Here is a 144,179-nt window from a genome sequence, read left to right as displayed (position 1 = left end):
TCCATCTGACAGGAAAGACAACAGAGCTATTCTTCAGGACAAATGATAATGACCCCCAAAGGCAATTAGATGACCATCAGGGCTAACCCTCATTTTCAAAAGGTTGGGCATTATCTTGGTTTCAACAGGCTAGACCACCTCTACCCAAAGCTTTGGGGCAGGGTCACCTGGAACCATGAAGGAGAGATCTATATTTGGCAGAGCTGCAGGTGTAGAACCTCCACCCCAGTAGGTCTGAAAGAAAGAGCACTGAAGCAAAGAAGATTATCCTTAAGACTTAATATCTCATGGAGTTTGCCTTGCTAGGTTTTGGACTTCCTTGAGACCCATCATGCTTCCTTTTATCCAATTTCTCCATTTTTGAAATGAGAATGTCTATCCTATGCTTGTCCCATCATTGTATTTTGAAAGTACATGACTTGTTTGTTTGCACAGGTCCACAGCTAGATAAGAATTTTGTCTCAGGATTAATCATACCTTGAGTCTCACTCATGTCTGATTTACATCTTTAGAATCTAGATGAGACTTTGAACTTCAGACTTTAGAGTTGATGCTAGAATGAGTTGAGACTTCTGGAGATGTAACTCATGAAATGAAGGATGAAGTGAGTCTGTTTTGTATTTGAGAAGGACAAAGATTTTGAGAGGCCAAGAACAGAATGCTATCAACTGAATGTAATTGTCAATGTAACAAATGAAGATGGGGCCTAGGAAGATAATTAAGTCAAGAGTCACAGACCTAATTGAAGACAGCCAAACTCAAGCCCAGGTGAAGAATACACATGTCAATGCAGGAGACACAAGAGACGAGGGTTCAATCCCTGACTCAGGAAGATCCCCTGGAGTAGGAAATGATGCCCCACTGCAATATTCTTCCCTGGAAAATTCCATAGGCGGAGAAGCGTGGAAGGCTACAGTCCACAGTGCCACAAGGAGTCAGACATGACTGGGCGACTAAGCGCACATGCACAGAGCTGCAAGCCAGGAAGTGGGCTCTCATCAGACATTAAATTTGCTGATACCTTGATCTTAAACTTCCCAAGCTGCAAAACTGTGAGAAAGAAATGTTTGTTGCTGAAGATGGTCTATGATAATTTGTTATAGTAGCTAGAACTAAGACACGTGTGTGAGAATACTATAAGTAAAGACTTGAATATGATCAAAAGCAAGAAATAAACAGAGGACAGAAATTCATTCAATCTGATGGTAACATAAAAACAACTAGAGGTTTCCTTGACCCTTCCCGCATCTTCCCCATTGCCACCTCACTGAATTTTAAATTTGATTTCTTCAGGTCCATCAGGGTGTGGATATGAAAGAATATATGATTTAATAGGATTTCCCTGGTGGCTCAGATGGTAGAGAATCTTCCTGCGATGTGGGAGACTTGGGTTCCATCCCTGGGTCAGGAAGATCCTCTGGAAAAGGAAATGGCAGTCCACTCCAGTACTCTTACCTAGAGAATCCCATGGACAGAGGGGCCTGGCAGGCCATAGTCTGTGGGGTCACAAAGAGTTGGACACAACTGAGCGACTTTCACGTTTTTTTCACTTTCACTTGAAACTGCAGTTAAATTAATCTTTCAAAAATTTGATCATTGAAAACTTACAGGTTGACCATTATTTTGAAATTCATGCCTGACTTTTAAAAGACGTGGCAAAAACCAACACAAGGCAATTGAAAACCGTGGAACAAAAAGGGATCCGACTAACTGCAGGAACATTGGTCAAACTGAACCTAATAACCCACAGATTAGGAAATACTTCAGCCTTCTCTTTCTACTTCCGTTTTTTCTATGTCAAGAAGACTCAAAGCCTCAGCTGATAGCTTCATGATGGCAGCGACAGATGCCCCACTGTGGTGTGATTAACTCAGTGTACTGCTGCAATTAGACCATCAAAGTTGCCTGGGGACTAGCATTTCTCCAAGGATCACAAAGCAAAAATGACGTGAACTGTCATCCCTTGCCTAGTGGGGACCCAGTGCTGCCATCGGGGAGTGGGGAGTGCCACAAAGTGAATGGTTACATCGTCTTTAAGCAATGAGAATAAACAGGTCTCTGCTTGTGAAACTGAGTGCATATTAACCTGAGCTGTCCAGTACTTGACTTGGAGCAAGGCTCCCTTTCTGTGTACATTCATTTTATTTTATGGCCATGTAAAAGCAACTCTGTGGTGCTGACTGCAGTGGGAAAATCAACAACAACATTATAGAACAAGCCACAACCAAAAACAACCCCCCCCTTAAAAAAAATTCAGGAAAAAAAAATATGGAGGCAGATCCCCCAATCACCTTGGCAAGCATCGGCTGTGTCAAAAGTGAGAATAATTGATTTTGACACAGAGGAAAGTAGTAATTGGAATGAAACTTGTTTGAATAACAGCTTAAATGTTTCTTTCCTTGCTTTCCAGATTACATGCACTGTAAAGCCGGATTTCTTTCTCCGGCTGGTTCACAGAGGACATTCTGTGTCCAAGGGGCTTGTGAAAGGAGGAAAAGAAAACCTGTGAATTTGCCTCTTTCTGGATGATTGTTGGGCTTGGACTCCAGGCTCACATAGACAGTTTATTAATACTTAATCCCAAATCTTGTCTGTTGTGAACATCTATCTCTCATAGATGATTTTTAATTTGATGAAAGCCTGGATAGTATTTGGGTGAGAGTGCCTTCAGGCATGTCTGCTCAGTTGCTTGTGGCTGACTCTTTGCCACCCCGTGGACTTAGCCTGTCGGGCTTCTCTGTCCATGGGATTCTCCAGGCAAGAATACTGGACTGGGTTACCATGCCCTCCTCCAGGGGGTCTTCCCAGCCCAGGGATTGAACTGGTGTCTCCTACGTCTTCTGCTCTGGCAGGTGGATTCTTTACCACTAGCGCCACCTGGGAAGCCTTTGCGTGAGAGTACTGATCAACAAAACTAAAGTTAGAACTTTGTCCCCATCTAGTTACTCTTCCAGTTCAGTTCAGTTCAGTCGCTCAGTCATGTCCCACTCTTTGCAACCCCATGGACTGCAGCACACCGGGCTTTCTTCACCAACTCCCTCTTTACTAGTTTCCAATCAAAGTGAGTACCATGGGCTGAGTGCTTGGAGCTCTAGTTCTTTGTTCTCTTAGCGAACACATTTTCTGCTGTGCTTTACTAACTCTCCCTTGGTGGCTCAGAGGTTAAAGCGTCTGCCTGCAATGCAGGAGACCTGGGTTTGATCCCTGGGTCGGGAAGATCCCGTGGAGAAGGAAATGGCAACCCACTCCAGTATTCTTGCCTGGGGAATCCCATGGACAGAGAAGCCTGGTGGGCTACAGTCCACGGGGTCACAAAGAGTCAGACACAACTGAGTGACTTCACTTTCACTTTAAATTCATATATGGAATTCTAACCCCCAAGGTGATCGTGTTTAGAGGTGGGGAGTTTTGGCAGGTGATGGTGTCATGACAACAGAACCCTCGTGATTGAGATTAGTGCCCTTATAAAAGAGACCCCAGGAAGATCCTTCCCTTCTTCCTCCATGTGAAGACACGGTGAGAAGACGGCCATCTGTGAGGAAGCTGCTCTTAACCCAACACTGAATCCTCTGACATCTTGATCTTAGACTCTCCAACCTCCAGAACTGTGAAAAAAACACTTCCATTGCTCATAAATTGCCCAGTCTATTGTGTTCTGTTACAACAGCCCAAGTAGACTAGGGCACTGGGTGAAAGTCCTAACTCCCCAGGGGTCACCATGGTCCTTGATGTGCTGCCCTGCTCCTTCCTGCTCCAGCTTCTCCCACCTTCTCTAGGCTCCCACCATGTCAAACATCCCTAGGTCTCACATGGTCTGGCCACTTTTATTTCTTTCATCATCTCTCCTTTTATGCTTCCCTCTACTCACAAGCTTCAGCCCTGTGAGGCTGCCAACTATTTCTTGAATCTTCCAAGTTGATTTCAGCTCTGGGCATTTGCTCCTGTTACTGTTTGTCTGGAATGTTCTTTCTCTCACCACTCCATGCCTGAAACTTTCTGAGCTGTCATGATCTAAGGGTACTTTCCCTGACCCCTGCCTCCTGGAACTATGCCACCTGCTCATTTTATTGATGAAGAAAATAAAAATATCTTGATCATTTACTTGTATGTTTGTTGTCTCTGCTCCTCCTCTTCCATAACCACGATGAAATCTTCCTAACATTGGAGAATTTTCCATTACACACTCTTGTATCTTCAACTACAATAGGAACTCAGTAGACATAAAAGAATGGTTCTCAGGATACAGTAGGATCTGCCACGCTTTCTTTCCTTTGGCTAAGTCAATGTCTCTTCCTTAGCTTAATCACTTGCTCAGGCCGCCCCTTCTCTTGCTTCAAAAACTCACTCACATACTCCCTCTTTGTGGAGACTTCCTTCATATCCTAGGTTAAAACAAGTTGTTCCTTCTTCATTTGCTGGTTCCTGGAATGTGCATTCCTTATGGAAATTGCCATGTTGTATTTCAGTTGTGCTTTTATGGATGTAGCCTGTGCTGAAAGTGTACAGTTTTTGTTTGTTTTCTGCACTTAGGGATTCTATCTGTATCTGTAAATCAGTCTCTGCTGTATTAGATTATTAGTCATTGGCTCAGTTGACAAGGCTTTAAAATCATGACGTCTTTTTGAGGCTTTACTGCTGCTGTTCAGAAGCTCCATATTTATAGTTTTTTTTTTCATGTTATCTCTCATAGATATACCCTCATTATTTACAGTGTCAATATTTTTTGGAGACCTTCATGCCTGGCCACTTGCAATAGCTTTCTAATTCATTTCTCTGCCCCTCATTCTCTTTCCTCTAATACCTAAGAAAGGGAAAAGCCTTGATCTGCCTTTTGATCACTGTTTCTCTTCTTCGGTTTTCAGGAAAAGGAGGAGAAGTCATTAATCTGATTGGTCAAATTAGAACTCTTTCAGGCTTCCTCAGTGACCTCTCAGATTTCTCTGCCATTCTCTTTTACTGTGTTTCTGTGTCTGTCTAACTTTTACTCTCTCTTTCTCTGCTTTGCGGCAACTGAGTAAATGAACTCTGGAACTTTCAAAGATACTTTTCCCCTTTCTGTAGAACAAAGGTGGTAAAAATCCAAGGTTTAGATCTCATGGATACTGGGAGCTCAAGAGATCTGACCTTAGCTTTGCACTTCAGCTGTAGGCTCCTAACAGACTCTGTCATGAGTTATCGATCTCTATTAATAAAATAGTACCATACTGTCTTGATGACTGTGGCTTTGTAGTAGAGCCTGAAGTCAGGCAGGTTGATTCCTCCAGTTCCATTCTTCTTTCTCAAGATTCCTTTGGTTATTCGAGGTTTTTTTGTATTTCCATACAGATTGTGAAATTATTTGTTCTAGCTCTGTGAAAAATACCGCTGGTAGCTTGATAGGGATTGCATTGAATCTGTAGATTACTTTGGGTAGTATACTCATTTTCACTATATTAATTCTTCTGATCCATGAACATGGTATATTTCTGCATCTATTAGTGTCCTCTTTGATTTCTTTCACCAATGTTTTATAGTTTTCTATATATAGGTCTTTAGTTTCTTTAGGTAGATATATTCCCAAGTATTTTATTCTTTTCGTTGCAATGGTGAATGCAATTGTTTCCTTAATTTCTTTTTCTGCTTTCCCATTATTAGTGCATAGGAATGAAAGGAATTTCTGTGTGTTGATTTTATATCCCGCAACTTTACTATATTCATTGATTAGTTCTAGTAATTTTCTGGTGGAGTCTTTAGGGTTTTCTATGTAGAGGATCATGTCATCTGCAAACAGTGAGAGTTTTACTTCTTCTTTTCCAATTTGGATTCCTTTTATTTCTTTTTCTGCTTTGATTGCTGTGGCCAAAACTTCCAGAACTATGTTGAATAGTAGCGGTGAAAGTGGGCACCCTTGTCTTGATCCTGACTTTAGGGGAAATGCTTTCAATTTTTCACCATTGAAGATAATGTTTGCTGTGGGTTTGTCATATATAGCTTTTATTATGTTGAGGTATGTTCCTTCTATTCCTGCTTTCTGGAGAGTTTATATCTCCGACATAAATCATAGCAGGATCCTCTATGATTTACCTCCCAGAATTATGGAAATAAAAGCAAAAATAAACAAATTGAATCTAATTAAAATTAAAAGCTTCTGCACAGTAAAGGAGACTATAAGCAAGGTGAAAAGACAGCCTTCGGAATGGGAGAAAATAATAGCAAATGAAGCAATTGACAAACAACTAATCTCAAAAATATACAAGCAACTTATGCAGCTCAATTCCAGAAAAATAAATGACCCAATCAAAAAATGGGGCAAAGAACTAAACAGACATTTCTCCAAAGAAGACATACAGATGACTAACAAACACATGAAAAGATGCTCAACATCACTCATTATTAGAGAAATGCAAATCAAGACCACAATGAGGTACCATTTCACACCAGTCAGAATGGCTGCGATCCAAAAGTCTACAAGCAATAAATGCTGGAGAGGGTGTGGAGAAAAGGGAACCCTCTTACACTGTTGGTGGGAATGCAAACTAGTGCAGCCACTATGGAGAACAGTGTGGAGATTCCTTAAAAACCTGGAAATAGAACTGCCTTATGACCCAGCAATCCCGCTGCTGGGCATACACACCTAGGAAACCAGAATTGAAAGAGACACGTGCACCCCAATGTTCATCGCAGCACTGTTTATAATAGCCAGGACATGGAAGCAACCTAGATGTCCATCAGCAGACGAATGGATAAGAAAGCTTTGTTATATATACACAATGGAGTATTACTCAGCCATTAAAAAGAATACATTTGAATCAGTTCTAATGAGGTGGATGAAACTGGAGCCGATTATACAGAGTGAAGTAAGCCAGAAAGAGAAACACCAATACAGTATGCTAATGCATATATATGGAATTTAGAAAGATGGTAATTATAACCTTATATGTGAGACAGCAAAGGAGACATAGATGTGTAGAATGGACTTTTGGACTCAGAGGGAGAGGGAGAGGGTGGGATGATTTGGGAGAATGGCATTGAAACATGTATACTATCATGTAAGAAATGAATCACTAGTCTAGGTTCGATACAGGATACAGGAGGCTTGGGGCTGTTGCACTGGGATGACCCAGAGAGATGATATGGGGAGGGTAATGGGAGGGGGGTTCAGGGTTGGGAACTCATGTACACCTGTGTTGGATTCATGTCAATGTATGGCAAAACCAATACAGTATTGTAAAGTAAAAAATGAAATTAAAAAAATTATAAAAAAATAAAATATATGAGGAAAAAAATAAATCAAATAGTAGCTTGACATTTACTTTTGTGTTGACCCTTATGTTTGTAAAAAGTGACTTGCCTCTTCCTGAGGGAAAGAACCTTTATTATATCTATCTTTATTTCTAGCAGATTGCACACTGGGTCATCAATAGTTTTTTGAATTTGAGGAAGGGCGGTAGAGCTAAATAACTTTTTCCCCTTCTTAGGAGCACAGTGTTGGGTATCTAACAGATGTTTTACATGTATTTGTTGAATGAATAAGTGGATTATCCTATCACTTCTTATTTTTTCTGAGTTGCTAACTCTATATCCACCTCTGCTCCAGGGACCAGTCTATTTTGGAGAACCCTGGTTTCCGCAGGTACACCCTTTAGTCTCTACCAGACAGTCCCAAAGGCTTGGCTGAGTATTAAGAATCCATTTGGATCTTAGCATTTCTTTGAGAATCTGTAGTACCTTCAATATGACTCATCTGAAATTAAGGCATCTGCCTTTATCTCTAGTAGCAGAACATTTGGGGAGAATTTTTGAGTTTACATTACAATCAACCAAAGCAGCACTTTAAACTCTTTCTTAACAGTGGATTGTTATTGGCCAAGAATTAGGAACTGCTTGTTTCTAGTAAAATCACTTGGGATCTATCCAAGACATCCCAGCCAGCAAGAGGGAAATTAGAGGAGATGATGAATGATTTTAACACCAATTGACATCAAGTTCTGGCATGTCATGGTGATGTCCAGAAGACATTATTCTTGCCTTTTAAAATATCTTGGTAAGAAATAAAAATGCAGGGTTACTGAAGTGATTTTTTTTTCTGCATAAATGGGCTCTTAATTACCCTTTAGTAGTTACTTCAAAGTATCTTTTGAGATTTTTTTCTGATCAAATCAAAATGACTACACAATTATCATTTCAGAGCTAAAATGATTATAAAGCCAACTTCAATGTGCCTAATATTTTCACATGAATTATCTTACTCTGTTTTATTGTGATTTATTATTGCAACCCACTCCAGTACTCTTGCCTGAAGAATCCCATGGAGGGAGGAACCTGGTAGGCTACAGTCCATGGGGTCGCAAAGAGTCGGACATGACTGAGCGACTTCACTTTCTTTCTACTGTGATTTTAGGAGTAAATAAAAGTTCAGGGACACTAAAGCAGTGGCCTGATATCACATAGCCAGATAGTGACAGAGTCAGGACTTGGATTCAAAATCTTTTCCTCCAAGTTCAATGTTCTTACAGCCATAACACATTGCTTTAGAGAGCATCCCTATTGCCCTCTATTGTATTGATGAAATATTAAGATCCAGGAAAGAAAATGTCTAATGGTCTCCCAGGGTGGCAGGCACACTGCCTCTAGAGACATTTGGCTCACTAGCCTCAAAAAAAAAAAAAAATTAGTTTCTGCTAACAAAATACTTGTTTATGGGCTTCAGCACTCCTCTGAAAAAGCAGAATTCGGAAAGAAAAAAAAAATGAAGCAGCAGCTCAAAATTGTGACTCATTTGCCATGGAATGTAAACAAATTATTTCTTGAAAATATGGGACTGACAATAATATGATGTGTTTCTATTACTGAACACATAAAAAATAACTTAAGTGATTCCATACACTGCTATTACAAATATCGTACACTCACTACATTGTTTCAAGATGGCTAACATAACAAGGTATCTCAGACTAGGGGGCTTAGCAACAAGATTTTATATTCTCACAGTTCTGGAGGCTAGAAGTCTAAGATCAAAGTGTTGGCAGGGTTGTTTCCTTCTGTGGAAAGAAAAATTTGCTAGGCACCTATCTTTGGTTCTAGGGCTTCCCTGGTGGCTCAGATAGTAATGAAACTGATTGCAGTGCAGGAGACCCAGATTCAGTCCCTAAGTTGGTAAGATCCCCTGGAGAAGGAAATGGCAACCCACTCCAGTATTCTTGCCTAGAAAATCCCATGGACAGAGGAGCCTGGAGGCCTAGAGCCCATAGGGCCATGAAGAGTCGGACACGGCTGAGTGACTAACACACATCCTTGGTTTTAAAAGGGTGTTTTCTCTTTGTGTCCTTACATAATTTTCCCTCTTTTGGTGCTGTGTCCTAATTTCCTCTTCTGATAAAGATAATCAGTCATATTGGATTAAGGCCTACCTTAATGATCCCATTTAATTCAATTATCTCATTAAAGACCTTCTCTTCAACTATGGTACTTTTGGGGGTCCTATAAATTAGGACATGAACATACAAATTTTTGGAGGACACAATTCACCCCATCACACCACACACACGCACACACACACACACACACGCACACACACACACACACAGAGTTAAAATTCAATAGGGAGATGTGTCTGTGCTTGTTGCTTAGGAAATACAAATTTGATTTTCCTCAGTACAGGGCTTCCCAGGTGGTGAAAGAAAGTGAAAGTGAAAGTGAAGTCGCTCAGTCGTGTCCGACTCTTTGCGACCACATGGACTCTAGCCCACCAGGCTCCTTTATCCATGGGCTTCTCCAGGCAAGAACACTGGAGTGGGTTGCCATTTCCTTCTCCAGGGGATCTTCCCAACCCAGGGATCGAACCCGGGTCTCCCACCTTGTAGGCAGACGCTTTACCATCTGAGCCAGTGGTGAAGAATCCACCTACCACTGCAAGAGACACAAGAGACTTAGGTTCTGTTCCTGGATTGGGAAGATCCCCTGGAGTAAGAAATGGCAACCCACTCCAGTGTTCTTACCTGGAAAATTCCATGGACAGAGGAGCCTGGTGGGCTCCAGTTCTTGAGGTCGCAAAGAGTTGGATATGACTGAGGGACTGACAGTGATACCTGGGAGCACAATATGTACTTTTGGTAATCTGAACTTATTTTTTGAAAGTTCTTTTCATGAACCAAGACTTTCCAAGGAAAAGTAGAAGTAGAAAGGAAGAGAAAGTACACCAGCAATGGTAGGCCCTTTTTATATTTGCCAGATGGCCAGGAAGAGGCCTGGGCATGGAGTCTAAGGTTTGGGCTGATGTCGGGCTCTATCACTTACCAGCTGAGATCCAGGCCACTGTGCAAGTCCTTTCTTTGATCTATAAAATGATAAATGCTCCCTCGATAGCTCAGACAGTAAAGAGTCTGCCTGCAATGCAAGAGACCTGGGTTTGGTCCCTGGGTTGGGAAGAGCCCCTAGAGAAATGAATAGCAGCCCACTCTACTATTCTTACCTGGAGAATTCCAGACAGAGGCTGCAAAGAGTCCAACATGACTGAGTGACTTTCACTTTCACAAAATAATGAAACCCAACATTACATAGTTTTGGTTTTCGTGAAGATTGAAATAATGGATACAAAATAATTCTGTATGCTCTGGAGAAAAGGTGATTTTTTTAAAATGGACTCTTTTCCCTAATTGCAATCTTAAAACCCAAATCAATACTTTAAAAAAGTGAAAGCAAACTGGCTTGACTTGAAGAGGCTATGAAAATTTAAGGAGACTGTGGTGCTGAAATCACTTGCCAAGCCCCTTCTTCTGCCAATTCCTGAAGTTTACTACTGAGCATATTTTTAAATCACTACTCTTAGGACAAATGCAAATGTCAGTTGTTTTTTAAATTATTTCAGCAGCACTGTGTGGTAGAAGATGTATTGTTTTCAGTTATTTTATTGGAGTATCGTTGATTTAAAATGTTGTGTTAGTTTCAGGTGTACAGAAAAGAGGTTCAGTTATATACATAGCTATACATACACATGTGAAAATTAAAAGTGTTAGTCACTCAGTTGTATCTGTGACCCCATAGACTGTAGCCCACCAGGCTCCTCTGTCCATGGAATTCTCTAGGCAATAATAATGGAGTGGGTAGCCATTCCCTTCTCCAGGGGATCTTCCCAAACCAGGGATTGAACCTGGTTCTCCCACATTGCAGGCAAATTCCTTACCATTTGAGCTACCAGGGAAACCCATACATAAACATAATATCCGCTCTTTTTAGACTTTTTTCCCATATAGATCATTACAGAGTATCAAGTAGAGTTCCCTGTGCTATACAGTAGGTTCTTGTTGGTTATCTATTTTGTATATAGTAGTGCGTATATTGGAGAAGGCAATGGCACCCCACTCCAGTACTCTTGCCTGGAAAATCCCATGGATGGAGGAGCCTGGTGGGCTGCAGTCCATGGGGTCGCTAAGAGTCCGACACAACTGAGCAACTTCACTTTCACTTTTCACTTTCATGCATTGAAGAAGGAAATGGCAACCCACTCCAGTGTTCTTGCCTGGAGAATCCCAGGGATGGGGGAGCCTGGTGGGCTGCCATCTCTGGGATCGCACAGAGTCGGACACGACTGAAGCGACTTAGCAGCAGCAGCAACAGCAGTGTGTATTTGTTAATCACAAACTCATAATTTATCCCTCTTACCTCTCCCTTTCCTATTTGAACCATAAGTTTGTTTTCTACGTCTGTGGATCTATTTCTGTTTCATGTATTAAGTTCATTCGGATCATTTTTTTAGATTGCACATAGAAGCCATATCATATTTGTCTTTCTTTGTTTGGTTTATTTCACTTAGGATGGTAATTTCCAGACCCACCCATGTTGTGCAAGTGGGAATCTTCCATTCTTTTTCTGGCTAAATAATATTCCACTGTATATACACACCACATCTTCTTTGTTGCCTCATCAGCCAGTGAACATGTAGGTTGTTTCCATGTCTTGGCTCTTGGAGGCAGAATTCAGTAATGATCATAAAGATGATCGAAGAAATCAGGAAAATAATGGGTGCATGGAGTGAGATGTTTTCAATTTTTAACTGTGAAGAAACTAAAATCCAGAGTGCTGAAGCAATTGCCTAATCATCTGGAGCCCAGTATTTCTCAAATGAGCTATAGTAAAGGATTTATATTTAAAGGTTTTAATTTGTCATGGACCAATGTTTTGTATACTAAAATAAATATGAATTACTAGTAAAGCAAATTAAATAAGAAAGGCTTACAAAGTGCAAACTTGATTTTTTAAAATTAACTTCAATAGACAATAACTCCACTGATTGGTATGAAAGTTTCCATAGGTCTACTTCCACTGCATATAAGTTAAATATTCACAGGTCCTGCTTTGGGCAGCACTGCTATAAACACAGTGACAGTGAACAAGTGCTCAGCATGTGTTTTGTGACTCTAGGGTCAGTGGTCCTACTTTACATCATTGCTCTTTTGATCTAACGTCTCTGAGTCCCAATTTCTTTATCTGCTAAATGCACATATTGGCCTTTCCTTTGTCTCCTTCATATGATTCTTACAACATTCAGAAGACACAAAGTAGAAATGTGAAAGCTGTAAGGAACAAAGCACTAACAATTGCAGCATGGAAAGTTTTAAAATAAGCATGACTAACCTTAACCTTAACCTTAACCTTCCCCGGTGGCTCAGAGGGTAAAGTGCCTGCCCGCAATGCGGGAGACCCAGGTTCGATTCCTGGGTTGGGAAGTTCCCCTGGAGAAGGAAATGGCAACCCACTCCAGTATTCTTGCCTGGAGAATCCCACGGATGGAAGAGCCTGGTGGGCTACATGGGGTTGCAAAGAGTTGGACACTACTGAGCGAGCTCAACTTTAACTAAAGAATACTTAGACTTCGCACATTGCATTGTCCCGGTTAAATATACTGAACCAACTAGTTGCAAAATACATTCCTAGGGAAAGAAATATAACTGTCTGTATTTTGAGTTTTTAGTCATATCTATGGTGACCTATGTCTGGTTTACCTCAGGGTGTCCTGGTCTATGGGTATCATTTCTAGCTAATTACAAATAGTGCATCTTTCTCCTCTTGAAAAATGTCTTAACTTGTACTAAGATTATATAGTTTTCTAGTCGGATGATAGATGTTGCAGAAAATGATGATGCTAATAAAAAAATAGATTTTTAAAAACCATTGCTTCTCATAGTAATCAGATGTCAGCAATCATTTTTATACTTAAATAGTATCAAATTAAAGAAAAGAACATGTTTATAACAGCTTTGTATGGAAAAAAGCCTGATTAAAATTTTTTTAGACAAAGCAGGTTAATAAAGGAAGAGGGTGGAGAAGGATCTAGAATTCAAAAGGGTAGGGAGGTGGGCTGTCAGAGAGCTTGTGATGTGTGAATTGGCTTTAGCAGGATCAGAAACCAATACTCAGGTGTTTTCATTTATTCCTTTCCAGTTCATGTATCTTTCAAGTTTTATGTAAATCTAATCTGTCTGAGCTATGAGAAAAGGAGTATATATATTGAGTTCTTCCATGCTTGGGAAGAAGGTGAAAAAAGGAACACTGGTATCTACTCAGGAGACTATAGAGGTTCAGTGATACAAAAGGAATTCAGGAGAGGCTGCAGAGAAAATCACTGCTACTTGGGGCTGAGTCAGGGCCTCTACCAACCAGCAGGTTCTAGACTTTACTATTTTTTGCCTTCTATGCTGAAGGCAAAGTGACTTCTATGCTGTGTTTTGGCTTTCATTATTCTCCCTTTGAATCCACTTGCTACAGTTCATCAGAGGGATTTACTGATCATGTTAATTCTCTACTTAAAGCTTACCATTGACTACCAATTAGACTTATTCAACTACCTTAAACATGCTAAGTAAGTTCATCCCAAACTTGGTCAATTCTATTGTTTCCAACCTCCAGGGCTCTTGTCTTCCTGATCTCCTCCACATTATATCAAGTTGAACCGTACGAAGTCTTCATGTAAATCCATCAAAAGGAGACCAGTATCAGCGTTTCACACAGTTCAACCTATTAAGGAAACAGAATGACTTGCAGTTTTCCAAAAGGACCGCTGCTATGTCAGGTACCCTGTAACTGCACATGTGGTTCCTTCAGCATTTATTCAACCTACAGATATGTATTAAGCGCCCAGAATGTGTCAGAATCTCTCTCAGAGTTGGGGAGGCAGTGGTGAATATGTTAAATACGTTAAATAAATATGTTACATGGTGATTTAGTCATTAAGTCATGTTCAACTCTTTTGTGACCCCACGGACTGTAGCCCACCAGGCTCCTCTGTCCATGGGATTTCCCAGAATACTGGAGTGGGTTGCCATTTCCTTCTCCAAGGGGTCTTTCTGGCCCGGGGATCTAAACTGCATCTCCTGTATTGCAGGCAGTCTCCTGCATTGTGGGCAGAATCTCTACCGACTGGGTTGCTAGGGAACTATGCTAACCTTGACTTGACTTTTTGCATCCTAGTTGGTGAGGTTGTCAAGACGCACATGAGTATGTATTGTAATATCAGGTGAGTGATAAGAGCTACTTGAAAAAAAAAAAAGGATGAAAGAATAGATAACTGTGGAAAAAGGGATACAGGTTATTGACTGAGCCTGGAACTCTCTTCCTCCCCATTCCCACTCCCCAGTTTTGTTAATTCTTCAAGATTCTGCTAAAGCTTTACTTCTTTCAGAATATGAATACTCTCTCCTTCAAAAGACATCCACCAGACACAATGAGGTTTCATTAATCCTGTGTAGGAGATCATGAACTCCTTCTGGAAGCCAATGTCATGATGTCCTCTAGCCCCTAAGTATGCCACAATCAAAAGAACATGGGTTTGAATTCTGATATGTGCTGAATCCAAGGCCTCCATTTTGCTGGAGTCTTGGTTTGCATCACTGTGCAATTAAGGCATGGATGCTCTTTTTGCTATGAAGTTGCTGTGAGTCTCAAATGAATGAAAGCACTTTGAGAATTGAAAGTTACATTGCTGATTTTAAAGTGTTATACAAATTTAACTGACCATTATTATCTCACTACAATGCATGGATGTGAGAGTTGGATCATAAAGAAAGCTGAGTGCTGAAAAATTAATGATTTTGAACTGTGGTGCTAGAGAAGACTCTTGAGAATCCTTTGGACTGAAAGGAGATCAAGTCAGTCAATCCTAAAGGAAATTAACCCTGAATATTCATTGAAAGGACTGATGCTGAAGCTGAAGCTCTGATACTTTGGCCACCTGGTGTGAATAATTGACTCACTGGAAAATACCCTGATTCTGGGAAAGATTGAGGGCGGGAGGAGAAGGGGGCAGCAGAGGATGAGATGGTTGGATGGCATTACCCACTCAATGGACATGAGTTTGAGCAAACTCCAGGAGATAGTGAAGGACAGGGAAGTCTGGCATGCTGCAATACACAGGGTCGCAAAGAGTCAGACATGACTTAGCCACTGAGCAACAACTAACGCTACAACAATTATCAACTGATGCTAACTTCAAGAGAAACAAGATTATCACAATTGTAATGATAGCTTATAACTAAATGATTGGATCAATCATTCAGAAATGAATTTATCTGAATTTATTATGCATATACTATGTGGCAGGCATTGTTCTAGGTATGGAGAACAAGAACACTTTTCTTTCATAGAATTAACCTAGTTTATTTTGAGGAAAAATAATTGAAAAAAATGCAGACTCTTACAGACCCTGGCATGATAATTTATAAATTCAATTTGGCTTTCCCTAAGCCCCCTTCTTACGTTAGCAATAATATATAAGATTTTCCACCAATTAAATCTATCTGAAATCACTGAGTATTAAATTATGGCCTCAGGAGATATAGGCATTAAGTAGTTAAATACAAAAGAAAGCATGGTTAAAAAGTAACAAAAATTTATTCCCAATGGTGGTGTCAAGTTTTCTACAAGGTTAATTAATCATTGCAAATGAGTGTAGCGGGAACAGGCTTCAGATTGATGTTGATGATTGTAAAGTTTCAACTTTGAAAATCCCAAGCAAATAACCTAATTTATTGGTCATAATCATAGTACATTCATAATTAGTAAATTTTTAAGAGAACATATTAATTAAAAAGGAAAGCAAACTAACACCTAACTTGCAAGTTTAAAGTATTTATTATCTGAACATATGACTCCATATTGGACACAGTTCCCTGAATTAAATAATATATCTTGTAAGATTTTCAATAGATTTTTATTTTCTATTTCAGAAAAGCTATGGAAAAATGTATATCAAATTGTATGACCCAAAGTCCCACTTCATTTTTAAATGATGCACAAAGTCTTAGTGCAAGATATTGGTCTTTTTGTTCTAAAACATTAAAAGAATAAAAATGGTAAATGAAATGGAAATATATATGGACTATCATTGATAATATTCCTCAGTGCAGACATATTTTTCTCCAATGTGTGTATTTGTGGTTAGTCACTCAGTCATGTCCGACTCTTTGGGATCCCATGGACCATAGACCACCAGGTTTCTCTGTCCATGGGATTCTCCAGGCAAGTATACTGAAATGGGTTGCCATTTTCTTCTCCAGAGGCTCTTCCCAACCCAGGGATCGAACTAGAGTCTCCCAAATTGCAGGCAGATTCTTGACTGTTTGAGCCTCCAGGGAAGCTCGTTTTTCTTCAATAGTTCAATCTAATTAAATATTAATAAAAGTTATGTAATAACATCTGTAACCAGGTAGCTTTGATAATCAGGGATGAGCATCCCATTGCTATATCTCACACACCTCAAAAATCTAATAAATGAGATATTTCTTTTTAAATATCATGGGAATGAGTCAATTTAGTCAATTTTGTATTACTATGTACCTGATTCTGCAAGATATAGTGGCAAGAATAATATATTTAAAATTACATGATGGGCTGTGAGTCCCTGACACTTCACATTTAACATCTATAAAATATATATGATGAGACAATGATTATATTATAGTAATTTATGCTTTTTCTACTTGACATGGATCTTCATTTTATATATATATATATAATTTACCATCAAAAAATACATGTGAAACCCTTGTCCTATGCTGGATCTTGTGATGGGGCTGCAAAGATAAAAAAATTGTAGTCACTGAGCTCACCATGTTTATAGACCAGTGAGGAAGGTAAATAAAGAGAATCATGGCAGAGCTGGATAAGAGCTATGCTGAAAATTCTAAAAGAGCCCAAAACCCAAAGAGGAGCACTTAAAAATCAGACTTTGGAGGTGAAGGCATCATGGAAGATCTTATAAAGGAAGCCCATGTTGCTCCAAGGGCTTGAGACTTTCCTTTAAATACCAGACTGTCTACTTGATATCCATACTCCTTTAACTAGTGGATAACTCAAAGAGCAAAAGGGACTCCTCTTCCTGACTAATCCATACTACAGTCTTTTCCATCTTAAGAAACAAACACATTTCCAATTAATTCATCTGAAAAGATTAGGTACCGTTTTTTTCTATTTTCCTTCTATTTTATATTCAATTCAGTAGCATTTTGTTGTTGTGTTTAGTTGCTCAGTTGTGTCCAACTCTTTGTAACCCGCATCACACCAGGCTTCCCTGTCTTTCACCATCTCCTGGAGTTTGCTCAAGCTTGCGTCCATTGACTCAGTGATGCCATCCAACCATCTCATCCTCTGTTGTCCCCTTCTCCTCTCACCTTCAATCTTTCCCAGCAATAGATCTTATCCAGTAGAGCTACAGTACCATATAGTGGTGGTTTAGACACTAAGCCGTGTCCAACTCTTGGGACTCCATGGACTGTAGCCCTCCAGGCTTTTCTGTCCATAGGATTTACCAGGCAAGAATATGGGAGTGGGTTGCTATTTCCTTCTCCAGGGGATCTTCCCAAACCAGGAATTGAACCCAGGTCTTCTGCATTGCTGGTGGATTCTTTACCAACTGAGCTATGAGGGAAGGTGCAGTAGCATATAGTAGCTCTAAAAAATGGTTTGGATTTGATCACTCCTTAGCATCCCTCATAGCTCAGCTGGTGAAGAATCTGCCTGCAATGCAGGAGACCTCAGTTCAATTCCTAGGTTGGGAAGACCTGCTGGAGAAGAGACAGGCTACCCAGTCCAGTATTCTTGGGCTTCCCTTGTGGCACAGCTGGTAAAGAATCTGCCTGTAATGTGAGAGACCTGGGTTCGATTCCTGGGTCAGGAAGATCCCCTGGAGAAGGAAATGGCAACCCACTCCAGTACTCTTGCCTAAAGAATCCCATGGAGGGAGAAGCCTTGTAGGCTACAGTCCATGGGGTCACAAAGAGTCAGACACGACTAAGTGACTTCACTTTCAGTATTCCATTGACTATTTATATGCTACAGATCCCTGGAGAAGGGAAAGGCTACCCATTCCAGTATGCTGACCAGGAGAATTCCATGGGATGGATAGTCCATGAGGTTGCAAAGAGTCGGACATGACTGAGTGACTTTCACTTTTCACTTTCACATCTTCTTTATCCATTCACCTATCAATGGATATTTAGGTTGTTTGCATATTTGGGCTAGTGTAAATAATGATGCAGTAAATACAGGGTTGCACATATATTTTCAAATCAGTGTTTTAAATTTTTCCAAATAAATACCCAAAAGTGGAATAGCTAGATCATATAGAAGTTCTACTTTTACCTTCTTGAGGAAACTGTGTTTTGTTTTCTGTAGTGGCTGCACAAATTTACATTCCCGCTAACAGTGTGGTTCTGTTTTCTCCACATCTTTCCCAGCGCTTGTTAGATTTTGTCTTTTTGATAATAGTCATTCTCATAGGTATGAGGTAATACCTTATTGTGGTTTTGATATGCATTTACTTGCTAATTAGTGGTGTTGAATATCTTGTCATGTGCCTGTTCCACATCTGTATGTCTTCTTTGAGAAAATATCTAAATCCTTTGCCCATTTTTGAATACAGATTTTTTTTTTGATAGTGAGTTGGGTTCTTTGTATATATAGATAGATATTAATCCCTTACCAAATTTATGATTTACAATATTTTGTCCCATTTACTAGGTACCTTTTTGTTTTGTTGAAGGTCTTTTTCTCTGTGGGGAAGTCTTTTGGTTAGATTTAATCCCATTTGTTTAGTTTTTCTTTTGTTGCCATTGCTTTGATGTTAGATCCAAAAATTCCATGTTTAGACTGAAGTCAAGAAGCTTATCTTCAACCCTTTCTTCTAGTTTTATGATTTCAGAACTTATAATCAAGTATTTAATACATTTTGAGTTGATTTTTGTATATAGTATGAGATAATGATATAATTTTATTCATTCACATGCATCTGTCAAGATTTCCAATATCATTAATTGAAAAAACTATAATTTCCTTATTGTATATTTTCAGTTTTTTAATAGTAAATGAATTGACCATATATGTGTGGGTTTATTTCTGGGATCTCCAATCTGTTTCATTGAACTTTGTGTCCATTTTTATGCCACTATCATAATTTTTTTTTATTACTAGAGTTTTGCAAAATAGTTTAAAATCAGAGAGAAACCTCCTGGTAGCTTTGTTCGTGTATCTCAAGGTTGGTTTGGATAATTGGGTCTTTTTGTGGTTTCATTTCGGAGAAGGCAATGGTTTCATTTAGATTAGAATTATTTGTTCTAGTTTTGTGAAAAATGCAATTAGAATTTTGATGAAGATTGCATTAAATCTGTAGATTGCTTTGGGTATAGGGAAATTTCAATGATTTTGATTCTTCCAATCCATGTATATGGAAGATCTTTCTATTATTTTGTGCCTTCTTTTATTTCTTTCATAAATATATTATAGTTTTCAGTGTACAGGTATGTCATCTCTTTGGTTAAATTGATTCCTATGTGTTATATTTTCTTTGATGCAATTTTAAATGATATTGTTTTCTTAATTCCTATTTCTGAGATTTTGTTATCTGTGTGCAGAAATGCAATGGGTTTCTGTATACTAATATTGTATTCTATAGCTTTACTGAATTTATGGCAGAATATTTAGGGTTTTCTTTATATAGTACTATGTCATCTGAAAATGGTGATGATTTTAATTCTTTATTTCCAACTTGGATGTCTTTCTTTCTTTCTTTCTTTTTTTTTTGCCTAGTTGCTGCAATCTTATGGAGGTTCCTCTATATGGAACTAGTTGATATTTTCTTGCTGCTTTTAAGATTCTCTCTTTATCTTTAACTTCTGACATTTTAATTACAATGTTTCTTGGTGTGGATCTCTTTGAATTTATCTTCATTGGAACTCTCTTTGATTTCTGAACCTGGATGTTTGTCTCTTCCCTTAGTTAGGGTGGTTCTAAGGCAGCATACATTCAAATAAGTTTTCTGAGACCCCTATAATGCAAATGTTAACATGCTAATATTTTCCCTTATGTCCCTTAAGTTATCTCTATTTTTAAAATAGCTTTTAATTTTATGTGTTATTTATTTGCTGGATTATTTGGGTGACTTTCATTGCCCTGTCTTCCAGGTTACTGATCTGGTTTTCTGCTTCATCTAGTCTGATGGTGAACCCTGATAGATAGTTTTCAGTTCAGTTATTATATTCTTAAGCTCTGTGACTTTTCTTTGATTTTTTATTTTTAATTTGCTTGTTTATTAGTTGAAATTCTCACTCTGTCCATCTATTCTTCTTTCAAGTTGAGTAAGTGTCTTTATGATCATTGTTTTGAACCCTTTATCAGGTAAATTCTTATCTCAATTTCATTAAGGCTAACCCTGGGGTTTTATCTTGTTCTTTCATTTGGAACATATTCTTCTATTTCCTCAATTAGCTTGTTTTTGTTCGTTTGTTTGTTTCTGAATGTTAAGTGAAACAGCTACCTTTTCCAGTCTTGAAAGAGTGGTGATGAAACTTATTATTCAATCTTGCCCAAGCTCTTGGTTGTCTGTCCCATCTTTGTCATCATATAAGCATACTGTCTTATTCTTGACAGGTCCCGGTTTTTGTGCCAACCCTTAAAGATATTCCAAAGGGAGAGATCTCAGTGAGCACCAAGTTTCAGGCTGATTGGAAGCCAGATCTTCAGGCAGCAGCTTTTAAAATATGCAATGCATGCATTCTGTGAGATTATTGCTGTAACCCCTTCTGGTTTCAAAGTATGTTAGGTGTTAATTGCTCAGTCATATTTGACTTTCTGCAGCCCCAGGGACTGTAGCCCACCAGATTCCTCTGTCCATTAAATTCCCCAGGCATGAATAGTGGAGTGGGTAGCCATTCCCTTCTCCAGGAGGTCTTCCCGACCCAGGGATGAAACCTAGTTCTCCTGCATTACAGGCAGATTCTTTGCCATCTGAGCCACCAGGGAGGCCCTGTCTGGTCTCCAGACCAGGCAGTTTGGAAGTGTCCTCTTGGCAGCAGTTGCAAAAATCTAGGCTCCAGAAAAGTGTATAAGCTTCTTTCTTGGGAAGTACTGGTGGCCTTAGTGAGGCCAAAGTAGAGTGCAAAGTTGGCCTACATTCCCTGAGAGTGTCTTTGTGGCCTCTAGATGTGTGGTAAACCTAAAACCTGTCCCTCAGGCTGAAGCTCCAGGACAAGTAAATAAGCTCTTTTACATGAGAAGAATGGGGTGTGTGTCAGTCTTCTCTCTGTGCTGTGTCCTGGGTGTGGTAGCCTAAAAACTGTCTCTCTGATTGTTTCAGTCCTTTGTGACCCAGAAACACAAGCTCTTATGGCCCCCAGAGCCAGGATCACGAGGGATATCCCCTGGTGTGGACTTCATGTAACTGTTGGGTTTAGTAGGGTTGCGCAGGAGCCCAGGGCAGGCAGGACCAGGGGAAAAGACATGAGGAGGTCAAGTTCACTAGCCACAAGGGGAGCCCCATCTGAGAATGTGTGGGCTGGGCAAACCCACTGACTACAGTGGAGCCACAAGAGGGTGTGTGGGTCTGGAAAATGCGCCCACTTCAGCAGGATCTCAGTGGAGCCTGGGACCAGGACAAGCATACTGGCTATGAGATCATGGAAAAGCAAGGGGGCCAGGCAAGTGCATCCCCCCCACAGGGTAGGGGGAATTCAAAAATGGTGTCTATCAGTACCAGCACTACCTAGGTGAAAGGAGGGTGAGAAAATGACGTCCACTATTGTCTCCATTCTAGAAGAAGAGAATATTAAATTTCCTACCTCCTTCAGAGCAAGGAGCAACTATAACACATAAGTACAGCCTTTAAAATGAAAGCTATAGTCTGCTAGGGGTGTCTCTGCCCTCCATTCTTATTTCTTAGGAAAATAATACAAATATACCTATACAGCAGAAAGGAATGAGAACTAATTCTGAGTTCAAAATAAACTGTGTATCTTTGAAGGCAGATGGTTAAGTAGATTGGACTAGAAAAATGTTTATTCAAGGACCAGGATTGAATGTGAGCCTTGAGAGATGTGGGATGAGAAAAGGATGGAAGGAACTTAGAAGTGTTAAATCTTTGCTTTTATTTCTGTTAGAGGATAGAGGCTTATCAGAAGGAACAATGCTTAATTAAAAAACAAATACATGTTGGCAAAACCAATACAATATTATAAAGTAATTAACCTACAATTAAAATAAATAAATTTATATAAAAAAATAAAAAACAAACAAACAGATGGCAACATATATTTGAAACTATTGATGGTTTTGAACTGTGCTGTTGGTGGAGACTCTTGAGAGTCCCTTGGACTGCAAGGAGATCCAACCAGTCCATCCTAAAGGAAGTCAGTCCTGAATATTCATTGGAAGGACTGATGCTGAAGCTGAAACTCCAATACTTTGGCCATCAGATATGAAGCACTGACTCATTTGAAAACACCCTGATGCTGGGAAAGATTGAAGGCAGAAGGAGAAGGGGACGACAGAGGATGAGATGGTTGGATGGCATCACTGATTCAATGGGCATGAGTTTGAGTAAACTTTGGGAGTTGGTGATGGCCAGGGAGGCCTGACATGCTGCAGTCCATGGGGTCACAAAGAGTCAGACACAATTGAGTAACTAAACTGAACTGAACTGAACTGAACTGAAAGATTTGAGGACACGTACTTCTATTTGTTATGGAATGTCCTACTAGAGAAAACTTCTCTGTTGAAGTCTCCCTCTAGTTTCTGATCTTTTGAATTTTTGTCCCTTGCAGACACTGTCATCATTTGGGTCCCCTAAAAGCAGAATTTGGTCCAAGGATTTGAGTGCAGATAGTTTATTTGGGAGGTGATCTCAGGGAGCTGGAAAGAGGCTGTGGGGAGACTGAGAGCAGGAAGAATGTCTAATAAAAGGGGTGTTTCTGCTGTAGGGGTGCCTAATTCTACAAGAACCTCTGAACAATCAGTACATCCCAGAATTTCTACCCAAAGGACAGACAGCTGGGACAATTTATCCTTTGGCCTTTATCCTGTGTTGTTTGAGGGTTACCTCAGGGAATCAACAAATCTGCTTTTCTGGGCAGCACTTTTTCACAAGTTCACTGATACCAGAGCTTCAGCAAAGGCACTTTTTCTAATGCAGAAAGTGGCAAGATTAGTATTAGAAGTGGGGCTTTGGTGCACTATGCACGTAGGCTCGTGCAGAACTGTTTATCGCTGTGGGTAAATTCAGCTGTAGGCTGAGGGGTATGCTATAAAGGACCAGCAACATTTACTCCAGGCATCAGTCCTTACCCTTGGGATATTACCACGCTCCTCTTCTATGTTCTGGTTCCTGATACTGCCTAACTCATGAGCAGTTCTGAAAAGTATTCTGCCTTCCCACATGTGGCCTCATTAAGGGCTTTCCAGGTGGCCCTAGTGGTAAAGAACTCACCTGCCAATATAGGAGATGCTGGTTCAATCCCTGGGTCAGGAAGATCCTCTGAAGGAAATGGCAACCACTCCAGTACTCTTGCCTGGAAAATCCCATGGACAGAGGAGGCTGGTGGGCTACAATCCATGGGTTCACAAAAGGGATGGACACAACTGGTTGCTCAGTCACTAAGTCGTGTCCAACTTTTGTGACCCCAAGGACTTCAGCACTGCAGGTTCCTCTGTCTTTCACTATCTTCTCAGACTCACTATTTCACTCAAACTCATGTCCATTGAATGGGGGATGCCATCCAACCATCTCATCCTCTGTTGCCTTCTTCTCCTCATGCCTTCAAACTTTCCCAGCATCAGGGTCTTTTCCAAAGAGTCAGCTCTTCCCATCAGGTAGCCAGAGTACTGGAGCTTCAGCTTCAGCATAAGTCCTTCTGATGAATATTCAGGGTTGATTTCCTTTAAGATTGACTGGTTTGATCTCCTAGTAGTCCAAGGGACTCTCAGGAGTCTTCTTCAGCACCACAATTTGAAAGCATCAATTCTTCAGTGTTCAGTGTACTTTATGGTCCAACTCCAACATTCATACATGACTACTGAAAAAAAACCAACAATTGCACTATCCTGGCTCTGTGTTTATCTCCACCCTACCACCACTACTCTTGGCCTACTCCACCTTCACAGCAAATCTTAGATAGTGCTATTAAAGTTTAGATCTGGTTACTCTTATGTCATTGAGATTTGTTTTTGAGTCCAGTCCCTCACATCCCCCCTGGAATTCCTTCCCCTATGACAGATGTCTATCTATACTCTGTCTTGAACATCCCAATTAGAGTGACTTCATGGCTTCTCTTGCAGTCTGTTCCATTGCTTAACAGCTCCCAGGGGTCTAACATTTCCCCTGATATTTATCTGCAATATTCCTTATTGCAGCTTGCAGCTTGTTAATTCTCCTTCTGGCCTTGTTGACTAATAAGAAGATTGATTCTTGCCCTTCTCAAAGTATCTTTTTATGGATGTGTCAGCAGAATGATGGCTGCCTTCAGAGGCCCTTCTTCAAGCCTGAGCTGTTCCAGTTCTATTAACCTCCCCATGAAAGTCTTGCTCTCCAAGTCTGGGACTAATAGTGTCTCTTTTCTCTCAACTGTGTCAATTAGCCTATGTCCTCGGATCACTTATAGTGTCCAAAAGGGAACCCAGAACTGGAGAGGCAGCCAATTCTAGACAGAGACAGGCATGATGCTATTGAAATTCACTTGCTTCTTTTGCAAAATGATATCTTCATAATTTTATTCCCTAAGGCAGACAGCCAAGATTTTTCCTTCTCAATGTCCTTTCTATGAACTTGGAATCATAGACGGTGGGAGCTGATTTAGAATCTGTGGGTCATCTTCCTGATTTGGAAGGAAGAAAATTATGACATGGAGGAGAGGAGACGAGTACTCAAGGCCACTCGGTGACTCAGTGATGGGGTGAGGATGAGGATCAGCTCTGGAGGCTTCCAAGCCAGTACACTCCTTTCAGTGCAACCTGAGGACCTCTCAAGAAGTGGCATGCCTGGCTCTACCAAAGGAAGTATGGTGTCAGTGGAGTTCAGAGGTACATGGAAAAGAGAATGCTGAATGTCGAGAAGGATGAGGACTTGGACGTGACTACTGGAGTCGGCAATGGAGGATTGCATTGGTGGAATGAAGAACACTTTTTGGTGTTGATTTGAGAAGATAAAGAGTATTAGCAGAAAGTTACGCAGGCTTCTGAGAGGGCTTTTTGAGAAAGTGTTTTAAGCTGATGATACAATATTATATAATGGTTAAGAAACCAGACTTTGAAATAGAGAGTTCATGATTTGATTCCATGGATTGCCATCTTCAAGGATGCACCTAAATTCTCAGAGCCTGTTTGCTCATCCATAAAATAATAATAACAAAATAAAAATAATGTTATATTAAGTATATATAACAGAGTAAAACTATATGTTTACTTTTAATATGTTGCGTATATGATAGTACATATGACATATGTAACCTGTATTTATGATATAAAATATAATACAAATTAAAGTTAATAATGGAATCCACTTTCTAGGGCTAATGAGGTAGTTGTATAATAGTAACTCTTAAAATTCTCAATTTTGTGTCTGGTGCACGGGTAAATGCTCAATAAATTATTAGTTGCAGTTACTGGCATGTATTGGTCTTTTTATATTTGTCATCTTCACTATCACCATTATTTCAATATAGCTAATAACTTTGATCTCGTTTCTGGATTTTTCTACATGGCCACCTATCTTTTCACTTTTAGCCGAACATATTTCCCCCACCGCTTCCCCCCCATTTCACAAAAAATAAACAAACAAAAAAAAAACCAGATCATCAGATGTGAAATGATTCACTTTGCTGTCCTTGTTGCTACAGCTAAGTCACTTCGGTCGTGTCCGACTCTGTGCGACCCCATAGATGGCAGCCCACCAGGCTCCCCCGTCCCTGGGATTCTCCAGGCAAGAACCCTGGAGTGGGTTGCCATTTCCTTCTCCAATGCATGAAAATGAAAAGTGAAAGTGAATTTGCTCAGTTGTGTCTGACTCTTCACGACCCCATGGACTGCAGCCCACCAGGTTCCTCTGCCCATGGGATTTTCCAGGCAAGAGTACTGGAGTGGGGTGCCATTGCCTTCTCCATTGCTGTTCTTACCAATGACAAATTTACTAATTCACATACATCTTTTAACTTAAAAATTCCATCCAAGGTTAACTCATTTGATTTAATTCTTCAGTCTCAGTCCTCCTTTTATGGCGTTCCTTTGCATCATTATAGCGTCTCTCTTCAGTGTATCATCCTACTGCGAGCTATCTTTCTCTTCAGAACATATTTTTCTGAGATCTTTTGTAATGTGAATAGGCTGAGGATGTCACAAATTTTCAAATCCTGGTCTCTACCTCTCTCTCTCTCTCTTTTTTTTTTTGGCTTATAAGTTTCTCCCCCAACTAGTCTTTTTTCTCTTCTATTCCACTGTACACACCAGGAAGAAACTAGACAAGACCTTCAACATATTACTGGAAATCTCCTTAGCTGAACACCTAGACTCTTCATTTCATCAATTACAAGTCCTGCTTTCCACACAGCAGTAGAACATAATATCATTGAGGTGGTTTTTTTTTTTTTTTTTTTTTTTTGCCCCACGTAACAAGGAGTGCCTTTTTTCAGTTTCCAATCACACAATTCTCACTGTATTTTTATAATGGTTTTAATTTTCATATTTCAACCAATTGTATGCTTTAGGAAACCTAGGTCACTTCTGTCAGATATCTCAAGCTTCTTACAGCATCTGCCCGCATGCGTGCGTGCTGTCACTTCAGTGGTGCCTGACTCCATGTCACCCCATGGACGCTAGCCCACCAGCCTCTTCTGACCATGTGATTTCCCAGCAAGACTACTGCAGTGGTTTGCCGTGCCCTCCTCCAGGGGCTCTTTCTGACCCAAGGATGGAACCCACATCTCTTGTGTCTTCTGCATTGCAGGCCAGTTCTTTACCAGTGACCACCAGGGAAAACCCAGTTCAGTTCAGTTCAGTTCAGTCGCTCAGTTGTGTCCGGCTCTCTGCGACTGCATGGACTGCAGCATGCCAGGCCTCCCTGTCATCAATGTACTTATTTCCACATTAATAGATATTTGTTACAGGAATGCCCCACTTTTTTTTGTCGAAATATGTATTAGTCTTTGTGTGTGTGGCTGCTATAACAAATTGCAACAGACTTGATAGCTTACAACAACAGAAATGTATTCCCTCGCAGTTGTGGGTGTCAGAAGCATGAAATCCACAGCAGTGAACCCACACCAAGGTGCCACTCCAAGAGCATTCCCTCCTTGAGTAATTTGTTTCTTGTCTCTTTCATTTCCTGGTGGATCCATCATTCCTTGCCCTGTGGCTGCATCTCTTCAATTTCTGCTTTTAGGATCACATGGCCTTTTCCTCTTCTGTATATCACATCTCTCTGCCTCTCTCTTATAAAGACATTTGTGATCACATTTAGAGTCTACCCAAATAATTCAGGATACTCTCTCAAAGATCTTTAGTTAATCACACCTGCAAAGATGCTTTTTCCAGTTAAGGTAACATTTAGAAGTTCCAGGAATTAGAACATGATGCCTTTGGGAAAATTATTTAGCCTACTTTAACATCAGTACCCACCTGTAGGGGATACAACTTTTTCAGTGTTTGCAGTATTTTTTTAAAATTAAGTTGAAATAAATGCATACATAATAGTAAGACAACCATTGACAAGAACAAGAAAATTGCTAAGCTCTGTGGTCCCACAGAGTTGGACATGACTGAAGTGACTTAGCAGTAGCAGTAGCAGTGGTAGACATCAGACAAGCATGATCTCATTTGATCCTCAGAATGGTATATCATCATAATCCATTTCACGGTTAAAGAAAAAGACTGACAAGTCATATAACTCATACGTACTGGACCAGGAATGACATTGATATTTGTCCAATTCTAAAGCCTGAGTTCTCCTCTACCTAATCTACTCTCTATGATTATTGGTATTAGGGCCTTTTAGAGGTTTGAGATATGTCATCCACTGAGTAAATAAAGAAGACTTAGATGTGTAAGTCTAAAGAATGATGAGCATTTTGCATTTAGCTTCTTTCAACAGGGGCACTGCTATCATTCATCCTTGGCAGTTCGTTATACTTGTGTGGCTGTGGGCGTGCTTTCAGCTGACCACATTGGTCATTGGGCTGTGACCACACAATTCACAGAAGGAGTTAGAAGCTCAAAGACGTCTTCATACATAAAGGGGCTTCTCAGAAATATTCTCAGTGGCCACACCCTATCTATCTTCCCAAGTTTAATGGGCTGAATTTGGAAATATCTTGGTGTGGCTTTAGCCTTCCATTTTTGCTTAACCATCCACTTTTCCCATCCTAGTTGTCCTGAAAAACAGGACACACAGCTTGCTTACATCTAGATGGAAAGATAAAACATGCTCATATGCAACAAAAACACAGATAGAACGTGTCAAGTGTACCGAGATAGACAGAGGTGAAGTGCAGGGTTTGCAGAAGGAGCAGATTATTTGGGTAGCTTTCAGAAGTGAAAGTCGCTCAGTCATGTCCAGCTCTTTGTGATTTCATGGACTGTACAGTCCATGGACCTCTCCAGGCAAGAATACCGGAGTGGGTAGCCTTTCTTTCCTCCAGGCATCTTCCCAACCCAGGGAGAGAACCCAGGCCACCCTCACTGCAGGCGGATTCTTTACCAGCTGAGCCACCAGGGAAGCTCAGCTTTCAGAGGAAGTGGTGTTTATGGTTGGCTCCCAAATAAAAGTTAGATTTGGCTGCCTGATGATTGTAAGAGATGAGAAGAGAAAAAGGCATTTTGGGTAAGTTGAAGGGCAACAATGCATATTATCTTGAACAGAACAGCACATGATTTCATTTGACTTAAGAAAAATATCAGGAAATCAGGAAGGAAATCAGTCCAGAGTGTTCATTGGAAGGACTGATGTTGAAGCTGAAACTCAAATACTTTAGCCACCTGGTGTGAAGAACTCACTCATTTGAAAAAACCTTGATGCTGGGAAAGATTGAAGACGGGAGGAGAAGGGGATGACAGAGGATGAGATGGTTGGATGGCATCACCGACTCAATGGACATGAGTTTGGGTAAACTCCGGGAGTTGGTGATGGACAGGGAGACCTGGCCTGCTGTGGTTCATGGGGTTGCAAAGAGTCGGACACGACTGAGCGACTGAACTGAACTGAAGTAAAATATCAGAAAATGAAGACGGGAGAGTTGAGATTAATTGTGTAGGCCTGGCATTGTCAGGTTGACTTTTGGATTTTGCACTTCATTGTGCTTGAAAAGTGGATCCATTTAAGAATAAAGGACAGAATAGTCACATCATCAAGGAGATATTTGTAGCACAATAATAATCTGACAGCTGTTGATGGAATGGGTTATATGGAAAGAGACTACAGGTAAGGTCACAGTTTAAGAAGTCTTGGTAATGGTTTCTGAAGGAGATAAAGATGACTTGAAATAAGGCAGTAGAAAAAAGGAGAGAGACAAGGAAGTGAAGACTAAGAATGCAGTATAAGTAAACCCCAAAGAATATGATAACTGATTAATTATATGAATTAAAGGGACAGGAGTCCAGGATTCTAGTTTAGTTAATTGGAAACATAGCTGAGCCAGGTTAAGGTTCTTCACAAGTGACAAGGCATGAACTGGCTCACTTTAGGAAAATGTATTTTAAAAAGATATTTATTTAAAGCATTTGTAGGATTTCAGTATGACTCCTAGATTTAAATGACACAGTAAAATGAGGCCTGAGAAAGGACAGAAATGAGAAAACTCTAGAATTTAGTTGAGGGTGAGAAAATCAAGGATGAAAAGGCAGGTAGAGGAGGGTGATTGGGTTAAAGCTAGAAGGTTCTAGTGTATAGAACAGGTGTGCTAGACCTGATAGATTGTTTGGAATCAGAAAAGCTGGCAAAGAGACACGTGATAGCAAAGGAGAAACATAAAGAGTAGAGTCAAGAGATAAGGAGGTGAATATCAGCATTAGATGAGATAAAGAGATCAGAAGCTGAGGAAACAGAACTGACTGTATGTGATGAGTTGAATGGGAGGTGATCAAGAACCAAGATCCTGGATGCTGAGGGGTTTCTACAAGAATATTTCAATGTCCTGTGGTTCTGTGAGATAGAGAGATGGACACACAGAAGGGATGTCAGTCATGATTCTTTTGATTAAAACAACACAAGCTTACTAAATTAGTGAAAGAAGGTGGATTGGCTCATGTGGCTGGAAGTTATTCAAGGGCGAAGATAATCTGAGGAAAATGCTCTTCTCTTTCTTTCCCTCTTGTCTCTGCTTTATTCTCTTCTCAGGTAGTCTGTCTCCTTGTAGCATTAAAGGTGACTCTGTAAGCTCCAGATTTTCTTGGTTCTTTCTCTGTGTAGTCTTGGAGGTTACAATCAGGCCTTTTCCAAATTGTTGCACAAAACTGGATCTGCCTTAGTCATGTTACCATTCTTGAATCAGTGCTGTGGCCAGAGAAACAGGTATGCTCTGGGTGGCCAGGTCTGGTTCAGAGATCCATCAGTGAAGTGGGGAATGATTAACTTCAAGAATGAAAAGTAGGAGAGAGGAGCCTGCCCAGAGAAGAGTAGAGAGATAGGTAGATAGATGACAGGTAAGAGGTAAAGAGATTCATATACAAATGGGATGATAGAATGAAGGAAATAGATAAAGCAGCAGGGAAATTCTTATAAAGTGATTAGTTGGGAATTTGACTGTGCTAAAGTAATTCATGAGTAATGTATGACAAGAAAGTTAAGCCCTATCTCCAAATTTCTTGAATGATTGGCAAAGGTATTTGGTTTTATTATTCAAGCAATAAAGAACAAATGAATAGGCAGAGATGATGTGCAATAGGTTAGCTAAAAAGATGGTCATCAGTAATTTGTCCCCTTCATAAGTATGCATGCTATTCCTCCCATGAAAATGTAGAGTCCGCATCCCCACCACTTGAATCCACCTGCCTTTGGAATTTGCGCTAATCAATATAGTGTGGTGGAAATGAAGTTCTGGGACTTCTAAGCATAGGTCTTGGAAGTACCTGTATTTTTCAGCTTTGCATGAAGGGAGAACCACATGCTATGAAAAGTGATCCAGGCTTTCCTGCTGGAGAAAAAAAGACTAGGAGAAAGGGAAACAAGGCATTTCTCCCAACATCCAGCTCCCTAACTATAGATATAAGGGCAGCTGTCTTGAATCTTTCAGTCACAGTAAAGTCACTTGAGGTAACATCTTGAAAAGGGAGAACTCAGATTTCCCAGGCAAGTCCCAAGCCATCTGAACCATCCTAGCTAAAGCCCCAGTCAACACAGAGCAGAGATGAGCCTTCTTGCTGAGTTCTGCTTGAATTCCTGGCTCGGAATGATACAATATACAAATAAAGTGGCTGTGGTTTCAAGTTATTAAGCTTAGAAGTAGTTTTGTTATAGAGCAATAGATAAATGCGGTATCACATGAATAAAAACAATCTGCACAGCTTAATTGATTAGAATGGAAGAGAATGAAGGTAGGGCAACAATAGATTTTATTGTCATTACCAAATATAAGTGATAAAATCTTGAACAGGGGTTCTGTTCTGTTCAGTTGCTCAGTTGTGTATGACTCTTTGTGACCCCATGGACTGCAGCATGCTAGGTTTCCCTGTCTTTAACCCTCTCTTGGAGTTTGCTCAAATTAAAGTGCATTGAGCCGGTAATGCTATCTAACCATCGCATTCTCTATCCCTCCATTCTCCTTTTGCCTTCGATCTTTCCAGGCATCAGGGTCTTTTCCAATGAGTTGGCTCTTTGTATTAGGTAACCAAATATTGGTGCTCCAGCATCAGTCCTTCCAATGAATATTCAGGGTGTATTTCCCTTAGGATTGAATGTTTTTGTCTCCTTGAAGTCCATGAACTGGGGTAATATGGAAAAGTGAACTGAATGACCTTAGTTCATTTTTCTCTCTTGCTTGTGAATCTTTAACTAGGCTCCTCTTATCCATTTCTGGATTTCTAGCACCACAGCATGTCATCTGGGAGACAGTAGGTAAACTATACAGATAGTTGAACAGATTAATTAATAAAATTTGTTTTACTTTTCTCCGTTTTATCTTGCATCAACCTCTGATTGAGGAGAACACAAAAGCAAAGGCTAAATACAAGTGCGTGTACACATACACTTACATTCTCTTTAAGGGTACTGATTATTCTTGCAAATGTTTTAGTAGGAATTAAAGTGTAGGCAAACATAAGTATTAGTAGCCAGATAAGTGGACTATTTATCACTGAACTGTAGGGGCACTGGTGGAAGAATTTTGATCTGTGTCCATAAATCTGGTCACCATTAATTAGATATGTGACTTCAGATAAGTGACTTAACCTCTCTCTGTTCCTCATAGGAATGATGATTCTCTTTGGTAGGATTTCTGATGGAATTAAATGAAATACACAGGTGAATAAATAGCACCAATTGGTGGCACCCAAAATGTATCAGTTGGTGGCCCAGTGGTAAAGAATCTGCCTACCAGATCAGGAGACGTGGGTTTGATCCCTGGGTTGGGAACCAAGGAGAAGGAAATGGCAACCCACTTCAGTAGTCTTCCCTGAAAAATCCCATGGACAGAGGAGCCTGGTGTGCTGTAGTCCATGGGGTCACAAAGAGTCAGACACGACTGAGTGACTGAGTGCGCAAGCACACACACACACACACACACAATATATCAGTAGAATGAAATGAAGATTTAAAAATGATATTTGGTATCCCTCTTTTGGTAATTACATTGCTGATATATTCTTTCATTAAGCTATTTATTTTTTACTTAGCTTTCCTCCCCTATGTGAGGAAGTAAAGAAACCCATTTTTAATTAATTCTTCGGACCCTATTTCCATGGCTGCCTTAAGTAGCTGAGTAGAATCTTAGACATGTGAAATAATGACCCAATTTAAGTTGCTGTATTTTTGCAAAGCACTGGAAAAGAGGAAAGCACTTCAAAGTAATTAACATGAACATGCTCAATTACGTTTCTGTATAGCATGCCAACACTGCTGCCTGGAAATTCTGAAATTACGAATCTCAGAATTCCCAACAGCTAGCACAATGAGGTCCTAAGGTAGCCCCCCTCTCTTCTCTCAAGATGGTCTTTTAGAAAATTATTAAGTATTAAAACGTTAAAAACTAAGAAAACAGTAGCAAAGAGGGGTAAAAAAGCTCTCCCATCAGGCCAATGGGTGGAAGGGTAGGGTCACTGAATGTAGCCTTATTTCTGCTGGCCATGTTTCTTTCCTACCCAAGCTCCAAAGTAAGCGGACTGTGTAAGCGGGAATGAAATACACAACCCCCTTGTGACTGTGAGCAGCAAAGCATTCTCCGTTTGTGGTTTTCTTCAAATGAGGCTGCTTGGAATATGTGTTTGAAAACAGTGAGACTCTTTATTAATCAAGCACTTCACTTGCCCTGCCAGCATAACGTTTCATTGATGTCAAAACTCCCTTAAAAATGGTTTTGGAGCCACTTCTTGTACACAGACTTCAACAGAAGAAATATTTTTGGAATTGTAAATAGAATAATTGAGGCAAATATTTGCCCATTTGGAAAGCTTCTGTAATGGTTTTAATTTTCAGTTGCATTTTAAATATGTAGATCTGGGCCTCGGTGCTAGGTACAAGCAGCAAGAATGAAGCACACCCCAAGATTGGACTTCCCTCTGATAGAGAGCTAAGTTGTAAAATGGAGTGACAAATGGGTCAAAGGAGAGACATGAAAGATTGTTTTGTGAAGATAGATTTCAGCTGGGTTCAAGCAATAATTAAGCAGGTTAATCTATCAAAAAAAATATGCCAATCAGAAAGGGGCCTCTGTGCAGAAGCTAAGCAAAATGAGAGTCACAGAGATAAGCCTTAAGGATGACTTTACAAGAGGTACACTCAATGGAGGATACTCAGATCCCAAGACAACCTACCAGGACCTAGGAGCAGAGCCATCCTAATTATATAGACAGTCACATCAGAGTACTACTGCCATGTAAGCTAAGATATTTGAATTATATGAGAAATACCCCGATTCTGATTCCATGTACTTGACAATGTTCTCCTATGAATATCTTCTTGTCAGGAGGCAATATGCATCTAGGTTACTTTGGGATTCCAAAATGAATTATGGCGGAACATCTTCCTAGAGGTGAGCAGAGGGGCATCTCATGCCCCTGAGCTCAACAGTGTGTGCATACCCAAAGAGACAGATGGATTCTCTGTGTGTTGCCAAGTCAGAATTCTAGGCCTGAAGATTGATAGCTAGAGTTTGGGTGCTGATAAGTCCATACTGGTCACTGATTCTCTGCAAAGAGAATGGGGGTTGCATTCTTCTCTGCAAAGGAGGTGGGGGTTGATTTTCATGTGTTTTCCTCCACAAAGTGTAACCTTGAGCAATTTAACCTCTTCGAGATTTATATTTCTCTTAGCATGAGAAAGAGGAGCTCATTTTTCAAGTTTTGTGTGGGTTTTTGAGATCTGATATATTCTTAAAGCCCCTTTCTGCTCTGAAGTTTTATGATGCTTTACACGAATATCTTTAGGATGTTTACCAGCCCCTGACCCTGCTCTGACAAGAGTCCACCTCTCATTCGCACAGGTGATTCCTGTAGCCATATTCACTTTTTTGACTTCCTCTGTCTATAGATGGGGACACCTCACTCAGTTTCTTTCATCCAGAACTTTTGCATGGACCACAATGGCTCTAATCAAACTCTATGGAATATATTACCTGGTGGGATGTGTAGTCAGGGGTGCCTGCTTCATAGTTATATATAAGGCTTATTCAAGGGCCATATGCAAGAAATGACTCATTGAAAAAGACTCTGATGCTGGAAAAGATTAAAGGCAAAAGAAGAGGGTGGCAGAAGATGAGATGGTTCAATAGAATCACTGACTCAATGGATATGAATTTGAGCAGATTGTGGGAGATAGTGGAGGACAGAGGAGCCTGGTGTGCTGCAATCCATGGAGCTGCAAAAGTCAGACACGACTGAATGAGTGAAGACATATGCAAAGGATTACCAGGTGGCACAGTGATAACTGTCCTACCAATGCAACACAAGAGATGTGGGTTTGATCCCTGGGTCAGCAAGATTCCCTGAAATAGGAAATAGCAACCCACTCCAGAAATGTTGCCTGGAAAATTCCATGGATGGAGGAGCCTGGCAGGCTATAGTCTGTGGGGTCACAAAGAGCTGGACATGACTGAGTGGCTGAGCACAGCATCAGCCATATGAAAAGAGAAATGAGTAAATCAAGACAAAGAGATTTGTAAAAAGTCAGCCACCACCACCAACAAACTATATGGTGTCAGAATGAGGGAGATGGAGAGATTAGGGGTCTTGAGCCTAAAAATTTCCCTTTTATTGACCTCAGCAACTTATGAGGCCCAGTTCTCTGCCCTTATTTTCCATAAGACATGGCTGCTATTTTTTCCAATAATCCCAACCATCTCCCAACCCTGATGAAATATACTTATTTTGAATGGGTTTTTGTTACGTGACAAACAACACATTTCAAACCTCAATTGCAAGGGGCAAAGCAAATATCATACTCTCTGTGTAGCAGCTTCTAGAGGGAGGACAGGTCATCAGCTTGTGGAAAAGAGCTGGTAACTCATCTCTCCTTCCTGGGAAGACAGGAGACTTGCTCTCAGACTCTGCTCCCCAGAAGTCATCTCTCTTCAAACGCATTTCTGAGGAGTTGCTGAAAAACCCAAGTGTTGGGCTCTTGGTGCCTTTGAAAAACGCCAGTGTTGCTCTAACAGGTACAGCTGAAGCTTCCTCCTCATGGCAGACACATTTATTGTTTTTCTTCCAGCAAACACTTCACACTGGGATGGGGAAATGGGCTCTCCTCCTGATGCTTGTTCAGGTCTGTTTTTGCAGAGGCAGACACTCTGTGCCTGGTTGTGGCTTGATGAAGTGATGACACCAAGCTCCCTCAATTGTCAGGGCCATCTCAGGACAGCCTGAGGCCCAGGGCTTTGTGTGGAAAGGGATGAATTGGTGGCAGAAGGTTCTGTGGCACCCCAGGCCCAGCATTCTCCCATCTTGGGTTGCAGGAGAGAAAGTCCTTCACGAGAGTAGCAAACTCTGTCTTTCCAAGCTTTCCCCGATCAACCTGGTGGAGACCTTGTTTCAGATCTTCCCTTCAGACATATCTGTACAGGGACAACCTGGTGAGATGGAGCAAGGACTGGAGAGAAGACCTGGGAACAAGATTGAGGACCATAATTTTAAGGGAAATCTGACCATGAGCAAGCTAATTAGTACCTGTCAGTTTCAAAAGCCTCATCTATAAACTACCAGTGTTTTGGAGAGGATCAAGTAAGATAATGGGAAGAAGAAAAAGTTATAAATTAAGACTGTATAATATTCTTCAGATATTCTTTTAATTACTCTAATTTCATCTATTAGTAAATTATCCAGAACTGATTTTCTGCTGGAGATAAGAAGTTGCTTTGCTAAATCATTGTTGCTTCATAAGTTCAGTTCAGTTCAGTTATTCAGTTGCATCCGACTCTTTGGACCCCATGGGCTGCAGAAGGCCAGGCTTCCCTGTCCATCACCAACTCCTGGAACTTGCTCAAACTCATATCCATTGAGTTGGTGATGCCATCCAACTATCTCATCCTCTATCGTCCACTTCTCCTCCTGCCTTCAATCTTTTCCAGCATTGGGGTCTTTTCCAATGAGTCAGTTCTTCGCATCAAGTGGCGAAAGCATTGGAGTTTCAGCTTCAGCATCAGTCCTTCCAGTAAATATTCAGGACTGATTTCCTTTAGGATGGACTGGTTGGATCTCCTCACTGTCCAAGGGACTCTCAAGAGCCTTCTCCAGCACTACAGTTCAAGAGCATCAACACTTTGGCTTTCATCTTTCTTTTTATTCCAACTCTCACATCCATGCATGACTAGTGGAAAAACCATAGCTTTGACTAGATGGACCTTTGTCAGTAAAGTAATGTCTCTGCTTTTTATTATACTGTCTAGGTTGGTCATAGTTCTTCCTAGGAGCAAGCATCCTTTAATTTCATGGCTACAGTCAACATCTGCAGTGATTTTGGAGCCAAAGGAGAGTGAAAAACCTGTTTCATAAGGTTTTTTTTATTGTTTTTCTTTTTTTAAATTTTATTTTACTTTTTTCATTGTATTTTTAAAAAATATAAATTTATTTATTTTAATTGGAGGTTAATTACTTTACAATATTGTATTGGTTTTGCCATACATCTACATGAATCTGCCACAGGTATACCCTTGTTCCGCATCCTGAACCCCCCTCCCTCCTCCCTCCCCGTACCATCCTTCTGGGTTGTCTCAGTGCACCAGCCCCAGGCATCCAGTATCATGCATCAAACCTGGATTGGTGATTCATTTCATATATGATATTATACATGTTTCAATGCCATTCTCCCAAATCATCCCACCCTTGCCCTCTCCCACAGAGTCCAAAAGACTGTCCTATACATCTGTATCTCTTTTGCTGTCTTGCATACAGGGTTATTGTTACCATCTTTCTAAATTCCATATATATGCATTGGTATACTGTATTGGTGTTTGTGATAACTTATGGATCTGACCTTATTATATAACTTTTGAGGGTACATCTCCTTCCTTAATTCTAATGCAATGTAGATGCTAGGATGAGATAATAATAAATGCTATTATTCGTAGGATTTTATTAAATATTAGATACAATGCATACATTATTTCTAATCCTTCCAGCAGCCCTTTGAAGTAGGTGTTTTTGTTATCCATATTTATTTTTAATTAGAAAAGGAAAACAAGTCACAGATCAGGTGAGTAACTGGTTTTGAGTCACACAGATACCAAATAACAGAGATAAGACTTAAACAAGTCACAGATCAGGTGAGTAACTGGTTTTGAGTCACACAGATACCAAATAACAGAGATAAGACTTAAGTCAGTTGAAAGTAGGGGAAGGGGGATTTGGAAGAAGGAGGTAATGTACAAACTTCTAGTAATAAGATAAGGTATTAGGGATGGATCAGTCCTGAATATTCACTTCAAGGACTGATGCTGAAGCTGAAGCTCCAGTATTTTGATCATCTGATGCGTATAGATGTCTCACTGGAAGTCACTGATGCTGGGAAATATCTAGGAAAGAAGAGGGTGTCAGAAGATGAGATGGCTGGATGACATCACCAATGCAATGGACCTGAACTTGAACAAACTCCAGGAGATGATGAGGGACAGGAAAGCCTGGCATGCTGCTGTCCATGGGGCTGCAGAGTCGGACACTGCTGGGTGACTGAACAACGACAGCATTAGGGATGGAATGTACAACATTATGACTATAGTTAATTCTCTTGTATGATATACAAGAAAGATTTTGTGAGAATAGATCTTAACATTTCTCATCACAAGGATTTTTTTTCTTTTCTTTTTTTTTCATTGTATCTATATGACCTCATCAACGTTAACAAACTATTGTGGTAATCTTTTCACTATATATATATAAAATCAAACACCATGATGCACACCTGAAACATACACCATGATGTATATCAATTATTTTTTCAATAAAATGGTAAAAATAGACCTAAGTCAGGATTTCTCAATTTCAAGTATACAATTCACTTCATTGCTATGCCAAATACGATGGAGCATGTGTCACTATGGGGTCCAAGAAATAATAAGTCAAGGAAGCTTGAAGATGATGGGGGGTGGGTTCAAAGGAAGAACAAAATGCCTTTGACTGGGCTCAGAAATTGGGTGCTTCTGTAGTGCAACCATGCGATTAGTTTTAAGCACAGGGTCCAAAGGCTGTTCCAAGTTCTGATGTGGGATAGTGAGTGCAAAGGTCTAATCCAACAGACAGAATCATAAATGCAAAAGACTCCTGGTTGGCAGTGGTTAACATCACATGGCTGAGCCATGTTGGGATCCTGAGAGATATGTCCCAGCAGGACAGCGCCTGGCAGCTAGGCACATGGAGACCATAATTTAATTCCTTGGGGAGGTAATAAATCAACAATAAAGATCTGATGGCCAGGAAAGTCTCATATAGTAGGTGGACATTGGGTCCACGGCAGAGTCCTTGAACAGACTCTAAGGGACCTGGACCTATTGGTTCCAGAAGAAGTCTACGCTTAGAGGTATGTCTCACCATCACTGCTTTTCAGCAACAGATAATGTCCTTACCACCACCATTCCTTCTGACTCAGAGAAAGAGGGAGTTGGCTGGAAAGTTTAGCTCAGTTCAGTACACCAAATATTTATGGAGCACTCCTCTGTGCCAGGCACCATGCTAGGCACAGGGATACAAAGATGAATAAGATACAGTCCTTACCAGAAATGGCAAGCCCATGGCACATATACCGCCACTTCCTCCTCCTTCACCCATGCAGACATCATTAATCAATGACCGCACTCCTTCCTGCTGAGTCTGCACCTGGACTCGACTCCTCCTCAACCAGCAGCTACTATCCATCAACAGGAGATGCCATGTGGGTTGAGATGAATTAGCACTCTTGCTTCAATAAGTTTTTAGTCTTGGGAAGGGAGAGAAGCTGAGACATTTCCCTATGTATATTAGGTTGTATGGTTCAAGTTCAAGGTAATAGAGAAGAAACTTGAGGAAGCCTGGGGTCTTAAAAAATGTTCACATTTCCTCTATATGTCTTATTGTAATTATTTTAAAAAAAATTTAAAGGGAAGGATTTCTTTTAATAAAGGCCTGACATCTTTTGGGAAGCCTTTCTTCCCTAAGTGCAAAATTATTCTCATTAGAAAGGACTTCTTGTAACATACAGCTCAAGGCAAAATTCAAATCCAAAAACAGTTAAAAAGAGTATAAGCTCTCACTAGAACTGAAATGTATCTACCCCAGGGGTTGTAAGAATGTACTAACCCCTCACTGCCAGTTCTTTGCCGCCAAAACAATCAAGCAGCTAAGAACTCCTTGGGGAGGGCAGGATGGTGAATGGGGACCTATTATAAAATGCACACCTTCAAGAGAACAAGAATTACAGGTAACTTCCCTCTTCTCTAAAGCGAGTAGTGGTAATAGAACCCCTCTCTGTGGATACTAAGAAGGCTTGCTTGTTCTGTGGCTTTGGCCATTTATACTTAATTTATGTTTTTAATTTTCTGGAAAAAGCCCAGAGGAGCCCACTGCCTGATGGAGTGCATGATACAGGTTTGGTAAACACAAATTAAAATAAAATAAAAATGCCCTACTGCCTCTGAATGCATCTAAAAACAGAATCAAGAGACTCTAAATCATAGGGTAAGAATGATTCTTCAATTCATCTTAAAAGGCAAAGTGTAAGGGAAGGAAGGTGGGTAAAGGAAGAAATGGGAGAGGTCATTAAAATGGCAGGATATAGCATTAGGCATGGCTGAACTAGACTTAAATGTTGGCCCTGCTAGCCTTCCAGAAAAGGGAATATTATAGCTGTGCAAAATCTGGATTTCACAGTGAGAAGAAATCAAACATAACACTTCTCACTCTGAATCACTTTACCCAAAGGAGGGTTTTGAATTGAGACCTTCATTACTGCCAATAACTGAGTTTACCTAAATAATCTCCAGCACTTTGGAAATTGGGTAAGGCCACCACTGTTTAGTCCATTAAAAAAAAAAGCAGGAATGGTGTCCTAGAGAAACCTTTTCTTTCCTTGAATTTAAAAAAAAAACCTCCCACTTTTTCTGTGTCTTCTTATCTAGGAGAATCCATCACGAAAAGTATAAAATATGGAATCAGGGAAGTGCTGGCTTATTAACACGTATTTTTGCTTTCATTGCCTATGCATTTTAAATGCAGACTTTCATTCTTGGAAAGGATAAGGCACAGTACTTAAACTTACTCTATGTCAAGTAAAATCCATTGAGACATCCCAGACTCTCAAGAACCTTGCATCTATATTCAGAGAGGCGAATTTAAGTGGAGGATACTTCTTAGAATTCCATTTGAATGACTCTAAATGTACCAAGCAGCTGCTAAGAGCAAAGCATTTGTTCTAATGTGAGACGATAAAACTGAAAGTATTCCTGCAAAAATTCTAGTCTACTTGTGTCATTTTTCTAACTGGGATGATGTGTGGGCTCCCACATTATTCTGGTTGTACAGTAGATTTACATGGTCAGCAATACCACCTCTGGGTGCATTTGTGTTTATACAATCTAATGGTTACAATGAAAGCAAACACCTTAAAAGTTTGCACTCTGTTCTAGCCTCTGCCTCTTATAATTTACTTGTGTTAACTCACTTAATCCTCACAACACTCTAACATGGTTATTGTTCAGTGTTGTAATATAATTATCACAAACTGGGTGGCTTAAAACAGCGGAAATGTGTTCTTTCACCACTATGGAGGCTAGAAGTCCAAAATCAAGGCATCATCAGTGTTGGTTCCTGCTGCAGTCTCGACGTGAGAATCCAGCCCGTGCCCCTTTCCTAGCTTGGACTGCTGTCAGCAATCCTTGGCATTCTTGGCTTGTGTTTGTACTCCAACTCCTGTCTCTGCCTTCACACAGCCTCTGTGTCTGTCTCTTCTCTTTTTTCCAGCTCTTAAAGGATAGTCAACACTGAATTTAGGGCCACTATAATCCAGAATGATCTCGTCCAGAGATTCTTAATTATATCTGAAGGGTGTTAATTCCAAATAAGTTTACATTTTCAAATTCCAGATGGATATTTACTTTTGGGGCCCATTATCCAATTCACTACAGTTAATGCCCTCATTCTTTAGATGAGAAAATAGAAATCTGTTTAAGTAGATCACCCCTTCACGGGATCACAACCTCGCAATGGTGAAGGGGCTTGTGTAACTCAATGAAGCTAAAAGCCATGTCATGCAGGGCCACTCAAGATGGAGGGCTCACGGAGGAGAGTTCTGACAACACATGGTCCATTGAAGGAGGAATAACCGTGATGGTTTGGTTTACCTAGATGGTCACTTGCCTAGAGCCAAACAATCATTAAGTGCAAAGTCAAATGGGCCTTAGGAAGCGTTATTATGAACAAAGCTAGTGGACATGGTTGAATTCCAGCTGAGCTATTTAAAATCCTAAAAGATGATTCTGTTAATGTGCTGCACTCAATATGCCAGCAAATTTGGAAAACTCAGCAGTGGTCACAGGACTGGAAAAGATCAGTTTTCATTCCAATCCCAAAGAAAGGCAATGCCAAAGAATGTTCAAACTACTGTACAACTGTGTGCTCATTTCACATGCTAGCAAGGTAGTGCTCGAAATCCTTGAAACTAGGCTTCAATAGCATGCGAACTGAGAACTTCCAGATGTACAAACTGGATTTAAAAAGGCAGAGGAACCAAAGATTAAATTGCCAGCACTCAATGACCTAGACAGCATAATTAAAAACCAGAGACATTACTTTGACGACAACGGTCCATATAGTCAAAAGCTATGGTTTTTCCAGTAGTCACATATGGGTGTGAGAATTGGACCATCAATAAGGCTGAACACCAAAGAATTGATACTTTCTAATTGTGGTGCTGGAGAAAACTCTTGAGAGTCTCTTGGACTGCAAGGAGATCAAACCAGCCTATCCATAAGGAAATCAACTCTAAATATTTATTGGAAAGGCTGATGCTAAAGCTGAAGTTTCAATACTTTGGCCACATGATGTGAAGAGCTGACTCATTGGAAAAGACCCTGATGCTGAGAAAGACTGAGGACAAAACTCCGGAGAAAGGGGGCATCAGAGGATGAGATGGTTGGATGACTTCACCGACTCAATGGACATGAATTTGAGCAAATTCTGGGAGATGGTGAAGGAAAGGAAAGCCTGGCATGCTGCAGTTCATGGGATGGCAAACAGTTGGACATTACTTAGCAGCTGAACAACAGGAGAAGAAGTCTATCACAGAGGTTACAGGGGAGGTAACAGGAAAACCAAGCCTTGCGGTCAAGTTTCAGAAACTATAGACACTGATCTTCAGGACTGCAGTATCATGTCCATGATATTATACTGTCTTTCTTTCCATTTCACCACAGGAAACAGGTCACCAGATATTGTGGCCAACCAAATTCTGCAGATACATAGAACATGATGTATCTGCTGTATACAGATATGTGGGAATTAAATGAAATTGGAGGATGTGGTGGGTGGGGGTGGGGGGTTGTAACATATGTATCTGTAGCCCTGCCAGATACCCCAGGGTCCCTTTAGCCAGTTTCGTAAGTAAGCTTATCTTCCAATTACTGTAGGTGCTCCAGCTAATGGTTCATATGTGTAACCTTCTCTGCTGCTGCTTCTGCTAAGTCCCTTCAGTCGTGTCCAACTCTGTGCGACCCCATAGATGGCAGCCCACCAGGCTCCCCTGTCCCTGGGATTCTCCAGGCAAGAACACTGGAGTGGGTTGCCATTTCCTTCTCCAATGCATGAAAGTGAAAAGTGAAAGTGAAGTCAAGGGGATCACCTTTCAGTTATTGAAGCCATCTTGTTCACCTTCCAAGGGATTCTGACCGCCTGGGGTTCAGAAGATCAAAAGCTTCACTCTCTTATCTTAAGGCAGGACAAACTCTCCAGTGCCATTTATATACTAAAGTTCCTGTGGGGCTCAGGCTGGAGCTAGACATCACGTGTCCCACATTTTTGTGTGGAAGTTCCATCTTTCCTGTTCTGCTCCTATCCAAGTTCTTTCAAAGAGAACTCCATAAGTAAATCACAGTATAGGCAAATCTCAAATCAAGCTGTGCTTGCTGAAATCAGATGACATTTTCCATATATCACTTTATTTAGTTACCACAATAGCCTCAAGGATAGCTCTAATCTTCTCTACTTTGGATATCAGGAAACTGAAGATCAGAAAAGCCATGGGATATGCCCATTGCTGCTCAGAATTGATATGATAGAGTGGGAATTCGAAGCCATGCTCTTTGCAAACTTCTACTTTCTATTAAACTTGTCTGCCTGCATATCAGCTCACTCAGCCTCACGATAAATGTGTCTCAGGAATGGGTCTGACCTAGTTGAAGTTTAGGGGCTTTGGAACCAGATGCTATTGAAAGTGAAAGTCATGTCTGACTCTTTGCGATTCCATGGACTCATGGAGTTGTTCAGGCCAGAATACTTGAGTGGGCAGCCGTTCCCTTCTCTAGGGGATCTTCCCAACCCAGGGATTGAACCCAGGTCTCCCACAATGCAGGTGGATTATTTACCAGTTGAGCCGCAAGGGAAGTCCAATTAGGTAATTGATAAATGGTAGCTATTTCTTGAGGAAAAAATAGGCATTTTAGACTTTCTGTTATTTGGGGGATTTTTTTTTTTCCTTACCATTTTCTAAGACTGTGTGATATACTTCAGATGATGTATATAAAGTCCTTAGTGCTACATCTGGGGCATCAGATATACTCAGAGAAATTAGATATTGTGGATTTCAACCCTGTCCAGTGGTAACATTCAGGAAGCTGAGATCTGAGAACCACTAGGGTTGAGCCCTGGCATCCCTCTGGGACACCTCATAGGGGCCTTTCAGCTTCTGTTTTGCCAAAAGTTTTCACTTTCATCTCAGGTTCAAAAGATTTGTTAACAAAGTAAGCCACTTACTATATATAAATAAGCAATGCAGATATCTATTAGAGAATTATCTAGCTTACTTTCAACATACTAACATTAAAAGAAAAGAGAAATAGAGCAGAGAACACATCACCAAATTGGGTTTTGACTAACATTCAGACTTAAACAGTGCTGAGAAGTCCCATGTCACAGCACTTCTGGGTCTCAATTGGGAAAGGGTCTCAGACAGTGTGTCTGCCCCACGGGTGAGACTTCAAAGACTGCAGTTCAGTGTTCCCTGTTTACGATCCCAGGTTGGATGCAAACTGATATCATCATCCATCTGTAACCAAATTATAAGCCTGGTTTCCTGTTAACGCTGTTGGTTTTGTCTTGTTAAACTTGGAATGATGCTAAACCTGGGGCTTGGCTGGCCAGGCCCCCTCTGGGAGCTCAGCAATCTCAAGATTTCTCCCCCATCTTATCTCTGGTGCTGCAAGTCTTGCACTCAGCAGGCAGTCACTCACGGTCACTCCCAGCCAGGGCAGTGTCCAGGCAGGCTGGAAGCAAGGTCAGAGGCCTGCGCTGCTTTGTCTCAAAAGCCTAAACAAGACTATATATATATTTTTTTAATTTCCCTAACATTATCCTAGGTCTATCTGACCTATGATACAGCCACTTTGAGGAAATAACCGCTGAGGTGCCAGTGGGAATTCAGAGGTGAGGATAAGGGAGGATTCTGAAAGAAGGGAAAAAGTGGCTAAAGTTACAGCATGGGTTTCACTGAGTGTGACATCCTGGCTGAAATCTTATCACACAGGGCCATCAAGTGAGCAGTTAAAAGAAATTGGCTGAAATTGCTTGTATGCTGTTTTGTTTCCTTCTAAATATATCTATGCTGAGAGTGTGGGCCTGTGTGTATCTGTGTGTCTATGCACAGGTGTCTGTGGTATCCCTGTGTGTATATGCATATATGCATGTCTCTGTATCCGTATGTGCATATATGTGTCTCTCGGCATATATTCGTGTATCTGTGCAGGTGTGTGTGCATGTCCACACTTGGGCATGCCTGTGGGCTCAATCGGTTCTGACCTCACTTCATCATGATTTTTCTGGATGTCCCCCTTCTTACACTTTTCTTCCTGCAACTCAAACTCTGTATTCCAGCAAGAATGTCATTCTTCTGCTTATAATACTTTCATGGACTTACATTTGCTCAAACACCTTGTTACAGAACATGTAGTCTATTTACAACTTACTCATCTCCCTTCTTCTGTAAAAATGCTTCTTCTTCCTCAAAGACCCTGCTCTGATGTCATCTCCATCATCTCCTTGGATGAACATTCAGGAGTCTTCCCAGTTCTTCTAAGCAGAATGAATTGGCACTCTCCCTTTGCTAGCATCTTGCAAAGTTTTCTATTATAAAAACCACTGTTCTTTGCTGTGATAATGCACCTACAAGTTTGTCTTTGTCACGGTATACACTGTGGGACCCTTTAAGACAGCAACAAGGTCATGAATTTCTGGTTTGGCAGATTTGGCAACATTTACCTGGAATATTATAGTTTGAAATAAAAGGAAAAAATAAGTAAATATGAAAGGAGGCACTAAGCTTAACATCTCTCTATAGAGAATTATATTTCTGTAAAATGAAACTGATAAAAAGTAGCAAGTTGTTGATTAAACAACAGGACCCATTTCTTTCACTTTCCCTTCTGTGCCACTGTGGACAGAATCTTGGGCCTATCCCTTACTTTGGCCAATAGCATGTGGGTAGAAGGGAGGGGGGTGCCAGTTTCAAGCATAGCATTCCTCCTAGGTACCCCTTTCTGTTGTCCTGCAGTGTGGAACATAAGCAGCAGAAATGACCCAGCTGACCCCAGATCCTCAGTAAGAAGGGCAGATACCCAGAGAAGCTCAGGCTGGAACAACAGAGGCATCTCAGCCAACCCACTGATCTGGGATGATATGTGACTGTAGTTTTAAGCCACTGGGTTTGGAGATGATTTGTTACATCGCATTAAGGTGGCAATAGCTAACTGATACGTCAACCTCATTTGGTTTTTGTAAGGATTAAATCGGGTAATTCATGTCAAGTGCTTAGCTAAGTCCCTAGAACGTGGTAAGCACAGGCATTAGCACCCTAATTTTTAATGTCCCATTTCTGTTATTATATAAAGCTAAGCCTTTTGTGGAAAAGAACAGTTGGGAGAAAGGGAAAGCAAGGTTCTATTTATCATACTCATTGAGGCTGTCACAGACCAATTTGGCAGTTTCTTTCATATTTGCTAAAAGCCTTTGGTAAATGTGAAGCAGGATGATGTTCTTTGGCTAGGAAGGTCTGAGAGGATTCACACTTAAGTAGAAAAAAATAACAGACTTGGCACAGTGGCTCCCCAGCATGGAGGCTTATGTAACTGTCCCTGTCATCAGTGGGATGATCTGCTGGTTTTCCTAAAACATTTTCATTTTGCAAAGCACTTTGTTTGACAGTCCCTCATGTCAGCCATTTCTTGGAGCCAGTCTGTACACAAAAACAGATAGCTAATTCCTAGAAAGTGCCAACGAACTGGGTTTGTGGGGCTCAAGCCAGCAGACTCCTCTGTGTTGGTTGATGTGTTCCATATGTCCATCGTCAGCCCAATTCCTTTTTTGATCTCCAGGCTAAGGCATATGACTCCCCCACCACGAGGGCTCAGATCTGTGTCACACTTAAGATGTCAAAGTGGAACCCATCATCTTTGTTTGCACCACTGTTTCCCACCTCTGCCAACTATGCGGTTCCAACTATGCCTTCAGTTCAGTCAGTTCAGTCGCTCAGTCGTGTCCGACTCTTTGCCACCCCAGCTCCCAGAGTTCACTCAAACCATGTCCATTGAGTCAGTCATGCTGTCCAATGCTCTGTAGTCCCCTTCTCCTCCTGCCTTCAATCTTTCCCAGCATCAGGGACTGTTCCAGTGAGTCAGTTTTTCACATCAGGTGGCCAAAGTATTGGAGTTTCAGCTTCAACATCAGTCCTTCCAATGAATATTCAGAACTGATTTCCTTTAGGATGGATAGGTTGGATCTCCCTGCAGTCCAAGGGACTCTCCTTATTTCTGTGAATTCATTTGCGGCATCCATTATTCCTGCCTCACTCTCCCTTTTATTGCTCCTTTTCCCCAGACTTCTAAGTTCTCATTATTTCTCAAACCACTCTCCCTGACTCCCTCATCACTCCTATTACTTCACCTCTTTTCAAGTTTATAGCAAAACTGTCTTCATAGGTCTTCTTGCCTCAGCCCTGTCTTTTTGTCCTCCAAGGTGAGTTCTTTCATCTGTGTGTGTGTGTGTGTGTGTATGTGTGTGTCTCCTGTGTGCCTCATATCTCTTACTGGCCTGTAAGTTCTTTGCCTTTAGGGGTCATGCCTGGAATTTTGAGGGGTCTAATCAGATTAATTCATTACTTCCTGTGTGATTGAATTTTAACCAAGCTCTCTAGCTAAATGTCTCTACATCTCCTTTCTATCTGTTGAGCAGAACTATTTCAGGATGAAAGGCAACAGCTGAGCCCACAAAAAAATGTCAACTTACCAGAATTATCTGAACCTGAGTTTAGAGTAGATCTTTTTTCATTTTTCCTTTTTTTCATTCTTTTAGTTTTTTTTTTTTTTTTTTGCCACACGGTTAATGGGATCATAGTTCCCTGAAAGTGAAAGTGAAAGTTGCTCAGTCCTGTCCGACTCTTTGTGACCCTATAGACTATACAGTCCTTGGAATTCTCCAGGCCAAAATATTGGAGTAGGTAGCCTTTCCCTCCTCCAGGGGATCTTTCCTGCCCAGGAATTGAACCAGGGTCTCCTGCATTACAGGCAGATTCTTTACCAACTAAGCTATCAGGGAAGCCTAACCAAGGATCAAATCTGGGCCCCATATAGTGGAAGCACAGTGTCTTAACCACTGGATCACCAGGGAAGACCCCAGAGTAAAGCCTGTTATAAAAGACTATGTAGGGAAGACTCTTGCAGGCAGCAGCAAGGCTGAAAGTGGCTGAAGAAATTATGATGAAGGAGGAGGAGAAGAAACTGTTGCAGAGCAAATGCTGATTTCCAGGTGCAGCTCTACTTCTCTTATCCCCTCTATTTGATGCATCTTCAGAGATTGCTAGGTAGGGAGAGGGGCCAGCAGAAATTGTAGCGTTGGGGTTTATCTGCAGAGGTTCACAGGCTATCCCACCGCATGCTAGCTACATTTCCCAGCATGTTTATAATTCAATTATACTGCAGGTAATACAAGGATCATTTTTGTATTTGCCTTTAGGGCTGTTGTGAGAAATAAATAAAATAAAACCTCATCCATATTGATACTCATTTGCGAAAGAAGAGAATCCACCTAGAACACTTTGGCAATTGGGAAAAGATAGTGGAGAAATTAGGTTAAGAATCCAGTCCTCTGAGTCTAAAATCCAGTACCGTCTACCATCCTGAAGTCGGCTAGGTAGGGAGAGTCTGTAGGCATTGCCCTATTATTGTCTGGGAATTTCCTTTTCTCTGAATATCTTTTCTCACACCTTTTCCTATTTCTTCTGACAAAATGCTTTTCATTTTTGAAGGGCCAGTAGAAATATTGCTTCCATGATTATGTTGGTTAAATTAGTAATGCTGCCATAGGAGCTCCAGCTCAGACCTGGAGTTCATTGTTTTTCTAGTTCATGAGATTACAATGGTCTTTACAATAGTGGCTCTTTTTATTGCATCTTAAGTCAAAACATCATTTATCCCAAAGAGTTATTGAAGTGTTGATAGGGGTTTCCCTGATAGCTCAGTTGGTAAAGAATTCACCTGCAAAGCAGAAGACCCTGGTTTGATTCCTGGGTCAGGAAGATCCACTGGAGAAGGGATAGGCTACCCACTGCAGTATTCTTGGGCTTCCCTTGTGGCTCGGCTGGTAAAGAATCCATTTGCGATATGGGAGACCTGGGTCCAATCCCTGGGCTGGGAAGATCCCCTGAAGAAGTGAAAGGCTACCCACTCCAGTATTCTGGCCTGGAGAATTCCATGGACTGTATTGTCCCTGGTGTTGCAAAGAGTTGGACACGACTGAATTCCTGGAACAAAATAATCTGCACACTATATGCCATATAATGTTTTTCATTATGAGGATATTAGGGCTTATGGTGATACTACACATGAAAGGGAAGGCTTCAGTGCCTCTGGCAAGGAACTGACTCTGCTTTGAGTTTGAAGGGATAAGATGAGGACATTTCTCAACATGTGAGCAGGTTGACTACTCTAAGGCAGATAGTGGGATAGTCATAACATCTTTCAGATATCTGATTCATCCCTTCTTCCAGCAAAGAGGATGTTTTGTTTATGGTATAGCTTTAGGGGAATTGCTTTGAGCAAGCAAAGTGCAAAAAACCCTGTTAAGCCTCATCTTCTCAGAAGGCCCTTATTTTCCACTTTTGACAGCATGGACTGTGACCTCGCTCTTGTCCCCTGTCTGATCTTTCACTGTGGGACAGAAACAAATGTGATGAAATTGAGGGCTCAGCAAAGGAGTCTGGCTTTTCACCTTCCAGGTGTGAGGAAGAAAGGGCTTGTGTGGGGGAAGGGCGCTACAGAGAATGCCCCAAACTGTGCAGGTCACTGTACGGAAGACAACCCGCAAGGGTCCATGAGGAGTCATAGACATTCCCCCACACGCCAGGTTTGTGGGTCAGCCAGGGGAAGGGACACTTTAATGAATGCAGCTGGTCGTCATTTTAGTTCTTAGTGGAAGAAGAAAAGGGGCAAACAAAATAAGCTGTCCAGACTAACCAGTAGGTGGATTAGTAATGCCTGAACCTGACAGAGAAGTCAGTGCTCAGGGTCAAAGGATAAACTGATCGGTGGGACCTTTCTGATGCTTGAATTTTAGTGAAGCTATTAGTGCCAATTAGAATGACACCAGAGAAGAGGCTGGAAAGCTGGGGGCCCCAGGAACATGTCAGGAGAAGGGCTTGACGGCTGAGATGCAAAGAAAGATGGGTGATTAGGAAGCATAATTTGCTCAATTACTTGTGATTTGGCAGAAGTTGATTTTTAGGATTGTTTTTGTAACCTGAAAATGAGGGCCTTAGAAGCCTTTGAAATGAGGGCAAGTCACGTAGAGTGAAATATTTTCCACTCAGGGCAGATTTTAAGAACATAAGAGCTGCCATGCCAGATCGGGATCACTGTGGACCCAGGCCGCCATTTTGTCTTTGACGGGGGCTCTGAGGTAGGTATGTGTAGAAAGGGTTGAACTGTCAAACACAAGAGTTAAGAAAGTACCTGAAGGCTCTTTTGGCAATTTGTCAAGGACTGTCATCTAATTGATCCGCTGGATCTATTCTGACACCATCAGTACCTTTGCTTTTGCAGTCTTTTGCAGTAGAATAGTGTTGAGTTGGCATCATCACTTATCAGTTGTGTAAACTCTGAATAATTTGTTTAATCTCTTAGTGTTTCAATGTCTCTATTTTAAATACAGACCTAATAATAGGTACCCTCACAGAATCATTTGAAACATAAAGTTGAAAAGTAATAAAAGATAGCTAATGCTAATATATCATTTATAGGTTACTATATACTGAACAGAATTATATCTATATCTAATCTATATCTGTATAACTCACTACGCCCATACAAATTTGTGAGCATATTTTTTATAACCTTCATTCTACAGAGGAAGAAATTGTTCATTTTGTACTTGGGCTTAACTTGGGCATGGAGATTGGTGGAGCTTGAAGGCTTAGAGTTTGGTAGGTCTTCCTTTGAGATATCTTTGTGTATCAAGATTAATTAAACCACAGGTTAGTGGGTGTTGGTGAATAAAGTGTTGCTTACTTAAGTTTTAGTTGTTTCAGAAATATCTATTCATTCAGTCTCTTAGAAGACTGGACAACTCATTGATACTGAGACTGAAGTGGTTAAACACATATTATATGAAATGTGGAAGAGTCTTTAAAAATCATAAATAGAAACAACTGGACTCCAATAGAGCTAGTAAAGTAATGCTCAAAATTCTCCAAGCCAGGCTTCAGCAATACGTGAACCATGAACTCCCTGATGTTCAAGCTGGTTTTAGAAAAGGCAGAGGAACCAGAGATCAAATTGCCAACATCCGCAGGATCATGGAAAAAGCAAGAGAATTCCAGAAAAACATCTATTTCTGCTTTATTGACTATGCCAAAGCCTTTGACTGTGTGGATCACAATAAACTGTGGAAAATTCTGAAAGAGATGGGAATACCAGACCACCTGACCTGCCTCTTGAGAAACCTATATGCAGGTCAGGAAGCAACAGTTAGAACTGGACATGGAACAACAGACTGGTTCCAAATAGGAAAAGGAGTACATCAAGGCTGTATATTGTCACCCTGCTTATTTAACTTCTATGCAGAGTACATCATGAGAAATGCTGGACTGGAAGAAACACAAGCTGGAATCAAGATTACTGGGAGAAATATCAATAACCTCAGATATGCAGATGACACCACCCTTATGGCAGAAAGTGAAGAGGAGCTAAAAAGCCTCTTGATGAAAGTGAAAGAGGAGAGCGAAAAAGTTGGCTTAAAGCTCTACATTTAGAAAACGAAGATCATGGCATCCGGTCCCATCACTTCATGGGAAATAGATGGGGAAACAGTGGAAACAGTGTCAGACTTTGTTTATTGGGGGCTCCAAAATCACTGCAGATGGTGACTGCAGCCATGAAATTAAAAGACACTTACTCCTTGGAAGAAAAGTTATGACCAACCTAGATAGCATATTCAAAAGCAGAGACATTACTTTGCCAACTAAGGTCCATCTAGTCAAGGCTATTTTTTTTTCTTGTGGTCATGTATGGATGTGAGAGTCGGACTGTGAAGAAGGCTGAGCACTGAAGAATTGATGCTTTTGAACTGTGGTGTTGGAAAAGACTCTTGAGAGTCCCTTGGAGTGCAAGGAGATCCAACCAGGCCATTCTGAAGGAGATCAGTCCTAGGTGTTCTTTGGAAGGACTGATGCTAAAGCTGAAACTCCAGTACTTTGGCCGCCTCATGCGAAGAGTTGATTCATTGGAAAAGACTCTGATGCTGGGAGGGATTGGGGGCAGGAGGAGAAGGGGACGACCGAGGATGAGATGGGTGGATGGCATCACGGACTCGATGGACGTGAGTCTGAGTGAACTCCGGGAGATGGTGATGGACAGGGAAGCCTGGCGTGCTGCGATTCATGGGGTTGCAAAGAGTCAGACACGACTGAGTGACTGAACTGAACTGAATAGAGCTGACAATCATTTTCTTCCAGAATTAACACACATAGTCCTAGAATCACATTCACCTCCTTCCACCTTAAATTAAGATCATTGAGTTTTACAGACTGAATAATGCTGTCAAATTATGGTTCTGACAGAGGATTCTTGAGTCCCTTGGACTGCAAGGAGACAAAACCAGTCAAAACCGTAAAGGAAATCAACCCTGAATATTCATTGGAAGGGCTGATGCTAAAGCTCCAATACTTTGGCCACTTGATGCAAAGAGTTGGCTCATTGGAAAGGACCCTGATGCTGGGAAAGATTGAAGGCAAAAAGAGGAGGCGGCAGAGGATGAGATGGCTAGATAGTGTTACTGACTCAATAGGCATGAGTTTGAGCAAACTCTGGGAGACAGTAAATGACAGGAGAGCTTGCTGTATCCATGGAGTTGCAAAGAATCAGACACAATTTAGAGACTAAACAACAACATTGCCTTTTCAAAGGTAACTTGAGATCAGGGGTTACTCAGTCTGTCTGTTCGTTCAGAATATGTATTTTAGCTTCCTCAGAACAAGATGCAGGCTCAAGACATATTTAAAGGGCCCTTCAAATTTTTTTAGAAGTAAATATTTGTCTAAATATAAATTTATTTATTTTGATTGGAGGCTAATTACTTTGCAATATTGTATTGGTTTTGCCATACATCAACATGAATCTTCAAATTTTTAAAGAATTCTTTTCTCTACCTTTCCAAAATGTATGGAAAAGCATGATATGTATAATGTTGCAGCAACATTTCATTTCCAGAAATTTCCTATTCCTAAAACAATCTCATTTCCTAAAATCAGAAAGAAGAATTCTATTCAAATAGTGATAATAAGCATGAGTAAACTATTCTTTTAAAAGGCACAGGAGAGCAAAGGACTAAGTTCAGTTGTCATCAACAAAGATGAAAAGTTCATCTCATGAAGGGATCTCAAAGGCATAGATTGAAAAACTCTCATAATCTGATGGGAATATTATAATGGTTTTACTATTTATGAACATCAGAGCTCAGACTCAGTACTATCAACATTTTTGGTTGGACAATTCTTTGTTGTGGAGAGTCATCCTGTACATGGTAGGATATTCAGCAGCACGGTCGACCTCCATCTATTAGAAGATGGTAGCACCACTAACATTCCCAGTTGTTTTGATATTCTGTCTAGGTTTGTCATAGCTTTCCTTCTAAGGAGCAAACACCTTTTAATGTCATGGCTGCAGTTACTGTATGCAGTGATTTTGGAGCCCAAGAAAATAAAGTCTGTCACTGTTTCCCTGTCTATTTGCCATGAAGTGATGGGACCAGATGCTATGATCTTCATTTTTTGAATGCTGAGTTTTAAGCTAACTTTTCCACTCTCCTTTTTCACCTTCATTAAGAGGCTTTTTAGTTCCTCTTTGGTTTTTACCATTAGAGTGGTGTCATCTGCATATCTGAGGTTATTGATATTTCTCCTGGCAGTCTTGATTCCAGCTTGAGCTTAATCCAGCCTAGCATTTCTCATGATGCACTCTGCATATAAGTTAAATCAGCAAGGTAACAATATACAGCCTTGTCGTACTCCTTTCCCAAATTTGACTCAGTGTGTTGTTTCATGTTCGGTTCTAACTGTTGCTTCTTGACCTGCATACAGGTTTCTCAGGAGACATGTAAGCTGATTGATATTCTCATTTCTTGAAGAATCTTCCACAGTTTGTTGTTATCCACATAGGCAAAGGCTTTATGTAGTCAATGAAGCAGAAGTAGATGCTTTTCTGGAATTCTCTTGCTTTTGCTATGATCCAGCAGATGTTGGCAATTGATCTCTGGTTCCTCCACCTTTTCTAAATCCAGCTTGTACATCTATAAGTTCTTGGTTCATGCACTGCTGCAGCCTAGCTTAAAGGATTCTGATTATTACCTTGCTAGTACATGAAATGAGTGCAGTTGTGCATGGCTATGTCCAAATAAAACTTTATTTATGAAACAGACCACTGGCTGTTTTTGTACCATGGGCTGTGGTATACCTCCCTCAGATTTATATCACTGTGAAATAACACAGCATCATATGATGCAATCAGATGCTATTACTGTGTGAAAAAGAACATTTCCACTCAAGAATATTAGAAATATCATTAATAACACCACCCAGAGACATCTGCTGTCATATTCTCAGTACTGGAATAGACACACATTGCAAGTGAAAATGTTAGTCACTCAGTCATGTCTGCCTGTTTGTGACCCCATGGCCTGTGGCCCACCAGGTTCCTCTGTCCATGCGATTTCCCAGGCAAGAATACTGGAGTGGGTAGCCATTCCCTTTTCCAAGGGATCTCACTGATGTATGGATGGAACCTACGTCTTCTGCATTGCAGGCAGATTCTTTACCACTGAGCCACCAGGGATGCCCATACACACCACTGGTCAAGGACAAAAATTTGAAATCTTACTATTTATTATAATTTTGTATCTTGATTTTTTTCATATAATGTTGTTTATAAGTAATTTTGGGGTGTTGTATATTCTTGAAAAACACAATTTTAGTGGTTGTGTAATCTTGAATGTGAGTTGGACTGTGAGGAAAGCTGAGTGCTGAAGAATTGATGCTTTTGAAGTGTGGTGTTGGAGAAGACTCTTGAGAGTCCCTTGGACTGCAAGGAGATCCAACCAGTCCATTCTGAAGGAGATCAGCCCTGGGTGTTCATTGGAAGGACTGATGCTGAAGCTGAAACTCCAATACTTTGGCCACCTCATGTGAAGAGTTGACTCATTGGAAAAGACCCTGATGCTGGGAGGAATTGGGGGCAGGAGGAAAAGGGGACGACAGAGGATGAGATGGCTGGATGGTATCACTGACTCGATGAACATGAGTTTGAGTAAACTCCAGGAGTTGGTGATGGACAGGGAGGCCTGGCGTGCTGTGATTCATGGGGTTGCAAAGAGTCGGACACGACTGAGCGACTGAACTGAACTGAACTGAATCATCCATTTTATTGATGTATCAAAATGTATTCATTGTTCCCTGTAACTGAATATTTTCAATTTTCCTATAATGAGAATAATCATGCAATGGATGCATATATATATATAATAATTTCTAGGACAGATTTCTAACAGATTTGTTACTTTAAAGAATAAGGATATTTTTCAAGGCTCTTGATTATATGTACAAATTGGTATTAAAATTTTTATGCTGGCTTTTACTCTGTGAGAACTTGATATTTTTAATTGAATGGCATACTAGATAATAATCTGTCAGCAGGCAGGCATGCACAGATTCTCCACTTCATTCAATCCTCAGAGTACCCTGCAAAGTGTCTGATAGGTAGACTCTCAGTTAACTATCTGTAAATAACATTGAACACAAAATTCCGAGACTGAGACACATGATATTTTAACATCTGAAATTTATCTCCAAATCTCTGAAACATCTTTGGTGTGTCGTCATACATAGAATGGGCTTCCCAGGTAGTGCTAGTGGTAAAGAACCCAGCCAGCAATGCAAGAGACTTAAGAGATCCCCTAAAGGAAGGCACGGCAACCCACTCCAGTATTCTTGCCTGCAGAATCCCATGGACAGAGGAGCCTGGTGGGCTACGGTCCATAGTGTCGCAACAATTAGGACATGACTGAGTGGCTGGATACGCACAACAGACATACACACATGGAATGACCCCACAAGTTTGGGACAAGCAGTAAAGGCAACACTCTCAGCACCCAGATTGCATAAGTTGACATGTCCCAAGTTGAGTGGGTGTAAAAAATGTCATAAGACTCACATAGTGGAGTTATTGACATGAAAGGAAGACCAGGAGGGGTCCATTTCCCTGCACAATTCTAGGGCTTGTGTCCTTGAAATGTGCGGAATATTACCATTAGGAAAATATCATTTATGTGGATCATTGGATTTCCTGTTTTTAATCCCTGCAAGCATTCTGGCAATCTTCAGAGCTAGCAGAAACCACAGTCGTGCTGTACAGAAACCCCAGCTTGCACAGGCCACCCAACCCTAAGGGGAAATTTCTTATAACCATTTTTTTTTTTTTTTAATTCTCACAACTCCTCCAAGCCCAGGTGAGACAGCGGACCAGACTGCAGAGCTGGGCTCTGCTGAAGGAATGAGGAGCGTGAGACCTATCACATCTTGTGTTTTATCCTCCGGGGTTGAGTCTAATATGGGATGGGATGTCTGAGCCGCACAAATTTTTCCAGAGAAAAACTGGAGGAAACTAGTGCTTATTTTCTGAGGCTCTTTGGCAGTGCACTCTGGGCTCATTTCATCAGAACAGATTGACTATGTTAGAAAGGTCATCAGAAACCCTCTAGGCTCCCAACCTCAGCAAGTTTTATGAAGATGGGTTTGAAAACATTAAGATTACAACATTATCACTCTGTACTGTGCTTAGTAACTCAGTCGTGTCTGTCTCTTTGTGACCCCATGAACTGTAGACTGCCAGGCTCCTCTGTCCATGGAGATTCTCCAGGCAAGAATACTGGAGTGGGTTGACATGCCCTCCTCCAAGGGATCTTCCCAACCCAGGGATTGAACCCACGTCTCCCACATTGCAGGCGGATTCTTTACTGTATGAGCCATCTATTGTGTGCTTTCAAATATTTCAGGTACAGATCGGCAGCCATGAAATGGGCACAGACTTCAGAAATCTTTCTCACTAGTAGCTCTCAAAGATACTGGTCACTGGATGAGCATAAAGAACATGTTCGGAAAGGGCCATGATGCTTTCTGACTGCAAATGAGTAGGTGTAACTTGGACACTGTGAAGGGAATACCCCGCTCCTGCCCTACGTCAGGCTTCATGCTCTTGGCAGTGACTTATGGCACTTGCCACTTGTCATAACCTGTCACTGCGAAGGTGACAGAGGACGAAAGGTCTCACTTCCTTCAAACATATTTCACAAATGCCATCTCGCTGGTCAGGCACCTCTGGCTGCTTCAGCTAAAATTGTGATCCATAACCTGCACCTGGCACTCTCTGTTTATTTTCTTTTTCTTTACCACCTTAGCGCTAATCACTATTAATATGCTGTATATTCACTTTGGGTTTCCTGGATAGCATATTCACTTATCTATTCTGGGTATGTTTGTTTTCCCCACTGAACTGTAAGCTTTGCAAGGTTAGGTTCTGTGTGTGTGTTTCTATTTGTATTTGCTGCTTGGACCCCATTGCCTAAAACAGTAGACACACCTTTGAAGTCACTGCCCTGTAGTTAAGCTTCCTTCTTGGCTAATTTAGGAGCTTCTGAGGGCAGCCACTCTCTACAGTATGTAGTGAGTAATTAATATATATTTGAAGATTAATCACATAGGCATTGGATTTCCCCTGTGGCTCAGCTGGTAAAGAATCTGTCTGCAACGTGGGAGACCTGGGTTCACTCCCTGGGTTGGGAAGATCCCCTGGAGAAGGCAAAGGTTACCCACTCCAGTATTCTGGCCTGGAGAATTCCATGGACTGTATAGTCCATGGGGTTGCAAAGAGTCAGACACAGCTGAGTGACCTTCACTTTCACTTCACACAGTCATTAAGGGCTTCTCAGGTGACATCGTGGTAAAGAATCCTCCTGCCAGTGCAGAAAATGAAAGATGAGGATTTGAATCCTGGGCGGGGAAGATCCCCTGGAGAAGGAAATGGCAACCTGTTCAGGTATTTTTGCCTCGGAAATCGCATGGACAGAAGAGCCTGGAGGAGTACAGCCCATAGGGTTGCAAAGAGTCTGACTTGACTGAGCGCACACACATACACACACACTTAGTCATTACTTTTTAATGTAGAGGAGAGAATGATTAATAAGTAATATCCTTAGGATTTTGTTTAAAATATCTGCTTTAAATGAAGAAGAGGGTAACACATTTTAATCTGTCATGTAAACCCCACATTGAGTACTTGCCAGCTATTGTTTTATTTTCACGGTGGTCCTTGGGGAGAATTTTATTAACGTTTCCATCTTACTAATTAAGAAAATGGAAACCTGAGCCTGAGAAATTTAAAGTAACACCTAGGAGTCACATTAATTGCCAAAATTGACAAGTAACTGAGCTGGGATGTAGACCCAGAGCTCAATGCTGGTCTGTAGGATTCTTAAACCTGCTGGGGAAAATGTGGGATAGGACTTGCTTTGCATTTGTGATCAAATCTCAAAGGCACAAAAGTGTCGTCTAAACGTACCCCTTTTTAATTGAATCAGGACATAATATTAATAACAGCATGAAATTTTTATGGGACTTTCACCTCAGAAACCCATAGCACTTAAAGCACATTAATTAACACTCAAAACTCACAAGGTGGGTTGCAAATTATTTTGATAAGAAATTAACTATAATGAGAAAATAGCAATACATAAAGTGTTATAGATTTGTCTTAAAAAAGAAGGGTGAAGACTTTCATATATTCCTTAGGTTAGAATTTGTTACACCATTGCTTCTGCTTTATGTTCTGGTTTTTTGGACATGAGGCATGTGGGATCTTGGTTCCTAGACCAGGGAACCTCTTGCACTTGAAGACAAACTTCCAGGAAAGTCCTAAAAGGATATGTATTAAAACAAAGTGGAGCAGGAACGAAAGTTGAGAAGTTTTAGGATCAATTGCCATAGATGGATGACTTGAGGGTAGCAATAATTTTTGTACTGATTATTGAGGTTGACTATTCATTCTGAACAAACACGTTGTCCTATCTCCAATTTTTTTTTTCTGAAAATATAGCTCAAGAATTATGTACATCATTCAATCCAATATTTATTTTACACCAACTACGCAAAACACGTAGGATGCAATTGGATATTCATTAAAACATTATTTATTGTCTATTCCCAAATAAGAGGTCTGAGTAGAAAATACCCAGACAAATGGTCCCTTCACTATATTTTCTGACGTTTCTTCTGTAAAGAAATAGTGAAATTCATTAAAAGACAAATTTGTCTTTTCACCTAACTCTGAATTGAAGGCTTAAGAATAACTCCGAATAAAATCTCTGAGTTCTACACATCTGAGGACCATTTACAATTTGTATAAATCAGTAATGAATTTACCAGTCTGAATGAAACTGACTGAATGAAACCAGTCATTTGAACTGAAGGTTCAAGGTTTATTACTTTGGTTCAGGTTGCTAAAGGTGGTCTGCTGTGGTTGACAGCTGAATTCACCAAGTTATAGAGAAACACACAGAAATAAATGACTATCAAATTTTCCTCAGCTAAACCCTGGTAAAAATGGGATTTCATACCCTGACCTCTGATTTAAATTTGGAGATATTTCTGATTCATCCCACTGACAGAGGAAATGGTTTGATTTTGCTTTCTACCAAGGGGCTTATCCAACTAACTTCTGGTGAGCAATCATAGCTTCTGTTTGTTTAAGTGTTCTCCTGAAGCCTGGGACATTATTGACCCCATCTTTCAAAAGATGGATCTCATGTCCTGAGATTTGGGGCTTATTTATGGCTGTTAACCCAAACTTGGGAGTATTAATCTTCTAGGGCTGCCATGGACTGGGTGGTGCAAACAACATAAATTTATTGTCTCACAGTTCTGGAGGCTACAAGTCTGAGAAGGTGTTGACAGGCTTGGTTTCTCCTAGGGGCTGTCTCCTTGGCTTGTAGACGGCCATCTTATCCTTGTTTCTTCACGTGGTCTTTTCTCTGCTTGTATCTGTTCTAATCTCTTGTAAGGACACCAGCAATACTGTATCGGGGCCTCCATCAATAACCTCATTTTAACTGCATTAGTTCTTTAAAGATCCCCAGCTCCAAATATAGTCACATTTTGAGGTGCTTGGGATTTGGACTTGATGGATTTGACAGGAGTGGGGACTCTTAACACTGGATGTGCAGAAGGCAGTAAGCTTAGTAACCCAAATAAGCAAAACGATGCCTATAAAATGTTAATAAATACTTTTAATTTAGTTCTCACCACATGCCAGGGAGTTTACATGCCATATGCTGTGTTAGTGTCATAGCAGCCTAGCAAATTATGTCTTTAAGGGGCTTGTTTTCTAGGTCAAGTAGCTAAGAGAGGTTAAGTAATTTCCCCAAGTTCACCTAGTTAATAAGCCGCACAGGCTAGGATTCCTTGTTGACCTCCTAAGCTCCCGCAGGCTGGCCAAGCTGGATGCATATACCGCGGCCCACTCGAGGGGGCGCTCTTGTTGGAAGGCATCACAAGGCTGCCTCTCTGAGTCTTGGCTGTTCTGCGCCCTCAAGGGTCGAAGCCCCAGTGGTGACGAGAAACAGCTGAGACCAGAGGCACGGTGAACTCCCAGTGGGGTGTCAGAAGTCTGTCATGAGGGGCCACTTAGCCAGGCGAAAGAAGGCTGAAGGACGTTTAAGTACGGCATGTTCTTACACGCAGAAAGCAACGAGTCTACATCAGCCCGGGCTTGAAATCAAAAGCACAGCCGCCTTGCCTCTCGAAGGGGCAGCCTGTCTCCCAGGAATGTGGCCATGATAAACGAGAAATATGTATAAAGTGTGAGCCCTTGCCCCAAAGGGTGCTGCATAAATGCTGGGTATTATACTATTGTTTATTTGGGCTACCCAAGTGCATTGGACTGAACAAGAGTATTTCTTTCACTGACAACCGCGGTCATTGTGGTGAAAAGATTTATGTTACGACATCTGAATGATGCCTCTGTGTACATGCGTGTGTTTATGTGTGTGCGTGTGTGTATGTGTGTTAATATTTGATGTGCTGTGTAGGGAGATGGGGGGCTGCATTTATCCTGGAAAATGAGCTGGAAATTTCGGGAAAGTTTTGGTTACCCACAATTCCCCTTTGACAGACTTTCCTAAAGGTTCCAATTTAATCATGGAATCTTTAATCCAAAGGGGACCTCGGGGACGCCCAGTTCTAGTCTCTACCTAGTTTCAAATGCTTTGCTGTAACATTCTGGAGATGTGGTTAACCAGCTTCTGCTTGAACACTTCTGTTGATGGGAAACTCACCACCCCTGGAGCGGCATTTGTTCTTTTTGTAGACAGCTTAAGGAAAAGAGGGGGAATGATCTTTACAGGACACTTGAGATGTTTTAGGCACTGTGCCCAAACTTTATATGTGTAATGTTATGGATTCCTCATTGTGACACTTAGAGGTAGGTTCTATTGCTGCTGTTGCTATCATGCACAAGGCTTACCGCAGACCAGACACTTTCAAGTGTTTTAAATATATTGTCATTTAATTTTTTCAGACACTCTATGAGGTAGGAACTTTTATTTCTCCTTTTCATAGATAGTGAAACTGAGACTCAGAGAGGTTAAACAAAAGTTTATAGGGGATTCCCTGGTGGCTTAGATGGTAAAAATCCACCTGCCAGTGTGGGAGAGCTGGGTTCAATCCTTGGGTGGGAAGATCCCTTGGAGAAAGGACTGGCAACCCTCTCCAGTATTCTTGCCTGAAAGATTCCATGGACAGAGGAGCCTGATGGGCTACAGACCATGGGGTCACAAAGTGTTGGACATGACTGACCTGCTAACACTTTCACTTTCAATGTTTTAAGTTCATACAGCTGCAAAGTGCATTTGAACACAGGCAGTGGGATTCAGAACCCACACTTCTTACTGGTATGCTTTGCTGCCTCTGACTGTCCTGAATTTAATAACAAGAGAATCAAGTCCCAGGGAGCTTTCGTGACTGGTCACAGGTCACACCATGGTAAGTTGAACCTGACTAACTCTGAACCCTATCTGCTATTTCCATAACTCCATGTGTCCTCCAGTTATGAAAAAGTGCTATCATTACCCCCTAAGACAAAATCAACCTCCATGCAATTGTCTCCAAGGAACCACTCAATAATTAATTACCTTGGGGGTTTGGAAGCAGCTTTCCCTGTCCTCATGTTTAAATATATGCAGTTTCTTTAGATAGACTTTGCCCTCTGTGATTTCCCGCTGCTCTACTCTCATGTACTTATTTTGTTCCCTTCCTTCTAAGAAAGGAATGCTAAAGTGACACAGCTAATCCTGGGCTCTAGTTAGCAGTCCAGGTGAGCCGCAATCAACAGAACTGTGATCACCCCCTGTTCGTTTATTCAATAAGTCAAGCAGTTGATAAGTGAACAAATGTTGTTCAACGCTCTGTTAGATACCAATGATTGGTTAACTGTTATATATCCAATTACTTACATGTACATATATAACATAGGTACATGTCTATTACTGGACTGTGAAATATTCATCTTTTAAGCCATTGACTCTTTATATATTTTTAAAATAAATGTATTTATTTTAATTGGAGGTTAATTACTTTACAATATTGTATTGGTTTTGCCATACATCAACATGTATCTGCCACAGGTATACACGTGTTACCCATCCTGAACCACCCCCCCAACCCCGCTCCTCCCTCCCCGTACCATCCCTCTGAGTAGCGAGACAGCAAAAGAAACACAGATGTATAGAACAGTCTTTTGGACTCTGGGAGAGGGAGAGGGTGGGATGATTTGGGAGAAGGGCATTGAAACATGTATAATATCATACATGTAACGAGTCGCCAGTCCAGGTTCAATGCAGGATGTGGGATGCTTGGGGCTGGTCCACTCTTCATATTTTATGGGCTTCCCAGGTAGCTCAGCTGATAAAGAATCTACCTGCAATGCAGGAGACACCAGTTCAATTCCTGGGTCGGGAAGATTCACTGGGGAAGAGATAGTGTACCGACTCCAGTACTCTTGGGCTTCCCTGGTGACTCAGCTCGTAAAGAATCACCTGCAATGTGGGAGACCTGGGTTCGATTCCTGGGTTGGGAAGATCCCCTGGAGAAGGGAACGGCTACCCACTCCAATATTCTGGCCAGAAGAATTCCATGGGGTCGCAGAGAGTTGGACATGATTGAGCGACTTTCACTTGTATTTTGATAGCTTTCACTTTCACTTATATGATTGAGTGACTTTCACTTGTATTTTGATAGCTTTCACTTTCACTTATATTTTGATAGCTACCTCTGTATATCTAGTTGCTAAGTTCCCTTCCTTCTTTTAAAAAATCATCTTGGTCATCTTGACTATATGTTTTCCTATTAATTTTAGGATTGATTTTTAAATTTTGTTGAAATTTCTGTTGATATTTTCATGTGACTGCATTTACAACAGCTTCATTTAAAGGGGGAGCTGACACCTTCATTATATCTAATCTTTTAACCTGTAATCATGTTATCTTTCTCCATTTAAGTTCTATTACTTTTATTTGCATAAATTTAACCAATATTCTCTATAAAGATCTCAGGCGCATTTTGTTAGATTTATTCCAATGTACTTTTTACATCTTGATGTTGTGAATGTTATAATATCGTTCTTTACCATAATTTTAATTTTAGCAATTTTTACATTTTAATTGTATTTTGAAAAGCAGGCTTTTCACAGTATGTTCTGTGGAGTCTTAGGAATCTGAGAAGCTGTGGAAAGGCTGTGGTCCTTCAGGTGGGGTGGATACGGATGCTGGAGGAACAGGCCTCTGGACCCCTCTCCCTGACATTGTTCTCCTACATCACTTGGACTTTGGATTTTGTGCTTTATCCTATGAAAATTAGGACACCTTTGAAATGTTTTAAGTAGATTGTGTTGTCCAGCTGCTCAATGGAAAACACGGTGGCAGAAGAGTAAGTGTCGACACAAGAGAGACCACTTTGGAGTCCTTTTCAGTAACTCTGATAAGGGAAAATTAATGTTGGAATCTCATGATTTTATGAGGTGCTAGTAGCTGTGGGAGATGGGATTAATATGGAACATGTTTTGTAAATACAGTTGGTAGGACTTATTGATTGGGCTTCCCAGGTGGCGCTTGTAGTAAAGGACCCACCTGCCAATACAGGAAACATAAGAAATATGAGTTTGATCCCTGGGTCAGGAAGATCCCTTGGTGTGAGAAATGGCAGCCCACTGCAGTATTTTTGCCTGGAGAATGCCTTGGATGGAGGGCTACAGCCCACTGGGTCACAAAGAGCTGAACATGGCTGAAGTGACTTAGCACGCACAGTCCAATAGATTAAATATCAGATGGGAGTGGAAAAGAGGGATCAGAGATGCTGCCTAGGTTTTCACGTTAAACATCTTGGTGGAGGCGGGTGACTTTGGCTAGTTAGGAGAAGATTAGGAGAGAAATGGGTGTGTGTGTGTGTGTGTGTGTGTGTGTGTGTAACAGAGAGAAAGAGGATGAGAACAAAAGCATAAGGGTTAGATACTTAAGAATATAGGAAGCTGTCAGAGGTGCAGGGAAAGTTCTGGGTAACAGACATACTCAGACAAATATTTAAAAATTTCCTGAGTGGAAGGTCTTCATATGGGCAAGAGGATGGAGAGTGTGGGCTTGAAGAGGAGCAGTTGATCTATAATAACAGGAGGAAAAACAGGATATGTCAATAAAGGTGAGGTGGGATTATAGTCTTTTAATGGCGAATTTTGTTGAGTAAATTAATCAGAATATGTATGCAGTGTTTACTAGGTTTATGAACTAAATGGACGCAATTGAAGCTAATTAGCATGCACTCACGGACATATATAAGACAGATAATCAGTAAGGAGTTACTGCATAGCACAGGAAACTGCAGGATATTCAGTATATTGTGATGACCTATATTGGAAAAGAATCTGAAAAAGGTGTGTGTATGTTGTTGTTAGTCACTCAGTCATGTTTGACCCTCCGCAACCCCATGGGCTGTAGCCTGCCAGGCTCCTCTGTCCACGGAATTCTCCAGGCAAGAATATTGAAGTGGGTTGCCATTTCCTTCACCAGGGGATCTTCCTGACCCAAGGATCAAACCTAGTTTTCCTATATTGCAGGCAGATTCTTTACCATCTGATCCACCAGGGAAACCCCTATATGAATGTATATGTGTATTATATATACTATCTCTTCCTTATAACCAAATTTATTGGTATCAGGTTGGACAAAACCCTTCCTGTCACCCTGGTCCCAACTGTCTGCACAACTTTCTAATTCCAAAATTCCTGAAAGCTTATGATGATTGGCTTAGCTCATATTTTTCTTTCCTGCCATAGGATGTTAGTCCGCCTTTGATTAAGCAGAACTTGAGCAAATGCCCCAAATGCCCGTGCAGACCCAATTGTCAGTGACAGCGGAGGTTATGGGTTAGGGCAATTCACCTTTAACAAGGTTTATAAGCAGGAAATGTGAAGGATAGTCATTTGAAAAACATGTCTAATACAATTATGTTCTTTTAAGACTGTGCAGATTACGTAAGAAAAATATCAGTTCAGTGGCTCAGTGGTGTCCAACTCTTTGCGACCCCATGAATCATAGCATGCCAGGCCTCCCTGTCCATCACCAACACCCAGAGTTCACTCAAACTCATGTCCATTGAGTCAGTGATGCCATGCAGCCATCTCATCTTCTGTCATCCCTTTCTCCTCCTGCCCCCAATCCTAAAAGAGCATCAGAGTCTTTTCCAATGAGTCAATTCTTCGCATGAGGTGGCCAAAGTATTGGAGTTTCAGCTTTCGCATCATTCTTTCCAAAGAACATCCAGGACTGATCTCCTTCAGAATGGACTGGTTGGATGTCCTTGCAGTCCAAGGGATTCTCAAGAGTCTTCTCCAACACCACAGTTCAAAAGCATCAATTCTTCGGTGCTCAGCCTTCTTCACAGCCCAAATCTCACATCCATACATGACTACTGGAAAAACCATAGCCTTGACTAGACGGACCTTAGTTGGCAAAGTAATGTCTCTGTTTTTGAATATGCTATCTAGGTTGGTCATAACTTTCCTTCCAAGGAGTAAGCGTCTTTTAATTTCATGGCTGCAGTCACCATCTTTAGTGATTTTGGAGCCCCAAAACATAAAGTCTGATGCTGTTTCCACTGTTTCCCCATCTGTTTCCCATGAAGTGATGGGACCAGATGCCATGATCTTTGTTTTCTGAATATTGAGCTTTAAGCCAACTTTTTCACTCTCCTCTTTCACTTTTATCAACAGGCTTTTTAGTTCCTCTTCACTTTCTGCCATAAGAGTGGTGTCATCTGCATATCAGAGGTTATTGTTATTTCTCCCGGCAATCTTGATTCCAGCTTGTGCGTCTTCCAGCCCAGCGTTTCTCATGATGTACTCTGCATTTAAGTTAAATAAGCAGGGTGACGATATACATTCTTAACATACTCCTTTTCCTATTTGGAACCAGTCTGTTTTTCCATGTCCAGTTCTAACTATTGCTTCCTGAACTGCAATATTTATAGCACTCAATAAATTTACATCTCTTTCTTCTTCTTTTATTCAATGAACATTTATGAAACATCCACTTCTTCTAGATATTGGATATGCACAGATTAAAAAAAGACACAAACCTTCAAAGAAGTCACAGCTAGTTAGATAAATATTCTTAAGCAGTCATTCCAGAATATTTAGAGTGTACCCAGAAGATGAGCACGTAAGTCCATCTCAAGTTGACACTTGACCTGAAATTTTGTCTAAGGAGTTAATCAGACAAACATGGATGGTCAAGGGTGTATATCAAAACCTGACTGAATTGCATGGCTTCTATATTTCACAATTTCAGGAACTTCCATTAACATTTTATTCTAAGTGTTTCTGGGTTTGTGTAATGTAGCAATAATGTACAAGCAATGAGTAAGCAGTTTGATTTGACTGAAGTTTGGCAAAGATAAGGGCTGGGGAAATAAACAAAGGCTAGACATAGAAAGACATTCTGAAACATACTAAAGGAAAATTTTTCAAATTAAAAACAATTTGGGAGTTTCAGATATGGGTAAGATGGAATAAGCATGCTATCTCATGGAATGCAGTTATAAAACCTGACAGACTGGATGAAGAAGCTTTATTTTGCAGACTCTAGGAAATAAATAGTTGCAGAATGGTTGAGGAGGAAGACCAGATTCAAAGTATCACCAACCTATCAGTGAGTTTTCCATTTCTTTTCACTCTAGCGTCTCCTAGTCTGGATGAAATACAGCCCAGATCTTGGAAGTACGGACTAGACTGTTGAGGACAGAGAGAACTCTAGAAGAAGCACTCTAATTCTGGCTCAGGTAGTTAAAACTAACTGCTTTTTTTTAAAAAATTATTTTTATTTAAATTATTTTTAATTGGAGAATAATCACTTTACAAAATTGTGTTAGTTTCTGCCATGTAGCAACATGTATAAGCCATAGGTATATGAAAACTAACTTCTTAATAAGCAGAAATAATGGAATAAATACTCTGTTAAAAATATCAGTTCTTTAATACTGCTGTGGACAACCAAAATTCTGAAGAAGTGGAATCTTCCTTTTTGGTTGGAGAAGCTGTGCTTCCAAGAAGGAGAAGAAGCAACCCCCAGCCCTCCCACCTTTTCTCTCTCTATCTCTTTCTTTCCTTTACATCTCAGTCTCAGAAATTTGTGCTACTATAAAGAACTGTAGGGGAATGGAGTAAATAAAGCCTCAGCTTTCAGGTTGGAGGACTGAAAAGGGGAGTTCTAGGAATTGGGGCTTTCTAAGAAGATTTTAGAGAGAAGTACTTACAGAAAGAGTGAACTCCAGGGCTCCCTGGCTGCTATGTCTAGATATGCCCACACAAAAATATTTCAAAATTTACATATGTTTTAATTAAGATCTAGCTTCTCATAATGTTCAAAATATCCAGCATGAAATCAAAAAATTCCTCAATATAGGAAGAAGCAAGGTCATGAACTCACAGGAGAGCAGATAATCAAAAAATGCTAAAGTAGATATTTAAAGTATCTAACAGCTATTTTGAAAATACTTCAACAAGTTAAGGTGAACACCATTGAAACTAGTGGGAAGACTGAAAGACTCAATAAATAAATAAAGAACTAAACAGAAATTTAAAACAGAAAAACATATTAACCAAAGTGAAATAGCTCAGTTGGTAAAAAAAATCCACCTGCAATGCAGGAGACCTCGGTCCAATTCCTGGGTCAAGAAGATCCTCTGGAGAAGGGAAAGGCTACCTACTCCAGAATTTTGACCTAGACAATTCCATGGACTGTAGAGTCCATGGAGTCACAAAGAGTCAGGCACGACTGAGTGACTTTAGGGCTTCCCTCATAGCTCAGTTGGTAAAGAATCTGTCTGCAATGCAGGAGAACCGAATTCAAATCCTGGCTCAGAAAGATCCCCTGGAGAAGGAAATGGCAACTCACTCCAGTATTCTTGCCTGGAGAATCCCATGGACAGAAACGTTGCCAGGCTACAGTCCATGGGGTTGCAAGAATCGGACATGACTTAGTGACTAAAGAGAGAGAAAAAGTATAGAATGGGCTCAAAAGAAGAATTGAGGTAGTAGAGGAGAGTCAGAAGTTGATCAGTAGAAATTATTTAGTCTTAAGAACACAGAGAAGAAAGATTATTTTTTTTAATGAAGTTTCTTAGGGACCTGTGGCACAATATCAAATTATCTAACATTTCTGTAATAAAAGGCTCAAAAGTAGATGTGAGTGTGCAGAAGAAATATTTGAAGAAATAGTGGTAGAAAAACCTCTTGAATTTGCAGAAGCCAGAAATGTAGAGATTCAAAAGCTGAACAAACACCAAACAAGAAATAAACTAAAAACAAACAAACCAACCAACCACAAAAGGAAATCCACACTTAAACACATTGCAATCAAACTTCTAGAAACTAAAAACAGAAGAAAAATCTTGGAGACCAAGAAAAATGATGCATTACTTAGGAAAGTAATTTCACACATCAACATGAATCCGCCACGGGTGTACACGTGTTCCCAATCCTGAACCCCCCCCACCTCCCCCTCCCCAACACCAATACACTATTGTAAAGTAAAAAATAAAATAATAATAATAATGATAGGAAAATAATTTCAATAGCTATACATTTGTCATCAGAAAGCATGGAGACCAGAAGAAGTGAAACGACACTTTTAAAAGGCTGAAGGAAAAGAACAATTAACCTAGCATTCTCTATCAAGTGAAAAATTCCTGCAGAAATGGAGGTGAAATAAAGCCATCTTCAGGTGAAAGAGAACCAAGAGAACTTGTCAAATGATCACAACCACTCTAAAATAATCACTCAAGGAAGTCTTTCAGACAAACCACAACAATTATGTTCTGTTTATATAAAACTCAATTCAAGTGCAGAGATAACTGTAAAATAAAAGTAGAAAAAGGAGAAAAGATATACCATTCAAGCATTAATCAAAAGTTAGAGTTACTATCTGGCTGTATTAATAACAGAGGATCCAGAGATCAAATTGCCAACATCCGTTAAAAAAGCATCAAAAAAGCAAGAGAGTGCCAGAAAAACATCTACTTCTGCACTGTTGACTACACCGAACCCTTTGACTGTGTGGATCACAACAAACTGTGGATAATTCTTCAAGAGAAGGGAAAACCAGACCACCTGACCTGCCTCCTGAGAAATCTGTATGCAGGTCAGGAAGTAACAGTTAGAACTGGACATGGAACAACAGACTGGTTCTAAATCAGGAAAGGAATACTTAAAGGCTGTATATTGTCACCCTGCTTATTTAACTTAAATGCAGAGTACATCATGAGAAACACTGGGCTAGATGAAGCACAAGATTTCCGGGAGAAATATCAATAACCTCAGATATGCAGATGACACCAACCTTATGGCAGAAAGTGAAGAGGAACTAAAAAGCCTCTTGATAAAATTGAAAGAGGAGAGTGAAAAAGTTGGCTTAAAACTCAAATTTTAGAAAACTAAGATCATGGCATCTAGTCCCATCACTTCATGGCAAATAGATGGGGAAACAATGGAAACAGTGACAGACTTTATTTTCTGGGTCTCCAAAGCCACTGCAGATGGTGACTGCAGCCATGAAATTAAAAGCTACTTCCTCCTTGGAAGAAAAGCTATGACAAATCTAGACAGCATATTAAAAAGCAGAAATATTACTTTTCCTACAAAGGTCCGTTTAGTCAAAGCTATGATTTTTCTAGTAGTCATGTATGGATGTGAGAGTTGGACCATATAAAAAGCTGAGCACCAAAGAATTGATGCTTTTCAACTGTGGTTTTGGAAAAGACCCTTGAGAGTCCCTTGGACTGCCAGGAAATCCAACCAGTCCATCCTAAAGGAAATCAGACCTGAATATTCATTGGAAGGACTGATGCTGAAGCTGAAACTCCAATACTTTGGCCACCTAATGTGATGAACTGACTCATTTTAAAAGACCCTGATGATGGGAAACACTGAAGGCAGGAGGAGAAGGGGATGACAGAGGATGAGATGGTTGGATGACATCACTGACTCAATGAACATGAGTTTGAGTGAACTCCGGGAGTTGATGGACAGGGAGGGCTGCTCCATGGGGTCGCAAAGAGTCGGACATGACTGAGCGACTGAACTGAACTGAATATCAGACAAAATAGACTTCAAAGCAAAGAACATTGCCAGGGATAAAGTCAGACATTACGTAATGGAAACAAAGCCAAATCATCAAGAAGATATATAGATTTTGAATGTGTAAAAAAAGGCCTTCACAGTAGAGCTTCCAATTTTAGGAATCAAAATTTGACAGAACTGAAAGAAGTGTACAAGTGCAAAATTATATTTGCATATATAACCTCTTCTTTGCATAATTCAACCTCTGCATTCATTAATCAACAGAATCAGAGGACACAAAGTCAACAAAGATATAGAAAAAATGAACAACCACATCAATAAGCTGTTTTTTTTTTTACATTTATAGGACTCTCCAATTAATAAAAGAAGAGCACATATTCTTTTCAAGTGGACCTAGAACATTCACCAAGATCATTATGTCTTGGATTACAAAAGAGAATGAAACTCTAAAATGTTTGCAATTATACAAAATTTGTTCATAATAGATTAAACTAGAAAGTAGTATCAAAATTATAGCAGGAAATTTAAACGCTTGAAAATTAAACACTGTACATCTACATAATTCATGGTCAAAGAAATCCCACAATAATTAAGGCAATACTTTGAACTGAGTAGAAGTGAAAATAAAATATATAAAAAATCATGGGATGTTGTTAAACTAGCCCATAGAAAAAAAATTCATAGCATTAACTATTTAAAAATTAAGAAAGCAGGCAGACCTCAAATCAATAATCTACATTCCCACCTTCAGTTCAGTAACTCAGTCATGTCAGACTCTTTGCGACCCATGGAATGCAGCACGCCAGGCCTCCCTGTCCATCACCAACTCCCGGAGTTTATTCAAACTCATGTCCATTGAGTTGGTGATACCATCCAACCGTCTTATTCTCTATTGTCCCCGTCTCCTCCTGCCTTCAATGTTTCCCATCATCAGGGTCTTTTAAAATGAGTCAGTTCTTTGTATCAGGTGGCCAAAATATTAGAGCTGCAGCTTCAGCATAAATTCTTCCAATGAATATTCAGGTCTGATTTCCTTTAGGATTGACCGGTTTGATCTCCTGGTAGTCCAACAGACTCTCAAGAGTCTTCTCCAACACCACAGTTCAAAAGCATCAATTCTTCAGTGCTCAGCTTTCTTTATGGTCCAACTCTCACATTCATACGTGACTACTGGAAAAACCTTAGCCTTGACTAGGTGGATCTTTGTCTGCAATGTGATGTCTCTGCTTTTTTAATATGCAGAGACATATTAGTTTTATCATAGCTTTTCTTCTAAGGAGCAAGTATCATTTAATTGCACTGCTGCAGTTACCATTTGTAGTGATTTTGGAACCAAAGAAAATAAAGTCTGTCACTGTTTCCATTGTTTCCCCATCTGTTTGCCATGAAGTGATGGGACTGTATACTATGATCTTCATTTTTTGAATGGTGAGTTTTAAGCCAGCTTTTTCATTACCCTCTTTCACTTTCATCAATAGGCTCTTTAGTTCCTCTTCACTTTCTGCCATAAGGGTGGTGTCATCTTAAGTTCCCACCTTAAGAAACTATTAAAAAAAATGCAACCAAACAAAGAGAAGAAAGGATACAATAAAGATAAGGGAAGAAATCAATGAAATTTTAAATAGAAAAACTAGAAAAAAATCAGACAAAAAAATTGGAGTTTTTTAAAGATCAATAAAGTTGATATATTTCTCTCAATATCAAAAGAGGAAAAACATAATTTACTAATCAAGAATGAGTATAATTGCAAAGCTCCCAAATATTAAAATAATAATAAATAGTTGTATTAACAATTCTGTGAACATCAATTCTGAAACCACCAGCACTAAAACTCACCAAAGATTACATATATAGCTCAAATAGTGTCATTATCATTTGTAAATTAAATTTATAATTTAAAAGTTTCCAAAAATAAATCTATAGGTCCAGACAGATAAACTAGTGAGTCCTACCAAACACATAAGGAAAAAATAACACCAATTCTAGATAATCTCTTCTAGAAAATAGAGGATAAAACCCTTCTTATTTTATGCTGCAGGTATTACTCTGAATTTCCATTGGAAGGACAGATGCTGAAGCTGAAGGTTCAATACTTTGGCCACCTGATTCCAACACCATCTCATTGGAAAAGACTCTTATGCTGGGAAAGATTGAGGGCGGGAGGAGAAGAGGGCAACAGAGGATGAGATGGTTGGATGGCATCATCAACTCAATTTATGTGAGTTTGAGCAACTCTAGGAGATGGTGAAGAACAGGGAAGCCTGGCATGATGCAGTCCAGAGGGTCACAAAGAGTCGGACACAACTGAGTGACTGAACAACAACAATTACTCTGATACCCAAACCAGACAAAGACAATACAGAAAAGTACAATACAGATCTTTCATGTCCATGAACACAAAAATCTACAAAATATTAGCAAGTCAAATCTAGCAATATATACAAGTAATGCATGATGATCAAGTTGAATTTTCCAGGGATTGGGTACCTGATTCAATATTTGGGAGTCAATCAGTGTTATCTACCAGACTAAAATCTAAAGAAGAAGAAGAAGAAGAAGAAGAAAAAAACATATCAATAAAAAAAGATAAAATGTAGAATCACTTATGATAGAAATTCTCAGCCAACTAAGAATAGAAATGAGTTTCCTTAAGCCTACAAAGAACATACACAGAAAATCGAACGGTAGTGCATATTTAATTTCTCTAAAATTGGTATAGAAAGGCAAATAAACTAGAATTGCCAAAAAGGTAGAATAAATTTGGAGTAGTCATACTATCTGATTTTAAGACTCACTGTAAAGCTACACTGATCATAACCTTGTGATATTGAAGGGGATTAATACCTAAACCAAAGGGACGGAAGAGAATCTACAAATAGACCCACACATTGGGGCTTCCCTGGTGGCTCAGTGGTAAAGAATCCAGCCTCAGTGCAGGAGACACAGGAGACATGAGTTTGGTCTCTGGATTGGAAAGATCCCCTGGAGGGGGAAATGGCAACCCACTCCAGTATTCTTGCTTGGAAAACTCCAGGCACAGGGGAGCCAAGTGGACCATAGTCCATGAAGTCCCAAAGAGTCAGACAGGACTAAGCGACTGAGCACACACACGTAGTCAGTTATGTTTGACAAAGATACAAAGGCAATTAGAAAGGAGATCTTCTTAATAAATTGTTTTGGAAAAAATTGAACATCCACAGGTAAAATAATAAACCACTTAAATCTCATATTTTATATAAAAATTAACTTAGATCACAGATCTAAATATAAAACATCAAACAGTAAAAATGTTTGAAAATATATGTCCTAGGGTTAAGAAGGAGTTATTAGATATTACTCCCGAGGCACAATCCATAAAATTTTTTATAAAGATAAATTGTGCCAAAAATGTTTTTAAATTACTTTTTGGAAGATAGCATTAAGAGAATGAAAATAAATGTCACAGATTAGGAGAAGGTATTGAAAAATCACATGTCTGGCAAGTGGCTTGTATAAAATATACGTAAGAGGTTTACAAAACTCATTTCAGCAATGAGAAAATTAAAAAAAAAAAACACCTTTAAAAATGGGTGATATATTTGCATAGACATTTAGCCAAAGGGGGTATACAGAAGATAAGCACATTATGAGATGCTCAATATCATAAGTCATGAGGGAAAGGTGGATTAACACCATCATGTGACGGGACTTCCCTGGTGGCCCCATGATTAAGACTCTGCCTTCCAATGCAAGGGATGTGGATTTGATCCTTGGTCAGGGAACCAAGATCTCAGATGCCACAGGGTGTGGCCAAAAATTTAAATAAAATAAAATAAAGAGACCATCATGAGGAAACTGTCCATAACTATTAGAATGCTTTAAAAAGTACTGATAATACCAAGCTATGGTGAAGATACAGAGGAACTGGAATCCTCATGTCTTGTTAGTGAGAGTACAATAAGTTTCAGCTACTCTGGAAAACATTTTGGAAATTTGTTATAAAGTTAAACACACACTTATCATATGACACAGCAATTCTATTTCTAGTTATTTATCCTAATATCATAAAACCTTATGTTCACACACACAGAAAACCTGCATATGAGTGTATATAATTCTGTTTATAATTGACTCAAACTGAAAACAAGCCAAATATGTTTCACTGGAAGAATGGAGAAGCAAACTGTGATACATCCATAAAATGGAATAGTTTTCAGCAATTAAAAAAAAAAAACAGTATAAGAAACAAAACAATTTGAATGAATCTCAAAAGCATTACACTGAAAGAATTCTGTCTCAAAGTTTATGTGCTCTAAACAAATTATAGTTGTGGAGATCAAACCGATGTTTGCCAGAGGCTAGGGAAGAGGAGAAAAAATGAGAGTTGCTCAGTCATGTCCAACTCCTTGCTACCCCATGGACTACACAGTCCATGGAATTCTCCAGGCCAGAATATTGGAGTAGGTAGCTTATCCCTTCTCCAGCAGATCTTCCTGACCCAGGAATTGAACTGGGATCTCCTGAATTACAGGCAGATTCTTCACCAATTGAACTTTCAGGGAAGTTCAGGGAAGAGAAAACTCATGGTGTGTCTATAAAGAAATATCATTTTTTTGGGAGAGGGTGATGGAATTGTTCCATCCTGAATTCAGTGGTGGCTACAAGAATCTATACATGTGTTACAATTCACAAAGCTGTATACCAATAAAGACCATATTTTGATTTTGCAACAGTAATTTAAATATTTTCATTATTGCCTCATACGATATGCAGGTAGGGCAGGAGAAAATCTATCAGCTATTCCTATTATACAGAGATTGTTCAAATAAACAAGTGTAGGATGTTAAAGACTATCAATTAATTGGTGGTATTAGGTTTGCCATTTTATTTTTATAAATATATATATATATTTTCTGATGTGTCTGAATCCAAGAATGGGCAAAAAATAATTTTCTGCTTTGGACTAATCTGTAGAGGTTTTTGAAAGTCTGTGTTAATAACTTGCTGAATTCATGATATCCTGCCTTAAGGCACCAATTGTCAAACTTCATTTTTCTAAAATAAATTAATTGAAAACATGCAAAAAATAAAAGAATGTATAAGATGAATTGGGGGGTGCTGGAGGGGCAAGATGAGGGTATATTTCAAGCCTCCCAAACTTCTAGAAACACATTGGCTGACTTCAAATCTTCCAGCAAGGTGTTTGAAAATCTATAGGGATTCTTCACAGAACATGCTTTCCTTCTGTGCAGAGAGGTGTCCAGTCCTTGGGAGGAAATGCCTTGGCTGTAAACTCCATTAGGAAACCCTTCTCTTTGAATGTGGTTTCCATCTTTGCACAGGGGCTCTCCCCCTCCCTCAGCCCCAGTGTTCTGAAGGATGGTGAGCTAAACCAGCCCAAAGCTCTGTGAACATGGAGGATGAGAACTTGGCCGGCACAGCGCAATAAATGATACAGACTCCAGGTGTTTTGTAAAGCGGTGACATGTCAGCTCATGAAATGATACAATGCAGTGGGCTTAGGAGCCTGCCCATGTACACGGTGACATGCTTATGTTTTATGGACTGAAAAACTTGTTACAAACTGGCTGGGGTATGGGGGGAAGGACTGAGGAAGAATTAGGCATTTGGTTGGATCAACTCCACAGTCTTAAGAGAGACCAAGAGGACAATGATAGCTTTTGTGGAGTTTTCTTAAAACAGTATGAATTATGAGACGTGTCATAAATATGTTTTCTCTGCAACTGATTTGTTTGTGACATAATTAGAATCGTGTTTATTCATTCATCTAACGGAGACAGGCATTGGGAACAGAAGGAAATCAGACCCAGAAACAGCTCTGCTTACTAGGCTGGAATCTTGACGTATCTGTGGGGTCAATGGGACAAATTATTTCATCTAAGCAAAAAGTGAAGTGAGGCCACTTTCCCCAGAGAGAAGAGGTAGCTTGTCCTACCTTAACTGAAACCTGCCACGTCTTTCATGGATAATCAGTGAACATGATGGTTATCATAAACTTGCATTCTGCTATCTACTACCTGTGTGATTCGGGGCAGGTAAGTCAACCTCTCTGTGCCTTAGTTTCATCATCTAAAGAATGGGGATAAGGATTGTTCCTACCTCACAAGATAAGAATGAAGAATGAAGATTAAAGAATCTGAAATCCCAGCACATGGTAAACATTCAACGGATATTAAAGTTTAAATCAACATACTCCAGCTCAATAATCTTGCACTAAAAAGCAAATTCTTTTGAGTTACTCTCCTGTTTAATTCCTGATTTGCCCAGTTGAAGTAAATAAGGAAACTGGGTTTCTCACATCCTTGTTCCGTGACCTAAGAAAGCCCCATTCATCGCTGTGTCTCATCTTTAAGTGTGGAAAGGGAAAGGCCAGAGACTAAATGGACACCAAGGTCCCTTCACACTCAGGTATTTCACACTCTAGGAAGGGAAAGAACAACACAAGCCAGGACTTTATGATGACTATCCATTGCCGGAAGAAGCTGGTCCTCACTGGACTGTGACTGTTTAGTAAAAAGACCAATATTTCCCTCTAGTGGTGAGTGGACAGCAGTGACTTGCCTTTCATGAGAGATTCTGTTCAAAGTGCTTTCGATGTGGGCTGCACTGTTGAACAACTACATTAGACGATTTTAGCTATACGTCGAGAAACATTTCATCATTTTAGTATTGAGGATTTCAATTTAATAAATATTGGAAGAAACTAGATGAAACAGTGCATCAGACTCAGTGATTTGATGGATACTTTGTTCTTGCAAAGAAAGGCGATTGACAAAAGGTAACGAATATACTGGGGCTTCCCAGATGGCTCAGTGGTAAAGAGTCCGCCTGCGAAAGCAAGAGATGCAGTTCAGTCCCTGGGTTGGGAACATCCCCTAGAGAAGGAAATGGCAACCCATTCCATTATTCTTCCCTGGAGAATTCCATGGACAGAGGAGCTTGGCAAGCTCCATGGGGTCGCAGAGAGTCAGACAGGACTAAGCAACTGAGTACACACTCAGACAACAACTAATATATGACAGTTAATAGAGATTTCAAAAGTCTTGGAGAGGAAGCTTGGAAAATAAGTTTTAATATAATTTTTATGAAAAGTATATATGCATGTATTTGAAAAGGATCAAATAGTTATACGACTTACTAATAGAGGTCCTGTCCCACGCTAGACATTGTCTTCTTCCTAAAGGAGCTGGCTTGTAACTTTTTTAGCTAATTATTTGTGTCCATATTTTCCAACTGGGCTCTCCTGATGGCTCAGAGGTAAAGAATCCACCTGCAATGAGGGAGACTTGCAGGAGAACTGATTCAATCCCCGGGTTGGGAAGATCCCCTGGAGAAGGAAATGGCAACTCACTCCAGTATCCTTGCCTAGATATCCCCATGGACACAGGAGCCTGGCACGCTGTAGTCCATGGGGTCGCAAAGAGTCAGACCTAACTGAGCGACTAAACAATCACAACAATTTTCAAGTGGCACGATTATACTTTTAGATTTTTCTGTTTTAGACATTATACACTGGCTTCCCAATACAGGGAAATTTGCTTCTTTTATCTGCCACCTCATCACTGTCCCTGTCTTTTTTTTCTGTTACTCTTTCACATATTTCCTATTGCTATTTCCCCACATATTTATCAAGCAGTTTTGTTTAGTTCGGTACCCAGGATTAGATTATTATTTTTATGTATGTACTTTTCTTAGTTGATCCATACAATACAATGTGATCATCTTCACTTTCCTGCAAAATATTTACCCATGGAGTTGATTTTTTACTTTTTGTTTTTTTTAGGGTGTTTTTTTTTTCCCTAATTTTCTTTGTGGATATTTCTGCATGTGTGTGTACTCAGTCACTCAGTCAGCTTCCCAGACTCCTCTATCCATGGAATTTTCCAGGCAAGAATACTGGAGTGGGTTGCCATGCCCTCCTCCAGGGGATCTTCCTGACTCAGGAATCAAACCCGTGTCTCTTTTCTGTCTCCTGCATTGGCAGATGGGTTATAAATTCAACTCTGGACTCCTGCCAGTTGTGTAAGTCCCCTTTGAACACACACAAATAACTCAGAAATTTTAAAAATGTCATCTTCTTGCCTGGGAATACTTCTTGCCTGTCCTTCCCTGGCCTGAGCTCTTGCTGGGGTTTGCTGCACAGACAACTCCATCATCGCCTTTCACTCTGGGAACTGATTTCTACTCTCTCTTGTGTTGTGGTGACTTATTTGGGTCTTTGGTCTCATTGTATCCTCTCTGATGGTTTATATCCTTTTTCAGATAGAGCAAATCAAATCTGCCGTGTGATATCTGGGAAAGAATACACGATTGGAAATTTTATAATCTTGCCTGGCTGAACATAGCTTTTTTGTATCTCCATATGAAATATGTAGATTGTGCTTTAGAGTCAGGGGACAAACCATTTTCCCTTAGAATCTTTCATGTGTTTCTCCATTTTCTTTTCCCTCCCAGTGTTGTGTTGAGAAGTATGGCATTCTGGATTCTTCATACTGTATCTAAAGTATATCCCCACTTCTGTAATACCTGGTCCCTTGTCTGGAAGCTTGTGAATTTTGTTCTTTCCCTCTAATATTCTGAAACTTCTCAGTGGTGTGTCTTGGTGTAGGTTTGTTCCTATCAGTTCAGTTCAGTTCAGTTTAGTTCAGTCACTCAGTCGTGTCTGACTCTTTGCGACCCCATGAATCGCAACATGCCAGGCCTCCCTGTCCATCACCATCTCCTGGAGTTCACTTAGACTCACGTCCATCGAGTCCGTGATGCCATCCACCCATCTCATCCTCGGTCGTCCCCTTCTCCTCCTGCCCCCAATCTCTCCCAGCATCAGAGTCTTTTCCAATGAGTCAACTCTTTGCATGAGGTGTCCAAAGTACTGGATCTTCAGCTTTAGCATCATTCCTTCCAAAGAACATCCAGGACTGATTTCCTTCAGAATGCACTGGTTGGATCTCCTTGCAGTCCAAGGGACTCTCAAGAGTCTTCTCCAATACCACAGTTCAAATGCATCAATTCTTCAGCGCTCAGCCTTCTTCACAGTCCAACTCTCACATCCATACATGACCACTGGAAAAACCATAGCCTTGACTAGACGGACATGTCTCTGCTTTTGAATATACTATCTAGGTTGGTCATAACTTTTCTTCCAAGGAGTAAGTGTCTTTTAATTTCATGGCTGCAGTCACCATCCGCAGTGATTTTGGAGGCCAAAGAAACAAAGTCTGACACTGTTTCCACTGTTTCCCCATCTATTTCCCATGAAGTGATGGGACCGGATGCCATTATCTTCGTTTTCTGAATGTTGAGCTTTAAGCCAACTTTTTCACTCTCCTCTTTCACTTTCATCAAGAGGCTTTTTAGATCCTCTTCACTTTCTGCCATAAGGGTGGTGTCATCTGCATATCTGAGGTTATTGATATTTCTCCCAGTAATCTTGATTCCAGCTTGTGTTTCTTCCAGTCCAGCATTTCTCATGATATACTCTGCATAGAAGTTAAATAAGCAGGGTGACAATATACAGCCTTGATGTACTCCTTTTCCTATTTGGAACCAGTCTGTTGTTCCATGTCCAGTTCTAACTGTTGCTTCCTGACCTGCATACAGATTTCTCCAGAGGCAGGTTAGGTGGTCTGGTATTCCCATCTCTTTCAGAATTTTCCAGTTTATTGTGATCCACATAGTTAAAGGCTTTGGCATAGTCAATAAAGCAGAAATAGACGTTTTTCTGGAATTCTCTTGCTTTTTCCATGATCCAGTGGATGTTGGCAATTTGATCTCTGGTTTCTCTGCCTTTTCTAAAAGTAGCTTGAACATCAGGGAGTTCACGGTTCATGTATTGCTGAAGCCTGGCTTGGAGAATTTTGAGCATTACTTTACTAGCATGTGAGATGAGTGCAATTGTGCGGTACTTCGAGCATTCTTTTGCATTGCCTTTCTTTGGAAACTAAACACTAAACCCTTTGAACAGAAACTCACGTGCTTCAGATTTGCAAAGTTGCTTAATTATCTCTTTAATTCATCCTTTAGCTTCAAATTTTCTACTCTCTCTGATTGGAATTCATAGTATTTGTATATTGAGTCTCTTTGATTTGGTACTTTTTTTTGTTTCATCCTTTTTCTGTTTTGTTTATTCTGTTTCGCTTTTTATGAGACTTATTAAACTTTATTTTCTGTTGTTACTCTTCATTTCTTCTCTCATACTCTCCCCTCGTTCATATTGATCATAATTGTAAGAACTTTTTTTTTGCTCTTTGCAAGTTCCTGTTTCATAGCTTCCTGTTCTTGTTTGCAGGTTTCATACGTTCTTTCCTGCCTTGAAAGATAACAATGATAGAGTTTTCAGTTCTCTGTGTGTGGTTTCTCTTTCTTTTAATTTCTTTTTCATCTTTCTTTAGTCTCTGACCTTTACATTAGATAGTTTTTTCAATGTCAGATCTGGCTGATTTCTAATTTGTAAGGATAGGCACTAATATCTGATTAGAATTTCATGTGTGTCAGTGGATTCTTCCATCTTAGAAAGATTTAGCTGGCTATTTTTGTTGTCCAACCCCTGAAGCCAATACTCTTGTACTACATCATTTCTCTTGAACTTGTCCAATTGTCCAGAGAGGACTCTTTCCCTCTCCAGAACATAAGTCCAACTACCAGCATGCAAAACTCAGAGCAGGGAGAAGGCAGGGAAGTTTCCATGTCTCAACACTAGATATGTAACATTTTACTTGATCTCCCCATATTCACTATGGTACCCCCATCTTTGTGCCAAACGATGCTTGGCATTTGTCTTCCCAGAGACTCTCTGTTTTACATTCTTTAGGGAGTAAGTTCTCCTTTTCTGTCAGGATGCGCAGAATTCTGTTTGAACAGAGGAAAGAGATCTAGTACTTGGATGGCTTTTCAGCAAGTCTTAATTGTTCCTTTTGCATTTTGTCTAACCTTCTCTACCATTCTCAAAGGTATATGATGCTGCCAGTTTCTAAGGCTTTTGGGAGTTCTGTAATGTAAATTAAGTTGCTTCTTGGCTTCCTTCACTGCCAACTATTAAGAGTCTATTTTTGTGGATCTGCTTAGTTAGTTACTACAACTCAGGCATCTGCTTGCCAGCTTCCAGTATTCTCTCCTCACAGTCCTTATGAATTTATGCCTTTAAAAATAATTTACTTAGGCTTTTAGTGGCCTTTTTTATTTTTTTTGAGGTGAAGTGATTTGGAAGAAGCAAATGAAAGTAAAAGTGTATGTACAGTGTGTGTTTGTGGGCGTACTTGTGTGTTTTATCTGGAAGTCTCATAATTATTATTCTCTAGAATCCTATTTTTTTATTCCCTGGCAAACCATGTTTAGCAGGAATTTTTCTAAAATGTGACAGAAAAATGAAATATTTGAGAAACAGCATTTGCACGAAATATCTCTGGGTGTTCTATGAAAAACACCTAAATGTTGGCGGATCGAGGGCAGGAGGGTAAGGAGGTGACAGAGGACGAGATGGCTGGATGGCGTCACTAGCTCAATGGACAAAAGTTTGCACAAACTCTGGGAAATAGTTACGGACAGGGAAGCCTGGTGTGCTGCAGTTCATCGGGTCACAAAGAGTCAGACACGACTTAGCGACTGAACAACGAACAAGTGTGATCATCACAGCCTCTGCGGAGTCATGCTGCTGCTACTGCTAAGGTGCTTCAGTCGTGTCCAACTCTGTGTGACCCCATAGACGGCAGCCCGCCAGGTTCCCCCGTCCCTGGGATTCTCCAGGCAAGAACACTGGACTGGGTTGCCATTTCCTTCTCCAATGCATGAAAGTGAAAAGTGAAAGGGAAGTCGCTCAGTCCTGTCCGACCCTCAGCGACCCCATGGACTGCAGCCTTCCAGGCTCCTCCATCCATGGGATTTTCCAGGAAAGAGTACTGGAGTGGGGTGCCATTGCCTTCTCCGGGGAGTCATAGGAGGAGAAAGATTTCCTTAGAGTCCCCACTATTTGTCAGGAACTGTGCTCTAGTCCTTATGATATCTTACACATTTCCATTAACTCAGCAACAGTTCCATGATTACCCTTGCTTCATAAGGAAGGAAACGGAGGGAAGCTCATAAGCTAAAATCAAACAAAAATCACATAGCTATTGAATAAAAAATAAGAGACTCAGCTAATCTTTTCTTAAAAGCAAAACTCATAATCTCTTCCTCCCCAGCAAACTAAAATTCATTGTGTGGCTAAAGCGTGGCAAGGTGACTGAATACTGCCCTGCTATTTACAATTATTGAAATTCTTCCTTGTCACAGACTCATGCTTGACTTAAAAGAAGGAAAAGGATAGCTGAGAGTGTGGTCTCTGATTGGAAACCATGCTAACTCATTCTGTGACCTTGGGCACATTACTTCATGTTCAGGGCCTCAATTTCTACAAGAGTAAAACAAGGTCATCAGAATAAATGGGCTGTTACATTCTGATGATCTCTCTTGCAGATGGTGAGCTGGAGGTGCTGAGAGCTTCAAGTCAGAGGGGAAGTCAAATACTCGGCCACCCTCTAACTCTGTGTTTATACTTTTTGCAAGAAACTTCCCAACTGATAGTCTGACCGCCTTCCAAACGCCAATGGGCATGAAATATGGTTTTCCCCCAAGTCTCTCTTCAGAACTGGATCTCTCTCCCCTTCGGGGACTGCAGGGTCTCGTCTAAGCTCAAGGTAAATAAATACTCCAAAATGTGGAATAGAAATGGAAGTCAAAGGAGAGACTGGAGAAGGGAGGTTGCAAAGCTTGGACATTTTACCATATGGCCTCAGCACTTTTGATTATTTTATGAATGCATGAAGTGACACGTTGGTTTCTTCAAAGCCATGCTTGTACTTGCCTTTCAGGATTATAATCCATGTGAATTTAGATAATGAGGTAATTGGATATAATGACTGAAGCAGCAATTCAGGAAGTAGACCTCAAATTATTTATAATAATAATTGTTACTAATGCTTGTATGATATTACTAAAGCAACATTAAAATGTTAATAACTTCCATTTGAGAGATAGAAGCCACCATGCATATAATTTTTCCTGAGCCACTTGTGTGCCAAATGAGGAATCAAAGATTCAGAGAGACAATGTAACTTGAGTGAAAACTTGACCAAAATTATGTTAATTCTCGGGCTTCACTGGTGGCTCAGATGGTAAAGAATTCACCTACAGTGTGGAAGACCTGGGTTCGATCCCTGGGTTGGAAAGATCCCCTAGAGGAGGGCGTGGCAACCCATTCAGGTATTCTTGCCTGGAGAGTCCCATGGACTTAAGAGTCTGGCGGGCTACAGTCTATGGGGTCACAAAGAGTCGGACTTGACTGAACAACTAAGCACAGAATATGTTAATTCTTAATTCAATGCTTTCATCTAATGCTTCACTGCTCTGCTGTTGGTTGTATTAACCCATCTCGCTCCAAAAAATGCCCTAGTGCTGATTTATAACTGTGATTGATGTCTATATGATTGGATATTTTTAGTTTTGCTAGTTTCTTTGATTAATAATGGTATTCTAGGAAATGGTAACCCACTCCAGTGTTCTTGCCTGGAGAATCCCAGGGACAGGGGAGCCTGGTGGGCTGCCGTCTATGGGGTCGCGCAGAGTCAGACACGACTGAAGCGACTTAGCAGCAGCAGCAGCAGCAGCAGCAGCAGCAGCAGCAGCAGCAGCAGCAGCAGCAGCAGCAGCAGCAGCAGCAGGCAAAATATTTAGGTAATGGAGAAAATAGATCAAAGAAGGCAGGATGCTATGATCCTCATTTCAACATCAGAAGCCATCTAACCACAGTTGTGATGATATTAGTAAAATGAAATAAGAACATTTTGTGTCATGGCATAAATATATTCTGTTTTTAAAAGCTTGTTTTCATTTAATAATTCTATTATCTATGTTTATTCTGGGAATATTACGTATCAGATATTTACTATGTGTTTTGGAAGGATTATCTCATTAAATTGTCATAACATTAAAAGAAGTAGGTATAACTCTTATTCTCATTCCCCGGAGTTCAGGGAGGTGGCTGAGTTTCTCTAGATCTCCACATGGTGTTTGACAGAGTTCAAATATAAACCCAGGCATACCTGTTCTATAAGTCAGGGTCTTTACTTCTGAGCTATGCTTCCAAAATGTTCCCCTAAACTGCTAAATTTCACATTAAGCGCCCTTAAGAAAGATTTCACACGCATTTAACGTGTGTCATACAATTTAAGTTTTGCCAACTTTATAATCTCTGTTTAATTCAAACCAAGTTTTCTACTTATTTTGGTGGCTATTTGAGCATCCTGATCTCTTACTTTTCATCGTATGTGTCAATATGGGGTCTGTTGACACCAAATTGGTCTGTGATTTCTTAGTTGAGTCTTTACTTTAAGGAACATTATTATTATTATTTTAGCCCCAAACCAACTTACTTCAAACTTTGGTGCTTTGTTATATTTTATTGACACCTCATCCTCGTCATATTAGTTTACATCTTAAAATCTGAATTCTCTTATCCTTCAATTTCTTTATAAGAGAGAAAAGATCTAAACTCCATCATTTGAGAATTATATAAATAAGTAATTTATTCAATTTCTTTGTATTTCAGTTTCATTCATTCAAAAATAGATAAAAATAAGATCAAATAGGTAATTCATTCATTCTTTTTCAGTTATTGATCATTAACACAGAAAAGTACAACTAAATCTTCACTGAGTTAATACATTAATTTCTTAGTGTCAAAGAGATGAGGATTCAAATACTGACTTTGTCCCTTATTAAATAATTTCAGGAATATTTTTCTTATCATAATTTATGGAAAGTAGCACTACTGTCGCTTCTACTCCAGGTGGTTGGGTGAAATGGTAGCTCAAGTGGGGAAGAATAAACCACAATATCTGTCAAGTAATTGATGGTATTAAATAATCATTTCTCATTCATTCATCCAAACCTGTTTATCCCCAAGACCAAGACTGCTTCTTTCTAGTATAAGACCTTGTTACAGACTAAGCAGATTGGTCATACAACTGGTTTTACAAGCTAAGCCATTCCAACTGTATTAAAATCATTCGCCCGAAATGCTTTCTTTCCCATTCAACACTGCTTGTTTATGTGGTGTCGGATCAGATGGAAGAAAGAAGAACAAGGTGATTCATGATCTTCTTCCAAGGAGGCAGCTGCAACATAAACGATGTCTCAGGAAACAGAATAATCTGTTTGTGTGGCCACAACTCTGTGAACTCTGACCTGTCTTAATCTTCAAGGGTGGATATGTGTGGCACTTTTGTCCCCAGGTGGAACTGAATGTTGAAAAAAAAAAGAAAAACACCATGCAGTTGTATATTTTTCTTATATCATTGCAGATAACTTGAAAACCCTTGGTATATGTTTCAAATTTTTCTTTATTGAACTCAAGAGTTTATATCTCCTGTTTTGCAAAAGTAACAAGGATTTTCATGAAATTCCATCTCTCTTGAGGATTGGGATGCTCTCGGGTATCTGCCACAGTAAGAAAACAAGCTGAAGGAATGTGGAAACATGAAGCCATCTGGCTGCTGGTCCACTTTCACACCGGCTCTCGGGGTCACTGAGAGCCCTCCAAGAGCTGTTGAGACCCAGCTCCAGCAGGAAACATTTGATCTCATCCCAGCAGTGCCCGGACACGTGTACGCCGATCAGAGGATTGTCTCCAAACTGGGCAAAGCCTTAGAGAAGATTTGCATCAGGAAATTTGAAAGGATGTGCTTGGAAACTGATTTCAGTCCCCGTGTTGTTTAGTTACTAAGTCATGTCCAACTCTTTGTAACCCCATGGACTGTTTACAGTGCACCAGGCTCCTCAGTTCTCTATTATCTCCCAGAGTTTGCTTAGACTCATGTTTATTGAATTGGTGATCCTATCCAACCATCTCATCTTCTGTTGCACCCTTCTACTTCTGCCTTCAAATTTTCCTAGTATCAGGGTCTTTTCCAATGAGTTGGCTCTTTGCACCAGGTAGCCAAAGTATTGGAGCTTCAGATTCAGCATCAGTCCTTCCAATGAATATTCAAGTTTGACTCCCTTTAGGACTGACTGGTTTGATCTTGCAGTCCAAGGGACTCTCAAGAATTTTCTAAAGCACCACAATTTGAAAGCATCAATTCTCTAGTGCTCAGATTTCTTTATGGTCCAACTCTTATGTCCATACAGGACTACTGGAAAAACAATTGTTTTGACTATATGGACCTTTGTCAGCAAAGTGATGCCACTGATTCAAGGGACGTGAATTTGGGCAAACTCTGGAAGCTGGTGAGGGACAGGGAAGCCTGGCATGCTGCAGTCCATGGGGTCACAATGAGTTGCACACTATTTGGTTACCTAACAGTAACAGGAGTAAGCATCTTTTAACGTCATGGCTAATCTCAAGTCCAAAGCAGTTTGAATAATTTCACATTTTCAGTTCAGTTCAGTTGCTCAGTCGTGTCCAACTCTTTGTGACCTCATGAACTGCAGCACACCAGGCCTCCCTGTCCATCACCAACTCCCAGAGTTCACCCAAACCCATGTCCATTGAGTCAGTGATGCCATCTTATTCTCTGTCATCCCCTTCTCCTCCTGCCCTCAATCTTTCCCAGCATCAGAGTCTTTTCCAATTTCACATTTTATTATATTCCAACTTTTTAATTGAAGTATAGTTGATTTATAATGTTTTGGTAGTCTTAGGGGTTAGTTTCAGGAATATATATATATATATACACACACACACATTATATATATATAATTAGTGCATGCCCAGTCATGTCTGACTCTTCATGACACTATGGACTATAGACTGCCAGGCTCCTCAGTACATGGAATTTCCCAGATATGGATACTACAGTGGATTGTCATTTCCTTTAATAGGGGAACTTCCCAACCCAGGGATCGAACCTAAGTGTCATATGTCTCCTACAATAGCAGATGGGTTGTTTACCATTAGAGCCAAAAAATTAATCAGGTGTGCATCTTGATATATATATCAGTTCAGTTCAACTCAGTCGCTCAGTCGTGTCTGACTCTTTGTGACCCCATGAATTACAGCACACCAGGCATCTCTGTCCATCACCAACTTCTGGAGTTTACCCAGACTCATGTCCAGCAAGTCGGTGATGCCATCCAGCCATCTCATCTTCTGTCGTCCCCTTCTCCTTCTGCCCCCAATCCCTCCCAGCATCAGGGTCTTTTCCAGTGAGTCAACTCTTCTCATGAGGTGGCCAAAGTATTGGAGTTTCAGCTTCAGCATTAGTCCTTTCGATGAACACCTAGGACTGATCTACTTTTGAATGGACTGGTTAGATCTCCTTGCAGTCCAAGGGACTCTCAAGAATCTTCTCCAACACCACAGTTCAAAAGCATCAATTCTTCGGTGCTCAGCCTTCTTCACAGTCCAACTCACTTCCATATATGACCACTGGAAAAACCATAGCCTTGACTAGATGGACCTTTGTTGGCAAAGTAATGTCTCTGCTTTTGAATATACTATCTAGGTTGGTCATAACTTTTCTTCCAAGGAGTAAGTGTCTTTTAATTTCATGGCTGGAATCACCATCTGCAGTGATTTTGGAGCCCCCAAAAATGAAGTCTGACACTGTTTCCACTGTTTCCCCATCTATTTCCCATGAAGTGATGGGACCAGATGCCATGATCTTCGTTTTCTGAATGTTGAGCTTTAAGCCAACTTTTTCACTCTCCTCTTTCACTTTCATCAAGAGGCTTTTGAGTTCCTCTCCACTTTCTGCCATAAGGATGGTATCCTCTGCATATCTGAGGTTATTGATATTTCTCCTGGCAATCTTGATTCCAGCTTGTGCTTCATCCAGTCCAGCGTTTCTCATGATGTGCTCTGCATATCAGTTAAAGAAGCAGGGTGACAATATACAGCCTTGATGTACTCCTTTTCCTATTTGGAACCAGTCTGTTGTTCCATGTCCAGTTCTAAATTGCTTCCTGACCTGCATATAGGTTTCTCAAGAGGCAGGTCAGGTGGTCTGGTATTCCCATCTCTTTCAGAATTTTCCACAGTTTATTGTGATCCACACAGTCAAAGGCTTTGGCATAGTCAATAAAGCAGAAATAGATGTTTTTCTGGAATTCTCTTGCTTTTTCGATGATCCAGTGGATGTTGGCAGTTTGACATTTGGCTCCTCTGCCTTTTCTAAATCCAGCTTGAACATCTGGAACATCTCAGTTCACATACTGTTGAAGCCTAGCTTGGAGAATTTTGAGCATTACTTTGATAGCATGTGAAATGAGTGCAATTGTGCAATAGTTTGAACATTCTTTCGCATTGCCTTTGGGATTGGAGTGAAAACAGAACTTTTCCAGTCCTGTGGCCACTGCTGAATTTTCCAAATTTGCTGGCATATTGAGTGCAGCACTTTCACAGCATCATCTTTCAGGATTTGAAATAGCTTTACTGGAATTCCATCACCTCCACTAGCTTTGTTCGTAGTGATGCTTTCTAAGGCCTACTTGACTTCACATTCCAGGATGTCTGGCTCTAGGCGAGTGATCACACCATCGTGATTATCTGGGTTGTGAAGATCTTTTTTGTACAGTTCTTCCGTGTATTCTTGCCACCTCTTCTTAATCTCTTCTGCTTCTGTTAGGTCCATACCATTTCTCTCCTTTATTGAGCCCATCTTTGCATGGAATATTCCCTTGGTATCACTACTTTTCTTGAAGAGCTCTCTAGTCTTTCCCATTCTGTTGTTTTCCTGTATTTCTTTCCATTGGTCACTGAGGAAGGCTTTCTTGTCTCTCCTTGCTCTTCTTTTGAACTGTGCATTCAGATGCTTGTATCTTTCCTTTTCTCCTTTGCTTTTCACAGCTATTTGTTAGGCCTCCCCAGACAGCCATGTTGCTTTTTTGCCTTTCTTTTCCATAGGGATAGTCTTGATCCCTATCTCCTGTACAATGTCATGAACCTCCGTCCATAATTCATCAGGCACTCTATCTATCAGATCTAGTCCCTTAAATCTATTTGTCACTTCCAGTGTATAATCATAAGGGATTTGATTGAGGTCATACCTGAATGGTCTAATGGTTTTCCCTACTTTCTTCAATTTAAGTCTTAATTTGGTAATAAGGAGTTCATAATCTGAGCCATAGTCAGCTCCCAGTCTTGTTTTTGCTGACTGTATAAAGCTTCTCTATTTTTGGATGCAAAGAATATAATCAGTCTGATTTCGGTGCTGACCATCTGGTGATGTCCATGTGTCGAGTCTTCTCTTGTGTTGTTGGAAGAGGGTGTTTGCTATGACCAGTGCATTTTCTTGGCAAAACTCTATTAGCCTTTGCCCTGCTTCATTCCGCATTCCAAGGCCAAATTTGCCTATTACCCCAGGTGTTTTTTGACTTCCTACTTTTACATTCCAGTCTTCTATAATGAAAAGGACATGCTTTTTGGGTGTTAGTTCTAAAAGATCTTGTAGGTCTTCATAGAATCGTTCAACTTCAGCTTCTTCAGCATTACTGGTTGGGGCATAGGCTTGGATTACTGTGGTATTGAATGGTTTGCCTGGGAAACAGAGATCATTCTGTCGTTTTTGAGATTGCATCCAAGTACTGCATTTTGGACTCTTTTGTTGACCATGGTGGCTACTCCATTTCTTCTGAGGGATTCCTGCCCGCAGTAGTAGATATAATGGTCATCTGAGTTAAATTCACCCATTCCAGTCCATTTTAGTTCGCTGATTCCTAGAATGTTGACGTTCACCCTTGCCATCTCCTGGTTGACCACTTCCAATTTGCCTTGATTCATGGACCTAATATTCCTGGTTCCTATGCAATATTGCTCTTTACAGCATCGGACCTTGCTTCTGTCACCACTCACACGCACAGCTGGGTATTGTTTTTGCTTTGGCTCCATCCCTTCATTCTTTCTGGAGTTATTTCTTCACTGATCTCCAGTAGCGTATTGGGCACCTACCGACCTGGGGAGTTCCTCTTTCAGTATCCTATCATTTTGCCTTTCATACTGTTCATGGGGTTCTCAAGGCAAAAATACTGAAGTGGTTTGCCATTCCCAATATATCATATTCTTTTCCATTATAAGTTATTATGAGGTATTGAATATAGCCATTTTTTTGTGTGCCATTAGGAATTGTAAGAATTCAGTGTGGGAGGTCCTTGCTTAATATTAGAGACATGACAATGGATGGTTCAGTCACTACATCTTGTCTGACTCTTGCAACCCCATGGACTGTAGTCTGCCAGCCTCCTCTGTCCATAGCATTCTCCAGGCAAGAATACTGGAGTGGGTTGCCATTTCTCTTTCCAGGGGATCTTCCATCTCCAGGGATCAAACCCAGGTCTCCTGCACTGCAGGCAGATTCTTTACCAACTGAACTATGAGGGAAGCCCATGACACATGGGTGGATGACATATAATTCCTGTCTTCCAGGTCCCCTGGTAGTAGCAGTCTAATGAGCAGGCATTGGCAATATGGGGTGATATGTGAAGACAGGTTCCAGAAGAGACAGGTTAAGACAGATTTGTTCCGGGAGGAGAAGATGGGTACCTGTTTAGTTCAGAAAGATCCAAAATGACTGAACCTGTCATTTATTCAAGAATTAATGAACACATAATTATTTATTATACTCTGCGCACTGCCAGTTTCCCTGGCGGCTCAGTGGTAAAGAATCTGCTGATAATATAAGAGTCATGGGTTCAATCCCTGGATTGGGATGATCACAGACCTAGAACCCCATAAGGAACAAAGATGGCCTTATTTCCCCTGTTTCCTGAATGATTGTCAATGTAAGTATTTGTGCCATCTACCCAAGACATCACAGAAGTCTACAGATGACACCATAAACTTTTCACCTCCCTTTAAGGGCTACCAACTGATTTAGACTTCCTTGGTGACTCATTCAGCAAAGAATCCACCTTCAGTGCAGGAGACCTGGGTTCAGTTCCTGGATCAGGAAGACCCTCTGGAAAAGGGAATGGCTATCCAATCCAGTATTCTTGCCTGGAGAATTCCATGGACAGAGGAGCCTGGCTGGCTACAGTCCATAAGGTCACAAAGAGTTAAATGTGGCTGAGTGGCTAACACTTTTTAAAACAGAGTTGTAGAAGAGCTTGAAGACTAGGATAAGCTGGAATCAGAGAGTCTGGGAAGGTTTGCTATAAGTAGATAACGCATTTGGTTTTCCATTGAAATACACATTTTCTCTACACCAGGAATCCTAGGTATCAAATAGCATTTAGAAGCAGAAACTCACTACTTAGAGCGTCAGGGCTAAATATCAGTGTGGATGTTCAAGGACTGGGAAACAGACTGTGTAGGAATCTAATGAGACAAGGGTGAGAAGGAATCTAAAGGCAGGGAAAGCCAGGAAGAAAGATATCTTCTCTCTGGTTGGTTGTATCAGAGAATTGACAGAATCAAGCCCTATTAGGGCTGGCAGAGTGTGGAATATTATCCAACCTATTTGTGGTATGGATGAAGAGACAGAGGAGCCTATGGTTGAGATAATGTGGTCTAGACACCCAGCACCAGCCTGGGATCCATGGGTTGCTGAAGCCAGTACAATTCTTCTTTATCAAAGCAGAACTTTTAACCTGGAAAGATTAAATGCAAAAATGAGGTGAAAGTTGGAATAAGTGGCTTGGGTTCTGTTCCCTGAACCCAGGAAGCGGTTTCAGAAGCTCTGCTCCTTGTGTTGGTTATTTGCTGAATATTTTCTGCTCATTGTTCCTTTGTTCATGTCCTTCTTTCTACCTCAAGCATGGTGCTTTCCACTGTCCAAGCCATCTTTGTCCCAAATCTTCCATTATCCTCCAAACTCCGGGAGCTTTTATCAGTAGCTTTATTTGTGCCCAAGCTTTCTCTTCCTCTGTTGGATGCAAGCAAATATCTTTTTATTTCCTTTTTTGGAAAGGAAAGGAAAGTGAAGCTGCTCAGTCATGTCCGACTCTTTGTGACCCCATGGACTATAGCTCACCAAGCTCCTCCGTCCATGGGATTCTCCAGGCAAGAGTACTGGAATGGGTTGCCATTCCCTTCTCCAGGGGATCTTCCCAACCCAGGGATCAAACCCAGGTCTCCTGCATTGCAGGCAGACACTTTAACCTCTGAGCCACCAGGGAAGCCCCTTTTTGGCCACATGGCATGTGAAATCTTATTTTCCTGACCAAGGACTGAACTTGCACCCTCCTGCATTGGAAGCTCAGAGTCTTAATCATTGGACTGCCTGAGAAGTCCCTCAAGCAAATTTCATGATGGAAGGATCCATATCTGATGAATATTTTCTTACCTTTTAAGCCCAAGGAAATTTGGGGGACCACGCCTATGTCCTGAGCAGCTAAGGCAAGGCCTGGAATATAGTAAGTGCTTATTAAATATTGTTAGAATGAATTACACTCGTGAATATTTCATTGCACGTCTTTGTTTAAAAATTTTGAATAGCTTGGGATTCTTGGTGCCTTGTCATAGTCTTAAACATGGAGGTGGGAGAGAATAGTGAAAGAATCTGGGCATAATTCAAAATTTGGATAAAAGCTCTTCCTTCTCTGGCCACCTCATGCTTTAGCTTTTGTTCTGTAGCAGGGTTCATTTAAGCAGTTGTTCTTAATTTGAATCACTTTACTTAAACTGAATCAGAAGACTCACAGATACAGAGAGCAAACTTGTGGTTATCAGAGGGACAAGGGAGTGGGGAGGGACAGTAAGGGGACAGAAAAGTAAGAGGTACAAACTATTAAACATAGAAATAAGCTTTGTTATTCTTGCTGATGGGCTTCCCAGGTGGCTCAGTGGTAAAGAATCCACTGAAGCGGAGGAGAGAAAAATGAAAGTGGGATGGAGAAATTGCTCTGATTAAGGCAGGTAGCCCTAGCTTCTTTGTCTGAAGCAGCTATGACTGCTGACATGGGCAGTGAAGGCAATGCTAAAGAAACCTATCTGGAATAGATGTGTTTCTTGAGAGCTCTAAGCTTCCACACACACGCAGAATGTAGATGTGTGAGCCAAAATGTTGTCAGAAAAAACAAATAGGCATCCTATCCAATCCTTTGGCTTCCCTGGTGGCTCAGGGGTGAAGAATCCTCCTGCCAATGTAAGAGACCTGGGTTTGAATCCCTGGGTTGGGAATATCCCCTGGAGAAGGAAATAGCAACCCTCTCCAGCATTCTTGCCTGGGAAATCTCATGGACAGAGGAACCTGGTGGGCTACAGTTCATGGCTTTGCAAAGAGTTGGACACGACTTAGCAACTCAGCAACAACGAAAAACAACAATCAAGTCCCTTAAGTGTACGTTTTTTTGAGCCACTAAGAAAGATGCTTATACAAATAGCTTCTTCTGATATGATGTTCGTTGCTGTATTGATATTTATTAATGTCAAAGCAACACATCCATGATCTGCCAATTTATTTAAGCCGTAGTTGCTTCATTTGCAAGGCAGACAAGGTAACATTTATTTTGTGAATTGTCAATTGAGATAATAAATAGAAAGCCATTTCAGAGCTGCAGTAGATGCTCAAAAATGCAATATCTTTGGTATTATAGTGATTGTTTCCTAAAAGTTAACCATCCCCAGTGTCCACCAAGTGGTTCGCTGTGATGAAACCTCCTGTAGAGACAGAGAACGCCATCAGCTCTTGTCAACAAGGCCCAGGATGATAAATTAAGATGAAGCCAGTGGGTCTGGTGTGGTGGCTTCTTGGGGCTCATCTTGAAGTGCTTCGGTGAGGTCTGTTTTGTTTTGCTCTGTTTGGGATCATTTCTTTTGCCACTCCAGCTATGTAAAGATAATAATCGCACCAATAGAACCGGTGACCTTTCACCTTCTCTCCCTTTGATAAAGTCTCATTTTCTAGCAAAACTATGACAAATGCCTCTTCCTTCACCTCCAGTAAACTAGCAGATAATCTGTCTATTATGCTTAATATCCTCTTACCCCCACAAGCCATTGGTATTTGGTTTGGATTCCTCTGAATGGGGTGAATATTATATCTCTAACCTATGAAAAAGCCTTGCTCCTTTGCAATGTTGGTGGAGCTAAATTTGTTTTCACAGCTGGTTGTACTTGGAGAAGGGTTAGCCGCCGTCTTGAAGGTTCTACCACACCAGTTCATCACTGAGCCTGCTGTGTGGTGGGGACTTTGAGCTGTTAACGGGAGGCGTGGAGGGAAGTCTAAATTAATCATTTATGATTTATTTATTCTTTTTTCCATCATGGAGTAAAATGAGCAGATGCCAACATTTCTAGAGCCAGGACTGTCTAGATGATGTGATGTTTGATAACTGACTCCCAATATTTATCTGCCAATAGGACCAATATGTGGGACTCATAATAGAGCCATATACTTACAGACCACTTCACACTTTATAGCTAGGTTTTCCTATTCTTGGTCTCGACTGATTCTTATAAAAATCCAGTGAGTTAGAAGCTACATTCTTTTACATTATTATTTCATAGGTGAGGAAAAAAGAAGCTCAGAGGTGGTTCTGTGGCTTGCCTGAGGTCACACAGCTTGTATAAATCAGGAGAGCATCTTGAATTTCTACATTTCTGAAACCTGTATTTTTTATTGTACATCTCTAAAACCTCTGAAACTATTCCTATGGTTACACTGAAGAAGAGACACCACTGGAGTCTTCTCTGCCACAGAGACATCACTTGGCGAGGCCCCAAGTTCTCACTATCCTGCCTTTGACTCAGGAATCTTAACCAGTCTTAATGAGCACCTGTGTTGCATCAGACACTTGCTTGGAGTTCAGGATATGGAGAAGAACTAAAACATAAAAACTGCCTTTGAGGAACTTTCACTCTAGAGCAGCTCCATCCAGTATGACAGCCATTAGTCAATGTGGCTTTTAAATTTAATTAGATAAAATTAAGTATTTAGCTGCTCAATTGCATTATTCACATTTCAAGTACCCAATAGCTACACATGACCTAAAGTTTACTATTGAATATCACAGAAAGCCGTTTAAAAGAAATTTGGTCCACAGTGAAAACACGTAGGTAGACCAAGGGAGGTAACTGTACCCCAGAGTAGACAGAGTTGAAAATGCAACATTAAGTTTATTATGAACCTGTCATCTTTCCCCAACATCACTAATTTTTCAGTTTTTTTGCCCTGTCCTAGTGAATAAACTGGAACAATTAAATATTTATCCTAATCAATAAATATTTAAATGTTTAGCATGCTTACTGCTCTAAGCACTAGGAATATACTGGTGAATAAGACAGATAAGATTCTGCCTTTTACCAAAGAGAGTCAAAAAACTAAAGGCAAATGAGCAAGAAACTATTACGTGGTAATGAACAGGGATAAGTAGGAAGTTAAAATATGTTGCTACTTTAGATCTAATTTTTAATGTAAGGGATGACTCTGCCCACGATACCTAGAGTAGATTATCATGGAGTAAGGGCAGAAATAGGAAAACTAGTCAGCAGATTACTAAAACAGTTCAGATGATAGAAGATGGTAGCTTGGAGCAGGGAAAACCCTGGGGAGATAGGATGTGCTTCAGAGGTTGAGTCCATCAGACACACTGACACATTGAATCTAAGAGAAAGAGAGGGCAGATCTTAGATATGAAGCTTTGGCAGTGGGGCAGATGGTGATGCCACTTACTGAGAATGAAAACCTTGCTGGGAGAACTAAACGGACAAGCCAGGAGAGAATGAGAGAGAACAGAGTTTGAAGTGTATACTAGGCAAGCAGGTAAAGATACTAAATGGAGTTGGCAGTTGTTTTATGAATTTGGGAAGTAAGTCAGGGCTGGAGGAAATATTTTGGATTTTTTATATGCCAATGGTGTTTAAAACCAAAGCATTGGGTAAATGAGAGAGTGAATTTTCAGGAGAGGTGAAGTCCCAGAACTGAGCCTAGAATCACTCCAATATTTAGAAGTCAAAGGGAAGGAAAGGAATCAGCAAAGAAAAACCCCACTGAGGGAAAAGGAAAAACCAGAAGCATATAAGGTCACTGAAGCCAGAAGAAGAGAAGATTTCAGGAAAAAAGGAATCATCAACTGTGCCAAATAGTGCTGGGATCAAATTCATTTAAAAAGCATCATGATTATAGAATTTTGCAGTATGGAGGCCATTTGAAACCTTGGTAATTGAGGTCTTGGTGCATCTTTGAGATGAAAATTGATTGGAGCTTATAGAGGAGAGACTGTAAGGTAAGTGCAAACAGCAACAATAGGCAATGCTTTCAAGACTTTCCTTATAAAAGTGATCAGGGAAATAATGGCAACTGATAACGTATTTTACTAAAATCCATATATTCCAAAATATCATTTTAAAACACAGTTGACTTTAAAAATAAATAGTAAGATAGATAATTTACATTTACCAAGTCTTCAAAATCTAGTGTGTATCTTGCAGCATCTCAGTTCAGACCATCCACATTTCAAGTGCTCATGTATGGTTAGTAGTCATCATATAGGGCAGAACAGATAAAGGGGGACCTGGAGTTCCTGTTCCAGATCACAGGCCAAAAGAAGAGCAGAAATCCCTCAGGAATCATCTCTTGCTGGGAATATCTTTCTCTTCTAGATGGGAATATGCTATCTCATATAATAGCTTCAGAGTTATTTTATTATTTAAATTTTTATTTTATATAACATTTTTCTTTCCCTCAGATAGGTACACAGAAGCCTCTGATAATCATATTTAAATAGATATGAAATATGTGAAATTTCAATGCTAAACTCGACTTAAAACAGTTAAAAGTGATGTCTGAGAGCTTGGTTTATAAGAGGAAGAAAAAAGATAAATACTCAAAACTGCTTTCTCTGGTGCCTGTAAGTTTAAAAAAAAACTGTGGATTATCAGGATATGAGGCTAAATAGATTTTGGAGAACTCTGGAAAAGTCATTAACGTGGTGGTTTTCTGTACTTCTTATAAAAACTGGCCTTTCTGAGTCCAACTCCAACCAGGATTTAGTAGTAGATTAAATCTCCATTTCTGAGTCAAGTGTATGGACTGTGGGAGTTTGAAGAGTCATCGCTAATAAGAAAACAGGTTCAGGTAGCAGTTACAAACAAATGTATTGAAGATCTATAAAAAAGAGGAAAATAATCAAAATGTTTTTGAATAGAAAAAATAGGCAAACACATTTTACAGCATTCATTCAGTGGTTGCATTTGTTCATTCTGACTGCTACTGCTGCTGCTAAGTCGCTTCAGTTGTGTCCAACTCTGCGACCCCAGAGACGACAGCCCACCAGGCTTCCCCGTCCCTGGTGTTCTCCAGGCAAGAACACTGGAGTGGGTTGCCATTCTGACTAATAGCATTATTTAATCATTTAGATAACTCAGTGATTCTGCAAATATTTATCAAACACCAGTTTGTTGGACCCTAGGCTAAGATCTGGGGTATGGAAATAAACGACAGTTCTTGTCTTTAATGAGCTCAAAAGCTATTTGGAAAAACCATAGACATTTAGATAGGTGACAAGTGCCTGAATAAAAGTAAGCACCAGTTATAGTCACATACAAAATGATGTAGGTTTTAAATATGGAAGGTTTGGGGAAATGTCCGTGGTATAATGTTTAACTGTTTCACTGGTGAAAGAAATAGTAAGATTTTGAGCAAGCATTTTGATAATTTGTGATTGCTTATATTTCTCTACCCATTAGTCTATGTCCTTCATTGTTTACATGGGCTTGTGACTGTTTTCCATGGGTCAATCAGCTTATTTCTGTGTATTTGTGACAAAGTAGTTCTAAAAAATGAATGGTGGTGTAAAGTATGAAAATATTTAAAAGTCATGTGATGAGAGAAAATTCAATCAGGGGCTGAGAACAAATGCAGTTGATATAATCAGAATTGAAGCAAGCAAAAGTCCAAGCAAAAAAGGTGGCCAACGCACTGGGGCAGGGCAAGGTCAACAAGAGGCTGTGTGGGTGATACAACAGTCAAGGTCAAGAACCAGTATTGCTGGGAGACTGGTTTCATAAAAGAGATTAGAGCAAATAAATTAATATATCAAAGATAATTGGAGCCATTATCTCTTACTGCTGGAAATGGGAGTTAGAAATATGGAAAAGGGGGAAGGCTAGATCACCCTAAAGTTTAGATTAGAATTGGAGGTGCTAGTACTCTATAAACTCATAGCTTTCAATAGATAGTGTATATATGTGTGTGCGTGTGTATGTGTAGCATCACCAACTCAATGGATACGAATTTGAGCAAGCTCCAGGAGTTGTTGATGGACAGGGACTCCTGGCGTGCTCCAGTCCATGGGGTCACAAAGAGTCGGACATGACTGAGCAACTGAACAATAAACAATATATAAACAAGTAAAAGTGAATGTGAATAATAAATATATAGGTATATGTGCTAAATCACTTCAGTCATATCCAACTCTTTGTGATCTGATGGACTGCAACCCACCAGGCTTCTCTGTTCATGGAATTCTGCAGGGAAGAATACTGGGGTGGGTTGCCATGCCTTCCTCCAGGGCATCTTCCAGATACTGGAGGGAACCCATGTCTCATTATGTTTCCTGCACTGGCTGTTGGGTTCTTTACCACGAGCGCCACCTAGGAAGCCTATATAGGCATTTGCATATGTATTTCTTAGCTCTGTCTTCTATGAGGGCTTGAAAACAGTGAGACCTAGGAAGCGATGAGTACATTGTGATGGAGAAACCAGATGTTGGTTTATGAGTGTCATTCTCACTAAAATAAATGAGGATTTCATGGAGAGATGGATGATTCTGAATTTGGGTCTACAAAAATTACGTGTTGAACATAGTAGATAGTGTTAGTTGCTCAGTCGTGTTCAACTCTTTGCGACCCTATGTTCTATAACCCATCAGGCTCCTTTGTCCATGGAATTCTTCAGGCAAGAATACTGGAGTGGGTTGCCATTCCCTTCTCCAGGGGATCTACCCATGCCAGGGATTGAACTCTCATTGCAGGCAGATTCTTTACCATCTGAGCCACCAGGGAAACCCAAAGAAATAGTAATGGCACATCAGAGGGATTCAGAAATCAGTTTGGAGGGGCCTCCATTGGCCAAATCTGGGACAAACGTAGCTCAAAATAATTCTATTGGATTTCAATCCACTGAATAAAGTAGGAATCCATAAGTTTCTACTGATTGAATTAATGCAAAGTAGCAAAAGCTCTTCCTTAATAATAGAATGCCAAATAATAAATGTGTAAAATCACCATTTAATAATCATTGTAAAAAAAATAATCATTGTAATAATAATGATAAGGTAAGAATCATCAATGGATAAAAAAACTAAAATGAAAATTTATTGAGAAATAGGATATTTTCATAGTCTCAAAGTATTTCCTAACAAAACACATACTACTTCTAAAGAAAGACAATTACTTTGTAGTGTAGAATCCTAGCAGACAACAATTTAACCATATGGTCATAACTTACCTTGCCAATACTGGGACAAATCAATACTGTATACTACGTATTAGGATACTGAGACCGTAGTGTTGTTTCTCTGATATTGCTGTTCCAAAACTAATTATGAGGAGCTTCCCTGGTGGCTGAGATGGTAAAGAACCATCTGCAGTGCAGGAGACCTAGAAGTGATTCCTGGGTTGAGAAAGTCCCCTGGAGGAGGGCATGGCAACCCACTCCAGTATTCTTTCCTGGAGAATCTCATGTACAGAGGAGCCTGGCAGGCTACAGTCTATGGGGTTACAAAGAGTGGGATACGACTGAGTGATAGAGCATACATGGTTAACTGAAACTTTCTGATCTTGAGGATAATAATGTGATTATGTAAAAGATTTAGTTTGGTTTTTAGAAGAGATATACTGGAATATTTAGGATAATAGGGAATCGTGTCTAAAAATTGATTCATTGGTTTATGAAAACTGTTTCATACAAAGTCAAATGTATGCAAATGAGAAGGAAGAGAGAGAACAAAAAAACTAAAAGTGGTAAATATTCCCTACTGTGTTGGGGAATGGAGGATCTCTTGTTATAATCGAAATTATCCTGTTTTTAATTATTTGTTAAATTAAGTAAAATTCAGAAAAAAAAATTACAAACAGAAAACCAATGTGGCCAACTCTGCTGGTTACCTCACTTCACACTAACCCCAACTGTGTTTTGTTCAGATATCAGAAAAGGTAACTCAACTACAATGAGATGTAAGTTGCAATGAGATGTAAGAGCAAGGACTGGGAAGCATTTGGGGAGGGATTCTCCTCCAGAAAAAAGAAAGCCCTACAAAGAGAAGCCCCTTGTTCCATGATCTCCATGTCCCGTGCCCACCCATCCACAATACTGTCTCTTAATGTCTTTGGATAAGTATGTGATATTTGGATCGCACCCATTAGATAGCCCTGAGGTCAAATTAATCTTAGAGACACTAAACCTGAGTCCTAATATCATTTGCCACTAAGGCAATACTAACAACAATTACCTGTTTTCAGACTTCTTATTAATGGAAATCTATAAATAACTGAGTTTTGGCTATTTCTAGTCAAATATTGTTATTTGCAGCTGCGTGTATTCTTAACAGATATGGACAATAATAGAAACAAACAAGAAACTTCCACAAAAGAGTTGGTAGAAAGATGTGAGCCGTCATTCTGGAAAAGCGCAACCTAGGGTAGGATCAAATTAGCCTTGTGTTGGATTTCCTGTAGAAAAGGAACAATTTGCTTATTATATGCAGGCTGTTAACCACAAGGATTGGTTAGAATTTTTAAGAAAACAGAAAGGGGTTTTGTCTACTCACATCTCTTTGCTTTAAAATATTGTGGGCATTTTGAGGACTTTATTATAAATACTGAATCGTAAGAACCCACTAAGAACATTTGTACAAGACCAAGTTCAGTTTTATATATGTGCTTCATCTACCCTGTGCAGAGATTTTCAAGAAACACTACAAGTTTTTGTGAAAGGACCCCTGATGCCAGAATATTAGGAATGCATTTCTGTACCAGGATGTGGTCATCTGTGAAGACAAAAATGTTTTTATTGAATTTTTGTGAATTCACTTTCTCTTCCCTCATTTTTTGGTGAATTTTGTGTAACCTTAAACTGTTCCATGTTCTTACATACCCAGTTAAAACATCAGACCCAACATTATTTATTTTAAGGATTCACACACTCCAGTTGTGAAAGGCTGGCACTACTGTGTGGCATCTTGGAATTAGCATGAAAAAACAGAGCAAGTGCTTTGAATAATAAAAGGAATATATAAGGATCTCTTCAGTTGAGAACAAAATGTGGTGTGATCCCACACAATAAGTGCTTGTGGGAAAGCAGAACTCTTTTTTTTTTTAACTGCAGCAGCAGAACTTATTTGAGATTTTTGGTTGACACTGCATTGAATCTATAACTGACTGGGAGAAAAGAGACAACTTTATAACACTGAGCTTTCTAATCCATGAATGTGATACATATTTCAATTCATTTAGATATTCTATAATGTCTCAGTAGAATTTGTCATTTTGAGGAAATTTTGCATACCTTTTATTCACTCAGTCTGTACAAAATCTGCCTTCAATGTGGGAGACCTGGGTCAATTCCTGAGTCCAGAAGATCCCCTGGAGAAAAGAATGGCTACCTACGTCAGTATTCTTGCCTGGAAAATTCCATGGACAGAGGAACCTGGTGGATTCCATGGGGTTGCAAAGAGTTGGACACAACTGAGTGACTAACACTAGCTCTTTATTCAACTTATTGATATATACTTGATATTTCTGTTGCTATCAAAATTAGTATTTTTTTAACATTTTGTTTTCTTTGTTGTCAGTGTATAAAAATTAAGTTTTCTTCTAAAATGATTTTGAAATTCAGGGATCTTTTCATAAAATTTCCTATTTGCAATAGTTTATCTCATTGGTATTGTCAATGCACCTAATCATACCATTGGTAAATATTGAGTGCTAAGATGCTTAGTCACTCAGTCATATCTGACTCTTTGAGACTCTATGGTCTGCAGCCTCCCAGGCTCCTCTGTCCATGGGATTCTCCAGGCAAGAACACTGGAGTGGGTAGCCGTTTCCTTCTCCAGGGAATCTTCCCAACCCAAGGATCAAACCCAGGTCTCCTGCATTGCAGGCACATTCTTTATCATCTGAGACATCAGGGAAGCCACCAAATATTGAGTTCTGTCCCTTAATTTCTAATTCAGATACATTGTTCGGCTCTCCCACATAGCTAGTACTCCATATTGAATACTGAAAAAAAAAAAAAAGAAAGCGGTGTTAGCAGGCAGCCTGGTCTTGTTCCCATTCTCAGAAGAAAGGCTTTCTATATTTCACCACTATGTGTTGTGTTTGATACAGAGGCTTTCTCTGTTTTATCTAAATTTTTATAATATTTACTTATTCATAAGATTTTTTAAAATGTTTTTAATGTATTCAAGATCTGTACAGATGATTCTCTTTTTGTGGATTTTTAAAATATTTGACAGGAGGAATATTTCTTCAGTACATCATCACAAACCAGAATAATATGAGAATAGTTCTAATGAAAGGCTTCATATATTTAGTACTGAGATGCATAGACCTCTAGAGAGAAAAATACAAAACATCAGGAGCCAAGCATTCTATCTCTCACATAAGCTGTTCAGACAGCAGTGATGTTCTCTAATGATTTGGTTGGTAAATACGCAAGTTATCTTGTTGTTGCTCAGTAGTGTCCGACCCTTTGCAACTCCATGAACTGTAACATGCCAGGCTTCCCTGTCCTTCACCGTCTCCTGGAGCTTGCTCAAACTCATGCCCATTGAGTCAGAGATGCCATCCAACCATCTGATTCCCTGTCACCCCCTTCTCCTCTTGCCCTCAATCTTGCCCAGCATCAGGGTCTTTTCCAATGAGCCAGTATATGTGACCTTAACATAGCATAAGCATGTGCCACTTTGTATGCGAGGCTTCTCATAGACACAGCTTGGTTCTTCTCCAGTGACTTCTCTTGAAGTTGTGCCTGATTTTTACCACTTTTCATTCAAATTCATTGAGGACTGGAATGGATTCTGCTTTGTTTCTTGTCCAGGAATCACTTGATTCTTAAAGTCTTGTGACAAGACATGGTGAAGAGCAAATTCAACTGCAATCAGATGGTGGAGAAAAGAGCTCTCTTTTCACTCGGTGTCAATTTATTGTGTCTTCTCGCTTCTTTAGATCAGTCTTACCAGAGTGCTTTATCAATTTTAATAGACTTTTCAGAGGACCAATTTTTAATTTGGTGATAGTTCCTACTGTATTTTTTCTGTCTCAGTTCTTCTCTTATTTCCTTCTATTTTACTTCTGTTTAGTTAGCTGTTCTTTTACTAATATGTGCATAAAAAGCTATGCATTTCCTTTGAATACTGTTTTGCCTGCATCCCACGAGTCTTAATATATTTTATTATCGAGTTCAAAATATTATCTAAATTCCTTCATGATTTTGTCTTCATTTTTTTTTACTGAGATATAATTGACATATAACATTACAATAAATTCAGGGGTACAGCATGATTCCATATATGTATACCTTGCAAAGTGATTACCACAGTCTAGTTCATATCCATCACCACACATAGTTACAATTTTTTATCATAAGAACTTTAAGATTTATTCTCTTAACAACTTTTAAATACACAATATATTATTATTTTAAAGTTTTATTATTCTATCCAATTTGTTTTAATTTTTAATTGACATAGAGTTGATTTATGATATTATATTAGTTTCAGATGTACAGCCTGAAACAGGGCTCGGGTTCATAGTGAGTCACTATTTTTAACAAGCATAGTCCATTAAAAGTTGTTACAAATAATAGCTTCAATTCTCTGTGCTGTATAATATATCCTTGTTATTTATCTATTTTATGCATAGTCGCTGGTGGCTCAGAGGTTAAAGCGTCTGCTTCCAATGCGAGAGACCCGGGTTCGATCCCTGGGCCAGGGACGATTCCCCTGGAGAAGGAAATGGCAACCCACTCCAGTATTCTTGCCTGGAGACTCCCATGGACTTAGGAGCCTGGTGGGCTGTAGTCCACAGGGTCACAAAGAGTCGGACACGACTGAGTGAAGTGAAGTGAAGTGAAGTGAATGCATAGTCAGTTGTATCTCTTAATCTCATACCCCTCTCTGGCCCATCATCCCTTCCCTCTTCCCACTGGTAACCATTAGTTTGCTTTTTTTAGTTACTATTTTTGTTGACATAGAGTTGCTTTACAGTGTTCTTTTAGTTTCTGCTGTACAGCAAAGTGAATCAGACTTATGTATACGCATATTCCCTCATTTTTGGATTTTTTTTTTCCCATTTTGGTCCCCACAGAGCATAAGAAGAGTTCCCTGTGCTATCCAGCAGATTCTCATTGGTTATCGACTTTATCCACAGTAGTGTATATATGTTGACCTCAATCTCCAGTTCAACACACTCCTCCTTTCTCCCCTTGGTGTCCGTACATTTGTTCTCTATATCTGTGCCTCTAGTTCTGCCTTGCAAACAGGTTCATCTACACAATTTTCTCTAGATTCCACATACATGTGTTAATATACAATATTTGTTTTTCTTTTTCTGACTTGCTTCATTCTACATGACAGTCTCTAGGACTAGCCATGTCTCTATAAATAGCTCAGTTTCATCCCTTTTTATGGCTAATTAACTAGTATACTTTCTTTTTAAAAGAATTGTAAAGTATATTTTTGAAATAAAAGAGGGAAACAAATATTTCAAAGCAGTAAGGATAATGATATCAACCAGTTAATATTTCTTGAACTTTACATCCTTCGGCAGTTGGGGATAAATGTCTTATAGACATTATATTTCTTAAGGTTCATTAGTAATCCTATGCAAAAGGGAGAGATTATTTCTTAAATTTGTTTTAATGGAAGGATAATTGTTCTACAATGTTGTGTTGATGTCTGCTGTATGACAATGCAAATTAAGCATAAGTATGCATATATCACCAAACGGCGAACACTGAAATCAGATTGATTATATTCTTTGCAGTCAAAGTTGGAGAAACTCTACACAGTCAGCAAAAACAAGACCGGGAGCTCACTATGGCTCATATTATGAACTCCTTATGGCAAAATTCAGACTTAAATTTAAAAAAGTAGGAAAAACAACTGCCCCATTCAGGTATGACCTAAAACAAATCCCTTACAATTATACAGTGGAAGGAAAAATAGATTCAGGGGATTATATCTGATAGATAGAGTGTCTGAAGAATTACAGATGGAGGTTTGTGACATTGTGCTGGAGGCAGTGATCAAGACCATCCCCAAGAAAAAGAAATGCAAATAGGCAAAATGGTTGTCTTAGGAGGCCTAACAAGTAGCTGTGAAAAGAAGAGAAGTGAAAAGCAAAGGAGAAAAAGAAAAATATACCCAGCTGAATGCGGAGTTCCAAAGAACAGCAAGGAGAGATAACAAAGCCTTCCTCAGTGATCAGTGCAAAGAAATAGAGGAAAACAATAGAATGGGAAAGACTAGAGATCTCTTCAAGAAAATCAGAAATACCAAGGGAACATTTCTGGCAAAGATGGGCTCAATAAAGGACAGAAATGGTATGGACCTAACAGAAGCAGAAGATATTAAAAAGAGGTGACAAGAATACACAGAAGAGCTATACAAAAGAGATCTTCATGATCCAGATAACCACGATGGTATAATCACTCACCTAGAGCCAGACATCCTGGAATGTGAAGTTAAGTGGATTTTAGGAAGCATCATTGTGGACAAAGCTACTGGAGGTGATGGGATTCCAGTTGAGCTACATCAAATCCTAAAAGATGATGCTGTTAAAGTGCTGCACTTTATGCCAGCAAATTTGGAAAACTCAGCAGTGGCCATAGGACTGGAAAAGGTCAGTTTTCATTCCCATCCCAAAGAAAGGCAATGCTAAAACATGTTCAAAGAAAGAAAGTGAAGTCACTTAGTCATGTCCAACTCTCTGCAACCCCATGGTCTATAGCCTACCAGGCTCCTACGTCCATGGGATTTTCCAGGCAAGAATACTGGAGTGGGTTGCTATTTCCTTCTCCAGGAGATCTTCCCAACCCAGGGATTGAACCCTGGTCTCCTGCATTAAGCAGACGCTTTACCATCTGAGACACCAAACTACTGCACAATTGCACTCGTCTCACACGCTAGCAAAGTAATGCCCAAAATTTTCCAAGCCAGGCTTCAACAGTACATGAACCATGAACTTCCAGATGTTCAAGCTGGATTTTAAGAAGTCCAAGGAACCAGAAATCAAATTGCCAACATCTGTTTGATCATCGAAAGAGCAAGAGAGTTCCAGAAAAACATCTACTTCTGCACTATTGACAATGCCAAAGCCTTTGTGTATATCACAACACACTGTGGAAAATTCTGAGATGGGAATACCAGACCACCTGACCTGCCTCCTGAGAAATCTGTATGCAGGTCAGGAAGCAACAGTTAGAACTGGACATGAAACAACAGACTGGTTCCAAATTGGGAAAAGAGTATGTCAAGGCTGTATATTATCGTCCTGCTTATTTAACTTCTGTGCAGAGTACATCATGCAAAGTGCTGGGCTGGATAAATCACAAGCTGGCATCAAGATTGCCAGGAGAAATATCAATAACTTCAGATATGCAGATGACACCACCCTTATGGCAGAAAGCAAAGAAGAAATAAAAAGCCTCTTGATGAAAATGAAAGATGGGAGTGAAAAAGTTGGCTTAAAATTCATGTCAATGTAGGGCAAAAACCACTACAATATTGTAAAGTAATTAACCTCCAATTAAAATTAATAGATTAATTTAAAAAAAAAGAAAAACTCAATATTCAGAAAACTAAGATCATGGCATCTGGTCCCATCACTTCATGGTAAATAGATGGGGGAACAGTGGAAACAGTGACAGACTGTATTTTCTTGGTCTCTAAAATCATGGCAGATGGTAACTGTAGCCATGAAATTAAAAGATGCTTGCTCCTTGAAAGAAACACTATGACCAACCTAGAGAGCATATTAAAAGGCAGAGACATTACTTTGCCAACAAAGTTTCATCTAGTCAAAGCTATGGTTTTTTCAGTAGTCATGCATGGATATGAGAGTTGGACCATAAAGAGGGCTTAGCGCTGAAGAATTGATGCCTTTGAACTGTGGTGTTGGAGAAGACTCTTGAAGGTCCCTTGGACTGCAAGGAGATCCAACCAGTCCATCCTAAAGGAAATCAACACTGAATATTCATTGGAAGGACTGATGCTGAAGCTGAAACTCCAACAGTTTGGCCTCCTGATGCGAAGTACTGGCTCATTAGAAAAGACCCTGATGCTGGGAAAGACTGAAGGCAGGAGGACAAGGAGATGACAGAGGATGAGACGGTTGGATGGCATCACCATGGACATGAGTTTGAGCAGGCTCCAGGAGTTGGTGATAGACAGGGAAGCCTGGCGTGCTGCAGTCCGTGGTGTAGCAAAGAGTCTGATAGAACTGAGCAACAGAATTGAACTAATACATATATCCCCTCCCTCTTGATACTCCCTTCTAGTCACCAATCCCACCCCTCTAGGTCATTACAGATTACTGGATTGAGCTTCCTCTGTTATACACCTTTATGCTAGCTTCACACTATTTTACACATCAGTTCAGTCACTCAGTCATGTCTGACTCTTTGCAACCCCATGAACTGCAGCATGCCAGGCTTCCCTGCCCATCTTCAACTCCCAGAGCCTACTTAAACTCATGTCCATCAAGTTAGTAATGCCATCCAACCATCTCATCCTCTCCTGGCCCCTTCCCCTCCTCCTTCAATCTTTCCAGCTTCAGGGTCTTTTCCAATGAGTCAGTTCTTTGTATCACATGGCCAAAATATTGGAGTTTCAGCTTCAGCATCAGTCCTCCCAGTGAATATTCAGTGTTGATTTCCTTTAGGATGGACTGGTTGGATCTCCTTGCAGTCCAAGGGACTCTCAAGAGTCTCCTCCAACACCACAGTTCAAAAGCATCAATTCTTCAGCTCTGAGCCTTCTTCATGGTCCAACTCTCATAACCATGCGTGACTAGTGGGAAAACTATAGCTTTGACTACACAGACCACATGGTAGTGTATATACTTCAATGCTGCTTTATCAATTCATCCTACCCTCTGCTTTCCTCACTGTGTCCACAAGCGTTTTTTCTCTACATCTGTTTCTTCTTTTCTGTATCTATCTAGTTTTGTTTGCTGTATACATTTATTTATTTCATTTTTTAGTTTCACCACATAAGTGATATTATATAGTTCTTTTTTTGACATTTCACTAAGAATAGTAGTCTCTAGTTCCATTCATATTGATATAAATGGCATAGTTTCATTTTTTTTATGGTTGAGTAATACATTGTGTATATATACCACAGTTTCTTATCAGTTTGTCTGTTGATGGCCACTTGGGTTGCTTCCATATCTTGTCTTAATGTAAAGAGTGTTGATATGAACAATGTTGGTGGGAATGTAAATTGGTACAGCCTCTATGGAAAACAGTATGGAAGCTTCCCAAAACATTAAAAATAAAACTATCATATGTTTGAACAATTCTATCCCTGTATATATATATATATGCTGCTGCTGCTGCCAAGTCGCTTCAGTCATGTCCGACTCTGTGCGACCCCATAGACGGCAGCCCACCAGGCTCCCTCGTCCCTGGGATTCTCCAGGCAAGAACACTGGAGTGGGTTGCCATTTCCTTCTCCAATGCATGAAAGTGAAAAGTGAAAGGGAAGTCGCTCAGTCTTGTCCGACTCTTTGAGACCCCATGAACCCCAGCCTACCAGGCTCGTCCATCCATGGGATTTTCCAGGCAAGAGTACTGGAGTAGGGTGCCATTGCCTTCTCATATATATATATATAAATTGGCTATCATTAATGATGCTGCAGTGAACATGAGAATTTACATATATTTTTGGGTTTGTGTTTTCATTTCCTTTGGGAAAATAGCCAAGTGTGGAAGTGCTGAACCATAAGGTAATTCTAATTTTAATTTTTTGAGAGAACTCCATTCTATTTTCCAGAGTAGCTGCTCCACTGTCGGCTGCACACACACAGAAAACAGTGCATGAGCATTCCCGATTCATCCTTTAAGCTAAAGATATTTCCTATCAATGCACCTCTCTTTTGCTCAATACTTTGAAGTTTACAAAGATCTTTTAAACCCAGTATCTGGTTTGATATTTGTAGTACCCTCATGAGCTAGGTGGAGCAGGACGTTATCCATGCTGTGGATAGAGAAACAGATGCCTTGAGAGGATATGATAAGCTCTAGACCATACAGCAGGTGTATGGAAGGGCTAATACTCAAATCCAGTGCTTTATGATGGTGATTCTGATACTCTTTCTACATGGAATTAATAAGCTTTTATCATATCTTGTTTCTTATTTTGAAGTAAAAGCAGTAAATAATAATTATATGTCAACATGATATACCATGCAATGTTCTATGCATTTATATATATATATCAATTTATCTAGTTCTCACAAAAAAACTTTATGTAGTTGTTATCCTCATGTGCATTTGATTGATGAAGACATTGAGGCATAAAGAGAGTAAATGATGTAAACAACTTAAAGGAATTATTAAATGGCAGATTTGAGATTCAAACCCAGGTTGTTTGGCTCCTTAGCTGATGCTTTTAGCCATTAATTTACATAGTCTTCAGGTTCATCCATTTTATTGCAAATAATTCGAGTCCTGCTTCTATCTTCTTTAAAACACCTGGAGGGATGAAGCAGCATTGCTGCCATTGGACAAGACAGAGAGCTCATGGTATGGCAGTAAAGGGAAGCGTTCACAGGAGCCCCTCTGCAGATCACTGGTATGAAGTCTAGATACAGTATCAGTTCAGTTCAGTTCATTTCAGTCACTCAGTTGTGTCTGAGCCTTTGTGACCCCATGAATGGCAGCACGCCAGGCCTCCCTGTCCATCACCAACTTCCGAAGTTTACCCAAATTCATGTCCATCGAGTTGGTGATGCCATCCAGCCATCTCATCCTCTGTCATCTTTTCTCCTCCTGCCCTCAATCCCTCCCAGCATCAGAGTCTTTTCCAATGAGTCAGCTCTTTTCATGAGGTGGCCAAAGTATTGGAGTTTCAGCTTTAGCATCAGTCCTTCCAACAAATACCCAGGACTGATCTCCTTTAGGATGGACTGGTTGGATCTCCTTGCAGTCCAAGGGACTCTCAAGAGTCTCCTCCAACACCACAGTTCAAAAACATCAATTCTTCGGCACTCAGCTTTCTTCACAGTATAAAAGCCAACTATTTAAAAACACTGGAAAGTTTCCAAAATCAGACAGAATCCAAAAGATAGCTTATTCTTAAGGGAAAACTTTCAACAGGAAATGGAAATGATGGCATGTTTGTGATTTTGTTGTTGCAGGACACTCAGTTATGAGTTAGCAGCAGAAACTCACAACCTCAAGGTGTAAAGAAACAGAATCGAATTCAGAAAGAGAACTGGGTCTAATATATGATTATACACTATGTGCAAATCCTTGTTTGATTATGCATGCTAGCGGTTAGACTGAGGGGAATTCCATGAAAATGCAAGCAAAGACCTAATAGAATCTATCCTTAAATGACAGAGCTGCACTGGGTGAGAGACATGAATGTGCTGTTGTTGATTTCTTTCGTTAATGAATCAGTTTTCCAAATCTGTAAGTCACATGGCAAGAAACTGAAGCTTTGTTGGCTTTAGGAATCAGAGGACAGAGACTGAAGCAAACAGATCAATTAGAAGAAGAATTTCCATCATTTCCAGGATTAAGCAAACCAAGAGAGGATAAACCCAAAACAATGAGTTGAAGCACTGCCCAAATCTTTGATAATTACTAAATTATAAACATAAAGAGGGGGGTACAAGGAGATTGGGCTAAAACAGCAACAGTTTGAAGCTGTGAGAAGTTTGCAGAGATTTGAGATACCACATACCATGGAAAATACAACATTACATTTTGGGTCCAAGCAATTTAACTACTTACTTACTAAAGCAAAAGTAGCAATAGTCAAAACTATGCAACAGAATGCTAACCAGCTATACAATGGTATCTAAACTATCCAGTTTTAAGTAAAAATAAAATTTAAAAAGCTATAGAACACATATAGTGACAATAAAGTGTGATCCATTCTTAGGAAAAAAGTCTATAGAATGGAAACTGAGCATACCTACATATTTGGCAGACAAAGACTTCAATATATATATATTACAAAAATAAAGAGAAAAACATTCAAATAATTAAAGGAAAGAATGGCCTCAGTGAATAAAGAAGTAAATTTGAGCAGAGAAATCAAATCTATATACACAAATGAATAGAAATATGCAACTGAAAAGTTGCTGTTGTTCAGTCACAAAGCCATGTCTGACTGTGATCCCACGGACAGCAGCACACCAGACTTCCCCATCCTTCAGTATCTCCTGAAGTTGCTTTATGTCTATTTGTTCACTCACACATACGTCCAATGAGTTAGTGATGGCTCCCAACCATCTCATCCTCTGTCCCCACTTTCTTCTCCTGTCCTCATTCTTTCCCAACATCAGGGTCTTTTCCAATGAGTCAGCTCTTCACATTAAGTGGCCAAAGTATTGGAGCTTCAGCTTCAAAATCAGTCCTTCCAATGAATTTTGAGGGTTGATTTTCTTTAGGATTGACTGGGACTCCCAAGGGACTCTCAAGAGTTTCTCCAGCACCAGAGTTCTAAAGCATCAATCCTTCAACACTCAGCCTTCTTGAATGTCCAGCTCTCACATTCATATGTGACTACTGGAAGAAGTATAAGAGCAGAATGGAAAATTCACTAGATAAGCTAAAGAAAAGAAATTCAGTGAACTTAAAGATGCGTCAATAGAATTCAAAGAACAGAGATACAAAAGCCTAAGGTAGTTGAGTGTGCTTAAGATTATAGCCATGAAAATAATGCCAAGCATTTAAAAGAGAATGAGCTGAATGGAAGCCACCTGAAAGTGAGATAAAGAGAGACATGTTGTTGAGTGCCCCTTTTCCAACGGGTTGGAAAGAGCTTTGCCAAGATGTTGGATACTGTCTATGCCACCCACAAAATTTTAGAGTACTTAAGTTAGAAACAGTTTGGAAAAGTACTCTTGATAATTCAGTAGCTTCAGAAGAAATAAGGCATTTTATTTCTTATAAAAATAAGATTTTTGAAGATCGGTGAAGTAAATGATAGAGTGAAATTATTCAGTGTCATACAATCAAGTGTTTGTAAGACGGCAGTATTGACGTCATCTTTAACTTTGCATTGCATCCATACTAGGAGGAGAAGGGGGCAACAAAGGATGAGATGGTTGGATGGCATTATCGACTCAATGGACATGAGTTTGAGCAAACTCCAAGAGATTGTGAAGAACAGGGAAGCCTGGTGTGCTGTAGTCCTTGGGGTTGCAAGGAGTCAGACATGACAGAGTGACTGAACAGCAACAACAACATCTATACCAAAGGCGGTGGGCTGGAGAGATGCATTTCTACCCCCAGTCTTGTCATGAGGCTCGATTTGGCCAAGCAGATGTTTGTAGGAATGAAGCAAGCAAAGCTGCGAAGAATATTTGCTTATTAGCTTGCTTGCTTGTATGATTCCACCATTTTGAAAGAAACATGCCTGCATTTGCTCACCTGGGTTAATACTGGGAACTGGATGAAGGACGTGTGAGCAGTGCTGCATCAATCAAGTTGCCCCCAGCCACATCTAAGCTCAGAGGAGAATGGCCCATCCAAACTTCAGATGGGCACCTTAGACCCACCAAGATTAACCGAGTCACCCAGATGAGCCCAAGGCAGCCAACACTTGGCCAACCCATAGACTTGTAAACGGTAATAATACATGCCTAATGTTTTAAGCCACTAAATTTTGAGGTAATTTGTTCCACACAAATAGCTAACTGATAGAATATTTTAAAATGTCAAGCACTGCATTAGATGCTTTACATGTTATCTTGTTTAATACTCAGATGATGAGATGAACCCTATAATTTTAAAAAACTTCAATAGTACATTTTCAAGATAAGAAACAAGGAACCCAAATGTTATTTTATATTTCAAAGTCACACAGCTATGAGGTGAAGCCAAGATTAAAATATAGGCAGCCTGTATCACGCATTCTATGTACCTAAGAATTTGTGTCTGTTAGAGATTTTTCTATCTCCAAATTGTCAGAATTGCATGCTGAGAAAGGAAACTAAAAATAAACCATGCTGCAGGAAAATAGAACATTTCAAAATATGTAATAACAAGACATTTCTTTTTAATGTCTCTCCCTACACACTGCTGACATATACAAACGTCGTAATACAAATGCTTAAAGTAATGAAACACCAACTTCTGTGCTTGGTTACATTCAGAGTCAAAGTGTGCCAGGAAAAACATATGCTTGCTGCCATGCATGGATATTAGTTCCTGGACCGTCAGGATGCCTCCTACTAATTTATTTTCATCACTGGCAGCTTGAATTGTATCCCCCTTCTCCTCCCCCTTTATTTCATCATTCAACACCACTTATAAAAAGTGAGAGAAAAAAAGAAAAACCTCTCACTCCTAAAATTTCAGACATATGGTGGGGATTAAATAGAGTCTATGGGGAAGCAGGGGACTTGAACGCTTGACTTGTTTCTACCTCCAAATAACTGCAGGTTGTCAGGCAAACTTTTTACATCTTGTGGCCTTGATTTTCTTCCCAGTGTAACGGCATCACAACCAGCTCTGCAAGCCTATGAACCTCATTTATTTATTCATTCTTTCAAAACTTAATTATCGTATACTAGTTCTGTGTCAGGTACAACACAACTCAAGGGGTACAGAGAAAAAAACAAAATCTTCACAAGTGTTTTCAGGCTGGGAAACAGGAAAAGAGGCAATAAGTAAATAGTAACAGAAAAACATGATAAGTGATCACTGTTCTTTTATAAAAGCAATACATTTGCCATACATAAGATAATGTTATTGTTTCACTGAAATAATTTATTTGAAAATGCAAACTTTGTATATTAAGAGAATAGAATAAAAAAATTGTCTCTAAAAGAATCTCTGACCATGTTTCTAATTACAATCTATGACTTCTGCTTGTTTTCCTTTTTTTTTAAACTCTAAAATGTTGAAGGTCAAGTAATGCCTTGACCACATCTACAACCCAATCGTATATATGCATGTATGCATGCATGTGGGCTCCCCAGGTGGTGCTAGTGGTAAAGCATCTGCCTGCAATGCAGGAGATGTAAGAGACTCAGGTTCGATCCCTGGGTCAGGAAGATCCTCTGGAGAAGGGAATGGCAACCCATCAGTATTCTTACCTGGAGAATCCCATGGGCAGAGGAACTTGACAGGTTACAGTCCACAGGGTCACAAAGAGTCAGACACAACTGAAGCGACCTAGCATACACGAACACATGCATCCATACATATGCATTCTCGTATATATATATGTGTATACACAATGCACATAATAGGGGGAATGTGACTTAGAAAAAGGTCAACACCAACTTTGGCTCTTAGGAGGGATGGAGAAATAAAAAGTGGCAAGACAATGTTATTATTTATCTGATATCAATACAGGTCTATAAACATTAAATATTTTCTTTTTCCTTTCCTTTCTCTCTCAATATTTTCTTTGTGGTATCCTTGAAGAAGCTGGAAAGTCTATGGACTTGGTTTAGAAATGCATTGATGAGATTATATAAATGATGATATATAAAGTATTGTAATACTTTATTATAACTGCGAGGCATATCTGCATGATTTTCAGTTTCCAGGCAAAAGTATTGGAGTGGGGCGCCATTGCCTTCTCCAAAAGTAAGTTTAGCTATGACAAATAGAAAAAACTGGGCTTTCCTTGTAGCTCAGTTGATAAAGAATCTGCCTATAATGCAGGATACTGGAGTTCAACTCCTGGGTTGGGATGATCCTCTGGAGAAGGAAATAGCAACCCACTTCAGTATTCTTGCCTGGAGAAGCCCATGGACTGTAGCCTGACAGGCTCCTCGGTCCCTGGGGTCACAAGAGTTGGATATGACTTAGCAATTAAACCACAAATAGAAAAAATTAATGGCAATATTTTTAGCAAGATAGAAGCTTGTTCTCTCAAGTGCACAAGAATGGCTGATAGTGCTTAGCATCAGCTGTATTTAACATCTGAGTGCTTCGTGTTTGCTGCTTCTTATAATTGTTGCAGAACTCTACGGAGCCTTATTATCCCCATTTTGTAAATGAGGAAACGGAGACACAGGTTAACTTTCCCAATATTTTGCAGCCAGTAAGTAGAAGAGGCAGAACTTGAACTATCCAACTCTAAAAACTATGTTTCCACTTCTCAATGCCTGAGGTCAACCATCCTGGGTGAAGATGGAACTCCACAGATTCTTTCTAGAATGGCCTTTATTTTCCTGTAGCATCCTGTTCTCCACATTCCAGAAGCAGTTCAGAGCTAGAGATAAAGACGAATGCACGATCTTTATTAAAATACGATCTTTATTAAAATACTTCTGAATTAAAGACAATAAAAAAGGATTATCATTCAATATCCATTTCTATCCCTTCCGTAGACATGAGACATTTGTGAACTACCTGTGCAAGTAGTTTCACTAATGAAATGACTGACACTTCCCTAGCAACACTTCCGCTGACATCTCTTTCTCACAACCACACCCAGCTGCAGGGTAGCTCTGGAAACGTAGGCTCCATTCTGGGTCCTGAACACCAAGTTACAAATGTCTCATGTCAGGGGAAGGAACAGAAATGGATATTGAGTGATAATCCCTTTTTATTGTCTTTAATTCAGAAATATTTTAATAAAGATTGTGCATACGTATTCGTGACTTTAAAAATTTTTTAGGTAATCTGTTTAAAAAAACTTTTTTTTGGTATGCTAAATGAGACAACCATTGTTTTAAGAACTAGAAAATACCGCCTGCTCAACTCTAATTGCATCATCCAATTTATTTATGCTATTTTCTATTTTGTTAATGGGAAAACTGAGTTGTGAAAGCCCAAACTCATGTATAATTCTTTCTGTGAACCAAGAATTGAAGTGTCAGTAGGAGCCAGTAAGTTGACCATCCCAGATATCTGCGAAAGTTATCTAAAATATTCAGTGACAACATATTCTTATGAGATGGGAATGATATAAAATTTCTATGAAAATGAGTCTTTTAAGAGTGTCTGTCCACTTTTATGGGAAAATCTATTTACTCTCCATTTCCAACTGGCTAGCAACTTGCAATAAATGTATTTGATGCAGATCCTCAATAGCTGTTTCCATAGACAGTAAAATTTTAGGAGACCATAAATTAAAAAAGAAAAATAATCCTTTTTGTTTATTTATCTTTCCTAAATTTGTTTCAAGTTAGACAATGGAGTAAAAGTAAAATTTGAAGTTATGTGAAAATTTTAACTTCCATTCATAAAATGTATGATATATAGGATTATCAGGGAAGCAGAATTAGCCTAACATAGAATGACATTACAAATCACAAATAAAAATCACGATAATAAACATTACTAATCAAAGTTCTCCTATAAATGAGCATTAATTTCTAGGATGGACTTAAAAATAAAATGAAAATATATTTGCTTAGAAAAATAGATAGGATAAATGTGGCTCAGAAAAAAATTTAAAGAAAAAGCATAGTTCTATTTTCAATCAAGTTTAAAACAGAAAAGTAAAGGTGTCAGTATTAGAGCCAGACAAGTAAAAATTACATTAATGCTATTAAAATATAATATTATTAATTTAAGCTGCTGCTGCTGCTGCTGCTAAGTCACTTCAGTCGTGTCCGACTCTGTGCGGCCCCATAGACAGCAGCCCACCAGGCTCCCCATCCCTGGGATTCTCCAGGCAAGCACACTGGAGTGGGTTGCCATTTCCTTCTCCAATGCATGAAAGTGAAAAGTGAAAGTGAAGTCGTTCAGTCGTGTCTGACTCTTAGCGACCCCATGGACTGCAGCCCAACAGGCTCCTCCATCCATGGGATTTTCCAGGCAAGAGTACTGGAGTGGGGTGCCATTGCCTTCTCCGAATTTAAGATGAGAGATATTCAATTATGAAGTTTTGGCAACAGTAAATATAAATTAAATAGCACATAATCTGAATGCGTGAGTAAACCATTTTAGAGACCTTAGAAGGAATGGACAGGCGTTGAATTATAAAAGGGTTTTTTTCTTTAATGTGATTGAATAAAAATGGCTAATAATACTGAATTGTTTCTACATGCCAGTCTTTCTTTATTCAAGCCATATGTAAGTTATTTGCATACATCTTCCCAATAAACTTATGAGTAGATAGAAACTCTATAACTCATTAAGAAAAAATACACTCATTTTTCAAATATGTAGATTGTAGTATTTGCAAAAACTGGCCATAACGAAATATCCATACATTCGAAGGATAGAAATTTTATTAGTCAATTTTAAAACTTCAACTAATATGCTTAAGTCTCAAACAATGAATACTTTAAAAAGAAAAACTGTCTCAAAAATAAAAGCTCGATCACCACAAGTAACTAAAGACACAATACAGAAAAAACAGAAAATAATAAGTATGACCTTATATTTTAAAACCAATATCAGAATAATTGAAGCTTTGTCAGAGTAACTGAAAGTTAACGCAATAATTTTATTATGAAATAAGCATAAATACATTTTATTATTTAATTTATTAGATTAAATGACAGGTCATACATTGTTGATGAGAATATGAAATAGTATAACGTCTTTTCAAAACTGTTTGGCAGTTCTTTGAATGGCAACCCACTCCAGTACTCTTGCCTGGAAAATCCTAAGGACGGAGGAGCCTGGTGGGCTGCAGTCCATGGGGTCGGGAAGAGTCAGACACGACTGAGCGACTTCATTTTCACGCATTGGAGAAGGAAATGGCAACCCACTCCAGTGTTCTTGCCTGGAGAATCCCAGAGATGGGGGAGCCTGGTGGGCTGCCGTCTATGGGATCGCACAGAGTCGACAAGACTGAAGCGACTTAGCAGCAGTAGCAGGTACATACCGAGATAATAGAAAATATACCACCAAAAATGTATGCATAGCTATCTATAGCAGCATCATACATAATAATGGAAACAATCCAAATGTGCATTAAACAATGCGCTGGATAAACACAATGTGATCCATCGATATAGTGGAATACTATCTAGCTTTAAAGAGGCAGGAAGTACTAATGCTACAACACAAAGGAACCCTGAAAATATGCTAGCTGGAAAAAGACCACATGTCGAATGGTTCCATGAGATGTCCAGAACTGGCATATATATGGTATAGGAAATAGAATGACGTTTCCCCTGAAGTAGATGAGGAAGAGTAGGGAATGACTCTAAAGGCACAGGGTTTCTTTTGGGGGGTGATGAAAATGTTCTCAAATTAGATTGTACTGATAATTGCATAGCTCTGCAAATATACTAAAAAACACTGAATCGTACATGTGGATGAATTCTATGGTATGTGCATTATATCTCAATAGAGCTATTACAATAGAGAGAAAAAAAACAGGAAATTGAAACATAAAAGTTTTGCACCTGTAATTTTCATTTTTAAAATAGAAAGAAATTGATAAAATTGACGAAATTATCCTTAGTTCTAATCTAGTTTGCACTTTGATCTACAGTCTCTAAGAGGATTTCATCCCAGGTCTTACCCAAGTAGATGCTTGGTGAGTGTGTATTGTTGACATGTATTAATTAATTACAAATAACTTCAAAATGAGTTGAGGATGTAAAATTTCATGCTGAAGAGCACTTTTTGTTTGTTTGTTTGTTTGTTTGGTAAGTATTTAAAGGCTTGGTGATAGGAGTTTAAAATGGAAACTATGCCACACTCTGATGGCTTAGAGATTTTGGCAACACATTACATTCTTGAATCCATACTTAGTGTTCCAAGAAGCTTCAGGATGAAAAAAATAGAGCAGCAGCTATGCTTTACATGATAGGAATCCTTTAGTGAAACAAGAACAAAACTGATGCTTTAGAAGAGACAGTTTTACAGGCCTTTCTTGTTTTGTGTAAACACTCAAAGGACTGCTTGATAATATCTTTGAAGGGGAAAACAATAGTGGACAAGCAAACAAAAACAAACAGGTTATGAATAGACTCCCAGACTGTTGAAAGACTAGAGATGCTCCGCCTCCAGTCAGCAATTAACTACTTAAGCAAATGCCATCCCAGCTAACTTCTTGTGGGATTCATACCATAATGAAATAATGTAATACATATGGAAATCTTTGGTGAGCTCTAAGGTGCACTAAAAATACAAAAGCCTGTTGGCTGTTCTGTCTTCTTAGACACTGTCCTTCAAAGCCTTCAATTACAGTTTATGATTAAGTGGTTCACAGACTAATATTTATTTTCATATGGATGAGGCCAGCTGAACTTCAGTTGTCCTAGTTTATGAGCATTTTTGTATCAGTTTCTTAAGCATTTATATAGTTACGAATATATAGAGACATATATGTGTGTAAAATATAAGGATATACATTTATTTAATCTTCTCAATAATTATTATATGGGAGGGAAGTGGTTGATTCAGATGAAAAAGTTGAGACTCAAAGAAGCAAGTTGCTTTCTCACGCTAGGGCAGAGCAAGTCTTGGATTTTTTACTATTATCCTGGCCTTTTAGTCGATGTTACAGTGCCTCTTTGTATCCATAACAAATGCCTATTTTCTTCCCCTCCACCACCCTTCCTATTCCCCTCTATATATACCCACAAGCATAAGGAAAAAAAAATGTAATACTCGGTTTCCTCTGTCACCCTTCTACTGTGCATTCAAGCACACATACAGGAAAATCACATTTCAAAAAAATCTGATACTTGATTATGCAGAAATACAAAGTTGAGTAAGACAATCTCCCAGTCCTCAATTAAGTTGACACCTCCACTCCTGCAATGGAAGAGAAAAGGCCAAGGGGAAAAAAAAAGAATATATGTATGACCAATCTAGATAGCATATTCAAAAGCAGAGACATTACTCTGCCAACAAAGGTCCATCTAGTCAAGGCTATGGCTTTTCCAGTGGTCATGTATGGATGTGACAGTTGGACTGTGAAGATAGCTAAGTGCTGAAGAATTGATGCTTTTGAACTGTGGTGTTGGAGAAGACTCTTGAGAGTCCCTTGGACTGCAAGGAGATCCAACCAGTCCATCCTAAAGGAGATCAGCCCTGGGATTTCTTTGGAAGGAGTGATGCTAAAGCTGAAACTCCAGTACTTTGGCCACCTCATGTGAAGAGTTGACTCATTGGAAAAGACTCTGATGTTGGGAGGGCTTGGGGGCAGGAGGAGAAGGGGACGACAGAGGATGAGATGGCTGGATGGCGTCACTGACTCGATGGACTTGAGTTTGAGTGAACTCTGGGAGTTGGTGATGGACAGGGAGGCCTGGTGTGCTGCGATTCATGGGGTCTCAAGGAGCTGGACATGACTGAGTGACTGAACTGACCTGTCTGATTCAAGGTGTTGTACAGCAGAAACTAACACAACACTGTAAAGCACCTATATTCCAATAAAAATAGAATATTCCTTCTTAGACTTCTTATTTTTTTGTGTGCACACTTCTATGAAATCATGCTGATTGTCCTTCAATGGGAGTGCATCAGCCCATATTGTCTGCTAAGCCTTTATTTATCTTTCATATTATTTATCTACAAATACACCCAAGTGCCTGACAGTAGCATTTAAGTAACATTGGACTAATGATATTTGCAGGTGTCTGTTTTCTAAATTAATAGATGGATGAGATCATTATTTAACAGGTAACACCTATTGGTCTGCCAGCATCTTTTAATACACAGTTCAATTTAATTATAATGTAATCAATTTAGTAGCTTTACTTAAGCATGAGAACTAAGAGTGTGGCAAATATTGTAGTGGAGGCAGAATCTCAGATATAATCTGCAGCAATGTACAGACATACTGGAATGTATGCAACTGAATGTGAACCTAACAATAACAAGGAGGAATTCTCATGCCCCGAACTGCAACAACTTTAAACTTACCAAAGCTTTCTTTGCATTATAAAATTTTATAATGCTTGAAAACAATATTGAAGTAGTATTAAAATAAAACTTTCTTGAATACCACACATGGATGGATGAGAGTCTGGCTATAAAAGAAGTCTATATGAGTTGTTTTTTTTTTTGACACCTGCCTTCATGTTCTTGTCTGAAATTGTCAGGTAGGGACTCGCCAGATGCCTTTCTGGTACATTTCTTTAGCTTGGGATTTATGTTAGCAATTATTACAGGAAGTGTTAAGAAGGGATGAAGCTATACCTTTAAGAAGGTAAGAGGCTATAATATGGGGAAAGTATTATATATAGTTTATACTTTAGCTAACAAGGGTGACATCTGCATCAAATTATGAATATGACATCATGGGATTTTGCCAACAGTACTAGGAGCTCGTGAAATACAAATCAGGAGGCTCCACAGAATGTTCCTTAAAAAGAATGCTGTTTTTCTATCCCTTATTGACACTTCTTCAGTTCTCACCTCTTTTTCTCTAGGTCAGTCTGCATTGATAGGTCACAAGTTTTGTTTTTGCTGTTTGCACAAAATCCATACTTAAACCTCAATTTTAAAAACTTGGTTCAACTAAAAAGTTGTTTTTGACTGCACATTATTTACCATATCGTTCCTTTGTGTAAGATGCCTGAAACATGATGGATTTAGAGAGATGAATACTAAACCATTATGAGTCAAAGTGCACTGGTGGAGACTGTTTAGGGGTGAGAGAGTGCAGAAGAAAAGCAGCTAAGCCTGCAGTTAGCCAAGTGTCTACCTATTCATCTATTTAACTCTGTAGATTCATCTATGCACCCATATATCTATTATCTAGCTATGACTTTATATATCTAAATTCACCTACCTACTGTTTCTCTCCATATGTATGCATACATATATGCATACATGAACATATCATTCTTTTCCATCTTAATCCTTTCTATTCTTTCAAATGTTACAAGGTTATAAACAACCTAAAGAGGTGAGGAAGCAACAGTTAGAACTGGACATGGAACAACAGACTGGTTCCAAATAGGAAAAGGAGTACGTCAAGGCTGTATATTGTCACCCTGCTTATTTAACTTATATGCAGAGTGCATCATGAGAAACGCTGGGCTGGAAGAAGCATAAGCTGGAATCAAGATAGCTGGGAGAAATATCAATAACCTCAGATATGCAGATGACACCACCCTTATGGCAGAAAGTGAAGAGGAACTCAAAAGCCTCTTGATGAAAGTAAAAGAGGAGAGTGAAAAAGTTGGCTTAAAACTCAACATTCAGAAAATGAAGATCATGGCATCTGGTCCCATCACTTCATGGGAAATAGATGGGGAAACAGTGGAAACACTGTCAGACTTTATTTTGGGGGGCTCCAAAATCACTGCAGATGGTGATTCCAGCCATGAAATTAAAAGACACTTACTCCTTGGAAGGAAAGTTATGACCAACCTAGACAGCATATTCAAAAGCAGAGACATTACTTTGCCAAGAAAGGTCCGTCTAGTCAAGGCAATGGTTTTTCCAGTGGTCATGTATGGATGTGAGAGTTGGACTGTCAAGAAAGCTGAGCACCAAAGAATTGATGCTTTTGAACTATGGTGTTGGAGAAGACTCTTGAGAGTCCCTTGGACTGCAAGGAGATCCAACCAGTCCATCCTAAAGGAGATCAGCCCTGGGTGTTCTTTGGAAGGAATGATGCTAAAGCTGAAACTCCAGTACTTTGGCCACCTCATGAGAAGAGTTGACTCATTGGAAAAGATTCTGATGCTGGGAGGGCTTAGGGGCGGGAGGAGAAGGGGACAACAGAGGATGAGATGGCTGGATGGCATCACTGACTCGATGGATGTGGGTTTGAGTGAACTCCGGGAGTGGATGATGGACAGGGAGGCCTGGCATGCTGCAATTCCTGGGGTCGCAAAGAGTAGGACATGACTGAGCAACTGAACTGAACTGAACTGAAAGAGGTACTAAATATATCATTTTTGTCATTGCTTATGAATTTATTATTCATATCTAATACATTGCGTTAGTTATTTATGTTATTTATTGTCTACTTTGCTTATTCGTGTCTGTTTCTTTACAGCTGTTTGAATAAATAGGATACATTCTTAATTGAATCAAGTTGGATCAGAAGGTCTTTAAATTAATCTTTCATAAAAGGGCTTCCCTGGTAGCTCAGCTGGTAAAGAATATGCCTGCAATGCAGGAGACCCCAGTTCAATCCCTGGGTCCTGAACATCCTCTGGAGAAGGGAATGGCAACCCACTCCAGTGTTCTTGTCTGGAGATTTCCATGGACAGAAGAGCCTGGCAGGCTACATTGCACGGGGTTGCAAAGAGCTGGACACAACTGAGCCACTTTCATTTTCAAGATGCTAAAGATGGCAATCAACACCAACTTTTAATTATACCATTCCATAAATATACACTACCTAGGCTTTTTGTAGAAAGGAGGAAAAAAACAATACAAATTACCATATGTCAAATATTGCTTGAGTTTACACATATATTAATTTAGTGAATCCTCACAACAATCTTTAAATTAGGATCATGATTGCATAAGAGCCATTTCCCAGAGGGACACATTAAAAATATATGTGGTTACACCCAGTCATGTAATGCAATGGATAGTAGATCAGAGCTTCAATCATCGTTTTGACTGCAAATCCTGAGCCCCTTCAGGGATAGTTTTGTGGACTGCATGAAAAATGTGTAAACGCTCAAGAACACTGCAATTGTGCTGTTGCCTGCAAAGAATACTCTTGGTTACTGGGCAGTGATGGTCTTTTTCCTGGGGCCTGTAATCCACAGCCTTTATTGCACTCCTTGTGACAATCTTCCATGCCATTTCTACAATAGTATCAGAAGGAAATTACAAACATATATGGAACATCTGCATAGTCTTTGTCTCAGAGAAGTACACCATCCTAATATGTGGGCTTTAAAAAAGTCATTAAAAAGATCCAACCAGAATTTCCCCAAAAGTTAGGCTTTTGTGCTATATCAAGTTAGAGGTAGAAACTCAATGCATGGAAAACTTACAAACCTTTTGTATTAGAGTAAAAAATAATGTGGTCTTGAAATTGCATGGTCCTTGGTTCTAATCTAAGCTTTAGTAATGATCAACAGGCTACTTACTGTTTGAAGCTTCATTCAGGCATACATAAAAAATTAATTATGTTGTGAAGATTAGAGACAATGCCATTTCCTTCTCCAGGGGATCTTCCCAACCCAGGGATCAAACCCTGGTCTCCTGCATTCCAGGCAGACACTTTAACCTCTGAGCCACCAGGGAAGTCCATATAAGAGATATCCAGTAAAGACTTATTGACAGCATATTAAAAAGCAGAGACATTTCTTTGCCAACAAAGGCCCGTCTAGTCAAAGCTATGGTTTTTCCGGTAGTCATGTATGAATGTGAGAGCTGGACTATAAAGAAAGCTGAGTGCTGAAGAATTGATGCTTTTGAAATATGGTGTTGAAGAAGACTCTTGACAGTCCCTTGTTCTGCAAGGAGATCCAACCAGTCCATCCTAAAGGAAATCAATCCTGAATATTCATTGGAAGGACTGATGCTAAAGTTGAAATTCCAAACTTTGGCCATCTGATGCAAAGAACTGATTTATTTGAAAAGACCCTGATGCTGGGAAAGATTGAAGGCAGGAGGAAAAGGGGATGACAGAGGATAAGATGGTTGGATGGCATCCCCGACTCAATGGACATGGGCTTTTGTAAACTCCGGAAGTTGGTGATAGACAGGGAGGCCTGGCATGCTGCAGTCCATGGGGTCACAAAGAGTCAGACACAACTGAGCAACTGAACTGAACTGAACTGAAAGACTTTATATTATCATTATTGGAAAAGCAGGTTATTACTCTTTCCCCTCCTCCATTACTCAGTTATAACCACTCTTGCCATTTATTGAAGGTGTTAATTACTCTCCCTTGATTCTGAACCAACTGTGACTGGACTCATATAGTTAGAACACAATGAAAATGTTCAAAATCAGCATTATTACTGGTGAAGCTCGATTAGAGAACGTGGGACTTTGTCTAATTTCTCCTTTCTACCCTTCAGTCAGACACCTGGGAACTGCCTATAAGGGGAGAAGATCCTTGCCCATACAGTATCAGACAGCAGCATGGAGAGTGGGGGCCTCCTTTCCCCCCACCAGTGCGGAAGAGACTGAGAACTCTTCAGATCTGGACATTCACTCGTGCTGGCTATCCACCCAGACAACCACTGCTCCTCTTACGCAGAGCAGTCAAGGGCAAAAAAAAAAACAGCATCCATACTTTCCAGAGAAGGCTGAAGTCTCAGCAGCTTTTCCCATTCTATTATTTGATGTAAAAATACAGTGAGTGGAAAAGAAAGTGTATCTATTAGGATGCATTTGGCAGCAAGTAATAGAAATTTAAAGTTGAACAGAGTTGAACATTATGGAAACATAAATTAGGATGAGAATGAGTTCAGAGGTGGGTGGGCTTCAAAACTGGGTCGGTCCAGCAGTTAAAGGTGTCATCAAGGTCAGTCATTAGTCCTGTCCTGAGACAGGCTCTCTCATGATTATAATATGACTGTCAGTGGCCTAGGGTGCAGTTTTCTCATTCATGACTTGGAGAAGAAAATAAACTTGGCTTACATTCATAAAAGAAAACATCTCTCTCTGAAGCCTAAAGCAAGACTGATCATCTGCCCAAAATGGTTTAGACTTCATCACAAAATTAGTTAGGAGTAAGGGACTTTAGACTAATCAGCTAGAGTGGAAGAGATACTTGGAAAGGGGCACTTTGCCATGGCAGAAAGTGAAGGTGAAAGTGTTAGTCACTCAGTTTCGTGTCTGACTCTTCGCAGCTCCATGGACTGTAGCATGCCAGTGTCCTATGTCCCTGAAATTCTCCAAGCAAGAATACTGGAATCGGGTAGCAATTCCCTTCTCCAGGAGGTCTTCCTGACCCTCAGAATGAACCCGGGCCTCTTGCACTGCAGGCGGATTCCTTCTGAAACCCGAAACCTGTTTGCTGGATTCCGGTAGGCATGACCATCTCCTTAGCATAGCAATATTCAACTCTGGTGTGCCAACAGTTTGTGTAGCTGGATTATCTACGTCTACCCCTATTAAATGTTAAATGTGGTGTTTTAAAGAAGCGGATTTTCTTGAGTCTTTACTTGAAAGGGAAATCTGCTTTCAAATATTGAAGCAACTGATATTAGACTGTCACTTAGACTATGTAATATAGTATCTTATTTTGGTTTACATCAAATAAACTTGCGCATTTTCTGAGGGAATTTTATTTCTCTGCAACCTATGTAGTATTTTGAAAAAGATGTTATGTTCCTTTAAATCACTTTGGAACACACTCTTCCAGTTGATGTTTTTGTTAGCAGAGATGATAATGTATTTTCTCAAGTTTATGACACATTTGTACATTAGCCCCCTTGGGGAACTTAATGGATTGGGTTCCACTTCAGCAGGGCTTAAGTGGGATTTTTTGATCCAAAAAAAAAGATGTTTTTTCTAAACTGGGAACTTTTTGGACATAAAACAATACTCACAAAATACATGAAAGACTAAAGTGCAAATGATTCTGAAGAACAGGGATTGGATTTTCTTGGAAATTCACATGGCTTCAAAATTAAGAGACATTGTACACAATGTACTTGGTCAGTTCTAAATTGTTCTTTAGGGAATAAAAGACTATGTATATTTTAAATACACTATTTCAAAAACAATTTTCCAAGTTGCATTAAATTTTTCTTTCTGAATTTGAACCATTTGTTAAGCAATGAGGTTGGCAATAATTTTATTTGTAAATCACTGGGAAATGCAGTCTCCAAAATATAAGTTAATGTTTAGTCAATTAAAGAGAAAATTTCTTTGAATGAATATCTGAGGCTGTTCTTGATAAAAATTACATTATTTTGTGTGAGAGATCAAAAAGGAAACAATGCTCACCTTCTGTCGCTGAGTTCTCCAAAAATCCTCAAGTAGGATTTAAGGACTTGGGGCTGTCAATGAAGTTAGCAGGCAGAGGTTCTGTCCTGGTGTTTTGGCATCACAGGTTGGTTTGCTTGGGTGTAGAGTGGTTTGCATTTTGTTCTTTGTGCTGAGAGAAACTAGACATAGTAGTCTGATCACAGCTGATGTGCTATGTTCTATGTGTGAACTGCAGAAAGTACCAGTGGATAAGCAGGGAGTCTGTATGTCTGAGCTGGATTGTTCAGGATGCTATGTATTCAGTTCAGTTCAGTTCAGTCGCTCAGTCATGTCTGATTGTTTGCGACCCCATGGACTGCAGCACACCAGGCCTCCCTGTCCATCACCAATTCCCAGAGTTTACTCAGACTCATGTCCATTGAGTCGGTGATGCCAACCAACCATCTCATCCTCTGTCGTCCCCTCTCCTCCTGGCTTCAGTCTTTCCCAGCAGCAGGGTCTTTTCAAATGAGTCAGTTCTTTGCATAAGGTGGCCAAAGTATTGGAGTTTCAGCTTCAGCATTGGTTTGTAGATGATAAGGAATAAGGTCTTTCTCTAGGATGATCAAAGGGAAGGCCATTCCCTTGGGCTCGGGTAGTTGTTATTTTCCACAAGGCTAAATTGTTCCCATTCTCTGTGAAGAACTCCTACATGGTCAAGCCTGAAATCCAAGTTACTGTTACCAGTGAAATTATGTAAACTAACGACCAGCATTTCCTTATTTCCCTAATACAAATTTTTATGCACTTAAAAAAAAATAAAGCTGATCATTTCCCATTTTGTAATAATTTTTACTTATATAGGAATAGTTTTAGATTCCTGATGCATTACAATATGATATGCTATAATATAGTATAATATAATGTAAAATAAGGGAGCTTCCCAGGTAATGCAGTGGTAAAGAATTTGCCTGGCAATGCAAGAGACACAAGAGATGAAGTTTCAATTCTTAGGTCAGGAAGATCCCCTGGAGGAGGAAATGGCAACCCACTCCAGTATTCTTGCCAGAATAATCTCATGGACAGAGGAGCCTAGTGGGTTACAGTCCATGGGGTCACAAAGAGACGTGACTGGGCACACGTGCACATAGACACTGAAGACATCCCATAGATAAAACTGGTTAATAAAAGTATGGAGAGTAAAATGTGAAGAGGACAGCGTTCATGCACATAGACACTGAAGACATCCCACCCCATAACCATCCCATAAAATTGGTTAATAAAAGTATGGAGAGTAAAATGCGAAGAGCACACAGAGTTCTGATGGGTGGATAAGAAGACAACCTATCCCATAACCACCCCATAAAATTGGTTAATAAAAGTATGGAGAGTAAAATGTGAAGAGGACAGAGAGTTCTGATGGACGGATAAGAGTAGGGTAGAAGAAACAGAGCCCACAAAGATATGAAGAAGAAATGAGCAAAGAGTAAAAGTGGTCTCAGAGAAGCTAAGGGAAGGTGTTATGGTCTGAACGTTGGTGTCCCCCTAAATTTGCATGCTGAAATCCTAACCTGCAATGGGCAGAGGCAGAGGGCTGCACAAAGAAAGGCCAGAGACCTTTCTCAGGAGCCGTGAGTCCACAGCCAGCTATGCTGGGATCCTCTGTGGGAGCCAGTATCCTGTGCTCTAAATCCCTTTTTCCTTCTCCCCTGTCAACCTGGAAAAGGAAAGAGGGATGTTCACTCCTTGGTCCAAGAGTGTTTATTTTCCGATTGGCTATCCTGTTACTTGTTGTCCCATCATCAATCCCAAAAGGCTTTGAGGTTTGCTGAAATGTACAAGGTGGGAGTAATGATTAATGCAGCCTGGGCAAGGACTGAGATGCCTGCCTCCTTACAGAGATGCCATTGTTCTTCCCCGAGACGCCGTCCCTCCCTCTCACACCCTGACCACCGCTTCCCCAAGCAGAGTGTTTATGTGTTGAGTGCAACACTCCATGGACTTCAGGGCCTAATGGGGTGTGAGAGGGGGCCTGGGGTTTTTCATCTTGTTTTCAGCTGTACAAACAGCACACACTCTCCCCTTCCACTCAGGGTCTAAGTTCAGGTCTTCTCAAATACTGGGGGCTGCGAGCTGGTGGCAGAGACTCCACAAGTCAAAAGAGGGGGACCTGGCCCCTCCCACTTGAACACCAAACACATTCAAAGTGTTTGTTTTCTCAGCCCCATGCCCCCTAAGTTCTGAGATAAACATCTCCCTGGTGGTGGATCTTTTAGGATCCTAGGACTCTTCATAAGCTTTGTTTAAAGGCTGTAGGATGAACTCTCCATTGTCTAAAGCAAGTTGAACCTGCTTCTCAAAAAAGGCAACCAGAATGAGTAAATGAGGTTTTCCATCCTACCTAACATGAGCATTCCCTCTTTCTTCCCGTCTTTCTTTCTTTCCTTTTCCTTTCCTCCTTCCCTTGCTGCCTCCCTCTCACCTTCCCTCCTTTCTATCTTCCTTTCTTCCTTTTTTTTCTTTCTTTCATCTTCCTTCCAATCTCCACCTCTTTCCCTTAAGCTTTTTAACATTTATTTAAACACATCTTCTCCACAGGCAGAAACTTTCAGAAATTCTTTGCACTGACCGATTGATTAGGAAGTCTACACTCCCTGGAGCAACAGCAGTTTGAAGGAAAAGAAGTGCAGGAGACACAAACCATCAGATGCTGAACTCCAGGCATCTACTACTGTGACACAGTTTCCCTGGTGGCTCAGAGGGTAAAGCATCTGCCTGCAATGTGGGAGACCTGGGTTCGATCCCTGGGTCAGAAAGGTCCCCTGGGGAAGGAAATAGCAACCCACTCCAATAGTCTTGCCTGGAAAATCCCATGTGCCGGGGCCAGAGTGAGGAACTCCGCTCATGGCAAGGGTCATGAGGAAGGAGGCTTGGCATATGCAAAGGCGTGATCAAGCCTCAGGAAACCCCCTGTTCCCGAGCATCTAACCCCAAAACCAGAGTCTGTTTTATGCTCTCACCTACACCTCTGACTTTACAGGGGGCTCTCCCCCATCACCATTTCTCTCGGAGAAGGAGTAAACGTGCAGCTCCAAGGCAATAAAAATTCCTGGGCATGACAAGAGCGTTTCAGCTTACGGACTCCTCTGAAGGTTATCTAGCTCGCCTGTATAGGTTCGTCAGGTGACATGTGATTGTTTACAGCCTCCCAACCTGAGAGGCACGAGATGTTTTAGACTTACTAAAGGCAAATTCTTTTGGGGAGTTGGAAATTATTAGTATAGTGGGTTGGTTAGGAATTATATTGGTGAAGGGTTTTTCATTTGTTGTGTCAATAATTGCTGCTAATTCCCTGCTCTGGGTGGGACAAGGATTTCTCAGGTCAAACCTCTCTGCTGACAGACTAGCTTGTGTGACAGGATTATCCATACTCCTGCCACTAGGCACATGATTGTTTACTACCTCTTAACCATAAACAGCACAGAGAGTTTTGGAGTATTTTGAAAGTCTTAATTAGCATAGGGCCTTTTCTTCTTGTTGAGTCAATGATTGCCACCAGGCCTCCATATCCTTAGGCACCTGGGAATATATTAATCAGTGTATTTGGAATATAGAAAAGGAAATATAGTAGTTTTTGATGTTAGCATTACTAGACTTTTTGAGTTAATGAATTTTCTCTTTTGTAATAGATCACTGTACTTTGTTATAAATCACTGTGTCCTTACTATGTGAAAATGTAAGTTTATCACTATCTTAAGACTAAATAGATCTTAAGGGGAACATTGGTGAAAGGATTTTCATTTGTTGGGCTGATGTTTGCTGCTAAATCTCCATGTTCCTTGCCCTTATAATGAATATAACTAACATATAGGAGAAATAAGTATTAACCTTTAAGCATATAGGAGAAATAAGTATTAACCTTTAAGATTAATCATATTGACCTTGGGTTAAATAGATTCCTTTCTTGATTGTAACTCACTACACCCTCACCCTATAGGAATGTAACTTTATTTGGAGGGTGGTGCCTGGTTTAAGAAAAAACACACTTGGAAGAAATAAGTGTTTTGGTTATCAGAAAGAAAGGATCATAAAATGTCAGCAGGTCTCACTCATGGCCAGAAGATGATGTAATATCCCTAAGACCTTTTTTTTATACATTTATGTGAAGCACCTGATTTTGATAAAGGTCAGGACTGCTGACCCCCGCGTGACTCTGTATTGATCCCTATATGTAACAAAAGGTATATAAGCAAACCCAAAAATAAAGAAACGGGATCAGTTTCCGGAAAGACTGATTCCCCCATGTTGCTTCTTTCTTGCTCCCGTTTCTCTGGCTGAATTCCCATCTGGAGCATGGATGCTATTCCACGTAATCCAAGTTATTCAGCCTCTTTTTCTCCACTAATCTTCCTACTACACTATCCGTTTCTAATCTCTCTCTATATCTGTAATTAAATATGTATTTTTCCAAGGATGCCGACTCCATCCCCACCTTCGAATCACCCTGGATCCACCGGGGCTGGACCCTGGCGCCCATGGACAGAGAAGCCTGTTAGGCTGCAGTCCATGGGGGTCGCAGAGTCGGGATACGACTGAGTGACTTCGTTCATTCACTGTGACACACACTTACCAAGTCATCCTACTTAACTCCCACAGTGATGTGGAAGGTAAATTCTATTGCCTTTGCGCAGTAGATATAAAACATTTGGACAATTATCATAATGTATTGAGCATGGAGAAGGACATGGCAACCCACTCCAGTATTCTTGCCTGGAGAATCCCATGCACAGAGGAGCCTGGCAGGCTATAATCCTTGGGGTCACAAAGAGTTGGACACAACTGAGCGAATATCACTCATTGAGCATTAGACTTCCCAGGCTACAGAACTGTGAGAAATACATTTCAGTTAATTATAAGCCACTCAGTCTGCCTTGTTCATAGATGGCTGACTTTTTGCTCTGTCCTTGAAAGACAGAAGGGGCAAGAGATATTTCTGGGATCTCTTTGATAAGGATATTAATCTCATTCATAAAGATATAGTCCTTATGAGCTAATCCCCTCCAATGTCCCCACATCCTAAGACCCATCATATTGGGGGTTAGAGTTTAAACATACAGATATTTGGTGGGGGGCATAAACATTCAATCTGTAACTTTCCTCCTCAGCTTCCCCAAGTAATGTCTTTCTCACAAGTACAACACATTCATTCTATCCCAACAGCCCTAAAACACTTAACTCATCCCAGCATCAACTCTGAAGTCTACAATTCAGTCTTGTTGGTGAATCAAGATGACTTTTTAACCCTTTACTGTCCTCCAATGTGGGCCACTTCATCAAATAGTGAGTGGATAGTTTCATGGACAATTTAAGCTCAGGATGTCCACATTTTAGGTTACTTTTTAAATTACTTTTGCTGCCTGTTATTCATCTTAAGAGGTTTCAACTTGGGTCTTCAAGATGGTAGAGGAATAGGACAGGGAGACCACTTTCTCCCCCACAAATTCATCAAAAGATCATTTGAATGTTGGTCTCATCATTTCATGGCAAATTGATGGAGAAACAGTGAGAGATTTATTTTGGGTGGCTCCAAAATCACTGCAGATGGTGACTGCAGCCATGAAATTAAAAGATGCTTGTTCCTTGGAAGAAAAGCTATGACCAGCCTAGACACATTTTATTTTATTTTATTTTTTTAGATTTTTTTTTAATTTTTATTTTTAATTTGTTTTACTTTACAATACTGTATTGGTTTTGCCATACATTGATATGAATCCGTCAATGTATGTAGACAGCATTTTAAAAAGCAGAGACATAACTTTGTCAACAGAGGTCCAGCTGGTCAGAGCTATGGTTTTTCTAGTGGCCAAGTATGGATGTGAGAGTTGGACCATAAAGAAAGCTGAGCACTGAAGAATTGATGCTTTTGAACTGTGGTGTTGGAGAAGACTCTTGAGAGTCCCTTGGACTGCAAGGGGATCCAACCAGTCCATCCTAAAGAAAATCAGTCCTGAATATTCTTTGGAAGGACTGATGCTGAAGCTGGCCACCTGATATGAAGAACCAGTTCATTGGAAAAGACCCTGATGCTGGAAAAGATTGAAGACAGGAGAAGGAGACGACAGAGGATGAGTTGGTTGGATAGCATCACCAGTGCAAAGGACATTAGTTTGAGTAGGCTCTGGGAGTTGGCAATGGACAGGGAAGCCTGGTGTGCTGCCAGGGGTTGAACATGACTGAGCTACTGAAATGATTCATCTTAAAGTCCCAATATAAAGCAAGGGCAATGACATGCACTCAGTCATCCAAACCAATGATAGGCATGAAGCTATCCTTGCTTCTCCTTTGGCTCATCTTCCACTTGTTATCAGTGACTGAGGACAAGGATTTCATGGCTTCAGCATCCATTCCTCCCTGTATTACTTGCACGGCCTGAATTCCTGCCTTCATCATTTCTTGCTTAACTGTAAAGCTTGCCTCCAGTCTTTCTCATAAGTTCATCTTTCCTACCATAGCCAGAGTGAACTTTGTAAAATGAGAACTAGATTGTGGCATTTTCCTGCTTTGTATGTATTATGGTCTTTCTTTGAGCAATTATAGAATAAACACTTGAGCTGTTCTTGCTCATCTCGTCAGTCTCTTCTCCAGCACCTCTTTCACTGCCTCTTTTCCCTTCAGCCTATGAGTCAGATGTATGCTAGGACTTTGGGTTCCTGAATGATATATTTTCATCTCTCTATGCTTTTGATCTTGTTGTTTTCTTGGTCAAGAATGTCCTTTATCATTTACTACTTAGTGAAAAGCTCTCATCTCCCAGGATAGAGCAAGCATCATTCTATGGAGATGTTCTTGCTCACCCTATCTTCGTGTACAATTGCCTCAATTTCTGTCTGCTGATGACATCTCCAGCTGCTTTGACCATGACATGCATGTTGTACTTCATCTGTTTGCATATCCACTTTTCCCATTAGGCTGGGAAGACTTTAAGGGCAGAGACTGCAACTTGAATATACAGCACATCCATGTATCCTCCTTGTCAATCTCAGTTTTAGGTGCTTAATGAGCACATAGTGCGGTAATAGACACGTGAATGAATAAGTAAAATCAGTGTTATAAGTTCCTGAATCTGCTAAATGGAGATAGAAACCCTCATCCTGTGTTCCCCTCAGGGTTTATGTGCTGAAGAAATGAGATGATGGTTATAAAAAATGCCTTGTAAGCCATAACAGATTGTACTGTGCTGCATGATGCAGTTGAGTCTGACTCTTTGTGATCCCACCAGCTGAAGCCCACCAGACTCCTCTGTCCATGAAATTTTCTAGGTAAGAATACCGGAATGAGCTGCCATTTCCTACTCCAGAGATCTTCCCAATCCAGTCTTTCTAGGTGACTCAGTGGTAAAGAATCTTCCTGCCAATGCAGGATACATGGAGTCTATCTCTGGAAGATCCCAGGAATATCCCCTGGAGAAGAAAATGGCAACCCACTCTAGTATTCTTGCTTGAAAAATTCCTTAGACAGAGGGGCCTAGAAAGCCATTAAAGGATTATAGACTGCTCTAGGAATAATGACTTTATGTCTTAAAAAGAAGGGAGAAGTTATTCATGTTGCCATTGTGACCCAATAATTTTGCCCTTTAAAATATTCCTGGAGGACTCCCTAACAAGGGTATGGCAATCCACTTCAATACTCTTGTCTGGGAAATCCCATGGACAAAGGAGACTGCTGGGCTACAGTCCATGGGATTGCAAAGTGTTGGACACAACTTAGACAGTAAACAGCAGCAACACCAAGACACAGATTGAATAGATATTCATAGAGGAATATCATATCCTTCATCTCTTCTGTTGGGTGTCTGCCAGGCTGGAGCAAAAATACAATTAGGTTGGAAAGCAGCAGACCTGAGGTCTTGTGGGACCTGGAATAATTCACTCCCACTTGCTTTGCATCAATTAAAAGGTGAGTCTTAGAACTGATTGAAATATATTTTTGTGAGTTTGTTTTTCTATCCCACAGATGAAGGTACTGAAGATTTTAAAATGCTAAATAAGCTTAAATGGTGGAGTCAGGATTGGAACAGACTTAGACTTTGGGGTCAAGCTCTTAACCATATACTACACTGACCTTCATGGAGGGAATGTTTTGTTTTAGTTTTTTTTTTTGTTTTTTTTTTTTTTTTTTTTTTTTTAGTTTTTATTGGGATATGGTTCCTTCCTACCTTCCTTCCTTCTTCTCTCTCTTCTATACTTACTTCTCCTATACAGGTGAGTCTCAACATTCACTGCAGTTATGTTGTGTATGTTGTATAAAGGCACCACAAATACTGAATTCAATACTAAGCCATTTCTTAGCACAGAATTAGGAAGCACAGAATTAGGTCCCTGCAAGGATCTGGTCACAACATTTTCAGCAATCTATCAATATACAATATTGTTTTCTGTGCCAATCCATTTAAGGGTATCTTATTTAATATACACTGTTGACTCGTTAACATTGAACTCACAGGCAACAGCACCATAATTCTTGCCTGAATGAAACAGGTAATATATGTATTTTGTCTGTAAAGCCCATCACAGACTTCTTGCACTTAGGGACACTAAGCAGCACCTTAGCGCTACACTAGAAGGCCATTTAGACACTGAAATCACCAATGAAATACACAAAATTGTGAAATATGGGGCTCTAAACAGACCTTGGAAAGAATACTTGTTTATAGGATGAGAGCTGAAACAAGGAAGCAGGAGGTGACTTTGTTTGATCGCAGAGGAGAACTTGTGAGTCAGGCAACTCAAATTTTTACCATTTTGTGCATGTCCATGACTGACCAAAGTGCCATGAATACTGGTTTTCAGGTTACAAATAGATTGTATTTAATATGTAAATTTGCAACTACAGAATCGATTAATAATGAGCATCAACTGTTCTATGTTCTTTGTGCTGTGTGAAACATTGGCTATCCAGCTACAAGCAAATAACATAGACTATGTCTTCTCAATGACTTAATATCTAGAGGAGGGGAGCAGTTACTCATAGACAATCACATAAAGAAAAAAACTTACATGTACCATAGAATATTGCATTCTTCAGTTGATTGATCAGTTAATTTATTCATCTAATGGGCTTCCCTGATGGTTCATTGGGTAAGGAATCCATCTGCAATGCAGGAGACACCGGAGATGCCAGTTGAGTTTCTGGGTCGAGATGATCCTTTGGAGGAGGAAATGACAATCCTCTCCAGCGTTCTAGCCTGGATAATCCCATGGACAGAGGAGCCTGGTGTGTGACAGTCTATGGGGTCGCAAAGAGTCAGAAACAACTGAGCGACTAACACTTTCACTGTCACTTACTCCTAATGATGTTAGCCTGTTGAGAACAGGGAGAGGATATTACACATTTCTATATTCATTCACAGAAAATTATTTCATGGATTTGAGGTCAGGAGTCTGTCAGGGCTCTGTGATTTTCTTGGTAAAATAACGAAGTTTGACTAGACAGTCTCTCCAGGATCACTGAAGTCTGAGACTATAGGAGGCACTCAATAAATATTTGCTGAAATGATTTATGGGAAATTCTTTCCCACTGATTTCAGATAAGGAATACAGTGGCAAAGCTCTCTGATACCGCAAGTATAAAAGACATGTTTGAGCAGCCATAGTGTCAAATATCTGGCTCTGAAGAGCAAACCTCCAACTTTTCCTGACGTGGGGGCTCCATGACTCCACGTATGTAATAAAGATGCTATATCAGCAGAGCAAGTGGTTCTCACGGTGAACACGAAAGCCCGGGAGCCACATTCTAGCACATTATGGGTAGTTTATGGAGCACATCAGTTCATAACGCGAGACAAATTGGCACTGGGAATTCTAATGGCTGGGGTCCAAGTGGACCACCGGGAAAGAAAAATGGAGAGAATGCCAGCCAGAGAGGGCCTAGTCTCTTCTCCTTGGAGCTTGAGTTCCTAATTGCTCAAAGTGTTCCTTTAGCAAAGGGTTTATACACTCATCATTTTATAGTTAATGACTCTTGAAATAAGACATGTAGGCATTCATTTGTTCACTCAGTCATTTATTCATTCATGCAGTTAACAAGCAAGGATTTGAGCCCTTACGAAATGCCAGGCAATGAATACAGCAGGCAAGGGATTACAGGGCTGAGGAAAACTATATGTCATTGCAAAAATGGAAGTTAAAGCCAGTGGAAATGATACAGAGCAAGTGAGAGCATAGTGTTATGGAAGGTCAAACTTTGGAAAATAGCCTTCTTCTAGGGGACCTCCTCCACAATGTTAAGTTAGTCAAAAGTGGCATAATGAATAGACTATATCAGGATGGGGAAAACTGGTTGGGCAGAAAAGACCCTAGGCACAGAATGTGTGGGAGCGTGCTAAGTTGCTTTGGTTGTGTTTGACTCTTTGCAACCTTGCGGACTGTAGCCTGCCAGGCTCCTCTGTCCATGGGACTCTCCAGACAAAAGTACTGGATCAGGTTGCCATGCCCTCCTCCAGAGGATCTTCCTGACCCAGGGATCAAACTTGCTTCTGCAGCTCTTGCTTTGCAGGTAGTTATTTTACCACTGAGCCACAGGGAAAGTCCAAAGCACAGAAGACATGTCTATAAAGTACTTGACTCTGTAGTAGAAAACTGGAAGCCAGAGAAGTCGTAGGAGTCTAGAGAAGTCTAGAGACGTCTGATGATGCTGGAGAAGGAGATGGAGTCCAGGCCCTCAAAAGCCTTATAAGAAACAAAAGTAGTAGGAAATCATGCGTTTTGCATTCATCATGCAGTAAGACACTACTGGTAGATTTTAAGCCAGAAAGGGTCATGATCAGATTTGCATCCTATGCTTGAGGCTGGTGCATTGGGACAACCCAGAGGGTTGGTCCAGGGAGGGAGGAGGGAAGGGGGTTCAGGATGGGGAACATGTGTATACCTGTGGCAGATTCATGTTGATGTATAGCAAAACCAATACAATATTGTAAAGTAATTAACCTCCAATTAAAGTAAATACATTTATATTTAAAAAAAAAAAGATTTGCGTCCTTGGAGGAGCCTTACTGGGTGAAAATAGATTGTGGTTAGATTAGAGTAAGTCCTCATAGGACTTCCCAGGAGGTATACTGGTAAAGAATCTGCCTGCCAATGCAGGAGTTGCAAGAGACAGGGGTCTCAGTCCCTGAGTTGGGAAGATCTCTTGGAGAAGGGAATGGAAACCTACATCAGTATCCTTGCCTGGAAAATTCCAGGGACAGAGGAATATGATGGGCCACAGTCCAGGGGGTTGTGAAGAGCCAGACATGACTGAGTATGCACTCATGTACTGGGTAAGGGGTGTTCCTGGCTAGTGCTCAGAAGGTGGTGGAAAAACTGGAGAGATGTACATGGATTTATAACAAGAGGTAGAATTTGGAAAATGACTTTCTATAGGAACAAGAAAGAAGGAAAAGTAAAAGACAAGGATACCTCCTGAATACTATGTTGAGCAACTTGGATGGATGGGATGATTTTCTAGGTTGGATGAACTTTCTGTTCAGTGGAACACTGTATGACAAAGTCTCTTAGAAGGGAGATAGTTGAGTTTTGAAGTGACTTTGAGGGGACCATGAGAAATATGCCACTGAAGACTATTAGTGAAAGGGTCTTGGAAATCAGACAAGAGATCTGGACCAAAGATGGAGATTAGAATTATTAATTAAGCCTTTGGAAAGCCTGTGATCTTTCAGAACAGATGGATCAATAACAAAAGAAATGAGACTAACACAGGGGCCTCCCATTTGTTAAGGGTCAGGTAAGGGAAGAAGAATTGTTAAGAAGCCATGAAGGAATATCTCGGGAGAGTGTTAAAAAACCACAATTATATCTTCTGTTTGTATGGGTACCTGTGACAAGACATTTCTACATGAGTGTATAGTTACTGGGGCAAAGTCATTCATGCAACAGGTTTCCCACCGCATTATTCCAAGTTTTCAAATTAGAAATTCTCAGCCTTGGAAACTAGAAAAGCTGTGTGTATGTGTGTGCTCAGTTGCTCAGTTGTGTCTGACTCTTTGCAACCCCTTTAGCCCCCAAGGCTCCTCTGCTCATGGGATTATCTTGGAAAGAATACTGGAGTGAGTTGCCATTTCCTCCTCCAGGAAATCTTCCTAACCCAGGGATTGAACCCGCATCTTCTGTAGCTCTTGAATTGCAGACAATTCATTATGGCTGAACCAGTGGGGAAGTCCAGAAAAGCTGTACTTCTAAGCAACTGGTTTATTTCTATATTACAAAGAATATGTCTATTATAGCATATGTTTTGTCCTTTCTCTGAGCATGCCAGAAAGTTCTGAGATATAATTTCAGTCAAGGTTGTATTTTTATCAAGTCATTTAAGACTATTGGGTATGTATTTCTGTTCACAGCTCTTTACTTTTCATTTTCCTATTCAACTCATTTTTTTTCTCACTTACATTTATTTTAAACTATTTTTCTTCCTACAAAATACTTTATGATTTTGTAACCCACTTAATTGGGCTTCCTTGGTCTCAGTGGTAAGGAATCTTCCTGCAATGCAGAAGATGCAAGGGTTCTATCCCTGGGTTGGGAAGATCCTCAGGATAAAGGCAAAGCAATCCATTCCAGTATTCTCACCTGGAGAATCTCATGGACAGAGGAACCTGACAGTCTACAGTCCATAGCTTTGCAAATAGTCAGACAGGACTGAAGCTACCAAGTACACAGGCACTCAACTCACCTAATACCATTTGGAAAATGTTCATTTACCCTAAAACATTATCACTTAATAACAATGTTTTTGACTATGATTAGATTTATGTTGTTTTTAATTGAGAGAAAAAAAAGAAAAGAAACCATAAAACCTAATTTTATTGGAAAAATTTTTGTAAGATATTCAAATTGTCCCATAGAACACTTTAAAAAAAAAATTCTGTCACCATTGAAAAATGGAATCAAATGACTAACAACTCATCCTGGGTAGAAACTTGTAATGAGATTTTACTATAGGTGCATATTTATATCAGTATTTATTACTTGCTGTAAATTTGGAAAACACAGCAGTGGCCACAAGACTGTTCATTCCAATTCCAAAGAAAGGCAATGCCAAAGAATTCTCAAACTACTGCACAGTTGCACTCATCTCACATGCTAGTAAAGTAATGCTTAAAATTCTTCAAGCCAGGCTTCAGCAATACATGAAACATGAACTTCCAGATGTTCAAGCTGGTTTTAGAAAAGGCAGAGGAACCAGAGATCAAATTGCCAACATCCACTGGATCATCAAAAAAGCAAGAGAGTTCCAGAAAAACATCTATTTCTGCTTTATTGACTATGTCAAAGCCTTTGACTGTGTGGATCACAATAAACTGTGGAAAATTCTGAAAGAGATGGCAATACCAGACCACCTGACCTGCCTCTTGAGAAACCTATATGCAGGTTAGGAAGCAACAGTTAGAACTGGCCATGGAACAACAGACTGGTTCTAAACAGGAAAAGAAGTATGTCAAGGCTGTATAATGTCACTCTGCTTATTTAACTTATATGCAGAGTTATATCATGAGAAATGCTGGGATGGAAGAAGCACAAGCTGGAATCAAGATTGCCGGGAAAAATATCAATAACCTCAGATATGCAGATGACACCACTCTTATGGTAGAAAGTGAAGAGGAACTCAAAAGCCTCTTGATGAAAGTGAAAGAGGAGAGTGAAAAAGTTGGCTTAAAACTCAACATTCAGAAAATGAAGATCATGGCATCTGGTCCCATCACATCATGGGAAATGGGGAAACATTTGAAACAGTGTCAGACTTTATTTTGGGGGGCTCCAAAATCACTGCAGATGGTGACTGCAGCCATGAAATTAAAAGATGCTTACTCTTTGGAAGGAAAGTTATGACCAACCTAGATAGCATATTCCAAAGCAGAGACATTACTTTGCCAACAAAGGTCCATTAAGTCAAGGCTATGGTTTTTCCAGGTCATGTATGGATGTGAGATTTGGACTGTGAAGAAAGCTGAGCACTGAAGAATTGATGCTTTTGAACTGTGGCGTTGGAGAAGACTCTTGAGAGTCCCTTGGATTGCAAGGAGGTCCAACTAGTCCATCCTAAAGGAGATCAGCCCTGGGTGTACTTTGGAAGGACTGATGCTAAATCTGAAACTCCAATACTTTGACCACCTTATGGGAAGAGTTGACTAATTGGAAGAGACCCTGTTGCTGGGAGGGATTGTGGGCAGAAGGAGAAGGGGTCGACAGAGGATGAGATGGCTGGATGGCATCACTGACTCAATGGACATGAGTTTGAGTAAACTCCAGGAGTTGGTGATGGACAGGGAGACCTGGTATGCTGTGATTCATGGGGTCTCAAAGAGTCGGATATGCCTCAGTGACTGCACTGAACTGAAAATGTAATTTGGGCCATTGACAAGAGTCATAATGCATTTCCTATGTGTAACTCATGGAATGTGATTAAGCCTTCAAAAAGAGAAAAATATAGTTAACACAGCACTGCCCTTGAAGGGCACTATTCTCTCAGTCTGAAATACCTGAGGTAGAAATTGTTCAGTCACTAAGTTGTGTCTGACTCTTTGTGACCCTATGGACTGCAGAACACCAGGCCCCTCTGTCTTTCACTGTTTCCCAGAGTTGGCTCAAATTCATGTCCATTGAGTCAGTGGGATGCTATCAGGTCATCTCATCCTCTGCCACCCTCTTCTTTTGCTCTCAATCTTTCTTTCCCAGCATCACAGTCTTTTCCAATGAGTCAGCTCCTTGCATCAGGTGTCTGACATATTGGAGCTTCAGCTTCAGCATTGGTCCTTCCAATGTATATTCAGGGTCAAGGGAATTGAAATTGAGGCCATAGGACCTTTGGGATAGAAATCTCTGAATAAAGCTCAACACATTTAAACAGGAACCCCTACTTCTTCTCTTTGTCTCATAGTAAATTGTCAGGAAAGACAGGTGTGGTGGGAGGGAGGGTAGGGAAGGCAGTAGTGCCTCAGAAACTTTTTTTTTTTTATTGTAGCTGTTCTCCCTGTAAAACACTCTTATACCAGCCAGCATTCCTCTCTATGCTGGGAAGCTCTGTCCCAGGTTCAGTGACGGTAATGACCAATAGTTCTGAGAGCTGTAGTGAATGGATAATATATATGAAAGATTTCTTGACTCACCTACATAAAATCACAGGAAACTTCTTAACCAAAAGAGGTAAGCCACATGCATGGCAGCTCTGGACCAAAGCATGCTGCACTAAGTCATCGGGGAGATCATCCCAAATTCATACTTCAATACCCAGGCACCTTGCCTTTTCTCTCCAAATTCTTCCTCAACTTTCCCCAAACCCACAATACTTATTCAACCTAAAAGCTAATACAAGGTGGGGTGAAGGGTTGCCTAAACAGTCATTTGTCTAAGGTCTTAAGTTTAAACATTTTACATAATCTCCAAGTGGATCTCTAGGTATTCGTAAAAAGAAAGTGAAAGTGAAGTCGCTCAGTTGTGTTCGACTATTTGTGACCCCATGGACTGTAGCCCATCAGGCTCCTCCATCCACGGATTCTCCAGGCAAGAACACTGGAGTGGGTTGCCATTTCCTTCTCCAGGGGATCTTCCCAACCCAGGGATCAAACCTGGGTCTCCCGTGTTGTAGGCAGACGCTTTACTGTCTGAGCCACCACGTACGAATATGTTAAGATTGAAAAGAAAAACAAATGTTTAAATTTTTACTGTATTCAAGTCCAATACTGCTTATCATATTATAATGATGTATGTTCATATTTGCTCCCTCAATAAATTGTGTCCTTCTATATGGAAGGGTTTATCACTTACATTCACTTGGCAATAATTCATAAGCTATGATGTGCATAAGAATAATCTTGGAAAGTTGTCAAATATCTACATTTCTGAGTCTAACCCCTAGAAACTGTGATGCACTAGGATTGAAGTGGGATTCAAGAATTTCAGTTTTATTAAGGTCTCCAGTGGCCCTAAACACAGTGCTGTATGGA

Source organism: Capra hircus, chromosome 6 (genome assembly GCF_001704415.2).
Source record: "Capra hircus breed San Clemente chromosome 6, ASM170441v1, whole genome shotgun sequence".
Taxonomy (NCBI): domain Eukaryota; kingdom Metazoa; phylum Chordata; class Mammalia; order Artiodactyla; family Bovidae; genus Capra; species Capra hircus.
This window is presented reverse-complemented; position numbering follows the sequence as displayed.